The sequence below is a fragment of the Lepus europaeus genome, chromosome 2 (assembly GCF_033115175.1).
Source record: "Lepus europaeus isolate LE1 chromosome 2, mLepTim1.pri, whole genome shotgun sequence".
NCBI classification, from domain to species: domain Eukaryota; kingdom Metazoa; phylum Chordata; class Mammalia; order Lagomorpha; family Leporidae; genus Lepus; species Lepus europaeus.
Genome location: NC_084828.1, coordinates 46,001,727 through 46,145,905, shown reverse-complemented (window position 1 = coordinate 46,145,905; position 144,179 = coordinate 46,001,727). Strand labels below are relative to the sequence as shown.

General features: G+C 38.6%; 3 protein-coding genes and 1 non-coding gene across 4 annotated transcripts; 2 read left to right on the top strand and 2 right to left on the bottom strand.

Moving 5' to 3' along the window:
- Nucleotides 1-6,671: 6,671 nt before the first annotated feature.
- C2H3orf38 (chromosome 2 C3orf38 homolog) lies at nt 6,672-20,309 on the bottom strand. The gene is made up of 4 exons (XM_062206693.1): nt 20,069-20,309; nt 17,112-17,353; nt 13,160-13,905; nt 6,672-10,391 (listed from the first exon to the last, which is right to left on the bottom strand). The coding sequence occupies exons 1-3, from the start codon at nt 20,193-20,195 to the stop codon at nt 13,225-13,227; spliced, it is 1,050 nt and encodes a 349-aa protein (XP_062062677.1). The 5' UTR covers nt 20,196-20,309; the 3' UTR covers nt 6,672-10,391; nt 13,160-13,224.
- An 8,085-nt stretch (nt 20,310-28,394) lies between these two features.
- On the bottom strand, nt 28,395-135,345 carry ZNF654 (zinc finger protein 654). Its single transcript, XM_062206692.1, has 9 exons — nt 135,070-135,345; nt 106,024-106,169; nt 67,368-67,449; nt 47,347-47,482; nt 44,344-44,546; nt 43,642-43,781; nt 39,157-39,298; nt 31,963-34,309; nt 28,395-31,396 (listed from the first exon to the last, which is right to left on the bottom strand). Exons 1-9 carry the CDS (start codon nt 135,259-135,261, stop codon nt 31,389-31,391), a joined length of 3,396 nt encoding a protein of 1,131 aa, XP_062062676.1. The 5' UTR covers nt 135,262-135,345; the 3' UTR covers nt 28,395-31,388.
- On the top strand, nt 70,294-70,397 carry LOC133752753 (U6 spliceosomal RNA). Its single transcript, XR_009864974.1, has one exon. It is a non-coding gene; the product is annotated as a U6 spliceosomal RNA (small nuclear RNA).
- A 305-nt stretch (nt 135,346-135,650) lies between the features above and the next one.
- CGGBP1 (CGG triplet repeat binding protein 1) lies at nt 135,651-143,020 on the top strand. The gene is made up of 3 exons (XM_062206694.1): nt 135,651-135,784; nt 136,370-136,576; nt 139,098-143,020. The coding sequence occupies exon 3, from the start codon at nt 139,117-139,119 to the stop codon at nt 139,618-139,620; it is 504 nt and encodes a 167-aa protein (XP_062062678.1). The 5' UTR covers nt 135,651-135,784; nt 136,370-136,576; nt 139,098-139,116; the 3' UTR covers nt 139,621-143,020.
- Nucleotides 143,021-144,179: the final 1,159 nt, after the last annotated feature.

The following is a 144,179-nucleotide window of genomic DNA, read 5'->3' as shown; positions in this document are numbered from 1 at the left end:
AATTTAAGAGATCAATGTACCCATCTTTATCAGGATTTTCCCACCCTTCCCCCATTCACTTTACAGAATCCCAATCTTTGCCAACCAATGCCTTCATGTTAATAGTGACAGGCAATCTGCAAGGATAGGAGTTCAATTGTCCCGTAATGAAGCCAATCACATGATGAGGACTTGTGTTTGATTTTCAGCAATTTCAGCACTGTGGCACAGGTCATAAGATTCTCACTCATTGTAAATTTAGAAACTCTTAGGTCACGTCCATTTCTTGAGCAGGGAGTTTGAACTGAGCTCAGCCTTTCATCCCTGAACTCAAATTTTCTCTCTTCATTTTGTCCAATGACATTAAAAACAACCATCCAAGGTCATTATATTTCTTAATTTTTCAAAAATATTTTGAAGTATCATTGAGTTCTTTGTCACTTATAAATGGTTGATTGGAAGTAAATTATGCATATTTTTTCAAACATTTTATGCCATGGACTATCTTACCCCCAGGAAATATAATGCTTGACACTTTTAAATTTAATGAGGTTAAAGAGCCAATTTCAGAAACCCCAAAACCAACTTAGGAAACTCATCCTTTTGAAAATGACAGACAGACAGACTGAAATGTGATTCACTGATTCACTGGCCAAATGGTTGTAAAGGCCAGTGCTATCCCAGGCTGAAGCCAGGAGCCTGGAACTCCGTCCAGTTCTCCTACATGAATGGCAGGAGCCCAGTTTGGCCATCTTCTGCTGCTTTCCCAATCATATTAGCAGGGAACTGAATCAGAAATGGAACAACTGGAACTTAAACCAACACTCCAGTATGGGATGCTGGCATGGCAGGTGGTGGCTTAACCCATTATGCCACAACATCAGCACAAGGAAACTTGTCCTTAGAATTCTGTTCTTCTAGAACTATTTCAGGTACCAAAATCTGTATTAATCAGGGTTTATCATAAAAGCAGAGCCAATAGAATGGATAGATAGATAGATAGATTGGGAAATTTATTGTGAATGTCTTGCATTATTATAGAGGCTGAGAAGTCCCACATGATGCTGTCTGTAAGGTGAACAAGGGATTTCTGTACAGTGTTTGAGTTCAAGTCCAAGTCCAAAGACCTGAGATGCAAAGGGAGCCAAAGGTATAACTCTCATTCTGAGGCTAAAGGCCTAAGAACATGGGGGTCATGGTACAGATCCCATAATTCAGAAGCAAGAGAAGCTGGAGTTTTACTGTCCAAGTCCAAGAGATAATGAATGTCCCAACTTGAGGAGAGGGAGCAAGTGAATTTTTGTTTTATCTAGGGTCTCAGCCAATTAAATGGTGCCCACCCACACTGGGTAACGGTAGATCTTCCTGTCTTCCTTAGTCCACTGATTCAAATGCCAGCCTCTTCTGGAAACACCCTCACAGACATGCCCAGAAATAATGCTTCACCAGCTATCTGTGTACCCACTCTCTACCCTTGCCAGTAGTGAGTCCGTCTCAGGTTTGTCTAAATAAACTTGTTCTGGCTGTTGAGTTTGTGATCTGCTTCCTCTTTTTCTTGCTCCTATACTCTAACATAGAGTAAGCAGTTAAGGATTTCTCATTCATATATTTAACACAAAAATGACAATTAATAATTCCTGCAATAAGTATCAGTGATTTTGTCTGAAGAGTAAAACATCATTTAGAATACTTGATAGAAATTGTTACTCCACATTATCACCAAATTATGCTATTTTTCATGAAGCTTAACCATAGCTTGTTTTCTTCATCTGACTACAGTTATTATTATTAAGATAATTTCTTACAACTTCCTGGTAAAATGTCTTATTTTTTTTAAAGATTGATTTTTTATTTGAAAGGCAGAGTTACATAGAGGCAGAGAGAGATCTTCGATCCACTGGTTCACTCCCCAAATGGCCACAACTGCTGAGCTGAGATGAGCTGAGCTGAAGCCAGGAGCCAAGAGCTCCTTTTGGACCTCCCATGCAGGTGCAGGGGCCCAAGGACTTGGGCCATCTTCTACTGTCCTCCCAGGCAGAGAGCTGGATCATATGAGATGCCAGAACTGCAAGTAGTGGCTTTACCCGCTATGCCATAGCATCAGCCCCTTACATTTGGTTTTATTGTAATGAGTACAATACTAGATAATTGTAAGGAGTACAACACTAGATAATGTTTCTATAACTTTGTATTCAACTATCTTGCAAGACAAATTTTACACTTGTTCAGATAAATGTAATTACCAAATTAAATTCATTTACAGAGAAATCAGGGTGTTTCTTAAAAACGTGAACATTTTGATGGTGTCATGTAAATATTGGATAGGCAATGTGCTACTGACCAAATGGAATTCAAATAGAATATGAGGCAAAAATGTTCAGAAAATCATTACTGTCTTTCCTTATTTGTTTCAGCTGATGTTTGAGACCACAACTTTCACAGGTGGTCTTGCATATGACATGTGAGGGAACTCCAAAAGGTTCATGAAAAAAATGGACTCAAAAGATCAAAGTGGGACTAGTGTTGTGGTGCAGTGGCTAGCATCACTGTTCATGACCCTAGCATCCTAATTAGAGTACCAGCTTGAAACCTGTCTACTACACTTCTGATCCAACTTCCTATAAATATACAACTTCCTATAAATATAAAAATGGCAGCAGAAGATGGCCCAAGTACCTGGGCCCTTGCCACTCCAAGAGACCACAATGGAGTTCCTAGCCATTACAGCCAGCCATTTAATCCATCCCTAAAGAAATGAGGGTCCTGGGAATTTAATCATGCCAATGCAGTCTGTATTCTGTTATTAACTGAAGACAAATGTGTGCCCTTTAAAGCTTTTGTAGGATTAGAAAACAATGGGAGGTCAGAAATCAAATAAGGACTATAAAGTGGATGCCTAATGATTTCCAAGCAAAACATTTGCAGGCTATACTCCTGTCTGCAGCAGATCTAGGTTACAATAGTTTTGGCATCCATTTAGCAGAATTTGCTTCTACTTAATTTTTCAGTCAGAATTGTATAAACTAAATTGATTGTCCATGGCATTGAGTTTTTTCCTTGCAAATTGATGTAGATAGTCTATCACTGTAGGCTTGTCAACATTGTCTCATTCTTTCTTAAAATGAATGATCTACATGTAAAATGATGATTTCTTTGAGGCATCTTCTCCATAAACCATCAACAATTTCACCATTCTTCCACCGACGCCTCCCCATAAATCTAATGTTTTTCTTAACTCTAGAATTCACATTACTCTGAAAAGGGCCCTGTTCAAACCCATGTCTTATCCATCTTATTGCCTAAAACTAGATCCTCAGCTGGCACCACAGCTCACTAGGCTAATCCTCTGCCTACGGTGCCGGCACACCGGGTTCTAGTCCCGGTTGCTCCTCTTCCATTCCAGCTCTCTGCTGTGGCCTGGGAGTACATTGGAGGATGGCCCAAGTGCTTGGGCCCTGTACCCACATGGGAGATCAGGAGGAAGTGCCTGGCTCCTGGCACAGCAAGCCGGCCATAGTGGCCATTTGGGGGGTGAACCAACGGAAGGAAGACCTTTCTCTCTCTCTCTTTCACTAACTCTGCCTGTCCAAAAAAAAAAAAAAAAAAAAAACAACTAGATCCTGTTCATATTATATTGTTTGTATATTTTTGATGCAAGATTTTTGAAATTCATGGTTTTTTTCATACAAAACAAGATCCCTAACATGTATTCTAATTCTATATTCACACTGAAGTTGTTTACACTATTTAAATTATGATTTTTTTATGAATGGTAATGTATTTATTATTTTTATTTTTTAGAGATTTATTCATTTGAAAGAGTTACAGAGGGAAAGAGAGCCAGAAAGAGAGATCTTCCATCCACTGGCCCACTCGCCAGTTAGCCATAATGGCTGGAGCTTCGCAGATCCAAAGCCAGGAGCCAGGAGCTTCCTCTGGGTCTCCCACGTGGGTGCAGGGGCCCACGGACTTGGGCCATCTTTTACTGCTTTCCCAGGTCACAGCAGAGAGCTGGACTGGAAGAGGAGCAGCTGGGACTTGAACTGGTGCCCATATGGGATGCCGGCACTGCAGGTGGTGGTTTAACCTGCCGGCCCCTTTATTTATTATTTTTAAAAAAGATTTATTTATTTTCAAAGAGTTACAGAGAAAGTGAGAGTCAGGAAGTGAAATAGAGGCTCTCCCATCTGCTGGTTCACTCCCCAGATGGCCATAATGTCCAGAGCAGGGCCAGGTCAAAGACAGGAGCCAGGAGCTTTATCCAGATCTCCCATGTGGGAGGCAGTGGTCCAAACACTCCAGTTACCTTCCACTGCTTTTCCCAGGCCATTAACAGAGAGCTGGATCAGACGCAGAGCTGTTGGGATTTGGCTTACTCACTCTACCACAATGCCTGCCCCTTTATCAAGCAGTTTTTTTTCTCTGAAACTGCCAAACTATTTAACAGACTACCAAGGATTGCCAGTCTTTTAGCAGAGGTTAGGATCTTACCTATGATTCAGGTAAATGTCAAAAGGCTACAGTGGTTAAAGAAGAAACAAGGATATCAATGAAAGATCACATAAAACAGTTTCTATTAAAATTAATTTTATTATAATAAACAGTAAAACCTAACTTATAAACAATAAGAATTGTATAAGAAGAAACCAGCCACTTTATGTACAAGTGTTTTGTTAAAATATCTAGCATGCACTAAGCACTCAACAAGTATTTACTAAATTGAAAGACCATTTAAAACACTGATGTACTCTATAAATCTTTTTTTCCTCAATCCTAAACTCTTGCTCTAGCATAGTACTGCTACTTAAATTCAAACTATGGCTTATTCTGGAACGTCTCTTAATTCCTAGAAGTCTAATGATACCCAGTGATTTTGATGAGTGTTCTACTGACAATTCCAGCATCAAAGTCCTTGACACACTTACATCTTCCTATTGCTATCTTGTTTCTGTACAACATGGCCTTTCCATCGCAAATCTGAACTGGGTCCATCAATGCTCTAAGTACTACAACCGCTAATTCTTTGCTAAATAAACACTTCCATTAAACTCCCTGGATAAATTTCAATTTTATGAGAAGCACCCATCCAGGGTCATGCTTCCTACAGAAAAAGCCAATCCAAAAGCTCGTTTGTCTCCAAATTCACTCAAAATATTTGCAAATGCAAACTTATGTCAACGTATTTAACTTAAATGGGGGTACATCCTAAGAAACCCATCAGAAGTTGAAAATATTAAGAATGTATTTAGTAATTCTAAACTACTGAACATCACAGCCTAGCTTAGTTTACATGTGCTCGGGACACTTATATTAGCCTACAATTGGGCAAAATCATCTAACAAAAACTCTATTTTATAATATAGTGTTGGATATCTTATTGAATACTGCACTGCAAATGAAAACCAGATGGTTTTCTGTATCATTCGCCTAGGAAAAGATCAAAATTCAAATTCAAAGTAGTTTCCAGTGAATGTGTTTTGCTTTCATATCACCATAATCAAACAATTCCAAGTTAAACCATCGTAAGCCATTTTGCATTGCCTATCTTTAATTCTGCTTTCTGTCACATCAATTTGTACTTTTCCTGATGAAAATATAGAAATATATTTTTGAACATTTGCAAAAAAGTGAAAATGTTTTACAGAACAATAGTTTCAAACAACTTCAGAATCTGTAGCAACTTGAAAGTAGGAAAAGATTTTAAAGACTTTATACACTTTTCCCCTTATATTCTAGAGATATGGAATATTTTCACATCATTTTGATTTTTCCCCTGTGTGGAAATAGATAATGCTCATATATTCGTAAAAATGTACACAGATATATTTGGTACAGAATTAATTTCCCGACAAAAAACTCCAAATTTCTTTAAAAGCAATATTAAAGAACTGCTGTGAAGGTACAATCACATCATGTAACTTTAAAAACCAGCAGAGTGTATAAGTGAAAAGGTAGCAGCAGTTGTCCAATTGGAAAGACTGTCAGTGAAGAAAAGTGAAGACTTTACATTTTAGAAAGAAAATAAAAAGTGAGGCCAGAGGTAAGATCTTCACAACAAAACTACGTGGACTTCAGCATGTTAATTCTTCTGGAGCCTCAGTTTCTTCATGTTTTACAAAAGCATAAGATTTTGATGATTATATTAGAGTTCTTACATCATCATCCATTAGGAAGATAACTTTGGCTTTATTCAGTAAAGAAGTATTTATTATTGAGCATCTAATACACACAGTAGGCACTAAGAATATAAATGGTTCTGAATAAAAAGTAGCATTTATTTCCTTACTTTAATAAGTAAATCTCTACTGAATAACTTGTATTTGTGCAGGCAATGAAAGTACAATATAAGTGAAACAGTTATAGCAGTTATAGTGATCTTTTTTTTCTCAGCTTAAAATCTAATGGAGAAATAATAAATTATTAAATTAAAAAATAGTATCTAAGGTGCTAAAACAGAAACAAAGTGCTCTGATAAGTATTAACAAGTTTCATTTACTTAGAGAAGATATTTAAGCTAAGTCCTCGAAGATGAAAATGAAGCAGCCATCCAAAAGATTGCAGAAAGATTATTCTAGGGAGACAACGCACACAAAACACCTACGAAGAAAAATAGTTGACTTATTGAAGAAATTTAATCAGTGATTTGTTGCAATCATCATCCTTTTCTTTCTATATTATCAAACTGCCTGTAACAAAATACAAAAATTAAATTTTACTATTTTGGATACTTTGGAACAAAAGCAGTTGGCTAAGTAACACAGTCAGCAGTATAGATTGGCTTTTGTAAGCAATGTTTGGGGTCAAACCTAGATGGTGATGAAAAGCAGATTGTGATATGTAGACTTTATTTTGAAGTAATCCAAGACCAGTGAAAAGTTGTTAGCACAGAAGTTATGAAGAATGTTGTACTTCAAAGTAATTTTAGTGTCACAAATGTTCAAGAAATATTCAAGTAGAGAAATACGAACTTAATTAGTTCAAATTTAGGTTAAAAGGGCCTAATTACAACAGCAGCTAAAATAGAATACAAATATGCTACATCTGGATGTGGCAAAAAAAAAAAAATGTGAAGTACTATCTCTTGACACTGAACGCACAACGGTGTCACAAACTAACTAGAGAATGTGGTGAGATGGTAAGTTAATTTGATATCAATTATATTACTCAATTACCTTTATTCTTTTTTTCACAGTATTGCTTGAGTATTCTGCATCTTTTCTCCAAGAAGTTTTATCACTGAATGAATGATAATTACAGGTGGAATATAGCATGAAGTAATACTGCTACTCTGTATTTAGAGAAATAAAAACCTACTACTTGCGACAACATAGCTCTCAAGTTTGAATGCCTGGGTTTAAAATCCAGGCTCTAGCATTAGCCGTGACAGCTAAGTCACTCTGTATCTAACTTTCTGGTGAAAGAGATAATAATCACTGTACTTCACTTAGCTGTCCCCAGGAATGAATGAGTTAATACAATCATTGCACATAGAAAAGAAACTGGCATACAATACACACTCCAAATTTAGTTGTTACTTATTCTGTGCAAGGCCCTCAGATAAAGACTACAAAAAAAGAGAGTAACTAGTTTTAGGAATTTACAACTTAGGGAGGAAAAAGTAACTTACACATAACAATCTGAAATAACTGCATGTAATACTAATCATTAGTACAGTAAAATATGAGTAGGAAAAAAATTAATGCAAACAGACTAAATGCTTCAGAAAAAATTTTCCTAAGTTAACTAGTTACTTTCTGTTCAGAAAATATCAAATAAGTAATGTAATTGGCAGCAGGTGGTTCTTCCTTTGATATTAATGAAAATGTAACCAATTTCAAACTTCAGATTTAGAGTGTCTACAAACTGAAGATGAAAACTACTAACCTCATTAAATGATTCCCTTAAGAACAGCAACAAGATTTAGCAGTACTGGGGATAGAATGTAGCAGGTACCAAATTGCAGGTTTATGATTTCATGATATACAAATAGTTGTTTTTTAAAAGAAACATTTATTTTATTTATTTGAAAGAGTTAGAGAGGTAGAGACAAAGAGAGAGGTCTTCCACCTGCTGGTTCACTACCTAGGTGGCCGCAACGGCCAGAGATGCGCTGATCTGAAGCCAGGAGCTTCTTCTGGGTCTCCTACACAGTTGCAGGGGTCCAAGCACTTGGGCCATCTTCTACTGATTTCCCAGGCCATAGTGGAGAGTTGGATTGGAAGAGGAGCAGCCAGGACTAGAAATGGTGCCCATCCGGGATGCCGGCGCCTCAGCTGCACCACAGCACTGGCCCGTTTCTGGTGTTATATATATATACTATGTGAATATTGCATTCAATTTTAACATTAACACTTTCATCAAAGACTGTAGGGAGCTTATTAGAAAAATAAAGCTAAATGCATATAGCCCATTCTCTTGCAAAATTTGGATACTTTATTCCAATTCTAGATTAAGTTTTCCTTTTTCTGATCCTATAAAAGGATCTGAATCCTTCTACAAAAGGCCTACAGAAATTGTTACCTTATGACAGCCTAAACCCAAAAATTGAAATTTAAATACATTTGTCTAAGTAAATAGCCTACTGATGTATTTTGTCTTTCACTTGACTCAGTGATTTGCAAATAGTAACACTCAATAATTAAACATCAAATAAACTTGAAGAGAACCCAGATCCAGAAGGTCATTTCCTTGCACTGCAACTGGGTGGACACAAAGTTTATAAATGGGGGAGGGTTAGGAATGTGTGTTTGGTACAATGTTTACAACACCCCCTGAGATGTCTGTACGTCATATCAAAGTACCTGGGTTCAAGTCTTGGCTCCTCTCCCAATTTCAGATTCTTGCCAGTGTGTACCCTGGGAGGCAGCAGATGATGGCTCAAGTAGTTGCCCACATGAAAAACAAGACTGAGTTAATTGGCTCCTGGCTTTGGCTGAGCCAGTTCCTAGTGTTGCAGACATCTATGAAGTAAACCAGTAGACGAGAGATTTCCTTCTTTCCCTCCCCATGTTCCCCTTTACCTGTCCCTCCACTTTTCAAATGTGTAAAATTTAAAAATTAAACAGGGCTATGGAAAATGAAGAAGTGGGAAGAAGGGATAAAAGGTGAGCTCACATACATAGCCTTCATCAGAATTAGTAATATCCAATCATTAGCAAACATCTTAAGATGAAGCTTTAATAAAGTTCTTGAGATTATCTTACTATTTTTCATATTACCGCTTTCTCCTGTCCCTCCACTTTTCAAATGTGTAAAATTTAAAAATTAAACAGGGCTATGGAAAATGAAGAAGTGGGAGGAAGGGATGAAAGTTGAGATCACATACATAGCCTCTGCAGAAGAAACATATTTTTAAAATCCTTCATCAGAATTAGTAATATCCAATCATTACCAAACATCTTAAGATGAAGCTTTAATAAAGAACTTTAATAAAGTTCTTGAGAATATTATCTTACTATTTTTCATATTACCACTTTCTCCACATTATGTTCAATATTTATAATAATTCTTGCCAAAATGAAATGAATTCTGAATTAATATTTTTTTACGTTGCACTAACAGTGGCTTGTGTCCATTTCTAATATACTGCAAAGCCTGAGTTTGATCCCTGCTTTAAGCTCCCAACTCCAGCTTCCTGCTCTTGCAGATCCAGGGAGACAACAGTGATTGATGGCTTAAGTAATTGGGTCCCTGTCGCTTACGTGGACAGATTGAGTTCCTGGCTCCCAGCTTTGGCCTGGCTCAGTCACGGCTGTTGAGGGCATTTATGGAATGAACACTAAGTAGAAGTTCTCTCACTCAAATAAATTAGAAAAATTCTTAAAAATAATTCACAAATAATAATTATTGTAAAGTGATATTTCCTAGAAATTATACTTTCATTCACAAGATTTAGTTCCCTTAGAGATTTAGGCAATGTTGTTAAATTTTATAAAAACATTTTAATATACTAGAGGAGTAGCCTGGGGTTAAATCTAACATCATGGCAGAATATTTAAAAACAGAGCATAAAGATACCTATAGGACACAAAGATGTGCTTTGGGAAGACCCATCAACTCTGAAATATGAACAATTTTTAATACCATATGCACAAATTACTTTTTTTTTCTTGGAAGAAAGACTATAGTTCAAAAGGTTGATGACCATATCCCACAACCCAAAGAACCAGTGAAGAAAAGAGTATATGGGAACTAAGAAAAACACTACAGTATTGTTTTCCTTAATTTTTATGACCGATTTAACCATCAAAGCCATTTTGTTAAACCACAATGTTTACGATTAGCTTTAAAAAACAATATTCCTGAAATCCTTTTCTTTGGGCCAGTGTTGTGGCACAGTGGGTCAGACTACCAGCCGCAAAGATGGCAATCCCAATTGCTCCAACTTCCAATCCAGTTCCCTGCTGGTGCACCTGGGAAAGCAGAAGAGACCAAACCCTTGAGACTCTGTACTCATGTGAGACTTGGATAAAGCTCCTGGTTCCCAGCTACAGCATGGCCTAGCCCTGGCCGTCGTGGCCATTTGGGGAGTAGATCCTTGTCTGTCTGTCTCTCGTCTCTCCCTCCCTCTCTGTTAACTCTGCCTTTCAAAAAAAAAAAAAATCATTTTCTAGTACTATTACGAATTCTTACTTGTACTAAGTATTAACTTTCCTTTAGAATAAAAATGTTACCTTTCTGAAAACTCAGGAATATTTTCCTGACTAGCTTTCATAATCTGGCTTAAATAAATTAGAGATGGCTTTTTCCCATAGTTTGGCACTTTAGCTAATAAGACACATGAAATATGTTATCTGGTATTTTTGATATTAATAAAATATCCTAACACCAACAATTCAGACCCATTATTAGGTTACAGTAAACTGGTCCAGAGCAAATAAAAGTCCACATGATTCCCTAGCTTGAACACTCAACTGTTATAAATTATGTATAAAACACTGTAGTCTTATCACCTGACCCCACTTTCTAAATATTAGTTGGGTATAACAAAGTAACAGACCCACATCTAGGGTCTCTGCCTTTCCCTCACATAAACAAATTAATAGGGTAGCAAAGGACAGTTTAATCCTTCTATCGTGCTTCAAGTTTCATGAACAAATTTCAATTCCTCTAGGTCATCTTCCTTTGAATACTATTTCTTCACATACTTTCCTATGTCTTCTAGCTAGCCTTAGATATCTTACATACATTCCATTAATTCTGGAGTTTCAGTATCAATACACTTTGCTTCCCACACCGGAGTTATTTTGGGGCCTAAAAATGTGTGTCCATTTATAAAATTCAAACAAATTAAGTGGCCAAAAAGTCACCACAGATGAATCAAAAAACATTTAGACGTGGAAAATTCTTATGGGATGTAAGCTTAGCTTCTTTTTGCTTACTCAATTATCCATTCACTTCAATACTGGGTTCTACTGTGTGCCCGGATTAATGTGAAATAAAACAAAGTCTAATCTTCAAACTTAATATACCAAGATTTCAAATGTTTAAGGTTGACTAAAACTTATGTGCAGATTGCAGCCTTACTTGGACTTTACACAAATTAAAAAATGTAAAACTGAAGATAAGTAGAGGCAATCTCCCTTGCTCATTCTGAGCATCCATAGTAATAGTTCTACAGTACTTGACATCAATGGCACAAAAACAAGACAGGAATGTTTTCTTTTTATCCTTTACTTACGGTATTTATCTATTATAATTCAAGCTTAAGAAACAAAAAGATAACTTGGCTTTCAAAAACCAGGCAGACACATAGGATGAGTAAAGATGGACTTGTTACCTACATACCTTATAAAATATGTATGAAATAATTATTTTGCAAAATACTTTAATACCTATGTATTACATAATATGTAATACCTATTATGTTATACTAATAGTGTAACTAGCAGTAGTAAAATATTCTTTATTTTGGTTGAATGCCTAAAGCTTTATCTATGAACAAGACAAGTATAAATTAAATCTAAATAATACACTATTCTTATAGCAGACAAAAGGGAATTCCCTTCTTTATTAAGTTCTTATTTTAGGACATATCAATTTGTATTCCTCTTAAGAAGCATGGCATTAAAAAAACAAAAAAGATGAGTTTTTAATCCTCCTGCTTCCAAAATTCTTATCAGCCTCCCTAGATCACGAGCAGTTAAATGTAGTAACACGTACAATATATCATCTCGACATTTTCCAGCTGAGTTTTTTTCCAAATGTTACTTGTAGAAATTTAAATCACTAACTCTATCCAGGATCAGCACATAGCTGCTGGATAATGAACTTTAAAGCAACTGTGAAATTAATCTGGCAAATGAATGTTATTAACTCAAACCTAACAACTCAAATTAGAGGTAAAAAACTCGCAATTCTGCTATGGTGTAGAGTACATGTGTGTGTGTGTATGTATATATACATACATACACATACATACACACACACATATATATATACTCACATTATAAATTTGTGAGGGTTTGTTTTAAGTCACCCTACCAGATCAATCACGAGGAAAAAGGTAATTCATTTATGTTAGGCAATAGGTACACTTAAAATTTCAACAGTGTATTTCCTTTATATGATGCTACCATAAATGCACTATAAAACTGTTAGCTGAAGTGTAGGTAAAATAAATACTGTTTTGAGAACAGCATTTATCATTGCCCAAATTTTAAGATATTTAGCTTGGACTACAGCAGATAACTTTGAAAAAGTTTTCTCTAATATATAAAGAAAAAGTTTTTCTCTACCACCTAAATTACTGGACTGTTTGTATAAGAATGTCCTCTGATTTTTCTAAAGTGAGAACTTTGAGTTTACAATAAACATCTCTAAAATATTAAACTTTTTAAAAACAATACTTAACTGAGATGCATTTATCCAATTATCAACATGTAAAGTAAATGAAAAACATTTTGAAGGGAAGCCTTGAATGCTATGAATCCTTTCCCACATGGAAAGTAGTTATTAGCAAAATATTCACTAAGTAAAATGAAAATATTACCTGGTTTCTAAGGCACACAGTTAGCTACAACATCTAAAGTGGGATTTATTTGATGAAGTATATTAAGCTCTCAGAACATTTGCTGTAACTCAGTTAGAAATAGGCAAGGATTCACATAATATGCCAGTCTGTAGTCCAGAAAGGTATGTCAACTAAAATATGTCAATCTCCACATCTGAAAACACTTACACATGACTGATGTAGTATTTGGAAGAGTTTCTGTATAGAAGTTTTTTTAGGCTGACACACAGTGATCAGTGCTTTAGAGGGTCAGGTAAACTCAGTTCTCTTTTGTTCAACAATTCCTCATTTCCACTACATAAAGCTTGGTCTCCAGTTCCACTATCCAATGCCTGTTTTACATTAAGTCGTACTTCATTAGTACCACATAAAGTGATTACATTGTAAAAGGCCTCTAGATCACTCTGTTCAAATGTAATAGCTGGTTTTAGTAATGATCCAGGAGCAAGAGAACCCTCTCCAACAATTCTCAGGTTGATAAATTTGATTTTCCAAGTATTTTCCACAAAAGGACAACGGATGAGTCCAAATATCTGTTCAAAAATACCCAAACAAGTGTTCCCTCGGTGGACAGTTCCAGCAACTCCAACCATAACTAACCCATGTGGAGAAGAAGCACACTTCAGTCCACGGGAATCCAGGTTGGGGCTGAGAAAAAGATATTCTTCTTTCACTAGTGACAGCAAACGAAGGCTCACAATTTCTGCTCCTTGGTAGTCTATCACATTTTGTTCAGATGTGTTGTAATAAAACCTAAGTTTCACATCATGCCAGAAGTGCTGTGGCCCCCATTCATCTTGAGGTGGTCCCAGAAAAGGATTCTGAGAATTAAGAAGTTCAAAGAACCAGTGACAGAATTCTTCTCCTAGGCGACGGAAATCAACTTTGTCAGCTTTTTTATCTTCTTTTGCCTGCTGAAATAAGAAATAAAATGAAAGCTTAATTCTTATATCTATTTTTCTAGCTAGACTATTTCAGAGCTAATTTTTAAGATTTAAAAGTATTTATTAGAAGGCCGGCGCCGTGGCTTAACAGGCTAATCCTCTGCCTTGCGGCGCCAGCACACCGGGTTCTAGTCCCGGTCGGGTTCTAGTCCCGGTCAGGGCGCAGGATTCTATCCTGGTTGCCCCTCTTCCAGGCCAGCTCTCTGCTGTGGCCCAGGAGGGCAGAAGAGGATGGCCCAAGTCCTTGGGCCCTGCACCCGCATGGGAGACCAGGAGAAGCACCTGGCTCCTGGCTTCGGATCAGCGAGATGCGCCGGCTGCAGCGGCCATTGGAGGGTGAACCAATGGCAAAAAGGAAGACCTTTCTCTCTGTCTCTCTCTCTCACTATCCACTCTGCCTGTCAAAAAAAAAAAAAAAAAGTATTTATTAGAGTCAAACGCCTCCAACCAGAGCAGCGTGGAGGGAGGCTTCTAAAAGAGGAATAAACCCAAAAGTACTGGTGGCAGTGGGCTTTTTAAATATGATTTTGAAGAGAAAAAAAAAAAAACAAACTTGACAATCAGATTGGCATTCAGTTACCAGGAGGGGACAAAAACCACTCAAAGACCTCATTTACAATTCTCCATCCAGCCTGGCCTGCTAAGGATGGGATAGGTAACTTGTCTTCACAATAAGCTGAGAGCTCAGGAAGAGCTCCCTTGGTATTCTCATGGTAAATTTGGGGGTCTGAAGGAGGGACTGAGGGTGGTCTGTTTGTTTTTACTAAAGGAGGAAGCAAATATTTTACATCGCAAATTCCATTGGGAGTCTGACTATCTATTAACCCATTTGACTCCTCACATTCCCATCTCCTGAAGATGGCAACCCTAACATCTGTTAGGGGGAACTGGGAGATGATTGCTCTGGCTGCTTCATGCTGAAAAGGGGAGTCTTTGGGAAAGGGGATCAAGACAGGGTTCCAGCAGGAGGTGGCTTCTCCAGGGGGATGCAGTGCCAGCTTGCAGAAACTGCTCCCATAGGAGGTTTCATGTGCATGGGCACCTAGAATTTTACTTTAAGTCCGGAGAAAACAAATCTAACAAGCAGTTTAAACTCACAGGATCTAAAATCACAGGATCTAAAACCCAGGACAGAGTATTAAAGGCCCTAAGAAAAGTGTCTAAACCATGAGCAAGTTTTTTTTATTGAGAGGCAAATACAAGACAGAAAGGGTTTGAAAATAATCAGGTGGGCTTTAAGGTCTTGTCAGTTATGAGGCTCAGACCTATTGATCTCTTTACATGTGGTACATCATAAGGGAGGTACCCTGTTGACTTCCATTACCTAGCTAGACAGACTGGGAGGAGAGCTGGGTTGAAGAGAAGGTAGGTGACATTTCTGAAAGGAAAACATTTTTAGTTAGCATACAGTTCTGCTTGCAATGTTGCTGACCCTACTTGGCCATCCCCTCAACAGCAGTAGTTACTTTGGAAGCTGGGCTGAGTGAAGGGCTTTTCAGCTTAGAGCTAAGTTTTAATACACCAATCACAGCAGAGGAAACTTAACTATATGTGATCTCACTGAAACCATTATGCATACAGAATTTTTTTTCAAAAAGGAGAAAAATAATTTTAGAACTTTCCACCATAAACAGTTAAAAATTCAGCTAACAAGCTGTAGTTTAACTAGGCCTCTTAAGATATCAACATGAGGGCCAAACAATAGCGATTTATAAAAGCATTCTCTTATGGTAGTGTTTTCACAGGCGCCTGTCAAAATCTTCAAAATGCCTTAAATAGATGTATTTTATTGTATATAAATTATGTGCCAATAAAGTTCATAATAAAACATTTTCAGTCTTTGAATAGAACTTCTAAGGTGATTGAAAAGGTCACTTTTTATGATTGAGGCTTGTTTTTATACCATTCTCTTTTTTCAAAGGAAACATTACTGCAAAACTACGTCGGACAGGCGACATCTCCTTTATGTATTTCAAAGCACAGTACCTTATTGAGACAGTAAGAGCTCTTATGCTTCCTGAGCATCTGCTATTGAATATTTGGGCACAGTGTATGCTACTTAAGTGATCATTTTATAGATGAAGAAAGCGACTCAAAAAGGTCAAGCACTTGTCTAAGTTCACAGCTATTATACAGCACACTTAGTTTGAAATCATACCTATAGGATTTAAAAGTCAATATTCCTTTCATTCCATTAAATAAAAAACTCTGTAGCGGATCCCTTTCAAATTTGAAGGCATAGCCCTCTCACTGTAAAATCTCATTAATTCAAAGTATGAGGCATTTATTTAAAAATGTGCAAATTATCTAGAGGTTCATTCAGTCAACATTTAAATACTCATACTCAACATCCAAAATGTACAGTAGAGAGACAAAGACACAGAACAGCCAAAATGAGTCAAAGCAAAACAAGTACAAAATTTTTTGTAGTTAAAAAAATAAAGTATCACATTTAATAAATATTTCTTAGAATTTTTTGCAAATCAATATCAAAGAAAGTCTTTAAAATGATAAAGGATTTACAATAACATTCTTTTTAAGTAAAAAAAAAAATTACACAGAACTAGGGTCCAATTTAAAAAGCAATTTCAGATTCCTGTGAACTGAAGTGTGCACCATCTTAGCAACTGCTAAGCCTCCATCTGCAATGCCAGCATCCCTTGTGTTCCAGTTGCTCCACTTCTGATCCAGCTCCCTGATAATGCTCCTGGCAAAGCAGCAGAGGATGGCCCAAGTGCTTGGGAACTTGCACCCATGAGTAAGACCAGGAAGAAGTTCCTGGCTCCTGACTTCAAATCAGCCCAGCCCCAGCCACTGTGGCATTTGGGGAGTGAACCAGTGGATGGAAGCTCTCTCTCTCTCTTCTCTCTCTCTGTATTTTTACCTTTCAAATATAAGTAAATAAATCTTTAAAAAAATTTGCAATTACTGTGTAAATATTTGCTGATTGTCCTATTTGCTGATGGATAGCATCTTTTTTTGGCCTTCATTAAATATCAGAAATATTTGTATTTTAATTGTGTAAAGTTTTTCTTCCTTTAGAATGCAAATGATATAGAGTAAATTTAAAATTACAAAATTACAAAATTATTTACTATCTTCCCATAGACCTTGGATTATTTACAGAATTTCAGACAGAACAAAGGTTCAGAATATAACTATAAGATCTACGTTACCTGTTCAAAGAGTTGGATGTTTTCTGTCTTTGTAACTGGTTCTGGCATTTCCTTCAATTTCAGCTGTGATTGTCTCTTCCAGTAATCTTTTGCATGCTGAATAAGATTGTGTTTTTCAGTAGTAGGAGGTATAATAACCCCTTGTGTTGCCAAGTATTTAAATATGACTTCTCGGTGGACTTTTTTACGCTTCAGAAGTTCTTCTACACTTTGACTGTACACTAATATTGCACGAATGGCATCTAGAAGAAAATTGTAAAGATTAAGAAAAAAAATGAGACACTTGTAAATGTTGCCTATTGTCAGCAGAAATCATCAGATCATATTTATAAACTCTTGTCATGGCACTTGTTTTGCATGAAATAGTTTTCTTTAAAAAAAAAAAAAAACAGGAAGTAGGTTGTCTGGGTTTTCTTTTAAATTCTTACATGCTTCAGACTTCCCTAAAACCATGCCCTCTCCTTTCACTTCCTGTAAGTAAAACTTGCTTTGTTTTAAAGGATTGAGTTTTAAGAAAAAATTTGGGCCAGAAAAATAATTTTTTTTTTAAAGATGTATTTCTTTACTTGAAAGTCAGACTTAAAGAGAGAGAGAAGGAGAGGCAGAGAGAAAGGTCTTCCATTGCTGGTTCTCTCCCCAGTTGGCCACAATGGCTAGAGCTGTACTGATCTGGAGCCAGGAGCTTCCTCCGGGTCTCCTATGCGAGTGCAGGAGCCCAAGGACTTAAGCCATCCTCTACTGCTTTCCCAGACCATAGCAGAGAGCTGTATCGGAAGTGGAGCAGCTGGGACCCAAAGGGGCACCCATATAGGATGTCGGCACTGCAAGTGGCTTTACCCGCTACTCCACAGCGCTGGCTCCAGAAAAATTCTTTTTTTAAGGCCAACGACCTACATTCATAACCAATCTCTAAAAACAGGCAAAAACCACTAGTACGGCAAGAAATTTTAGTCCAATTTCCTTATAGTACAGATAATCAAAGTTGAAGACACATGACACATCAATAATCCCACTTCTGGAAGCAACAGAACCAGTACATTTTTTTAATTTAAAAATTATACATTAAACACAGATTGAAGAATATTTTTGAGATACCTGGTGTACACAGAATGGCAACAAAATGAACTCCTACAAATACACCTCCTAGCTTAAAATCTTAAAACAAAGGAATTATCTTGGAGGGCCAAGGTTCCCCCTCTCTTTAATAGTATTCACCTTTCTTCTCAGCTACCTCACAAGGAAGCTGTTTATCATTCCCTTGCTTCTCTTTCAAGCTGTGCAGCATAAGTATGTACTCTCTGGTAATACATTAAGCCTAGATTTCTAAATGTTCTAAGACTTCAATCCATCAATACATAGTCCTCTACAATTATTTCACTGAATGTTTTGAGATTGATTTGTAATACATAGCTCTCCTTTTTCACCATTATACTAAATTATATGAATATACAAGACTTCTATTTTTCTGTTTATAGACTTTAAAACATGCTTCCTTTTACAAACACTGATACTTTTTAACATCCTCATGCCCATCTCCCAGTTAAAGAAAGGCAAACAAGAGAGCTTGCTAGAAATGCAGAATTTCTGGGCCTCCCCCAAAACAACTGAGTCAGAATCTGCTGTTTACCAAAATTTCTGAGGTACTCAAAGGGACATTGAAGTTTGAGAAGCACAGGCATAAAGTACTTAATTAACCTTTTTTGGAAAACAATGTCAAATTTGTTTTCCACAGCCCTAGATCTCATTTCACTCCTCCATTAGTTCACCAACACTTCGTATATATACAAATTTTTTAAAAAATCAATCTGATACATATAAAAGACTTTGTGTTGCTGGCTTTCATGTCACTCTAAAGAAGTTAGGTATCTATTCACACATTTACTGTTTATATTTTTTACCCAGAGAAATGTTTCTCCAAATCATTTAAACATCATTGTACCAGGGAGAATTTTTCCCTTTATTTGTTTTTAGATTCACTATTAATTAAATCCAGCATGTGATCTACTACAATTTTAAATTCACAGTAATTATGACTGCAAGATTCTCACCATGTTAAACATGTAAACGTTTAAGAACTGTAAACCTAAAACTATTTTCAGTTTAAATTCTTAAATTTCTTCCCATTTTTCAATGGTCATTATCCAAAGTTACAAGTGACTGACTTTCTTAAATGGCAAAAATGTAAATCCGATCTAAAAGCAGAGAAATACAGTTAGAGAAGGCAGACTTTTTTCGTAACCCATATCCTACCGGAAATTTCACTTTTTCAAGTAAAACTCAGCAAATCAAAGCAAAACGAGCTCTGATATACAAAACGAAGCAGTTTTCCTTTTTATATGAACTAGTTACAATTGGGCTCAATATTACGCCTTTGAACTCTCCCGAGACATACATTTGGTTCTGAAAATGTGCTCCTGGAATACAAAATCATCTCGGAAAAATTCTGGCTTCAAAAGGAGACATGGACTGAAACCATCTGCCTCTTCCTAACAGTAGTCGTTCCACCTGGGAGACTGACAGAAACGCGTACATTCTACCTTCCTCCCCACAGTTGGAGGGAAAAAGCCCGAGCAGCAGCTGACAGGATTAACCCAGCTGACCGAAACTGAAAACGAACACTACACCCTGGCTTCTCAGGAATTCAGAAAAATGACTTCGGAGGTGCTCTGACTCCTCCAACCAATAAGCGCTTGCCCGTAACATCTGGGGGACCAAACCTGGAAACTGTGCCACTTCAGCTCCACCACCTCCCTCTGGGGAGCCGGGCGCGTCCCTAACGCCCGAGTGGGATTCGTGCAGACGCGGCGGCCAGGACCTTCGAGGATTTTGCCCACGCTCGGTGTGGGACTTACAGGCTGGTGGGCCGCGAACTTCTCACGCCCCCGCTCCACCCCCCTGGGGTGCGGGTTTAGCGTCGGGAGTGGCGGGGCCCTCAGGGGAGAAGGTTCTTCCCTTACCTTGGCGGTCTTCAGGGTGCACCAGGCGGTTGGTGACGGTGTCGCATAGGGCCATGATCTCGTCGTTGTCCAGTAGGCCGAGCAAGTTACGACAGCCCTCCATTTCTCGGCCGCTGAGCCCCGACATCTCGACCCCCGGAGAGGGGGGGGAGAGGACGACGCCAATAACGTCGCCCCTCCGGCCCCACCAGGCCCGTGCCTTGGCAACAGACACCGGAAGTGCCTTTCCTGTGGTTCGCCACTGAAGGGCCTCGGGTATTCTAAGCCCCTGCGTGCGGAAGTAGATCTAGGAGATCCGGCGGGAAACGCGGTGCTCTGGTTTTGTGGTTCCGGGCAGGCTCCGACAGTGAGGTCCCATGGTTCCTACTTAGGGGAATCGCCGCGTTTCCACGGAAAGCATCGACCTTTCCCAAGTGAGCTGGGGACAGGATAGCTAACCCCTGAATTCCTCGAGAGCCCTTCACCTAAAAGAGGGCCTTGGAAAGCTGTACGGGCGAAGGTGCGTGGAGGGCGGGCGGAGGTGCCCAGCGCACCGCGAGTTCCCGTGATGCCGCGGGGCCAGCCAATGGAGGCGGCTCCTCCCCGGCCGCGCTCCCGGCCCCCGGCCGCGCTTGAAAGTCCTGAGCGGCCACTGCTGAGTTGGGTGAGCCGGTAGTTTGATAGTCTTGAATTACGTAAATCAAAGGACTTTGATTTTGTTTCACATTATGTTATGAGAGTTTTTTTTTAAGAGGTAATCACGCTTCCCATCCCGCGCCCTCCCGCCTCCCGGCTTTTTCCTCTCAAACGTGCTGGGACCGGCTCCCTCCATCCCCTGGTAGCCGGTTCGGCCTTAATCTGAGACGGAGGTTGGGGTTCTGGAAACCCGACTGCCGAAGTTTTACTCCGCCCTACTGAGAACAAGCTGCTCAGCATTTTTTTGTCCCTCTGTTTGTTATCTCGAAATGGATTTAATAGAGGACCCTCACTGGGTCGTGGGCGCGGGGAACGGCTGTGCTCCGTATGTGTGTTAGCTGTCGTTATGACTGTTAGTGTGACAGTAACCCTCATTTGAAACAACCATACGCTCTTGGGCCGGGGAGTCGGACTTAAACACACTATCTCTTGCTTCTGTATTCCATATTTTAGCCATAATTTAGATAACGTTTAATTTTAGGGTATTGCCATTTAGTAGGTGAAACGTACCTACCCTAAAATCCAAGTGAACAAACTTAACATTTTAAAAATATTATAGTTTGGCCGGCGCCTTGGCTCAACAGGCTAATCCTCCGCCTTGCGGCGCCGGCACACCGGGTTCTAGTCCTGGTTGGGGCGTCGGATTCTATCCCGGTTGCCCCTCTTCCAGGCCAGCTCTCTGCTGTGGCCCTGGAAGGCAGTGGAGGATGGCCCAGGTGCTTGGGCCCTGCGCCCGCATTGGAGACCAGGAGAAGCACCTGGCTCCAAGCTTCGGATCAGCGAGATGCGCCGGCTGCAGCGACCATTGGAGGATGAACCAACGGCAAAAAGGAAGACCTTTCTCTCTGTCTCTCTCTCTCACTATCCACTCTGTCAAAATATATATATATATATATATATATATATATTATAGTTTATAGTTAAGTATCAGTTGTAAAATATACTGTTAATATATCCTTTAAAACAAGGCCTTCAAAACATGGATAAGTTCATTGCCAGTGGATATTATTTGGGGTGCTAGTTACTCAGTAGGTAGCAATTTTTTTTCATTTAGCACTGATTGCCTACGATGCTAGTTACTGAAGATTCAGAGGAATGACAGGAGTGAACTTCAAGGACCTTTTGAGACTGTTGCAAGTAAAGCAGTAATACAAATCTGGTGTGGGACCACATGGAAGGCAAGCACAACCTTGTCTTTCACTCATTCTATTACTTCATCTGTTTTGTGCTTATCTGAGTAGCTTGAGGCTTATATTCTAGAGAGAGAACAGAGACAATAAACACAAGAAACTCTCAGGAGATGCTGTGGAGGAAAAGAAGTCAAGAAGAGGGGCATGGAGAGAATGTTACTACTTTATATAAATTGTAAGGAAAGTGAGCTTGAAGAAATGACCATACAAAAGGGAGAAAGTGACCTGCAGAAGAGTGTTTGAGGAAGAAGCAACCACAGAGGTTTGAAGATGGAGGCATGTACCTGGCAGGTGGGAAGGAGGCCAGAGCAGCTTGAGCAAAGAGGAAGCAATGAGCAGTGTGGCTAGGTTTGCTGTCAGTACTGGTCTACAACAGAATTTCTCAACGGTAGCACTAGTGACATTTTTGGCTAGCTAATTCTGTGTTATGGGAATTGTCCTGTGTAGTATAGGATGCTTCACAGCATCCCTGGCCTCTGCCTACCAGGTGCCAGTAGCACCGCCACCCCTCAGTTATGGCAGTCCAAAATACCTCCAGATTTTGCCAAATGTCCCACATTCTCCATTGAGAATCACTGATACTGAAAAGCCTGTCAAAGTGCTTTCTGAGATGAAGAAGATCTTTATTTGGGTGGTGCAATGCCGTTGAGATGTGGCTAGTACAACTGAGGAACTGAATTTCAGATTTTGTTTGAATTTCAATAAAATTTTAATAGCAACATGTGGCTAGTTGCTACTATATTGGATAGTGCAGATCTGGAGCCTTATAGGTCATTGTAGAGACTTCAACTTTTATCTTTTACCTCTGACTTCATTTCCTATTACTCTTTTTTTTTTTTTTAATTTTAAGATTCATTTATTTGAAAGACTGACACAGAAAGAGGGAAAGAGATTTCATTGGCTGGTTCAGTTCCTGAATTATTGCAAAGATCCGAGCTGGGCCAGGCTGAAGCTAGGAACCAGGAACCAGGAGCATATTCTGGGTCTCCCACATGGGTGCAGAGGCACAAATACTTGGGCCAACTTGTGCTGCTTTCCCAAGTGCATTAGCAGGGAGCTGGATTGAAGCAAAGCAGCTTTGACTTGAACCAGCACTCATATGGAATGCTGGTATTATAGGCAGCTGTTTAGACTACTGTAGCACAACGCCAGCCCCTAGTTTCTTTTTTTTTTTTTTTTCCACTTTATTTATTTGAAAGACAGAGTTACAGAGAGTGGGAGAGGTCTTACATCTGCTGCCCCCCCCTCCTCACCCCCGCGATGGTCGCAACAGCCCGGAGCTGAGCCAATCTGATCTGAAGCCAGAAGCCTCCCCCGGGTCTCCCACGTGGGTGCAATGGCCCAAGGACTTGGGAGATCTTCTGCTTTCCCAGGTACATTAGCAGGGAGCTGGATCAGAAGTGGAGCAGCCAAGACAAACCAGTGCTCATATGGGGTGCTGGCGTTGGAGGCTGGGGCTTTAACCCACTGCACCACAGTGCCAGCCCCAGCCCCTAGTTTCTTATTCCATACTGTTGCCTGTTCCTTTAACTTGCCATGTAGGTTCCTGCCTCAAAGTCTTTACTCTCACTATTTTGTCTGACATATTCTCTTTTTGGGAAGGCTGCCTTTCCTCTACTTTATTCAGGTCCCTGCTTAAAAGTCAACTTATCAGAGAGGCCTTTCCTCATCATCCTCTTTGAAGTCACTGCCAACACCACTATACATATTTACACATTTCCTCTTCCAGTGGTTGGGACACTGGTTTGAGTAAACTCAAAGGTCCGTGATTAAAGGCTATCCCAGGGTGCTGCTGTTGGGGGGTGGCAAAACCTTTAGGGGTAATGGTCTGGTGAGAGGTCCTTAGGTAACTAGGGGCATGCAATATTTCTCATGCAGCCACTTGGGAATTCTTATAGAACTTGCTAAGTTCTTTTCTTTTCTTTCTTTTTTTTTTTTTTTGACAGGCAGAGTGGATAGTGAGAGAGGGAGACAGAGAGAAAGGTCTTCCTTTTTGCCACTGGTTCACCCTCCAATGGCCACTGTGGCCGGTGCATCGCGCTGATCCGAAGCCAGGATCAGCGTGCTTCTCCTGGTCTCCCATGCGGGTGCAGGGCCCAAGTACCTGGGCCATCCTCCACTGCCTTCCCAGGCCACAGCAGAGAGCTGGCCTGGAAGAGGGGCAACCGGGATAGAATCTGGCACCCCTACTGGGACTAGAACCCAGTGTGCCGGCACCGCACGGTGGAGGATTAGCCTGTTAAGCCACGGCGCCGGCCTAGAACCTGCTAAGTTCTTGAGAGATTGTTCATCTAAAGCCTGGTTTTGGGCTGTCCACTCTGTGCTCCTGGTTGGAGACGTAATCACTCACTTGTCTTAGACATGTTGCTGCCATGATAGGCCATCCTCTGCTCTCACCAGAGGCCAAACCAATGTCCTCCCACTGTAGTAACAATGGCCATGCTTATCCTAGACTTTGAACTTCCAAAACTGTAAACTAAGTTTTGTAAATAGCCTGTCAGATATTTCATTGTAATGATGGAAAGCTAATACATCTACTTAATTTTCTCTATAGTATTTATACACCTTTGTTGCCCTCCAGTAGAATGTGAGCTCTGTGAGGCTTATATTGTTTTTTCTTTTCATTACCTGTTACATAGGCTGGCACAGAGTAGGTATGCAATGAATATTTGTTGAATAAATCAGTTGTGAAGTCATTAAAGAATGACATAACCTGACTTGCTTCAAACAGGACCTTTGGCTACTATTATGAAGAACATATTGAAGGAGGGCCAGAGTGAAGGCAGGGAGCCCAACTATTACAGTAGTCCTAGTGAGAGAACATGGTGGCTTGAATTAGAGCAGAGGACACAATACTGTCAGGGTTACTGCAAGGTTTTGGTTTGGGTAACTAGAGTTGCAGTTTACTGAGTAACAATATTGGGAGAACTAGGTTTCAATAGGAAAAGAAGGATAATCCAAAAATGGGAATTCTGGAGCATGCAGTGATTGCTAAGGAGAATTAAATCAAAGAGTGAGGGGTAGGGTGGGAAGGTGGAGCCTTACCAGTAAAGAAAGCTATAGTGAAAAAATGAGTGGCATGGGTGTAGGTATTGTGGCACAGAAGTTAAGCTGCCTCTTAGTACCCACAGTCCCTATCTGAGTGCTGGGGTTTGAGTCCTGGGTCTGCTTCCCATCCAGCTTCCTGCTAATGTGCACTCTGGGAAGCAGCAGGCAATGGTTCAAGTACTTGGGTCTCTGCCACACTTGTTGGAAACCAAGATGGAGTTCCAGACTCCTAAGCTTAGGCCTGACCCAGTCTAGGCTGTTGCAGGCATTTGGGAAGTGAACCTGTGGATGGAAGATCTCTCTCTGGGAAGTGAATCAGTCGATGGAAGATACCTGTCTGTCTCTGTTTCTCCCCTCTCCCCCATCCCCGCATAGCTTTTAAAATGAAAACGAGTTAACTAAAATAGCGAAAACAACATGGGATGAGAGCAGGTAGGATTTTTAAATATGGATGAAGCCAAAGACAGGACAGTAGCCATAATACAGAGAAATGTAGCAAAATCTTAACAGGAAGGGGTCAGCGCCAGAATTTAAAAAAAAAAAAAATTGAGGCCCATAGCTGGTTAAAGCCCTGGCCTGCAGGTTAAAGCCCTGGCCTGCAGCATCCCATATGGGTGCCAGTTAAGTCCCTGCTGCTCCACTGCTGACCCACCTTCCTGCTGATGTGCCTGGGAAAGCAACAGAGGATGGCCCAAGTGCTTGGGCGCCTGCACCCAAGTTGGAAAACCAGAAGAAGCTCCTGGTTTCAGGCCGGTCCAGCTCTGGCCATTGCAGCCATCTGGGGAGTGAACCAGTGGATGGACAATCTCTCTCTCTCTCTCTCTCTCTCCCCAACTCTTTCAAATAAATTAAAAAAGAAAAGATAAAAGAAAAATTTTTAAGGATTTTATTTAGAAGCCAGGAGCATCATCCGGGTCTCCCACATGGGTGGCAGGGCCCCAAACATGTGAGCCATCATCCCCTGCTTTTTCCCAGGCCATTAGCAGAGCACTGGATCAGAAGTGGAGTGGGTGGGACATGAACTGGCACCCATAGAAAATGCTGGCATGAAGGCTATAAACTTGTGAGAGCAGGTGTTCAATTTTAACAGATGAAGAAATCTCAGCTCAGTGGGACTACTCAATTGACTAGGTCTCTCTCTCTCTCTCTCTCTCTTTTTTTTTTTTTTTTTGACAGGCAGAGTGGACAGTGGGAGAGAGACAGAGAGAAAGGTCTTCCTTTTTTCCGTTGGTTCACCCCCCAATGGCTGCTGCAGCCGGCAGGCTGCGGCCGGCGCACCGCGCTGATCCGAAGCCAGGAGCCAGGTGCTTCCCCCGGTCTCCCATGCGGGTGCAGGGCCCAAGCACTTGGGCCATCCTCCACTGCCTTCCCGGGCCACAGCAGAGAGCTGGACAGGAAGAGGAGCAACCAGGACAGAATCCGGCGCTCTGACCGGGACTAGAACCCGGTGTGCCAGTGATGCAGGTGGAAGATTAGCCTATTGAGCCACGGTACCGGCCTTGATTAGGTGTTCATAACTAAAACCACTATGCTGGAATTTTAGTACAATACAACCAATCCCACTGCTTTGACTATTTCCATTAAATCAAGTTCTGGTAGTTTCACTTACTGAATACTTTTTTTGGGGAAAAAATTTGTTTGGAATATTAGATCTTTACTACTAAAATATCTACTCACCCAATAGTGATTTAAGTACCTATTGGTAGGGGACTTTATCAAGGAAACAGTTTCTGAGAAGGCTGTAATGAATTGAATGAGAAATATAACCATCTAGGGAAACATGAAGCACTTTGTTGCTTGTTTTCAAACCTTAGCCTGTGTCCAAATCACCTGGAGGACTTGTTAAACAAGAAATTAGACCTATACCTAGCCAGCATTTATTATTTCAAACAAGTTCTCACATGATGCTTAATTCTGCTGCTCCATGTATGTCTGCACCAGGCATCATCCTGTCTCTGACATCACTGACCCTCAGGAGAGTGTGGCTGTATTTGGATATATTAGAGCCACTTAAGGGGAAAAAAAAAAAAAACTGCATGGTAATATTGAAAACATGGTTTTAGGACACTTTTGATTTTTCAGTGCCACCTCTCTATTAGCTGTGTGACTTGCTACCCTTCCAAAGCCTTGGTGTCTAAAAGGCGGTATTTATGTATTTACTCATTGTTTTCAGGAGGTATTTATTCGTTGTACCAGCTGTTGGTACACAGTTAGTAAAAGAGAAGCCACTTCCTCCCCAGTATGCTGTACCCATCAAAGCATGAACTTCCCATTTTTAATTTTTATTCAATATTGGATTGATTCCATCTTAAATCTTGACACATGGCAAAACTTGTGTCCTTGTTTGAGCAGTCAGTTGTTGAGCTCAATATAGATCTTATGTTATGCTATGGTTTTGGTGTGGATGTTTGTGCTGCTCAAAGGCTCAGTTGCCACAAGCGTGGTCCCCATGGTAACAGTATGACCTTTGAGAGCTGATTAGATCATGGGACACCACCACTGCGAGGGATTAATGTAGTTCCCTTCAAGAACCAAGCTGTTATAGAAAGTGAACCTGACCCTTCCAGGCTGTCTTCTTTGCTCCCACATGTGCCTGCTCTGCTTCTGCATTATGTTGTAACACAGGCACAGAGGCAGAGCCATGCTCTTTGGACCTTCCAGCCACCAGAACTGAGAGCCAAATGAATTGCAGTTATCTAAACCCCAGCAATTTTGTCCAAATATCAGCCATTGAGTTCTGTATCTCATTTCATCTCTAGAATGCTTCAGTAACTTTTAGTGTTTTAAAGCATAGTGCTTTTAACATGTGCAAATTCACTAAGTGTTCATTTGCAGTTCTATTTCACTGCATCAAAAAGTTTTTCTACTTCAAGCTTCATTTATGTTTTTTTCAGGTTCCAAGTTATGGCAAGTAGTATACGAGGTTTTCCTAAAGTGATTTGCTTCAGTCTTGTTTTGTTTTTATAGTTCTATCAGAAGCTCATCCTCTCTGAAGAATTACCAGGGTGGAAAATTCATCTGTGTTTTTTTGGAGGTTTCTGACATTTCTTTCTTTAACACCTACTAAGTTTACAGAGAGTACTATGTATATCACACTGAAACCACTTACCTAAAGTGACTTTATCATTCTACCAACTTTTATTGTAACATACGGACACTAATGTTCAAAAATGTCTATTTTGGTTTAACTTTTAGATTTTTCTGTTGTCAAAAAATAATCTGAATATGGCAATATTAACTGAAATACCCCATTCCTTTATCATGAGACATAATATAAATTTGTTATTACTATATAGTTTAAATAATCCTAACTCCTTTTGCAACCAACATACTATATAAAACTGAACACCTTCTTTACCAACAAGGACATTGTTTTATTGAACAAATCTATGTACAGTACAAAAAGTTTCTTGAAATGAGACACTATTGTTGATTTATTGCAGTTCAATGGCTCAGTTTTAATTTGTACTCTTATAAAATGCAAAGTAAAATAATTTAATGTTCAACAAGGAAGCACAAATTTCCTTTCTTGCTGAATCTGTAATATCTTTCACATATTAACAATTCCAGAATGCATATGCAGCATTTACTCATTCTGAAAAGGTGTTTTACAGTACCAAATAAATTAAAAAATAAACACTATCATCCCTTTTAGGTTCTTCATTCATACAACAATATTAAACCAAACATGAAAGGAGTATGGTTGAACCTTTAGTGTGATTTGAAAAGAATCACAGTTCAATGGCATAAATTATCAATGCACTATATAATTTGTGGTTTTTAAAAAAATGAATATGGCTAAAGCCCAAAGTACCAGTGTCCTTGTCCACAGAGATTCCCCTTTTCTATCTCCTCCATAATATCTGAGCAGCAAAAATTCAGATTTGCTCTTTTTCTGACCTCACTGACACACAGCAGAAAGTTAGTACTTAATGTTTTGAAGGAATTTTTATTTAAAAACAAAAATTTGGAAATTGGTCCATGTAAGATAAACAATCCTAAAAACAAGTAGAAAAGAACAGGAAAGGAACCTAAGGAATAAGAAAGCTTTTGTTTCTTCTGGATCCCAAATTAGAACTGTTGCAAGTTTATGTACCCCATAAAAGTAAAACGATGTGGGTTTATATTTTAGAAGGCAGACATAATAAAATATACACATTCTTTCAATAGCCATTATTTAAGAAGTACATAAATAAGGAGGTTAGAACAGTGTGGTCAAATAGAATTTTATAAAATATTACTTGATTTAGTTATATATATAAAACAATTTGAGCTCCATCTTTCAGAAACACTTTTAGCAACACAGAAATGGAAATGAAACCTCAAAGACAATATAACAGGTGAAATATGTTTAAAACATTTTAGCATGAACTTCAAAATTAATGAAAATTCATGCTTTTGTGGGCATGAATTTATGTCACAACTTATTACAAATGTGAGACATGTTATTTTAAACTTCTGAAAAATGTACAAAGCAAAAATTAAGTTTCAAAAAAAAAACTTCATTGTCCAAATGAACGAGTTTTCAAACAGGCTTTTTATTACAAGTTGTATTTTTAGAATGAACTGAAATTGAACTCAATTATTACATTTTTAGTATCAACAAATATGGAAAACATTTTTAGTTGATTTTAAAGGATTTAAAAACTTGATTATGTGTTTATCTGTTCTCTAAATGTAAATTCCACAGCCTAATGTAGGCTACATAACAAAATAAAAACAAACACATTTGATTGGAATGGACTTATGACCATCATTGCATAGTAGTGAATGCCCATGATAAGTAAAAATTGAGGATTTTTTTTTTAGATCATTTGATTTATCATGACCTGGAAATCATAATTTAATAAAGTCTGGATGTTACCCTGAAAGAAATGTCCCACTTCCCTACTAACTTCATTCAAGAAGCTCTAATACCCTAAAATTTAAAATAGCAGAGGCTGATGAGATTATCTGCCTTGATTAAAAATTTACCAGTTAAATTACTGGAATATTTGGTTGACAGTGGTGTATTAGTAAGTCCACTTTTGAAGAATTTGTCTTTGCATTTTCGTTCTTTCTTCCTTTGTATATTAACACATGAATAGGTAAAAGGATATCTTTAAGCATCCTCCTTTCAATAATGGACAAGTGGAAACTTCTGAGAGGGTATTTTATAAAACATTTGTAAAAGATTTGTTTAGCAGTTTATTGACTGTTAAATTAAAATTAGGAAAATTACTGGTCACCAAGGAAAATAATCTCATATTGTGTTCTTGCTGTGCAATACTTTTTGTAAATACTTCCTTTTATATATAAAATTATTATTTAGACCAATCCATCAACTAATGAATTAAAAAAATGAGTAGTATGGCTTATTTTGGAATTAATACTCCTAATTGAGTAAAATGAATTCTTGACCTGATTCTGAGACGATAGATTTGTAAGCCGTTTATCTTTATAGGACTATACTTAGATAACTCACATTAATGTCTAAAGGACATTACTATGAATTATCAAGCAATATCCTATACTATATACAAACAGAAATATCACAGTGTGCTTTTACCATTATTCACATTGAAGAATTTGCAAGTCAGTGTTTTGCTTTAACTATATAGCCTGCAATAGTCTTAGATTCCTCCCACCTCTTCCCAAAATTACTGATGGCACTTTTCTATGTAATGGATGCTGCTAGCTTTTAAATACAACTAATTTGTATTACCAAAATAGAAAGTGGAAGGTTCTATCAAGAGCTTATTAGTAAAGCATTTGTTTCTTGTTTTTTTAATTTTCAACACTGGCATGCTATTCATCAAACTTGGACTTGTCTAATCATCTGGAAACAAGTTACACTCTTACTTAATAAATATCATGATAATAAATCATTTTATATCCATGTATCAGTTTCTAAAGTATATCACAAATTAAACAGCAGTGGTTCCTCAAACCTTGTTTGACTAGGAGGCCATAATTAATTGTTCATGAAAAGAAAACAAATCCCAGTTTTAGACTGCTTTACACTGTTTATTATTGTAAACCAGCTCCCCCTCCCTCCTTTTTAATAATGGGTTTCTTTTCTCTTTCTGTAAGGCCATAGCTGGTTTTCCTTTCTGAGTAGTTGCGCGAACATGTTTTCACATAAGCAAAACTGAACATGCTGCCATTAATCATCATACACTTTTTAAAAATGTGGTTTTCTGGATAACTGGTACTTTGGGAGTTTTATAATAACCCTTTTGGAGTCTAAGCCAGCACATCTCCTTTGCAAGTTCATTCTAGAAAATGTGCTTTGTCTTTATTTTTAGTAATCTGAGACCGCTCTAAAATTAAGGCCATCAGGGAAATAGCAAACTGATGATACATTTTCTTGTAGTGCTTTTTTCACACTACTGCTTGATCGACAGATCTTCCTGAAACGTTTCTTATCAGGCACCTGTAAAACAGAACATGTCTTGTTAATTCAGATATTCAACTGGAATTCTGTCAGATTCTAATTTAATTTATACCCTGTCATTCAGAGGATATTGGTATTAGTAGAAAAGCAAACTCTCCTTTTGCTCTTTTTGTCTTTTTAATCATTTTCAGTTTTTTCTTAACTCACTTTTATAACAGAGACTCAGCTTCACTTGATTTATATTCTGGCATACAGATGAAAAAACATTCCCATCAAAACTTTGTTTCTAGAGCTTTTATTACATGAAACTTGAAGAAAATCCTCTGATATAATGGAAAGAATATCATCAGAGTGTGAAACACATGTGTTTAATTCTGGTTTCCACAAATTCTTAGACCTATCCCTGTGCAAGTGACTTAGCATGTGAATTTCAGTTGCTTTACCTATATAACAGGAAGTTTCAGAGTGGTTGTATGGATTAAGAGAAATGATGTATGGGTTGTGCTATAGCATCTGTACTGTAAATTTTATAGTTCCTAAATATCTACCATTTACGGTACTTTCTATTTCTACAGATATATCTATTGAGAAGACAGAAGACTTACTTTCATCATCTGAATCAAATCCAAAGAGTGTCTGACATTTCTTTTGTGCAAGGTGAGCCTCAAGTGCTTCTGCATTACAGTAGGTGGTCAGGCATTTGCCACATCTTAATCTTTTCACTGATTTTTTATAAACGTTATCTTGATCAGAACAGGCATCTACTTTATCAGTCAGAAATTTTCTACGTTTTGGCATACTGAGGTACCGTTCGTCAAGGTAACTGGGAGGCAATGGTCTGACATATGGCTTTGTTAACATTAAGCCATATGAAGTATGTTCACTTGTCAGATTTGGTTTGGATGGTGCCTGAGATACTGGCAGGTTGTTGTGTTCTTGTGGTGCAACACTGGGTAAAATGGAACCATTTTCTGTCCTGATTCTGTTTGTATCCATTTTCAAAGCAGGATCTGATGCTACTGCAGGCGTTTGCTCTCTTTCACTGTGTCCATTGACTAAATCACTAGTACTACAGTTATTTTCAGAATTTGGTTCTATGTCAGGCATCTTTTGGTCTGTTAAGCTTATATTTGAGACAGTGTTATCAGAATGTTCATTTCCATTCTGAACTAAACTGTCTGTTTTCTTTTCCATACTTTCTATACACATCTTTGGTTCTGTAGAATCTTTCCTTGATTTGTTAGTAGAAACTAGCAGACTACTAGTGTGTTTCTCATTACTAGATGAGTCTTTTTCCTGATGATTAGGATTTGAATCTGGTTGAACATCCAAAAGAACTGCTTCACTTGGCTGTGCAGATGATTCTGGTGTTTTACTTAAATAGTGCTGAGCTTCATGTTCATATAGCAGAGGAAGATCTTCAAAAAGCTCATGGCATTCTGGGAAACTACACTGAGCTTGAAATAGCCTGTGACTTTTTGTATGCTGGGCAAGCTGGAATGGCAGCTTAAATGACTCATTACAATTAAAATGCAAACAAAAGTACACATTTGGATAGCTGTGTCTATTAAGGTGATCTATAAAATGTTGAGAATCTTCAAATTGTCTTTGACAAAATTTGCATTTTCCTTTGCTCCACTTCATTACTGTTTGTCGCACATTTAAATCAGTTGGATGTACAGTTCTTGCATGTGTATTCAGAAATCCAATTCTTTTAAATATCCTGACACAGCCAAGAGCAGGGCACTTAAAGTTTCCTTCTTGATCTGTAGCATATATGTCTTTTGGATGGCACACAGTTCCATTGATTTTGTGAATTACTGAAGTTTCTTGATTCAGGTCATAGTCATCTTCTTCATAATCAGCTTCCTCATCTTCTTCTTCCTCAAAGTCATCTTCACATCGAGGTAAAGGCTCTGAGACGTTATTTAAAGAAGTATCAGGACTACCATTTTCAATAATGTTTTCAATAACATTTTCTGCTACACTTACAGGAATTTCAATCAATTCGGCCACATGCTCAGAGATGACCCCTTTGTTTCTATCACTGGAGGCAGTAAGAGTCTCCACTTCCAAATCCTTATTATCAGAATTCCCATTTTCAAATGAAACAGAAGAACTGGAACAATTTAGCTGTTGCAGAGTAGTGATTTCCTGGTCATCCTGCTGAGCTGCAGCAATTTGCTGTCTCTGTATCTTCTTCACATGATTCTTCAAATGCTTTTGCATAAGTCCTCTGTTCCTAAATTTCCTACCACATATTACACATGAAAAACTGCCTTTTTTTTGATGAGCCTGGGCATGCCTTACAATATGACCACCTAGAAATTCTTTGTTACACAACATACACCGATGCCTTGGGACGTTGTGATCGACTTTGGAAGTAGTAACAGCTGTAAGGTTTTTCTTTGTATTAATATGACCTTTAGGTTGCACTGCAGATACATCATCAGCATCAGTCTCTCCAGTGCTGTGATCTGTAAGAGAGTCAAGCCCTTCATCTAAACCTTGCTGTTTCGTTTTCTTTTTTAGATTGCCTGTAGAATTTTCCAGTGTATTTTCATTTAGGAATCTAACTGCTGACTTATCACTCAATAATGCCACACAGTTTTTCTTAATCATTACAAAATTCCAAAATTCAGGATCAAAAAATAATCCCTTTTTCAAAATTGGAAGCAATTCAAAACGAACACGATTCTGAACACTACTTGTGCCTTCATTATATTCTTCATCAGGACGTTTGTAAAGTTCTTCCACAGTACGATAAGCTTCTAAGGAGCGCTCAAGAAAAAATATTGAGAGTGCACAAATTCTGAGGATCTCCAAATCATTTGGCAAAAAATGTGCAATTGTTTTATAAATTAGACATTTGGTTTTGGGATCATCATGAAGGTCAAGTTGAAGGGCACAACCACATATTTCAACACAAATTTGCAAGCCTTCTTCTTCAACCTGTAAAAAGAAAAAAATTACTTCTAAACACATTTTTTAAAGAAAATGATTACACTACCTGGTTTAGCATTTTAAACTGAAACTGACAGGAAAGCTAAATAAGCACAGTATTTCTTTGTGCAGTTTTCCTCAATTGGTAGCTTTGTTCAAACCTTTTTATTAAATCTTTTTTTTTAAAATGAGAATAATCTGGAATAGATAAGTTTGGTGAATTCTACTAACCATAATTTAAAATGTTTCATAAACTAGATTAAGAAACAAGAGTGTCAAATTGTTAAATCAACAACAGGAGTCACTGTGTACTTACGTCTCATGTGGGATCTGTCCTTAATGTGTTGTCCAATGTGAAGTAATGCTATAGCTAGTACTGAAACAGTATTTTTACACTTTGTGTTTCTGTGTGGGTGCAAACTGATGGAAATCTTTACTTAGTATATACTGAAGTGATCTTCTGTATATAAAGATAATTGAAAATGAAAAAAAAAACTTGGTTTTAAATTGGAAATTGCATAGAAAATTAATCAATTTTTAAAAAATATCATGTAGGATCTCTGTCCTTAATGTGCTGTACATTGTGATTTAATGCTATAACTGGTACTCCAACAGTATTTTTCATTTTGTGTTGCTATGTGGGGGCAAACTGTTGAAATCTTTACTTAATATATACTAAACTGATCTTCTGTATATAAAGAGAATTGAAAATGAATCTTGATGTGAATGGAAAGGGAGAGGGAGCGGGAAAGGGGAGAGTTGCGGGTGGGAGGGAAGTTATGGGGGGCGGGGAAACCATTGTAATCTATAAGCTATACTTTGGAAATTTATATTCATTAAATAAAAGTTTAAAAAAAAAGATTTCTTACAAATCTAAACCCCCATTTATTATTTCAGGAACCAATATCATATTCTTTGGCAGAAAGGTTAAGATTATATATCTTTAAGCAGATTATTAGTTTTCTATGTTAAGGAAAAACTAGATTTGAAAAATAACTACTATGGAACTATTTTTATAATGTCATACTTATTATTACTTATTTTACTGATTAAGTAAAAATATTTATCCAAGTATGATATTATGTGGGCCCACATGAAAAGATCAATTATAATCTTTCTATATTGAATTCATCAGAAAATGAACCTACTGGAAGTTATCTGAAAATTCTCAAGCTTTGGAATTTTTACTAATGACTCAAAGATAACTATCAGGTTTCACTTGGGAACCTATTGTCAATCCATCTTAATTCAAGTTTTAAATAATGCCTCCAGTAGTTTGGAATGATATAAATACTTGTTTGAATAGAAGAAGATATCATAATAATACTTGAAAAATCTCTCTCAAGTTTGTGAAAGGCACCAACAATTGGTTAAAACACTAGTTAGATTGCACCTGCATCTCATATAGCAGTGTCATGGTTTGATATCTGCCACTGGTTCTTGATTCAGCTTCCTGATAATGTGTACCCTAGGAGGCAATAGGTGATGGCTCAAGTAACTGGGTTTCTCGTACCCACATGGGAATTCCTGGCTTTGCCCTCACCCAGTTGTGGTTGTTGTGGGCATTTGGAGAGTGAACAAGCAGATGGAAGCTGTCTCTTATCTATCTGTTTCTCTCTACCTCTCAAATAAATTTAAAAGTCCTTTAAAAAGTGAAAATGAAATTAAAAGGTTTTATTTTGTTGCAAATTAATTTTGAAAACCATGCATAGTTTATTTATAATATTCATTTTACCTTAACTCTTTGAAGACACATTGCATACCCGTATTTCAAAAATGTCTTGTATCAATATAAACTTATCTTTTAATATCATTTTCCATGACCTTTTTAAAGTACCTTCATGTGTGCGTGTGTACACTCGCATATTTATCATACCTCATGCATATGATATATTATAGATTAAAGCAATAAACACTACCTTGCTAGCTTCATGTCTTAGACTCTTATGTGCTATGTAGTTCTACTTACCAACAACTTACAGCTCCATAGACAGACCTTAACTTGGCACAATCTACTCCTACTTTATCCAGCTGGTAAATTCCCATTAATGTTCTATCTTTATTTGATCATCAGTTTTACTCTATGAATGTTTTTCTCCAAATTCATTATGGTTCCTGTCCTGAGGTACAGTTAAGCACTCCCTGTTTCTTGCATTAAGAATAATGTATACTTAGTTATATGTATTATTTTATAACTTATCTATGTTCCTACTCCTAAACTTTGAATTCCTAAGTCACTGGGGACAGTGTGTCATATTTTGGTATCTTACCTATAACCAGAGTAGAAATTGGTACATATTGACCCCTTGAACCAATGTTTGCAGAATAAATAGGAATCATTTATTCCACTGACTTTATCCCTATAAATACATCATGTTGGACTTGGAATCCTTTCTGAATTCAGATTTTTTTTATTTCTAAATGCTTATTAGAATAAATTTTCCCACCTAAATTTTAAATCCAGAATTTGCTGGATCCAAACATAAGTACTACTCTGTCTTCCTTCAAAGTTCTATCTACATTTTCTATCTTGATTCATAAATAATGTATTCAAATACTGAGTTTAAAAATGTTTAGATTGGGTATGTGTCTGTGGCATAGCAGGTTAATCTGCCACCTAGGATGCTTGCCAACTATATTTTAGTAACAGGAGGCAACAGATGATGGACCAAGTACATGGGTTCCTGCCACTCACAGGAGAGACCCCAGTGGAGTTGCTGGCTATTGACTCTGGCCTGCCCCGGCCCGGGCTATTAGAAGTATCTGAGTCATAAACAAGCGAGTAGAAGACCTCTATCTCCCTCTGTTACTCTGCTTTTCAAATAAGTAAATAAATCTTTAAAAATCTTAAGATCATAAAAAAAAAGAAACAGCTACTTCTTTACCTAAAAATCTTTGAAGGATATCTATAAACTAAAGTTCCAACTATAGGTATAATGTTCAGTTCCCTTTGGGATTTCCAACAACTACCTATCTCTTCCCCATACAGTCTTTCTGGTTAGTCTCATCTATCATCGATTTTCTGCTACCCCATTAACACTGCCAGAGTTGTGAAACACAGATAATGAAACAAGGAAAAAGTGCTCTGTAACTAAAAATCCTCTACAAATGTTACTACTATCCTCATCTATCATTCAATCCAGCTTTAAAGCATTTTCCTTTCTGAAGCCTGGCAGGTCATGTATTTGAATTTGACAGAATTGTTTAATTATGCCTATTCTAACATCACTGAGGCATGTGAATGATCTATTCTATTGGATAAAAGTTTTGAATAGAATGTAAACTATTATGCTTTATAGTTTATTTCATCTTTGAATTTTTCCTTATGGTTATATTCTTAGGTTGAGCAGATATGTGAAAATAAAAATGCTCTGTGATAACTGGCAGACTCTCACTTATACTGTAAACTTAATATTAACAATACCTCTCAATTTTAGTGCAAATAAGAATTGTGTTAATTGTGTTTTAAAAAAGGGATTTTTAAAAAATTTTTACAGATGATTCTGCTATACAATGATTTTTTTTTTTTTTTAATTTGACAGGCAGAGTTAGCGAGAGAGAGAGAGAGAGAGAGACAGAGACAAAGGTCTTCCTTGTGTTGGTTCACCCCCTAAATGGCCGCTATGGCTGGCGCGCCGGCCAATCCAAAGCCAGGAGCCAGGTGCAGGAACCTGGTTTCCCATGCAGGTGCAGACGCCCAAGCACTTGGACCATTCTCCACTGCCTTCCAAGCTGGACTAGAAGAGGAGCAACCAGGACTAGAACCCAGTGCCCATACGGGATGCCGGTACTGCAGGTGGAGGATTAACCAAGTGAGCCACAGTGCCGGCCCCTACAATAAATATTTTAAAATATTATGTAGCATAGTTTGCTTTCTCTCTTTTGGTGGAGGAATAGGTTAACTTTGACAATGTACGTGAATAACATTTCACTTTTAAGGTTGCATGAATGCAGTTAGCAAAATAAAAGGGAAATTAAAAAAAACAACCCTTTGATACAGTGCTGCCAACTTTATATCATGGGAATGTGATCACTACATGGTCATACATTTAATGAGTGGTGTGATAATGTGACAAATGCATAAATATTTAAGAAAAATTAAAATATATTATTTAATGGCTACCTCTTTATATAAGTAACCAACACAAAGATTCAATTAAATGGAGCTCCAAAATGTAGGGTAGCTTTATCTTTCCTGTGTTTGTATTCAAGATCCTATTAATATTTTAGGGAGAAAAGTTAAATGACTTGCAGGATCCACTTTCATGTCTATGCAGGATTCATATGTAGAACAGTACTCATTTACAAGTGGTCCAAGAAAAACTTGATTCAGGACTACTTTGAAAGACAAGTGATAGGTTTTTATAATTACTTCAAGTAAATATTTTATGTTCTTAAGTTTCAAAAACATCTCAGAATCCAATGTTCCTTTTCACATAAATACCACATTTAAAAATGATTAAGTTTCTCTGTAACAATGAACAGGTATTACTTCTAGATATACAAAATTAATTTGCAAAATAAAATTCTATAGTTGGGACAAGATAAAGTGAAAAGTGACAAACATATTTAATTATAAGTAAAAAGAGGATAGCTTCTTAAGGAAGCAATTGTTCTCATATTAAATTTGCAGTAGTGATAAGTCAGCATTTTTTCCCTTCTTTTTCAATTATTTTCCCTTTGTACTCTGTTAGGAGTTTGGAGTTGGGAGAGAGGAGGATGCAAAATGTGGGAAATGTGACCTTAAAATCCTCCTTCCCTTCAGTTAAATAATCAGATAAATTTTATAATAGATTCAAGCTTCAGTGAACTGTCATTTAAATTTTAAATGCAAGGGATAAATATATCCTATTTACCTCATCTTTAATGATTTTCATGAAAGGAAATATGACTCTCACATTAGTTGCTGTTCTTAAAAGCTGGTAGCATTGATCTACAAAAACTTGTTTTGAAGGATTAGATTTAAGCTGTAGTTTACTCCATATGAAAATCAACTCCCTGTAAATGAGAAAAAAAAAAAGAGAAATATCAAAAATACATTTTATTCAAATACAGACATTAGCTAGCTTTCCCTGATTCTATAGTAGTCTGCCTGGGTAGTATACATAGTAAGTAAAAATGTATCTTAGGTTAACCCCCAAGCTACTTCTGCTACTTATAGAAGGTGGGAGAAAAATATCAGAAATTAATGGTTTCATAGTGGTAGGAAATTAATTACCACAATTTGCTGGTTTGCCTCAGCTTCTGCATTACTGGATCCAAATAAATTCTAATTCCAATATACTTATGACATTACTTTAAAAAATATAAACTTTTGACCTATAATTAATATACTACCTGGAAATTTAGAAACCAACATTATAGCTTACTCTTTTAAAAAATCATATAGACTAAAAGTCTTATTTTATAGTACTGACTTTAAAATTGTATGTTTTAGATCACCTGCTCTTCTATTAAAGTGTAGTGTAGTACTTTTAGACAGATAAGCATGGACCATTTAAAGTGTTTCATAGGTAGATTGTTTTCTAAAATACGGTCAAAGTTATTAGATGAGCAAGCATAGGAACCGTGGGCTTTAAGGCAAAGTCAATTTATAAGATATAACTAGGATATCACATTTTAACAAATTAGAATTCAAAATGTCATAAAACTTATGTAAAATATCATAGTCTAAAAGTATTGAAATCTTGACAAAAATGTTAAAAAAAATTGCAGTTTACTGAGTAGGTGTTCTGGGTCCAGAACATCCAGGTGTTAAACCTAAACACAGCTTTTTACCATCATGAAGGTAGACATTAACTACTTATATAATACATAAAATATAAAAACAAAAATGATAGCAAGCAACATGTAAGAAGTAAAACCAAAATTCAAATTCCATTTCATACTTGCTAAGTGAGTATTCCTTAAGTTTTAGTGCACCATCTACTTTTTTGGACCTATATACTCTTTTACCATGTTCACAAGGTCTCACACTTTCCTGCAATCTCTAGTTCCAAATTTTTATGCCTGGTGATTTCAATTTAAACTAATCATGTTCCTGTAAAATTCCCATCATTTCTTCCTAGATAAGTCAGTAACACTAAACATTCCTCTATCCTGTTTAGTTCTAACCTGTTTATTTTCCAGTGGCAGATCAGTAAAAATGCTTCACTTATTCTCGCTTTTAATCAACATATTCTTTTCTAAGATAAGCTTATCCTTCAAAGGGCATATCGAATGTCTCTTCTTCATGAAAGTTTTCATGAATACTCCAAACTAAATTGAAACCTACTTCAGAATAGATCTTGTCACTCTTACTTACCTTTCATATGCTTATTTATATTTTATAGGCCCTATTTCTCCAACTATTAATACATTGTAAATCTCCTCAGTGTCATTGTATAGTAGAGACAGTAGCAAGAACATGATATTAGAAGTAGGGGAGGGGCCTGCGCTGTGGCACAGCAGGTTGAGGCCCTGGCCTGGGGTGCCAGCATCCCATATGGGCACCAGTTCTAGTCCCAGCTGCTCCTCTTCTGATCCAGCTCTCTGCTGTGGCCTGAGATAGCAGTAGAAGATGGCCCAAGTCCTTGGGCCCCTGCACCCACATGGGAGACCCAGAGGAAGCTCCTGGCTCCTGGCTTTGGATGGGTGCAGCTCTGGCCATTGCAGCCATCTGGGGAGTGAGCCACCGGATGGAAGACCTCTCTCTCTGTCTCTACATATCTTTATAATTCCTTCAAATAAATAAAATAAATCTTTAAAAAAAAAAAAAAAAAGGACTAGGGGAGACCTAAATCTCAAGCATATGCTAATTCATAGCCATCTTTTTCTGAAAACAAGAGTGGAATTCCAGTGGCCATGTCTCCTATCTGACTTTCCCTGCCCCTTGGAGATAGTAATTCAGTAATGAGAAATTGACCCAGTCCCTGGGGTGTCCTCAGTGCTAAGCTATGAAGCTTGGAGAGACTGCAGTAGGAGCGACTGAATCCAGCTAACATAAAAGAAAAACAGATTTTTGAAAAACATTAACCATCTCAGTGTCTCCAGTAGTAGTTACCTTTTAGTTACCTTTGTGGACCATCTATATCCCTGCTCCTCTTGTGGCCCAGAATACTTTCCTTTTTTTTTTTTTTTTTGACAGGCAGAGTGGATAGAGAGAGAGAGAGAGACAGAGACAAAGAGAAAGGTCTTCCTTTTGCCGTTGGTTCACCCTCCAATGGCCGCCGCGGCCGGCGCATCGTGCTGATCCGAAGCTTGGAGCCAGGTGCTTCTCCTGGTCTCCCATGCGGGTGCAGGGCCCAAGGACTTGGGCCATCCTCCACTGCCTTCCCGGGCCATAGCAGAGAGCTGGCCTGGAAGAGGGGCAACTGGGATAGAATCCAGCGCCCCAACCGGGACTAGAACCCGGTGTGCCGGCGCCATAAGGCGGAGGATTAGCCTGTTAAGCCATGGCGCCGGCCGGCCCAGAATACTTTCAATAAGTACTGTCTTTTCCCTATACTAGTTAGACACACATGCTGTCACTTGCATACTAAGTAACATAAATTCCAACTCCATTTTTCTACTAGCTGTTTGATTTTTATCTCTTTTATCTACAGTTTTATACATAAAAATTGAGATTATTATTCAACATCTTTATTAAAAAGAATTGGGAGATAAGTGACATACTTGGAAGTGTATGGCATACACTGATATTTAATAAATTAGTATGTCCCTGTATCCATTCCTTGTCTTTGGAATCTTCATAGTACCAAGCAGAGAGGTTTCAGTAGATTGATATTTGTTATGAAAATCTGCTAAATATTATGTTCTTAAATGTTAAAAACTTAGAGGAAGTTGCTTTAGGGGACATATTAAAAGAAATTATACACATAAAATGAGATAAAGAATTAGATAAAGGAATGAGATAAATAAGGGATATTTTAAAAGGGTATGAATGAAGACTAGTGTCTGCTAATACTAACTGATAGAATCAAAAAGGGAGAGAACGATCCAATATGGGAAGCGGGATACAAAGCAGACTCATAGAATGGCAGATGTCCTAAACAGCACTCTGGCCTCAGAATCAGCCATTAAGGCATTTGGATCTGGCTCAAGAGCCCATGAGAGTATTTGAGGCATGGAAAGCCAAGACACTCTGGCAAAAAAAAAAAAAAAAAAAAAAAAAAAAAAGACCTAATTGAAAGATCTCTGTGAGTGAGATCCCAGTAAAAGGACAGCCCATCAAAGAAGGAGGTACCTTTCTCTGAAGGGAGGAGAGAACTTCCACTTTGACTATGACCTTGTCTGAATAAGATCGAAGTTGGCAAACTCAAAAGGCTTTCATAGCCTTGGCAACTCATGACTAGAGCCTAGGGAGATTACTGACGCCATAAACAAGAGTGTCAAATTGTTAAGTCAACAACAGGAGTCACTGTGTACTTACTCCTCATGTAGGATCTCTGTCCTTAATATGTTGTTCAATGTGAATTAATGCTATAGTTAGTACTGAAACAGTACTTTACACTTTATGTTCTGTGTGGGTGCAAACTGATGAAATCTTTACTTAGTATATACTGAATCGATCTTCTGTATATAAAGATAGTTGAAAATGAATGTTGATGTGAATGGGAGGGGAGAGGGAGCGGGAGATGGGAGTGGTATGGGTGGCAGGGAAGTTATGGGGGGGAAAAGCCATTGTAATCCATAAACTGTACTTTGGAAATTTATATTTACTAAATAAAAATTTTTTAAAAAGTAAAAAAAAAATAAATAAAAGTGTATTTAATTCTCAAAAAAAGGGGGGGGGGCATGAATGAAAGAAGGCAAAAGACAAAGATCTTATTTCCCTTTTGTCTCTGTTAAGTCAGGGGGAAACTTGATAAACTCTACCCCAAGAGACTAATATGTTTGCCAGGAGAGGCTACCAGTAGGGATTTTAGCTTTCTAGCAGGCAAAGCAGGCTATGGTTATAAAACTCCATTTTGATTGAATTTATAATATGGGATCTCTAGTTTTACTTGTATATTGGATTCTAAAGGAAAAGCAGAAACAAACAAAAAAACCACCCTGAATACTGAAAGGGCAGATTTAATGAAGCTTATATTTCTTGTAGTCAGAAGGCCCCTTAGCAAACAGCATCCATTCAGTATAACTAACACATACCTTAAACACTTAAACTATCAGTCAGTGGTACATGATTATTTTCTTTGTAAAATCTCTAGTTCTTAAAATCTGCTGTTCGTTATACAACCAATTTTTTTTTGAAAAATTACTTTACATTTTCACACAACTTAAAAAATATGTTAAGTCCAAGTTCTGCTAACCAGTTCTTGTGTTTCCCAGCTTACCATTTCAATTCCTATATTAACACTTACCAGATACAGTACATATCTCCATTCTGAAGCTGTGGGATAAGAAAAGATTCACAGAGTTGCAAGGCTAACACAGTCTTGCCTTCTTTTTCAGTGTTACAAATGATATCAATTCCACTCTTACAATCAGTTTTCAATAAATGCTGTAAAAGGAAAAGAAAGTCAGTTCACATCATTAAAAGTATCTAAAAAGCCAGTTGCAGTGTTTAATTAAATTCAGAAGAGATTACTTCTAGTTTTCTTTTACAAAGATAATGATGAATTAATTATATAAAATATTTTAATGATTTTATAATTTCATTGGGCAGCACCTACAATTTAAAGTGACTACTTTTAATTGCATTAAGGTCCATAACCTATGTATAAATAGGGTCCATAGTAGGAAAATATTTTTCTCTTTCATCTTAGGAAAAAAAAATCAGTAAATACTTTATTTAGAAGGAAAAATCATAATGCTTTTGTCATGCCAAAATTGCAACATAAATAATGCTTACATAAATATTATTAATTTCATTATTTGCCAACATCAGAGTCTATATGACCTTAATTCTACATGACCTTAAAGAACAGTGCCAAAAGAAAACACAGCTAGGTATTATAAACGTCAAATATTTAATATTACTGCAAAAATAATTTAAGAAGTTACTTGTCTTTTTTTTTTTTTTTTTTCCTTGAATGGATTAAAATGGTAGTAGGCAAAAGTACCTCCCGGAATAGCTGATCTTCTACAGGTGACATAAACAGACATGTGAAGAGTGCTTGATGGAAGTATAAGTCTTTACTGATTTCTGGGTGATTTATACAAGACTTAATAAGAGCCATTGCTTCAGGTATGCGTTCACAGGCAATTAGATATCTGGCACGCAGCTCAAAAAACAGTGGATTTTCAGAACTTAAATACCTGTTCACTATATTAAAAAGAAAACAAACTCCATTACTTGCAAGAAAAGATTCTCTTAAACTTTGTTGTTTGAAATCTTCCGACAAAATATGGTATTAGATTATTTAATTAAGTAACATTTTCCATAGTTTATTTGTGAAAAGAATATTCAAGTATATGGTTTAAAAAATAAAAGAGGACCAAAATAATGCTTAAGAAATATTTTGATTTCTTTTCAGTATAAAAGTAAACAACAAAAATAAAAACAATTTTAAAAAGAGGAAAACTAAATTTTGTACTTTCAGTTAATAAATGTTAAAATAGACTTCAAGTAATGTGATCTTTCATGTCTTTATAATAAGATTATAGTTTATCTTATAGCCCAATATCTTCATTACTATAAGATTAAAAGGCTGAATCTAATTCGTTATATTAAAACCACACTAATTCAGATTAACCAAAATCTGTATTAGTGAAAAAGTTGAATCATAAACATATTTTATGACTTTTCAAAATAAAATCACAAGTAGTATCAAATAGAACTGCTTATGAATATACACTCAGGTATCACAAAGGGTAATTACTAATACTTTCATGCAATTTTAAAATATAAATACTGTACTACATAAGTTTATTTAGACCTAACAACAACCTTATGACAGGTATTTTGATGCTTGTTTACAGATCACAAAACTGAGACTCAGAGAGGTCAAATTACTTGCCCAAGAACAAAGAATTTGTAAGTGGCAGAGTACACCCACATTTTATGATGTTTGAGTCCAAAAGTGTTTTAATTACTTACATATCTTTAATCAGTAGCTTCTAAAGTGCTTACGCATAATGTTTTATTTTGACTTAAATATTTGCCTTCCAATTGTGTATATAATATGTTAAGTCAACACTGATTTGTACAGTTAATACAAAAATGAATTTTACTTGGGCCTTTACCTTAATGATCACCAAGTAGAGAAGAGTCATCTATTCTAATGAGGCTCGAGAGCAGCTTTTTCTACAGTGAGGTATACTAGTGTAGGGGTATTATTTTAACGTGATTCCTCAGACCAACCAACAACAGATTTGTTCTAGCTCCTACACAGGGAAACCTAAAAGCTCCAATGAAAGCTCAAACTCTCTTTTACCTTGTCTTCACTCCCTTTGAAGTTTTCTGTTAGCTTCTGACCCTTTGGCCCGCGTTTCTGTCTCCTAATAATTTCTTCCAGCCTGTCACCTCAGCCTTATATTTAACTTTTCATATCCTCCTCCTCAATAATGTAGCTCTTTCTCCTCAGCTCCAACTGTGTGCCTCTTATTTTTTAAATCCCTTTCCAAGATATACACATCAAGCATCAGTCTCTTTTGTATCTCTTGGGTACTCCATGCCATTGTCATATATACCTTAGTCCTTTCCTCCTAGTCTTATACCATCTCCTATCCCATCTCTCCAGTTTACACTACTTTTCCTACTCTTGCCTTTTTCTTCACCTTCCCCTACATTTCAATCATAGCTCCACATTTGTATCTACAGATGGTTGCTTGTAAGCCTGAATGAGAATCATAACTCCTTCTCCTTTCAGCTTCACCCACAACCTACTTCCATCTCCATTCCTTACCCTGGGACAAATACAAATATCCTGGTCCATTCAGCAAAAGAGGTGTCCTTCTAACCAGACAAAATTTGGTCCCAGGGTTGGGAAGTCATGTCGTTTCTTTGGCTGTCTTGTAACGGCACTCCATAAGTTATCTCCACACTTTTGTATGGTTTCATATTTTTGTGCTTTTTCACTACTGCTGAGGTTACATTCTAAGTGTTAGTGATCCAAAATGGTTTGGCTCTCAGAACATTCAAATAATATGGGAAACATTTTTGAAGAATTAACTAGAAAGACCGACAGGACTCTTCAGAAGGAAATCTTGAGACAAAACTCCCATGAATGGATGAAGTTTTGGAAATATTGTTCTGGAGTATTTGGAGTTGAAACTTACTCAATTAGTCATTTATTTGCTCAGTGTGGTCTTGGGGACTGGCTCTGTGGCGCAGCGGGTTAAAGCCATGGCCTGTAGTGCTGGCATCCCATGTAGGGGCCAGTATGAGTCCTGGCTGCTTCACTTCCAATCCAGCTCCCTTCTAGTGTGCCTGGGAAGGCAGCAGAGGGTGGCTCAAATCCTTGGGCCCCTGTACCCATGGGGGAGGCCTGGAGGAGGCTCCTGGCTCTTGGCTTCAGATTGGCTCAGCTCCAGGCATTGCGGCCATTTAGGGAGTAAACCAGCGAATGGAAGACATCCCTCTCTGTAACTCTCAAATAAATAAAAAATAAAAATATTTTTAAAAAATGTGGTCTTTCTTTCAATCAGTCAATACTTATATTAAGCGCTCACTCTGTACCAGGTACTAGGCTAGTAGTGTCAATAGTGGTGACAAAAAATTCAGAGTTCTAGGCCTCATGGAGTTTCCTCTGTAAAGAAGATTCCATGTAATTTCATGAAATGCAGAGTTTCCGTTTTTTAATTATTAAAAAAAGTTCCTACTTAAACATATTTTAAAAATACAAGTGAAATGGTATCAGCAAACTCCCTGTAAATAAGCAACATTTACTAAATACGTTAACATTCTAAATTCCCACTACTAGAAATAAATATACCTAGGCTTGTGTCAGAAATCACTTTGGGCCATATTAGAATAACAATTTAACATTCTTCATTTGAAAATACATTATTCCATTTTCAGTTTTATAAAATAAAGAAAATTCACTGTCACTGCTCTAGTTAGAAAACAAAGTTGTGTTTTCGTCTCACAAATGTTAATTCTGATTTTCAATCTACTGAAGTACCTATCTCCTGAGATGCTGGCTGGGCTTTTAGAACAGCTTGCAACACTGGATCTTCCCATGGGCCACCATCTCTAATGATTCGAGTCACCAGTTCCAGATTCACATTTCCATATCTGCGGAGGTGATTCTGGCATTCCTAGGAGAGAAAAATCATTTTGGCTTTGTGAATTTAAAGGGGTTAAAAACTAAGCTTGATCATCATTTTCAATAAAATGATTGATGGCCAATGAGACAGTTATTATAAAAGAGAAAGGGTTACTACTATAATCTAAGTAGGATGTCAAAACCAAGTAAGCTTTATTGCCAAAGGTTACACATTATTTAAATAAATGGACCTAAAGATCCCATTAAGCCAGGGATGAAGTGTAACCTAAGGGAAAATGTATGAGATGCATTATTTCTAGGAAAAGAACCAGGTTGCAAAAAACTGACACTTAGTTCAGTTAAATTTACATGAGGGCTCATAATGTTCCTGTTAATAATGACAGGCCAAGAGCCTGTTCACTATGTAGACTCTGATTTAGGTAGGTAGATACAAGTCCCCTGCCCTGATCCCAAATATATAACCTAAGTTGTGATGAAAGCCTGGGGGATAGGAATTCAGTTCTGCTTTGTTTTGAGTAATTAGATTTCAATTTAAGGACAAAGAAATGACATGTTGAAGAAATAAATCCACCCTATAATGAACAGTTTACATGAGGTTTACGATAAGGATTTATTGATAAAATGAGTAACAACTGGTAATTTGTCTATGCATTTTCTGGGTCTTAAAAAAAAGGTATTTGAGGGGTTGGTACTGTGAAGTAGTGGCTTAATGCCCTGGCCTGCAGCGCCAGCATCCATATGAGCACCAGTTTGAGTCCTGGCTGCTCTACTTCCCATCCAGCTCCTTGCTAATGCTCCTGGGAAAGCAGCAAAGGATGGCCCAAGTCTTTGGATCCCTGCACCCATGTGGGAGACCCAGAAGAAGCTCCTGGCTTTGGATCGGCTCAGCTCTGGCTGTTGTGGCCATTTGTGGAGTGAACCAGCAGGTGGAAGACCTTTCTTTCTGCCTCTCCCTCTGTCTGTAAATATACCTCTCAAATAAAGAAATAAAATCTTTTTAAAAAAGATATTTGAAATATTTCTAAAAAATCTGTTGTCCTAAACATCATAACAGGAAATTTTTAACAAATTTATAAACAATATTTTAAGTTAGCAGAATGTTTACTGAATTTATAAATTTGATTTATTACTTGTAAAGTTACAAGACTTGCTTAGCTGTGTATGCTTTTCAATTCATTATATACTTTGTTATGTGTGTTATAGAAAATCCAGTTTTGAAATTTCAAATGATTGATTATGAAGGTATTTTAAAAGTGATAAATTGAGTATGATTAGTTAGCCTAGATACCTGGGTTCCACACTGGAGCAGCTTTTGATACCTAGCTCCAGCTTCTGGCCCCAGTGGCTGCGTTCCTGCCACCCACATGGGAAACCTAGATTGAGTTCTTAGCTCCTAGCTTCAGGTTTAGCCCCAGCTCTAGCCATTGCATGGAAGCTCACTGTATGTTTTTGTGTCTTGTTTCTCAAATTTAAATGCAAAAGCAAGCTTAAAGCCTCAAGAAAAAATTAGATATTGAACTTGGAAATATTAAAAATCTGAATATTAACTGCACATCAGTTAAAATACATTAATTGTCTATTTATTTCTGTAGTAAGAGCAAAGCTTTAGGATTAAAAAAAGTATTTTCAAAATTTTTACTTAACAGGTGAATCATCAGGCTGTATATTCAAAGTGGCTACATGCTTCCATCCCTTGAACATTGCATCTTAGACTAAAAAGTGATTTCTGTATGCCACTGAATTCTTGGTTAACACACGAAAAAGAGGAAGTTTTGTTTGTTTCATAAGAGAACAAATTAGGAGAAAAAATTAAGTTTCAAATAAGAATCATTCAATCAAATAAGTTAGGTTCATTAAGTCCAAAAACAACCCAAGTAAGTATCTTCTGAAAATTATTTAAGAGTGTTCCCAAATTAAAGCAAGTAAGGAAATGAACAAACATCCAGTTAACAATGGGCAAGTTACTTAACCTCTCTGTGCTCCATCAGTTAATTCCTCAGCAAAATGGTTAATAAGAATGCCTACTTCATAGGATTGTTGTGAGGATAAAACAACACACAATATATGAAAAAGTTTGGGACATTGTTTGGCATAAGCAAGCACTCAATGTTAGCTTTTATTTTTTAACATGTTGAATGCATTTTTTATTTTCGGACATCTAGTGGGCTTCACATTAAAAAACAATTCTGCATTTCCACATGTCATTGTGTTAGTGCATTCATAAGAAACAAAGCAAGTAGAAAAGGGGTACCAAAATACAGTTGGATAGAATTAATAGGTTCTAGTGTTCCACAGCACAGTGTAGTGACAATAGTGAATTACAGCCTGTATAAAGAACTGGAGGAGAAGAGTTGGTGGGCTCCAAACATAAAGGAATCGAATACCAATTGCCTTACTTGATCGGTTTGTACAGTATAGAACTACTAAATGTTAACCAAAAAAAAAAAAAAAAAAAAGAGGAATGGGCAGTGCTGTGGTGTAGTAGGCTAGGCCTCTGCCTGTGGTGCCAGCATCCCATATCCCTATCTGTGTCCCAGCTGTTCCTCTTCCGATTCAGTCCTCTGCTTATGGCCTAGGAAAACAGTAGAAGATGGCCCAAGTGTTTGGGGCCCTGCACCTGCGTGGCAGACCTGGAAGAAGCTCCTGGCTCCAGATTGGCCCAGTTCCAGCCATTGTGGCCATTTGGGAAGTGAATCAGCAGATGAAGACATTTCTCTCTGTCTCTCCCTCTCTGTGTCTGTAACTCTACCTCTCAAATAAATAAATAAAATCTCTAAAAAATAAAACGAACTATATTGATTGGCCATGTTTTGGTTTTTTTTTAGCATACATGGAACATAGTAATGATGTTTGGCAACAGGTTGATTGGCAACATCACTGAAATTACTTTAGATATACATACTCTGACCCCCACCCCCAATTCAACTATTATAAGCTCACTTTTGGTCCAAGGCAAAAGAAATAAGGCAAGCAGGATAGTAGCCTGAGTCACTCATACACCTATTAATTAAGCTGCTGAGCCAATGGACACTCCATTTTTCCATCTGTCTTAAGAGGCATCAATCATAAGCCATTAGTGTTTGGTGGACTTAAAATGAATTAAACCTAAATCAAGGTATATTGAGAGTTTAATTAACTTGAGCAGAGTTCTTGTTAAAAAAATGGAATGCAGGGGCCAGCGCTGTGGTGCTGGCAACCCATATGGGCACTGACTGGTTCTAGTCCCAGCTGCTCTTCTGATCCAGCTCTCTGCTATGGCCTGGAAAAGCAGTAGAAGATGGCCCAAGTGCTTGGGCCCCTGCACCTGTCTGGGGGACCTGGAGGAAGATACTGGCTCCTGGCTACGGATCAGGTCAGCTCAAGCCCTTGTGGCCATTTGGGGAGTGAGCCAGTGGATGGAAGACCTTTCTGTCTGTCTCTCCCTCTCACTGTCTATAACTCTCTCTCTCAAATAAATACCTACTGAGTAAGAAGTTTTAGGAGAGGGGCCAGCGCTGTGGTGTAGCAGGTTAAGTTGCAGTCTGCAGTGCTGGCATCCCATATGGCCGAGGGTTCAGGACCCCACTGCTTCATTTCCGATCCAGCTCTCTGCTATCGCCTGGGAAAACAGTAGAAGACGGCCAGAGTCCTTGGGCCCTTGCACCTGTGTGGGAGACCTGGAAAAAGCACGAGGCTCCTGGCTTCAGATCGGCCCAGCTGCAGCCACTGCAGCCATTTGGGGAGTGAACCAGCAGATGGAAGTCTCTTTCTCTCTCTGCCTCTCTGTAATTCTCCTTTTCAACTAAATAAATAAATCTTAAAAAAAAATCAACAACAGATGCTGGCGAGGATGTAGGGAAAAAGGGACACTAATCCACTGTTGGTGGGAATGCAAACTGGTATAGTCACTATGGAAGTCAGTTGGCGATTGCTCAGAAACCTGAATATAGCCCTACCATATAACCCAGCCATCCCACTCCTTGGAATTTACCCAGAGGAAATTAAATTGGCAAATAAAAGAGCTGTCTGTACCTCAATGTTTATTGCGGCTCAATTCACAATAGCTAAGACCTGGAATCAACCTAAATGCCCATCAACAGTAGACTGGATAAAGAAATTATGAGATGTGTACTTTATAGAATACTATACAGCAGTAAAAAAAAAAATGAAATCTGGTCATTTGCAACAAAATGGAGGAATCTGGAAAACATCATGCTGAGTGAATTAAGCCAGTCCCAAAGGGACAAATATCATATGTTCTCCATGATCGGTGACACTAACTGAGCACCAAAAAGGAAACCTGTTGAAGTGAAATGGACACTATGAAAAACAGTGATTTGATTAGCCCTTGTCCTGACTGTCGAGGAACAACTTAATACTTTATCCCTTTTAGTATTTTTTTTGTTCTATTTAATACCATTGGTTGAACTCTTTAATTAACACACAATTATTCTTAGTCATTTAAATTTAACTGAAGAGTGGAAATAAGAGAGGGAAGAGATGTACAGTTTGGCACATGCTCACTCAGACTTACCCCTAATGGTAGAGCTAGAAATGTGCCAAGGGATTCCAATTCAGTCCCATCAAGGTGGCCTGTACCAATGCCATCTTACTTGTTAAAGTGATCAGTTTAAGTTCATAATTGATCAAAAAGATAGGATTAAGTGTCAAAGGGATTACATAAGTAAGACCAGTGTCTGCAAATAATAATTGATAGAATTAAAAAGGAGAGGAGCCAGCACCGCGGCTCAATAGGCTAATCCTCCACCTGCGGCACCGGCACACCAGGTTCTAGTCCCGGTCAGGGTGCCGGATTCTGTCCCGGTTGCCCCTCTTCCAGGCCAGCTCTCTGCTATGGCCTGGGAGTGCAGTGGAGGATGGCCCAAGTGCTTGGGCCCTGCACCCCATGGGAGACCAGGAGAAGCACCTGGCTCCTGCCTTCGGATCAGCATGGTGCGCAAGCCACAGTGCGCCGGCCGCGGCGGCCATTGGGGGGTGAACCAACGGCAAAGGAAGACCTTTGTCTCTGTCTCTCTCACTGTCCACTCTGCCTGTCAAAAAAAAAAAAAAAAAGAATTAAAAAGGAGTGAATGATCCTACATGGGAAGCAGGATACACAGCAGACTCAGAGAATAGAAAATGCCCTAAACAGCACTCCGGCCTCAGAATCAGCCCTTAAGGCATTCGGATCTGGCTAAAAAGCCCATGAGAGTTTTGCAAGCAAGGAAAGCCCAAGACACTGTGGAAAAAAAAAAAAAAATGTCCTAAATGAAAGATCTCTGTGAGATCCCAGCGGAAAGAACGGGCCATCCAAGAAGGCAGTAGAGAGAACTTCCACTTTGAATATGGCCTTGTCTAAATAAGATCGGAGTTGGTGAACTCAAGAGGCCTCCATTGTCTTGGCAGCTCATGACAAGAGCCTCAGGTGATTACTGACATCATAAATAAGAGTGTCAATTGTTAAATCAACAACGGGAGTCACTGTGCACCTGCTCCCATGTAGGACTTCTGTCCTTAATGTGTTGTACTATGAGAATTAATGGTAAAACTACTACTCAAACAGTACTCTATACTTTGTCTTTGTGGGTGCAGTCTGTTGAAATCATTACTTAATATATACTAAATTGATCTTCTGTATATAAAGATAATTGAGCCGGCGCCGCAGCTCAATAGGCTAATCCTCCGCCTTGCGGCGCCGGCACACAGGGTTCTAGTCCTGGTCGGGGCACCGATCCTGTCCCGGTTGCCCCTCTTCCAGGCCAGCTCTCTGCTGTGGCCAGGGAGTGCAGTGGAGGATGGCCCAAGTGCTTGGGCCCTGCACCCCATGGGAGACCAGGAGAAGCACCTGGCTCCTGCCATTGGATCAGCGCGGTGCGCCGGCAGCAGCGCGCCTACCGCGGCGGCCATTGGAGGGTGAACCAACGGCAAAAAGGAAGACCTTTGTCTCTGTCTCTCTCACTGTCCACTCTGCCTGTCAAAAAAAAAAAGATAATTGAAAATGAATCATGATGAAGAATGGGATGGGAGAGTGGGAGATGGGATGGTTGTGGGTGGGAGGGAGGTTATAGGAGGAAAAGCCGCTATAATTCAAAAGTTGTACTTTGGAAATTTATATTTATTAAATAAAAGTTGAAAAAAATAGAATTTTTAGGGGAAAGTTTTGCTTATCTGTTTTACAATTCTCACCCTCAAGCAACTCTGGAAGACATTTTTATGACATTTAATATGTACTATCATATATATTTATATTATCAAGTATATAGTTATTCATGTTGATCCTTTCATTGAAATCAGAAAGTTAGTTTATATTCATTTTTCTAAGACAGTAATTAATTCTAAATGGGAATTTTGTTTTTGTGTGTTTATGTACTACTTGGGTTAGGTAAACTATATTTTGGGAAATGCATCCATGGTAAATAGCTCTGGATAGGAAATAGAAATGAATACGATTTCATCTTGGCCCATTTAAGAAGACACAGGATGAAAAAAGAACAAGTAAGTTCTCCCTTCCTTAAATAGTATTGATGAGTTTACCAAAAACAGTAAGAAAGCACTCAAACCACTGTAAAATTCACAGCTTACTCTCTCTTAGGCTATGTATATACGTTTTATTTCTTCAGAATGTTTCCTTAAATAATAAATTGGCCTGTATATTAATTTAATCCTTATTCTCATCTGTCCATTATGATTGATAGTGTCCTAAATACAATCCCCTCAGATACTTTCATTCAACCTGTATCTTTGCCAAAGGTAGGAGAGAAAATATGACCCTTTCCTCCATTATTTTTTAGACACGATTGTAGAATAGGCTTAATATTTTGCTTCAGAAAGATTTTTCTTCCCTGAACTGGTTGCCATTTTAGAGAAGGCAGCATGTGTTAACAACATGTGCCTGTGAAGATCAGCATCCTTGGACATTCTACCTAGTTCAGAACTCTTCAACAGCTTATAATAGGATTAAAGTCTAAATGCCTTAACTTTCTATTTAAAGACCTCTGGATTTACTTATGTACTCATTCACCTATTGCACATCACAAACCCTTTTCTCCAGCCTGGTCTCCTCTACATCTTCCAAATTCATCTTGTATTTTCTTGCTTATGTCTCTTCTCATGTGACTTTCTCTCACAACTTCCATAAGCCTATCTAAATCCTGTCTTTCCACAGTCCCATTTTTCCCTTAGAAGCCTCTACTAGCTACCTCAGCCCATAATATAATGATCGATTCCTTCTGCAGTAATGAAAATCCAAACCAGTACACTCTTCCGATACTCCTAGAAGAGGAGGGTCCTCATTGTCTTACATGTTGATATTTTTATTTCTGAAATAGGTAAATCTTTAAAGTAAGGAAAGGAAAAGTGTGCCAAAAATACATTCTTTCTCAGTTAACAGGCATCTTTTTTTTTTTTTAAATATTTATTTTATTTATTTGAAAGAGTTACAGAAAGAGGTAGAGATAGAGAGGTCTTCCATCCACTGTTGCACTTCCCAGGTGGCTGTAATGGCTGGAGCTGCGCTCCAATCAGAAGCCAGGAGCCAGGAGCTTCTTCCAGGTCTCCCACATGGGTGCAGGGGCCCAAGGATTTGGGCCATCTTCTACTGTTTTCCCAGGCCATAGCAGAGAGCTGGATTGGAAGAGGAGCAGCCAAGACTAGAAGTGGCGCCCATATGGGATGCCTGTGCTTCAGGCCAGGGCATTCACCTGCTACGCCACAGCACCAGCCCAACAGGCATCTTTTAATCAAAGTGGGTTTTATGGAAATCTGTTTAGGTGGAAGCATTATTTTTGAATGAATAGCAGATTACAGAGTAAAAGTTATAGAATACCTAAGCAAATTCATAAACTAATGTGGTAAATTCAAGCAAAAATGTAAAAGATCTTGAATATGACTTTATAAAAACATAGCCTTCAAAATACAGTAAAATCTTTATTGTACTTGGAAATGAAACTAGAATGCTCATATTTCATTATTATACCTTTGTTATCTTACAGTAAAGCACTTTAAAAGTTGTATAATTTAAGGATGCTATATACTTTTTTTTTTTTCTACAAAAACAGTTAATCCCAAATTTTCTGTGAAGAATCTCTAAGGGATATTTAACTGTTTTTGAAAAAATAAACATTCTGAGATTGCTCATATAAAATAAAAGAAACAGTATAACAATACTTTTCAAAGGAAACTTTTTAGGGAGAAAATAATCTTAAATTAATATTTGGAAGTGTCTGCAACATTACATGATTACTGTTGCCAAAAATCAGTTTGTCACCTTGAATGTTTGTATGTATTATATAATTAAATTTTAAACTAGGATTTTGTGTTGCAAAAATTTTTTTTCATCCAGGGCATTTTAATGAGTTTCTAATTCATGTTAAAAAGTATTTCAGGGGTGGGTATTGTGGCACATGAGTTAAGCTGCTGCCTGCATCTCTGGCATAACAAATGAGTACTAGTTCTAGTCCCAGTTGCTCCACCTCCAATCTAGCTCCCTGCTAATATACCTGGAAAAGCAGTAGAACATGTCCCAAGAGCTTGGCCCCTGCCATCCACATGGGAGAACTGGATGGAATACTTGGTACTGGTTTTAGCCTGGCCAACCCTGGCCACTGTGGCCATCTGGGGAGTGAAGCAGTGGATAGAAGATTAATCACTCTCTTTTTCAAATAAATAAATAAATAAGGCTTTACAAATTTTTTATGAAAACACTGATTGACTTGAGTAATAAAATTTAGTAGACAGATTTCAACAAAACTCTTTGCATAATGAGTAAAAGGCACTTCAACCTGAGTATCATGATTTAGAGAATCTCTCCATTTGGATCTACCAAAGGTACTCTTTTCAGCTATGAAGGCAGTAAAAATCAAGCCTCAGAGTAAACCAAACCTAAAATTGTACTGTGAATCATTATATGACAAATGTTTTAATTGTTTCAAGCACAGAGCATATTTAATTACACTGTTTTAAGTAAAACATTTTTATACTTTTATCCCTTTAAAATGTATTTTTAAAAGAGATCTTACTTATTTGAAAGGCAGAGTGCAGAGACAGAGAGATCTTCCATTTGTTGATTCACTCACCCAAAGCCCACAACAGCTGGGATTGGGCTGGGGGAAAGCCAAGAGACTAAAACTCAATCAAGGTATCCCACACGGGCAATTGGAGCCTAAGCACTTAGGCCATCTTCTGCTGCTTTCCCAGGTGCATTAGCAGGGAGCTGGATTGGAAGTGGTGCTAGAACCAGTGCTCTGATATGGGTTGTCAGTATCACAGGCTGAGGCTTAATCTGCTGCACCATCTCCTAAAATGTATTATGTTTCAGAGTTACGCAGAATCAGTACCTGTATATAAATTATAAATATACACGCAGTGGGTATATGTGCTCAAACTTTTAAAAATAAAACTATGTATTAAGATAACAGAACTCTCAAGACTTCTGGTCTTAGTATTATTTGTGTTGATATTTGTGTCTGAAACCAAATTAAAAACTCAGCTTCATCTTTTACTGATCCCAACATCAAGTCAATTTTCTTTTTTTTCCCCTTCTCTTTTCAAGATTTATTTATTAATTTGAAAGACAGGGATACAAAGAAGAGAGAGAGAGAGAGATATCTTTCATCTACTGGTTCATTCCCCAAATGGCCACAACAGCAGGGGCTGAGCCAGGCTGAAGCCAGGAGCCAGATTCTTCCAGGTCTCCCACATGGCACATGGATGCAAGGGCCCACAGACTTAAGCCATCCTCCACTGCTTTAGCATGGAGCTGGATTTCAAGTGGAGCAATCACTACTTGAACTGGTGTACATATGGGATACCAACACTGCAGGCAGAGGCTTAACCTTCTATGCCACAGTGCTGGATCCCATCAAGTCAGTTTTCTTACCATGTCCTAACCTGCTGCTGCTTTGCTATTTCTATAGCTACCACTCTAATTTAAGCCTTTATTATGGTTCAGATCACTCACATAGTTTCTTCATTGGCATTTTGTGGCACAGTGGTCTAAGCTGCCACCTGCTACACCAGCATCCTGTATGAGTACCGGGTTAGGTTTTGGGTGCTTTGCTCTGGTCCAGCTTGCTGCTAATGCACCAGAGAATGCATAGAAAGATGGCCCAAGTACTTGAGACCCTGCCACCCATGTAGGAGGCATGGATAGAGTTCCAGGCTCCTGGCTTTTGCCTGGCCTTTTGGGGAGTGAAACAGTGGATAAAAGATATCTCTCTCCTTCTCTGTGTCACTCTGCCCATGAATCTCTTTAGGAGAGCAGTATAAATAAAACATTCCTTGGGGCCAGTGATTTGGTGCAGTGGGTTAACGCTCTGGCCTGAAGCACTGGCATCCCATATGAGCACCGGTTCTAGTCCCGGCTGCTCCTCTTCCAATCCAGCTCTCTGCTATGGCCTGGGAAAGCAGTGGAAGATGGCCCAAGTCCTTGGGCCCCTCACCCATGTGGGAGACCTGGAGGAAGCTCCTGGCTCCTGGCTTCGGATCAGCGCAGCTCCGCCCATTGTGAACAATTGAGGAGTGAACCATTGGGTGGAAGACCTCTCTCTGCCTCTCCTCTCTCTGTGTAACTCTTTCAAATAAATAAATAAATCTTTAAAAAAAAATGGAAAAAAAATCCTTTAAACCTCTTATTTTGCTACAGACATTACCAACACTTGGTTACATTGTTAGATATATAATAGATTAGGGAACATGGCATACAGGAAAGAATGCTGGTTCCCAGGACACAATGGCATGCAGGCCTGCCGTTGCAGCATGACTGGTGGCTGGATGGTACTTGAAAATGGCATTATGATGTGCAGGACTCAATAAGCTGGGAACAATGAAAGATAATGCAATACACGAGAATGGAAATACGAAAGAAGCCAGAAGATAGCTTCCTGGTAGCTTTTCTGATGGAGAGGATGCTTTGCATTAAGAGAGCAGTAGACCTGACCATAAGGCATCAGATCTTACCTAACAATCATTGGAGGGCCGGTGCTCTGGCTTAGTGGGTAAGGCTACGGCCCACAGTGCCGGCATCCCATATGGGCACTGGTTCAAGTCCTGGCTGCTCCACTTCTGGTCTGGCTCTCTGATATGGCCCAAGTCCTTGGGCCCCTCCACCCAATGGGAGACCCTGAAGAAACTTCTTGCTCTTGGCTTTGGATCAGCACAGCTCCGGCCACTGCAGCCAATTAAAGAGTGAACCACGGATGGAAGACCTCTCTCTCTCTCTCTGCCTCTCCTCTCTCTGTGTAACTCTGACTTTCAAATAAATAAATAAATAAATCTTTAAAAAGAAATCATTGGACCAAACAATGAGAATAAATTCTACCATGAACTGTATCTAAAAGAAGTTACTTGAGAAAGAAAAGACAGAAGACTGACAAAGAATCATGTTGTTGAAATCTGTCGGTGTAGCTGTCCTCAAACTATTTTTATTAAGTTGGTTAAACCTGAAAAATACAATTTAAGAATTATTTGGTTTGTTGTAAGCCAAAAAAAAAAAAAAAAATGAAGGAAAAAAAAATTTCTGAGGGTAATTTGAGGGTAAGACTTAGACCATCATTCTGCTTCTGTGAACCTCAACTCCTTTGGAGTTTAATGTTCAAATCCATAAAATAAGGGAACTGGATTAAATAGTTCTAAAGTGATTCTCACTCTCAAAATATCAAAATAGGTTTTACCCGTGCTGCAGCAGATAGAGCTGCTGCCTACAATGCTGACATCCCATGTAGGTGCTAGTTCTAGTTCTAGCTGCTCCACTTCTGATCCAGCTACCTGCTAATGGCTTGGGGAAAGCAGAGATGTCCCAAGTGCTTGGGCTCCCGCCACCCACGTGGGAGACTTGGAAGAAGCTCCTGGCTCCTGACATTGGCCTAACTCCACACTAGCCATTGTAGCCACTTGGGGAATAAACTAGTGGATGGACGGTCTCTCTCAAGCTCTCTCTGTCTCCCCCTCTCTTTGTAACTCTTTCAAATAAATAAGTCTTTAAAAAAAATCAATGGGGCCAGCATTGTGTCATAACAGATAAAGCCACTGCTGAGATGCCAGCATCCTATATGGTTGCCAGTTTGAGACCAGGGCTGCTCCATTTCTGATCAGCTCCCTGCAGATGCGCCTGGGAAGGCAGTGGAAAATGACCCAAGTCTTGGGCCCCTACACCCATCTGGGAGATCCAGAGGAAGTTCCTGACTTCTGGCTTTGCGGCCATCTGGGGAGTAAACAAATGGATGGAAGATCTCTCTCTCTCTTTCTCTCTCTGCTTCTTCCTTTCTCTTTAACTGTTTCAAATAAATAAATAGATAACATCATCAAAATATATGGATGCCCAAAAGTTACATTGTTTGATTTTTACAAATAATTAGAATCAAATACTTGTGAACTATTTAAGACACTCCTTTTGGGAACAAATGAATGAATATAAATAATTATCTCTTGTTTAACAGATTTATATTTTATGTTTTTTTAAAATGTTAGGTAACAAATGTAACTTTCTTAAATTAGTAGAGTTATATCTGAGAACTACAATCATAAGCACAGTAAAACCACGGACTGAAGAACATAATCAAATTTCAAAATTATTTGGTGGTTGCCATGCTAATTCAAGTACAATCCTACCATGAATATTTAAAATAAATAAATAATGAATAAATTTGACTACCAGGAAAGTGCTATTGTCACAGTCCTAATTTGTAATAATAAAAGCAGAATTAAGGTATATACAAGATTTATTTGCAGACACAGATGTAAATATAAAATCTGATTCAGCCAAAAAAGCATCAGTCACAAAAACAGGTGACAGTGTACTATACAAATTGTGCAAATTAATCTCCAATAAATGTTATTTGAGTGAATGAATGAATCTTCTGCCTCCTTAGTTTCATACTTTTTTGAGACTGGATGTACTCTGTATATTTCCTTACAACTTAGCATTTCTGTATTTTATCTAGAAAAATATTGTTTCAAGCACTAATGAGCTGAGAATTCTAGTTATTGTATATTAGAACATCACACAATCTACTTTCAGTGAACAAAATACCTCATTAACTAGTTCTCAAAACTGGTTTCAAAATGTTGACCTTATTGATTTTTTGAAGACATTTACATGCTTCCTCCTGACTACACTGGACTGCAGGTTTTAATACGGCAAATCTTTGTCTATGGTTGAATGTTGTGTGATTTAACAGTCAAAGTTCAATGCTTAGTACCCTCTCTTGTGATGACTGCTGTCCTGGTGTCAGGGTATACTGGTTTTTCCTGAGATACATACAATTTATTGATGCTGACAGTTTTATCTTTTGGAGACTTGTACTTTTTCCCTTGAGCTTAACTGTTTCAAGTTTATTTATTGTAAATTTTATACTTGAAAAACTCTTGCTCCTGTATCTCTTCAAATTACACAAGTTTAACAATGGAATCTCACTAAGATGTTTCTCAGATTACTTTTTTTTTTTTACTTTTTTTTTTCTCTTTATTAGCTGTATGGTTTTGTGGAAGTCAATAAGACAACTTTGAATTCATCAACTCTAAAATGAAAATAGTAATAATTAATAAGTGCTGAAGTTAAGACAGGATACCATTTCTTTTTTCTCAGATTACTTTTAAAAAACACGGGAAGTGAAAATATTTCTGATATAGTGAAATACTCATGTAAAAATTATTAAATCTATCACTCTTTATGTAACTCTGCCTTTCAAATAAATAAATCTTAAAAAAATTACAGTCATCCCAAGATTATAGATAAGAATTTGTAACTTTAATTCTTTAATTTTTTTTACTATTTTTTTATTTAGTAAATATAAATTTCCAATTCTTTAATTTTTTAATGTTTTTTTAATTTATTTGACAGGTAGAGATAGGCTAGTGAGAGAGACAGAGAGAAAGGTCTTCCTTCCTTTGGTTCACCCCCCAAATGGCCACTACGGCTGGCGCTGTGCCAATCCGAAGCCAGAAGCCAGGTGCTTCTTCCTGGTCTCCCATGCGGGTGCAGGAGCCCAAGCACTTGGGCCATCCTCCATTGCCCTCCCGGGCCACAGCAGAGAGCTGGACTGGAAGAGAAGCAACCGGGACTAGAACCCGGCGCCCATATGGGATGCTGGCACCGCAGGCAGAGGATTAGCCAAGTGAGCCACGACACCAGCCCCTAATTCTTTAATTTTAACATCCTTTTCATTCCCAGTGCTAAATGCATGGTATAGTTATCTCAGATTTCTTGCACAGATAGTTAAGTCTTTTCCCTTACACTTTTCTCACAATTAAACATATTTTGATTTCCTTTCTCTACACAATGTCAAAGTCAAATCCACAGATAAATATTTGATGTTTTCATTCCATAAGTACCTTTATTGACCTTTCCCTTTCCCCTTTTTCACTGTACATGGTGGTTACCAATGGACTATAATGTAGACAGTTTCAGATAATAAACCTGTTTTTCATTGTTTAAAGTTCAACAAGATAATACTTCTCTAAAACGGTTGTTTGTTTGCTTGCTTTGTCTTTAAAGAAAGGCCAGATATCAGATAGACTGTGGACTCATTTATCCTTCATTTGTTTTGGCAAGCATTTCTGTCAATACTAAGGGATTAAGACTCCCACCTGCTAGACAGACAGGGATTAAAATCAGCCTCTGTTCACTCTAATAGCATAGTGAGATGTACAACCTGACAGAGTATAGAGGGATAAGAGATTTGTAATGGTAGAAATATTTAGAGGTTGGGAGTAGGCTCAGATGTAGTCAAAGAAGTTTAGCAGAGACAAAAAAAAAACAAAAAACTTATATGTGAAAGAATTACTCCTCATAAAATGCCTTGCTAGTAAATTGATACAGTAGTATTCATTTCACAAGAACTACAAAGACTGCCTTGAATACCAAGATTAGGATTTTTCCAAATTAAATCTTTGAGAAATTTATTACAAATAGGGAGGAACTGTATTCCAGTTTTCAGAAGGTTTCAGTGGGACACTAATGGTTCTAAACTTCTCCACATTAATTAAAAGTAATAAAATTTGCTAAGTTTGTTAGTTTATAACTGTACACTTTGAATTCTTAGGAAAGATCAACAGTTGGCCCTAGTAAAGCAGAGTGAGCTTTAACCCTTTCTTTCCAATTCCTCTGTTATTGCTGGCTTTACCTTTGATCAATGTTTCAGTGACATTTAAATCAGCATATCAAGAAAGGAACTCATCTTTGAATATCCCGCTCCTCCCCCTGTAATCACTGCCCACTTGGCAAATGACACAATTTTATGTAGATACGCAGTTTACAGGCCCAAAAATATATTTGATTTTTCCCTATCTACCTTACTCTGTATCCAGTGACACCATTTTATGTAGATACTCAGTTTACAGGCCCAAAAATATATTTGATCTTTCCCTATCTACCTTACTCTGTATCCAATCAATATCATAATTTGAGGTTTTAGTTACAGATTATTACATGTGCTCTTTGTTTTTTTTACAAACGTGTATTTTCTTTTTCTGGAACAACGTGACCTTAATAGAGTCTTCATAATAGCCGTAAAACAATAACTTAATAATTTCTACTTCTTTACTTAGATCAATCCTATTTCTTTTATTCTAGAAGAACTCTAATGCATTCTTTCTTTTTTGACCAACTGGAATACTTTGTTTTCCTGAGAAAAGACATGGAGTCAGTTTGTTTAGATTATTCCTTTTTTTTTTTTTTTTTTGCCCTCTCTCATAAACTATTGGATGTAGCAGCTGCATTATTCAATCTATTTTTTTCTTCTTGAAAAACCCCACAATCATTATTAACTTATTCTGGCATTTATTTTTGTTTTGTTTTGTTTTTAAAGATTCAGCAGAGTACAGAGAGGCAGAGACAGAGAGAGAGAGAGATAGAGAGAGGTCTTCTATCTGCTGGTTCACTCCCCAGATGGCCGCAACAGCTGGAGCTGAGCCAATCTGAAGCCAGGAGCCAGGAGCTTCTTCCAGGTCTCCCAAGTGGGTGCAGAGTCCCAAGGACTTAGACCAGGCTCTAGCAGAGCTGGATCAGAAGTGGAGCAGCCAGGACTTGAACCCGTGCCCGTATGAGATGCCAGCACTGAAGGTGGTGGCTTTACCACAGCGCCAGCCTGGCATTTTTTATTACAGAGGAATTCCATGCCAGCCTGATTTTGTTTCCTTTGTGGGAATCCCATTTGTTTTACATGTGTCTTCCATTTGTAGGAACTTTCCTTTATTCCCAAAACTGATGGCTCTAACAAGATAGGACATGCCCACATGTAACTTTGAGAAGTAAGTTTTAGAGATTGCTTCCTTCACTGATTTAGGGTTTGTTAGAGTTTTAAAATCTGCTGTCAATCATTTCATTATACTTTTTTTTTTTCTTTTAAAGAGACAAATAATAAGACAGAGCTCCCATGTGCTGGTATACTTTCTACAGTTCAGCAAAAGCTCAGACTGAGCTAGATCTACATCTCCCACTTGAGTGGCATGGACATGGTTATTTGAACCATACCTGCTACTTCCCTGTAGCACTGGAAGAAAGCTGGAATTAGGAATCCTGCCTCGACACTTGGATGTGAGACATGGCAGGCATCTTAATCACTGTGCCAAGGTCCTCCCTTTCACTGTATTTTTTTTATTTTATTTTGAGTTATTTTATTTTATTTGAGAGTTAGAGTTACAGACAGTGAGAGGGAGAGACAGAGAGAAAGCTCCTCCCCCCATTGGTTCACTCTTCAAATGGCCACAAGGGCCAGAGCTGCGCTGATCCAAAGCCAGGAGCTAGGAGGTTCCTCCTGGTCTCCCATGTGAGTGCAGGGGCCCAAGGACCTGGGCCATCTTCTAGTGCTTTCCCAGGCCACAGCAGAGAGCTGGACTGAAAGAGGGGCAGCCGGGACTAGAACCGGCGCCCATATGGGATGCCGGAGCTTCAGGCAGAGGATTAATTTACTGCGCCACGGTGCCGACCCCTCACTGTATTTTTAATTTTGTGGTATCATCTCCATACAATATTTAACCTCAGTATGTTCCTTGGCATTGTCCCTTCTTTATAATTTCAAGAAAGATACCTATAACTCAACTTCAGTCAAGAACATAACATATCCTTTTTAAAATTATAACTGACTTATCTTTCCACGTAACAGATAATAATTGGTATTTATCTTTGGTCATTTTTACCTAGAATACCTGGAACAGAGATCTGTTTAACACTTGGGTGAATAGGGCCTTATGAAATCCTTCAAGTCCAAAAAAAGAAGGAGAAAGTTTATATGTACTATAGTTTAATTTGTTAGGTCAACGGGATATGAGGGAGTAAAGAGAAAGCTGCAGTGGGAGACAATTATCCCTCTCTACAGGACTTTCTTACCTCTGGGTATTGGGGCAGGCTGCCTTTAGTTTGGGCCATACTCCCATTCTTTCAGTGGAAGGAATGCTCTCACAAAGAGCCATTCATTTCATTTTTAATGTGTGTATAACAGTAACATTGGGATTCTTGTGGGGTTTTGTTTTGTTTGTTTTTTGGCTCTGCTGCAAGCTTCTGATATACTTTTGAAAAGCACCAATAAGAATGAGACCAGCCACATACATTTTCCCATCATCTGCTATTTCCTTTAGCACTAGTTACAAGTTGGTAGCAGTGGAGGTACTACTGGATACCACTGGAAAATCTATCTCTGTTGTTCTTTCTCTCATGTAGTTCCCTATTTTGTCACTTTCAGTCAATCAAATATTGTTTGGCCCATCATTCAATCTTTCTTCATCCTGACTTCCAGGAAGTTTTCTCCACATTTAAAATTGTTTTTGTCATTTCAGTAGGAATCTAGATGGCTTCTTGATTAATGAGGAAGAGATGATGGGTGCACAATATGAGAAGTGTATCATCTTATGTTGAGATAAAGAAAAATTTCTGACAGTCAAAGACTAAGAAAGAACATTTTTAGAAGCTAGTAAATGGAATATCTGGCTCTAAGAATGAAGGTTCCTTTTGGAATAATGCAGAAGAAAAATAGTAGATACGAAGACTTGAAAGATTCTACTTCAACAACTCAGATTTTGTTTTTCTTTCTTTTTTTCCCCCATTTTATTTGAAAGGCAGCCAGAGACAGATCCGCCATCCACTGGTTCACTACCCAAATACCCACCACGTAGTCAGGGCTGGACCAGGCCAAAGACAGAAGCCCAGAACTCCATCTGTGACTCCCATATGCATGGGAGAGACCCAAGTACTTGAGCAATCATCTGCTGTCTTCTAGGATGAGTATCAGCAGGAAGTTGAATCAGAAGCAGAGGAGTTCAGACCTGAACCAGGCACTCTGAATTATCAAAGGTCAGTCAAAAGTTTCGCAAATGCATAAACTTAGCAAATTCATGATTTTAGGGACATATATTCATCGCACATTTCATGTAGTCCTTTGCTGGATCCCTAAGGGCATGGGCCTAGTAAGCATTAAATGCAGTAACTCAGTTCAGGAAATGAAGGATGATTCTCCAGGTAAAGTGAAAATGGGAGCAAACAAAGAAGCCTCACCTAAGTAGGAGTTAAAGATTCAAGGAAATTCCAAGTAGGAAGAAATCAGAGCAACCAGTGAGGCAGAAATGGCAAACAGAATTTAAAGATGAGGGTTACAGGATGCGCTTCAAAAAGATTAGGGTAGGAGATAGGAAAGGAGGCAAAACTATGACTTCTCCCTTGAGAAATTATTTTAATAAATGAGTAGATATATTGGTTGAAAGAGAAAAATGTAAAGGGCATATCCCTTCAGAAATGTTATGGTTTCATAAATTTAAAGTAGAAGGTAACCATGTCTCATCTACTGCAAACACTTTAGTGGTTCCTATTACCAGTGCTTAGCTGATATCTCCAAGAAGTACTTCTTGACCACCTCATTTAAAAGTGAAATATCTTTTCTCAATATCACCATTCCAACATTCTATATCACTGTCTTACTTTATTTTTCTCTAGGGCATTTGTCACTTTCTAAAATACTCATTTAAAAAGGTTTGATTTATTGTTTTTATGTCCCTACACTAGAATTAAACTCTACAAGAGCAGAATTTTTTTTTTTTTTACTTTTAAACAGTTTCCTCCCAGACTTTAATACTTATTACATTGAAGGGATGCAATAAATATTTACTGAGCAAAAGCTCAAGAATGGATTGCCAAGTATACAGTTGTGTCAAAGGAAAATTGGAATGGCAAATTAAGAAATCATAAACACTTGAATATATCTCTAATTAGCATGTAAGTTCCATGAAAACTGGTATTTTTACCTCTTTTGCTGAAATAAGAATGGATAGAATGTTCAACAGACCTAATATAGCAGTTTTCTTGGTAGAACATAAATAAAGTCTTTCATTTAAAACCATAAAATAAATACAAGATAAACTGGACACCTTACCCCTAGGGGGAGCTCAAAACACATCTACCCCTCATTCCACCCAATAGAAGTGCTGATGGGAACGCTGGAGTGAACCAGAGTACTAAGAGTTGGTTCCCAAGTAAATGACACAAGGAATCTTGTCTTTTCCAGATGTGTTTATTCTCTCCTCTCCTATACCAGATACAAACAAGCAAAAAACTTTTGCTTCCTAACTTGGGAAGCCTACAGTGAGATGAAGAAAATGAAAGTTACACGAAGGGAAAAAGTGGTACAGGACAAGACAGATTTCTTCTGGTCTAGGCACAAGGAAACCTTTTTCACCAGGTCTAAGTTCTATATAATAGCAATAAAAAGTAAGTTTATACAAGCTCTCTTCCAACAAATGTAGAATTGGAATCCTGGCTACAAAATGCTTGGGAGCATAGCAGAAAATTAATTTTAAGATCTCTCTTTATCTGCCAGCATCACAGACTCTAAAACATGGTCACCTTAGCAACCATAATAACTTAAAAGCAATAAATAAACAATAAACTATTTGTAGGGAGAGAAGAAAGTCCTATTATAATGCAGACAAGAATCTAAAGTAGGGAATTCTTTTACCTGGAATGATCCAAGAATATCCTTTAAGGGCTCTTCATAAAACTCATCTCTTCCAAAGAACAGCAGCAATTCAAAGAAACTCCTAGAAGGAATAAGTGAATGATAACTTTCATTTATAAGAATAACTGATTTTTTCCAGTTTATTACATTATCAAAAGCCATAATAACTATCAAATGTCAGATATTTGTTTTAAAAATATTTGCTGCAAAAAAATTCTCATTATTTTCATATTATGCTTTTACTAAAATCTTAAAAGTATCTTTAAGAAAAATGCAAATAATATACATAAAGTTATTACAGAATGAAACCTTTAAAACAGTACTCATGCCTACCAATATTCACAATTCAATAAATATTCCATGGTATACAAAATGGCAGAAACAGTGGTTATAATAGGTAGAATTAAAAAGGAGAGAATGATCCAACATGGGAAGCAGGCCACACAGCAGACTCATTGAACAACAAACACCCTAAACAGCACTCTGACATCAGAATCAGCCCTTAAGGCATTCAGAGCTGGCTAAAAAGCCCATGACAGCATTTCAGGCATGGGAAGCCAAGACACTTTGGCTAAATATGACCTGCATGAAGGATCTCTGTGAGATCCCAGTGGAAAGAAGGGGCCATCAAAGAAGGATGTACTTTTCTCTGAAGAAAGGAGAGAACTTCTACTTTGCTTATGGCCCTACCTAAGTACGGACAGAGTTTGTGGACTCAAAAGGCTTCCATAGCCTTGACAGCTCATGACAAGTGCATCAGGTGATCAATGACATCATAAATGAGCGTGTCAATTGTTAAATCAACAACAGGAGTTACTGTGCACTTACTCCCCAATGTAGGACCTCTGTCCTTAATGAGTTGTACTATGAGAATTAAATGTAAAACTTGTTTTGAAACAGTACTTTATATTTTCTGTGTGTGTGGGGGGGGCAAATTGTAGAAATATTTACTTAGTATAGAGTTGGTCTTCTGTATAAAGATAATTAAAAATGAATCTTAATGAAGAATGGGATGGGAGCAGGATTAGGAGGTGGGACGGGAGTGTATTTATTAAATAAAAGCTTTCTAAAAAAAAAAAAAAAAAACAGTGGTTACACATAGAAGAATGGGCACAGAGGCTGACTCTGTGGCATAGTGGGCTAGGCTGCCACCTGTCATGCTAGCATCCTATATACAGCTGCTCCAGTTCCAATCCAGCTCCCTGCTAATGCACCTGGGAAAGCAACAATAGATGGCCTGAGTGCTTGGGCTCCTGCTAACCACATGGTAGACCTGGATGGAGTTACAAGATACTGGCTTAAGTCTGTTCTAGCCCCGGCCTTTGTGGACATCTGAAGAGTGAACTAGCAGAGGGAAGGTCTCCCCTTCTCTCTGTCTTTCCTCCCTCTCTGTAACTGTGTCTTTCAAATAAATAAATAAAATCTTTTTTTTAAAATTTATTTGACAGGTAGAATTATAGAGAGACAGAGACAAAGAGAAAGGTCTTCCTTCCGTTGGTTCACCTCCCAAATGGCCACTACAGCCGGTGCTGCACCAATCCGAAGCCAGGAGCCAGGTGCTTCTTCCTGGTCTCCCATGCAGGTGTAGGGGCCCAAGCACTTGGGCCATCCTCCACTGCCCTTCCGGGCCACAGCAGAGAGCTGGACTGGAAGAGGAACAACCTGGACTAGAATTGGAGCCCATATGGGATGCCAGCACCACAGGCAGAGGATTAACCAAGTGAGCCATGGCACCAGCCCTAAATAAAATCTTAAAAAATAAAATGGGGATAAACTCCAGCTTCATTCTAGTATAATTAGACTGCAAAGAAAACCCCTAATTTTATATTTTTTCCAGAGGGATATATGGACAGATCAAGTTCATACAAAAACAAAGAGTAATCACCATGAAACACTGAGCCAACATTTAGATTACAATGTATTCTATCAACTATATCTAATAAATGATACATGGTTCCTCAAACTCTAGGTTCACATTGATTATTCTACTCCCAACAGAACTGATCAGTTTCAGTATATTTTCTTTAAACAAATTATTTAGAAAATAAGTTATTTTGTGTTTAGTATTAAAAATTATAAAGTTATTTAATATCACTTAGCATCCCTAAAGAAGTACAATGACAAATATTACAAAATTTTAACATTTTAATTCATCCAGCATGAACGAAGTTAGGAATACCTAAAGTTGTATTTTTATGAACATTTTGCCTTTAATCAAAGTAAGTCACCACTGTCTATTTGCATCTCAAATAAAACTTTTTTTTTTTTTTAAATGGGGCAAGTATTTGGCTTAATGACTAAGACACCTGTGTCCCATAAGAGTGCCTGGGTTTCATTCCTGGCTCTCTCTCTCAGTTCCAACTTCCTACTGAAGCAGACCTGAAGCATCAGATGATGAGTCAAGTGACTGAGTTCCTGCTACCTTCATGGGAAACCTGGATAGAGTTTCCAATCCAGTTCTGATTCTTGCAGGCATTTGGAAAATGAACCCACTTAGGGATACTGTGTGTATGTGTGTGTGTGCGAGTATGCCCCAAGTTAAAAAGAAAAAAATGAATGAATGAATAAATCACTAACAAAGACTGAAATTTTCCAATGCAGGTATGAGAAAAATAGTTTAGCAAATTATATATAAGACAAATATTACACAAACACTTTCTAAATGTAACAAAATTGCTATACTCTAAAAACTGGTATTCTATCAATTTGGTGATTTTTAAATTGAAAATACTGACAAACCAAAAAGCTTAAAACCAGTTAAAAGCAAAATGATAAACTGTTAAAAAATTTGCTGGATTCCTTAGTTAAAATATTTTTATAATTTTTTTAATTATATTATAATTATAATTATATTATAATTATAATTTTTAAAAAGGTCAACAACTCAGCAGAAATCTAGGATAGATTTTCACAAAAAGAAATGCAAGTGCTTGCTTTAGCAGCCCATATAATAAAATTGGAACAATATAAAGATTAGCATGGCCTCTGCACAAGGATGACATGCTAATCCATGTAGTATTCTATATTTAAAAAATGCAAATACATTTTTTCAAGTATGAAAAGATGCTCTACTTAATTCATATAAGCAAAAGATATAAAGATGAAATACCATTTCTCCTACAAATTTATAAAAATGAAAGTTATACCATAATGACTCGAGAACAGAAACAGGCTATGATATCTTATTGGAGGGACTGTAACTTAAACTAACTATTCTAGGGCAACACAGTGACAATCATCAAAATTTAAAATGTGGATTCCAAGATGGCAGATTATGGAGTGACATGCTGCACTAGGCTAGGGATAAATAGTAAGGGAAGTGCACTTCCAGGGGAGAACTGGAGAGAAAGCAGCACTGGAGGTCCTACAAGAAGAGGAATGTGGTGGACTTGTGCAGAGGGTGTGGACGCATGGCACAACACGAACACAGCTGCAGCAGAGCCAGAGTTGGGGGCAGTTTGGAGACAGAGGTGAGGCTGGACTGCAGCCACCTGTGGTGATACAGCTGGAAGGAGAGCGTTGCTTCAGTTCACACTGGAGCCCTGAGGGCCCGCGGTTGTTAGCGGTTGCCCATGGACCCAGTGGAAGTAGAGAGGGTATGTTTATTTCATCCTAACTTCCCCACAAAAGTGCCTCCTACCTGGCTGAGAAAGGGTGGGTGCCATTTTGGGTTTGGGCGGCAACTGTGGAAGCCTTTGTGCACACACACTGAGACAGGACGCCTTTTCCACAGTACCAGTAGCAGAGGTGGTCAGGGAGTAGCTTTGGGCCAGTGGCTCTATTGTACACATGTGATCCGGTCATTCCAGTGGAGGGAACGATCCACAGTCCCCACTAACTTTCAGCCTGGTTGGGAAGTAGCTAGGAAACCACGTGGAATGATGAGGACCCGCAGCCTCCCAGGATCAAAACACATAGGTGGAGCTGTCTCAGGGAACATCTCCCTCTGTTAACTGCACAGGCTGGCAGGGCAGAGAAGCCTCTGGACACAATGACTGTGGGAGCTCGTGTGCTGAGACCATGGGGAATTTGTGGATACATAAGAAGGTGCAGGGTGTAGCTGGGTATTGAGACACACCATGCCCAACCTGGACGTTACCCTGGATACTCGCCATACCCTGAAGTACTGACCAGAGCTGCCTGGCCACAGCCACCACACCCTTCTGGGCAAAGACATTCCATTAAGCCACAGAGGTATAGCTCAAAGATAAAAGCCATCAGAAGAAAAAACTAAAAATCAACTCCACAAATGCAGAAAAACAAATGCAGAAATTCAAGAAACAATAAGGAAGACACCATGACCCAAAGGAACACAACATTTCAATATTACAGTGTGAAGATGAAGAGATGGGTGGCCAACGCCGTGGCTCACTTGATTAATCCTCCGTCTGTGGCACCAGCATCCCATATGGGCGCCGGGTTCTAGTCCCAGCTGCCCCTCTTCTAGTCCAGCTCTCTGCTGTGGACTGGGAGGGCAGTGGAGGATGGCCCAAGTGCTTGGACCCCTGCACCCGCATGGGAGACCAGGAAGAAGCACCTGGCTTTGGATTGGCGCAGTGCTGGCTGTAGCAGCCATTTGGGGAGTGAACCAACAGAAGGAAGACCTTTCTCTCTGTCTCTCTCTCTGTCTATAACTCTACCTGTCAAATTAAAAAAAAAAAAAAAGATGAAGAGATTAAGGAAATGCCAGAAATGGAATTCAAAATAATAATCCTAAGATTACTCAAAAGCAAAACAAAGCAAAAATTATGAACTAAAGAAAAATATACATGACATGAATGAAAATTTTTCCCACAAAATTGAGACTTTAAAGAAAAATCAAAATGAAATATTCGAAATGAAGATTCAATAGGCCAAATAAAAAATGTGGTGAAAACACTTAAGCAGATTTGGTGAGGCAGAAGAAAGAATATATGAACTACAATACAACTCTTTGGAAATCTTACATCTGACAACCAAAAAAAAAAAAAGAGAGAGAGAGAGAGATATGGAAAAAACAGTGTGGAGATTTAAGGAATATTTTCAAATGACCCAAGAAACAGGTCTTAGGAGTTCCTGAAGTTGTGGATACAGAAAATGGACTAGAAGGCCCATTTAGTGAAATAATGACAGACAACTTCCCAAATCTGGAGAAAGAAAGGGAAATCCAAGTATAGGAAGCACGTAGAACTTCCAATAGACATGACCAAAAAAGATCCTCACCATAACACATTGTAGTCAAACTTTCCAGTAAAACAAAAAAATTCTAAAATATGCATGAGAGAAACAAAAAATTCCAGAGGCTCTCCAATTAGATTAGCAGCAGACTTCTCATAAGACACCCTAGATACCCAAGATATAGTCCAAACCTTAAAAAAAAAAAAAAAAAAAAAAAAAAAAAAAAAAAACCTGTCAACCCAGGATACTGTACCCTGCAAAGCCCTCATTTATGAATGAAGATGACATAAAGACCTTCCATAACAAACAGAAATTGAAAGAATTTCTTACCATTTACCAAGTCTTACAAAATATGCTTAATGATGGACTACACACAGAAACACAGAAAGATAGCCATCATTAGGAAAGAATGTGAAGGCAGTAAAAGTACAAAAGAAATCCATAGTAATCAATAAGAGTATTTGTGGGAAAATGACAGGGCCAAGTCTTTATCAATAATCACCTTGGATGTAAATGGTATCAACTCTCCAGTTAAAAGATACAGACTGGCTGAATGGATGGAAAAGCAAGATCCATTTATTTCCTGCTTAAAAGAAACACATCTCACAAAGATACATGCAGGCTGAAAGTGAAAGGATGGAAAAAGTTATTCCATGCTGACAGAAACCAAAAAAGATCTGCTGTTGTCATCCTAATAGCACATAAAAGACTTTAACACAAAAACTGTTAAAAAGAGACAAAGAAGGGCATTGTGTAATGAATAAGAGATCAATTTCGGGCCGGCGCCATGGCTCACTAGTTAATTCTCTGCCTGTGGCACCAGCACCACCAGCACCCTGGGTTCTAGTCCCGGTCGCTCCTTTTCCAGTCCAGCTCTCTGCTGTGGCCCAGGAAGGCAGTGGAGGATGGCCCAGGTCCTTGGACCCTGCACCCACATGGGAGACCAGGAGGAAGCACCTGGCTCCTGGCTTCAGATCAGTGCAGCGTGCCGGCCGCAGCGGCCACTTGGGGAGTGAACCAACAGAAAAAGGAAGACCTTTCTCTCTCTCTCTCTCTCTCTCTCTCACTGTCTTAACTGCCTGTCCAAAAAAAAAAAAAAAAAAAAAAAAAAATCAATTTAACAGGAAGATGTAACTATAACAAACATGTATGCACCTAATTACAGGGAACCTGGCTATTTGGAAGAAATCTTAATAAATCTAAAGGGAGACATAGATTCCAATACAACAGTAATGTGAGACTTCAAAACTGCACTTTCAGCAATGGACAGATCAACCAGACAGAAAAGAGTTAATCGACACTATAAACCAAATGGACTTAACAGATATCTACAGAACATTTCATCTGACAGCTGCAGAATATACATTCTTCTCATCAGTGTATGGAACTTTCTCTAGGACTGACCACATGTTAGGCCATAAAGTAAGTCTTAGCAAATAAAAAAAAAATGTAATCATAACATGCATCTTCTCTGACCACAATGGAATAAAGCTGGAAATCAACAATCCAAGAATCTCTATGCAAACACTAAACAACATGTTCCTGAAGGAACAGTGGATCACTGAAGAAATCAAGAGAGAAATCAAAAAGCTTCTGGAAACAAATGAAGCTGACACTACATTTTATCAAAATTTATGTGATACAGCAAAAGCAGTGTTAAGAGGGAAGTTTATAGGAATTAGCGCCTACATGAAGAAATTGGAAAAGTACCAAATAAATGAGCTATGGGCGCATCTCATGAACCAAGAAAAAGAACAAACCAAACACCAAATTAGTAGGAGGAAGGAAATAATTGAAATTAGAGAAGAAATAAACAAAATGGAAATGAAAAAATATCAATGAAATGAAGAACTGGTTTTTCAAAACAATAAACAAAATTGATACACCATTGCAACTAATCAAAAAAAAAAAAATAGGGAGAAGACTCAAATAAATAAAATCAGAGATGAAAAAGAAATGTAACAACAGATACCACAGAAGTAAAAAGAATCATCAGGAATTACTACAAAGAGGTGTCGATCAATAAATTGGGAAACGTAGAAGAAATGGATAGATTCCTAGATATATACAATTACCAAAACTGAGTCGTGAATATATAGAAAACCTAAACAGAACACTAACCAAGACCAAGATTGATTCAGTAATAAAGACCCTCCAAACAAAGAGAAGCCCAGGACCAGACAGCTTCACTGCTGACTTCTCCCAGACATTTAAAAATGAATTAATTCCAATTCTCAAGCAATTCAAAACAATGAAAGGGAGGGAATCCACCCAAACTCTTTCTATGAAGCCTACATCCCTTTAATTCCTAACACAGAAAAAGATGCAACAGAGAAAGAGAATTATAGACCAATATCCCTGATGAACATAGATGCAAAAATGCTCAACAAAATATTAGCTAATTGAATCCAACAACATATCAGAAAGATCATTCAACCTAACCAAGTGGGATTTATCCCTGGTATGCAAGGATGGTTCAGCATTCCCAGATCAGTCAATGTGATATATCACATCAATAAACTGAAGAACAAAAACCATATTGTTATATCAATAAATGCAGAGAAAGCATTTGATAAAATACAACATCCTTTCATGATGAAAACCTTAAGTAAATTGGGTATAGGAGGAACATTCCTCAACACAATCAAGGCAATTTATCTATTGAATAGGGAAAAGCTGGAAGTAGTCCCCTAAGATCTGGAACCAGACAAGGATTCCCACTCTCACCACTGCTATTTAATATAGTCCTGGAAGTTTTAGCCTGAGCCATTAGATAAGAAAAATAAATCAAAGAGATACAAATTAGAAAGTAGGAAATCAAACTATTCCTAATTGCAGATGACATAATTCTATATATAGGGGATCCAAAAGACTCTACTAAGAGACTTTTAGAATTCATAAAAAAGAGTTTTGTAAAGTGGCAGGATATAAAGTCAACATGGAAAAATCAATAGCCTTTGTATACAGAGACAATGTCATGGCTGAGATAGCACTTTTAAGATCAGTCACATTCATAGTATCTCCAAAAATAATTTAATACCCTGGAATAAAGTTAACCATGTCAAAGATCTCTACAATGAAAATTACAGAACATTAAAGAAAGAATTAGAAGACATAAAAAATGAAAAATCTTCCATGTTCATGGATTGGAAGAAAAAAAATACCATTAAAATACCCATTCAATGCAATCCCAATTAAAATACCAAGGACATGAGAAAACTGTTACATTGATATGAACACATCAGAAAAAATTCCTTGATATACTGTTAAGCAATGCAGAGCTATATTCATTATACTAGTCTCCTTTTATCTGTAGTTTTACTTTCTGTCAATCATAGACTAAAAATATTAAGTGAGAAAACTCAGAAATAAACAGTTAAGACGTTTTAAATTTCATGCCATTTTGAGTAAAATGATGAAATCTCATGTCATTTGGCTCCATCCCAACCAGGACATGAACTATCTCTTTATCCAATATACCTATGCAATATATGTTACTTGCCAGTTAGTCACTTAGTTGCTGTCTCAGTTACCAGATCACTATCACACAATATTGCAGTGCTAGTGTCCAAATAACACCTACTTTACTGTATTAGTCCCAAAGCACAAAGGTATGATGCAAAGGAAGGGATGAAACATGGGAGTGACAGAATAACTGGTTCTTTATGACAATGTCACAAAGCATACAGAAAATTACAATATTAGAGAGTTCTGAACTATCTGCAATTTCAGGTATTGACGAGACTTTAAGACATATGCCTCACAAATCATGGAGGACTGCTGGAGATTGTCTTTGTATAGAGACAGACAGGATAGAGGGGATGAAGTCACATGCACACCAATACATAAAGTTAATATATGTAAGACTACCTAGAGGGATGAGAGAAAAAAGGAGAATTAATTTTCATTATTAACTATTTTTAGATTTATTTTTCTGCCCATCAGTATGTGTAAAAAGTGTCCAAATACACATCTGGAAGCATTTCTATCCCTATAATCAAAGTACTATTTCACAGTTGTCTCACATTTATTTTTTTGTTGCAAGCTACAAAAATCAATTGTATTTCTTTACATTCTCAAAGAATATTACAAAAATTAAAAACAACTTACAGTAACCCCAGAAATAAGAAAGAGTTATGTGTAAATTTAACAAAAAAGTACAATGCTATTACACTGAAAGCTATGAAATATTGTTGAGGAAAATTAAGTTTCTAAATAGAATGATATCCTATGTTCATGGGTGAATATATAATATTATTATGATGTTAATACTCTGAAAATTGGTGAACAGATTCAATGAGATATCTAGCAGAATCTCAGCTTCCTTTTTAAAAAAACCTTTCTGAAGCTTAATTAATTTTATTTTTTAATTTTTATGCATTTTTTGAGAAACTTAACTAACTGAAGAAGAATGCAAGAATGATACAACTTTTGCAAACACATAGACATACTATAGCCTATGAGACATAAGAATATCCTGCATTTAATAGACTAAAATGAAGTAAATCTTTGAGAACAGGTTTTACTATTAACTCTCATAATCCAGTTCTTTGAGGACAGAGGTCCTGCATAGGAACTTAGTGCACAGCAACTCCTGTTTATAATTTAACAATTAAATCTCTTAAGTATGACATCAGTGATCACCTGAGGCTCTTTTTTTTTTTTTAAAGACTTATTTATTTGAAAGAGTTACACAGAGAGAGGAGAGGCAGAGAGGCAGAGAGAGAGAGAGAGAGAGAGAGAGAGAGAGAGAGAAGTCTTCCATCTGCTGGTTCACTCCCCAGATGGCCGCAACAGCCAGAACTGTGCCTATCCGAAGCCAGGAGCCAGAAGCTTCTTCCTGGTCTCCCACGTGGGTGCAGGGGCCCAAGGATTTGGGCCATCTTCCACTGCTTTCCCAGGCCATAGCAGAGAGCTGGATTGGAAGTGGAGCAGCCAGGACTCGAACCAGCGCCCATATAGGATGCCAGCACTTCAGGCCAGGGCGTTAACCCACTGTGCCACAGCGCCCACCCCCACCTGAGGCTCTTGACATGAGCTGCCTATGTTATAGAATTCTACTGAATCCACAAACTCCTTCAGTTTCTGGGGTCAGAGTGCTACTTAAAGCAATTGTCATTCCATGAGTCTGCTATATGGACTGCTTTCCATGATGGAGCATTCACTCCTTTTTAATTCTATTATTATTACCAAACACTTAATCCTATCCATATGCTGACTTTAACATTTAAACTAGTATTTTTACCACCTGGCTTAAGGGGATTTGGGTTCTCATGGCAAGTTTTTAAACTGTATCCCCTTTTTTTTAATTTGAAAGTCAGAGTTACACAAGAGAGAGAGGTCTTCCATCTGCTGGTTCACTCCCCAGATGGCCACAACAGCCAGAGCTGCACAGATCCGAAGTCAGGAGCCAGGTGCTTCTTCCTGGTCTCCCATGCAGGTGCTCTCAAGTACTTGGGCCATCCTCCACTGCCCTCCAAGGCCACAGCAGAAAGCTGAACTGGACTAGAACCTGGCACCCATATAGGATGCCAGCGTCACAGGTGGAGGATTAACCAAGTGAGCCATGGGGCTGGCTCCTAAACTGTACCCTTAGAAGTAAGTCTATAGCAATGTATGTAGAACTATGCAGCATTACAGTTACAAACTTCATACACTTTATAATAACAACTTTAGGAACATGGTGATTCTTCTGACCATGGTGCCTTCCCACCCACTTTCCCACACCCCTTATTCCTCCCTCTCTTATTCCCATTCTTTTTTTTTTTTTTTACTAAGACCTATTTTGAATAACTTTATACACATGTGATTAACTCTATGTTAAGTAAAGAGTTCAACAAATAGCACGATAAAAAAAAAAATACAACTGTTCCTCAACAGTCAAGACAATTGCTGTTCAAAAAGTCATTGCTTCTAAAAGTGTCAGTTTCACTTCTACAGATTACCTTTTGGGTGCTCTATTAGTTATCACAGGTCAGGTAGAACATATGCTATTTGTCCCTTATTTCACTAAGAATGATCTTTTCCAGTTTCATCCATTTTGTTGCAAATGAAATTATATCATTTTATTTATTTTTTATAATGCTATGTAGTATTCCATAGCGTACATATCCCATAAATCTCTTTATCCATATCCAGTCTTCAGTTCACAGACATTTGGGTTGATTCCATATCCTATCTATTATGAATTGACCTGCAATAAACATGGGGCTACAGATAACACTTTCATATGCTGATTTCATTTCCCTTGGGTAAATTCCAAGGAGTGGGATGGTTGGGTCATATGGTAGGTCTAGATTCAGATTTCTGAGGTATCTCCATACTGTCTTCCATAGTGGTTTTACCAGTTTACATTCCCACCAACAGTGGATTAGGGTATCTTTTCCCCCATGTCCTTGCCAGCATTTGTTGTTTGTTCATTTGTGTATGACAGCCATTCTAACTGAAGCCGCATTGTGGCTTTGATTTGCATTTCTCTGACAGCTAGTGATCCTGAGCATTTTTTCAGGTATTTGCTGGCCATTTGGATTTCCTCTTTTGAAAAATGTCTGTTTAACTTCTTTGCCCATTAAATAACTGGGTAGTTTGGTTTGTTGTTCTTGAGATTCTTGATCTCTCTATATTCTGGTTATTAATGCTTTATCAGTTGCATAGTTTGCAATAATTTTCCCATTCTGCTGGTGGCCTATTCACTTTGCTGATTGTTCTTTTGCAGTACAGAAGCTTCTCAATTTGATGTAACCCCATTTTTCAACTTTGGCTTTGACTGCTTGCGCCTCTGGGGTCTTTTCCAGTAACTGTTTGTCTATGGTAATGTATTGCAGGAATTCTCTAATGTTCTCTAATAATAATTTGATGGTATTTGGTCATAGGTTTACGTCTTTAATCCATTTTGAGTGGATTTTTGTGTAAAGTGTAAGGTAGGGGTTGTGTTTCATACTTGTGCATGTGGACATCCAGTTTTCCCAGTACCATTTGTTGAAGAGACTGTCCTTGCTCCAGGGATGAATTTTTAGCTCCTTTGTCAAAGATACATTGTTTGTCGAAGCTTGTGTTGATTTCTGGCGAATCTATTCTGTTCCATTGGTCTATCTTTTTTGTACCAGTACCAGGCTCTTTGGTTATAACTATCCTGTAATATATTTTGAAATATGGTATTATGATGCTCCTGGCTGTTTTTGTTGTATAAGATTGCTTTCACTATTCGGGGTCTCCTGTGTTTCCAAATGAATTTCAGCATAATTTTTTTCTATATCTGAGAAGAATGTTACTGGTCTTTTGATTGGTATAGTACTGAATCCATAAATTGCTTTTGCTAGTATGGACATTTTGATTATATTGATTCTTCCAATTCATGAACATGGAAGATTTCTCCATTTTTGGGGGTGTATTTTTCTATTTCTTTCTTTAATGTTTTGTAATTCTCATCATAGAGATATCTGACACCCCGTCTCCCAAAGTATTTCATTTTTTTTTGGTAGCTATTGTGAATGGAATTGATCTTAGAATTTCTTTCTCAGCCATGGCATTGTCTGTGTATACAAAGGCTATTGAGTTTTGTGTGTTGATTTTATATACTACTACTTTACCAAACTCTTTTATGAGTTACAATAGCCTCTTGGTAAAGTTTTTTGGATCCCCTATATATAGAATCTTGTCATCTGCAAATAGGAATAGTTTGACTTCCTCTTTTACAATTTGTAGCCCTTTGATTTCTTTTTCTTGCCTAGTGGCTCTAGCTAAAACTTCCAGGATTATACTAAATAGCAGTGGTGAGAGTGGGCATCCTTGTCTGGTTCCAGATCTCAGTGGAAATGCTTCCAGCTTTTCGCCATTCAACAGGACACTGGCTGTGGGTTTGTCATAAATTGCCTTGATTGTATTGAGGAATATTCCTTCTATACCCAATTTTCTTAGAGTTTTCATCATAAAAGGATGTTGTACTTTTATCAAATGCTTTTTCTGCATCTATTGAGATAATCATATGGTTTTGTTCTTCAATATGTTAATGTGATATATCACATTGATTGAATTACAAATGTTGAACCATCTCTGCATATCAGGGATAAATCCAGTTTCCCATAAGTATTCTATTTTTCACTTTGGATTTCTTTTATACTTTTACTAGGAGATTTTCTGTCTTCACATTCTATCATAGTGATGACCAAATTTCTGTGTTTCTGCCTTCACATTCTATCATAGTGATGACCATGTCTCTGTGTGTAGCACATCCTTAAGCATCTTTTGTAAGGCTGGACAGGTGGTGACAAATTCTTTTAATTTCTCTTCATTATATAAGGTCTTTATTTCACTTTCATTCATAAATTAGAGCTTTACAGGGTACAGCTTTTTTCTCTTAAGACTTGGAATATATCTCTACATTCTCTCATAGCCTGGAGGGTTTCTGATAAGAAGTCCACTGTGAGTCTAATTGGAGATCCTTTGAAAGTAGTCTGGTGTTTCTCTCATGCATATTTTGGAATCTTTTCTTTATGTTTTACTCTGGAGAGTTTGATTACAATGTGTCAATGATGTTTTTTGGTCATGTTTATTGGGAGTTCTATGTGCTTCTTGTGCTTGGATATCGGTTTCTCCAAATTAGGGACTTTTTTTTTTTTTTATTGTTTCACTGAAAAAGCCTTCTAATCCTTTCTCTCTTTCCATGCCTTCAGGACTCCTTAGACCTATATGTTGGGATGTATAATGGTATCCTGTAGATCTACAACAGTGTTCTTTAGTTTTCTAGTTTCTTCTTGTTTTGGGTCTGACTGTAAAATTTCCAGAGCTTTGTCTTTTAGCTTGGATGTTCTTTCTGTCTAACTCTGTCGTTAAGACTTTCCACTGCATTTTTATTTGATCTGTTAAATCTTTCATTTCTAGCATTTCATTTTGATTTCTCTTCAAGATCTCAATTTCATGTGAAATATTTTCATTCATATTATATATACTTTTCTTTAGTTTGTGAATCTGCTTCTGAGTAATCCAATGATTAGTTTTTGAACTCCATTTCTGGTATTTCCTCAATCTCTTCATCTTCACATTCTAATATAAATATGTTGTAGTCTTCCTTTGGTGGGCTCATAGTGTCTTCCTTATTTTTGTGTTTTGAACTTTTGCCTTCCTTTTTCTCATTTGTCAAATATTTTTTTTTTGGCCTGATGGCTTTTATCTTTGATCTGTGTCTCTGTGGCTTAGTGGGACGCTAACAGTTTCTTTTTTTTTTTTTTTTTTTTTTTTTTTTGACAGGCAGAGTGGACAGTGAGAGAGAGACAGAGAGAAAGGTCTTCCTTTTGCTGTTGGTTCACCCTCCAATGGCCGCCGCGGTAGCGCGCTGCGGCCGGCGCACCACGCTGATCCGATGGCAGGAGCCAGGTGCTTCTCCTGGTCTCCCATGGGGTGCAGGGCCCAAGGACTTGGGCCATCCTCCACTGCACTCCCTGGCCACAGCAGAGAGCTGGCCTGGAAGAGGGGCAACCGGGACAGGATCGGTGCCCCGACTGGGACTAGAACCCGGTGTGCCGGCACCGCAAGGCGGAGGATTAGCCTAGTGAGCCGCGGCGCCGGCAACAGTTTCATTGAATACCAAGAGGCGTGTGCTGAGTGTGGCCAGGGTGCTGTTTAGTATTCCAGGGTGGCATGAGTATCTGGCGTGAGTATCCAAGGTATGACCCCAGTTGGGTGTTGCAGGTCTCCTCTGGTTGACTGGCTAGAGAAGAATAGTCACCTCAGTTGGTGAACCAGCCCTTCCCCTCCCAGCTAAAGGATGCCCAGGTGTTCGCTCCCAGTGTGCTCAGTACTCATCCACACTGTTTTGTGAACTGCACATTATGCATATTTTATCTGTGGAGTCTTTCCTATGAGCATGGTTCCCTCTCCTATGAGCTGCTATAGGCAACCAAGGAACTCAGAGAGTGCAGAGAAGTGCTCTGTGGTTGCCCAGGACCTAGCCATGCTCTGCCTCCTTTTGTGCAGTTACTGTTTTCTCAGATTCAGCTCACAGGGTTTTCCAGGTTGTGGGTTGCCAGTGGAGCTTCTCTGCCCTACTAGCCAGTCCAGTCTATAAGCAAATTAAATTGTTCCCAGAGCCACTGTCTGTATGTGTTCCTTCCAACCAGATTTGGTGCCAGTGGGGAAGGCAGGTTTTTCTCTCTGCTCAGATTTATGGTTCACAGGTGAACACAGCACCCACCCACTGAAGCCCTACTCGCTTCTCAGTTGTGCTGAGTGGATAGGAGAGTCCCACAGGCAGCACTTCCCCTCCTTAGGTGGGGCACCCCCTCCCCTCCCATTGCAGGGTAACCAGTGCAGTGCAACTGGCAGGTGGAGGCCTTCCTCCTCAGCTTCCTCTGAATTGCTGTGACCCTCGCCGACTCATTGACCCCAGCTATTACCAAGTGCGCGCACAGGAGCTGGGGTGGCTGCCACCTGCCTGTGTCCAAAAAGAACGTCCTCATTCTTCCCGCTGGCCGCAGGTTTCTGCTGTAACAGGCAATGGAGAAGGGAGAGAGAAGCACCACCTTTTTTCTTTTTCCTGCCTCTGGGTGATCAGTTGCCTGCTGTTTGTGGCAGATCTGTGTGAAACTCCAAAAGCAGTTCGCCGAGCTCTCCCTCCTGTTTTATCAACGAGCACCATGGGCCCGTGGAGTTCCCTCACCTGGCTTGCCTGGACAGGCATCCTCCTTCCTGGATCCAAGTTGGCAGGTCTTCCATTGTGTATTTTCTCTCTCAGCATATGTCAGGAGCACCTCCAATGCTCCCGGAGGGTCCACCACCACAGATTCCCCACAACTTTATTCTGAGATTGTACTTTCTCTCCTTTTTAAAATATTAATTTATCCCTGCATAAATCAGACCATCCTGTCACTATTCCACCATCTTGCAACCCCCATCTCACCTTTAAGCACAGAGCTTCAGCTGATATAGTTATTTCATATGGCTGTCAATATTTTTTAAATTATTATAATAGATTGTCAGCATTTTAAAATTGAATCTAGATTTCACTTGCTCTTATAAAACAGAAAAACCTGTAACAAAAGACTTGTATCTCCCTCTGGCAGAATAAGTTGAGCATCTTCAGACCTTACATACAGTATGAATGCTGTCTTCCAATTTCCCAGTCTCCATTTACCTTTCTAATTTCTCCAACATACTGCCTAGTTTATTACTTGCCATTCCCTTCCTGTTCTACTGACTGAGATTAATGATCTATAGCAGAAAATCCCAAACTTCTTATCATGACAAAAAATCTTTATGTAGAATTCTAACCTGCCCTTATACATTACAAATTATTTTACCATAATTTCCATGCCCCCTAGTCATACAAACTTCTCCCTAGTCCATAAAATACCTATGGTCTTTCAGGTCTGTTTCTTCCTCAAGACCTACTTACATGATTTCACTAGAAACTGGCCTAAAAAACATCCTTCTTATAAGATAAATGATTCTTTTTTTACTATTATATTACTGTACTTTACATATCTATCATACTATTTCAAAACATGTGGGAGTTAAAATTGTAGAAGGGAGTGGAGTTGCATCATAATGCTGTGTAGGTAGTATTTACTGATCGAGCAATTAATTGCATTGAAGCAGATAGAAATATATAGTAGTAGAGATAAAATGTGCTATAGCAATGAATTTAGAAATTAGTAAGTAAATCAATGTGACCTTGTAGAGAATCAAATATGCAATGTGAACATGAAAAAGGTGAACCAACATATGGAAGCCTATATTTTCCAAGCTACTACTAACTCAATAACAAGACACAACCCCATGATAATGATACTAAATTAAAAAAAAAAAAGAAAACTACATGCAAAATAACAGTAAGAAAAAGCAAAACAACATTCTCAAGCTACTTTTGCCTTAGAGAAAGATTCAGGTAGCTAGTGTTTATACAATAATGATGAAATCACTAAAGACAAATTCTAAACTACTATAGATGTAGAAGAAACTTCATGTTTCAAACTTGTTATATGAAGGTACTTAAGAAAGTACATGGGGCCGGCGCCGCAGCTCACTAGGCTAATCCTCCGCCTTGCGGCGCCGGCACACCGGGTTCTAGTCCCAGTCGGGGCACCGATCCTGTCCCGGTTGCCCCTCTTCCAGGCCAGCTCTCTGCTGTGGCCAGGGAGTGCAATGGAGGATGGCCCAAGTGCTTGGGCCCTGCACCCCATGGGAGACCAGGAGAAGCACCTGGCTCCTGCCATCGGATCAGCGCGGTGCGCCGGCCGCAGCGCGCCAGCTGCGGCGGCCATTGGAGGGTGAACCAACGGAAAAAAGGAAGACCTTTCTCTCTGTCTCTCTCTCTCTCACTGTCCACTCTGCCTGTTAGAAATAAAAATAAAAATAAAAAAAAGAAAGTACATGGAGGGGCCGGCACTGTGGTGCAGCAGGTTAAAGCTCTGGCCTGAGTGCCAGCATCCCATATGGGCACCAGTTCAAGGCCTGGCTGTTTCACTTCCAATCCAGCTCTTTGCTATGGCCTGGGAAGGCAGTGGAAGATGCCCAAGTCTTTGGGCCCCTGCACCCATGTGGGAGACCCAGAAGAAGCTTCTGGCTCCTGGCTTTGGATGGCTCAGCTCCAGCTGTTGCAGCCATTTGGGCAGTGAACCAGCGGATGGAAGATTCTCTCTCTCTCTCTCTGCCTTTGCCTCTCTGTAGCTCTGCCTTTCAAATAAATAAATAAATACACCTTTAACAAAAAGAGACAAAATTTGTTGCAAAAATTTTGAAATCTGTGCATATAAAGGGTCTTCAAAAAGGTCATGAAAAACATGTATTATGGGTGTCAGCACTGTGATGTCATAGGCTAAAATAAACCTCTGCCTATGGTGGCGGCATCCCTTATGGACATCGGTTCATATGTTCCAGCTGCTCCTTTCCCGATCCATTTTTCTGCTAATGACCTGGGAATGCAGTGCAAGATGGCCCAAGTGCTGTGGTCCCTGTACCCACATGGGGGACCCAGAATAAGCTCCTGGCTTTGGATTGGCCCAGCTCCAGCCACTGGATGGCAGATCTCTGTCTCTTTCTCTGTCTATAACTGTGCCTCTCAAATAAATAAATCTTACCAAAAAAGTATTATGAAAAACCAATGCATAAATTTCCAAAAATTTTGGATTAAAATATCTTTTAATTCTATTTTTCACAGACCTTTTAAAAATGCCCTTTTATATTTCCTATTGACTGCTATAAATAATCAACTAGATGTTGAGAGATCAATGTTTAGCCCTCATGCATGCAAACTCTACATGGTGTGACATAATGAGTCCAAAATAGAACAAAGCATGGCCTCAACATGTAAGTAGCAGTCCAGACTAGGGCTAGCAAACTACCACCCATGGGTCAAATCTGGCCCAAGAAAGACAGTTTTAATATAGTGCATGAGATGCATAGTTAGTCATATTTTGTTTTAAAAAATCCAAATGAATAGTATCTCATAACAGGTGAAAATTACATGAAATTCAGCTATCATCCTTTTAAGAAATAAGGAATTAAAACACAGTCACACCCATTTATTTACACGTATGGCCTATGGATTTTTTTTAAGATTTTATTTATTTATTTGAGACATAGATTTACAGACAGTGACAGGGAAAGACAAAGAAAAAGATCTTCCATCGACAGGTTCACTTTCCAAAAGGCCGCAACGGTCAAAGCTGTGCTGATCTGAAGCTAGGAGCGAGGAACTTCTTCTGGGTCTCCCATGCAGGTGCAGGGGCCCAAGGAATTGGGCCATCTTCTGCTGCTTTCAAGCCATTGTAGAGAGCTGGATCAGAAGAGGAGCAGCCAGGACTAGCACTGGCGCCCACATGGGATGCTGGTACTGCAGGCAGATGATTAACCTGTTGTGCTACAGCGCCGGCCCCTATGGCTGTTTTCACATTGTCATGGCAGTAATGAATAGTAGCAATAGAGATTTAAGGGCTAAAAATCTAAAATATGTTCTATACATACTTTTATAAATCCATGGTGTAGAATCATATCATTTGGATTTGAATCTCATTCCACTTACTTGATCTGCAACCCTGGGCAAGTTATTGAAAATTCTAATGGCTTTACTTATTTATTTATAAAACAGAAATGGTATTCACAGCTACCTCCTAAAAAACACTCAGAACATTCTCTGGTATTTAGTGCTAAATGTGTTTCCTAATATATATAACTACTGTTATTTGTATTAAATTGTCATCCAAGTTTTCATCAACAATAAATTAACACAAGGTCTTCAGAAATTTGTTCTACTCAGCTATGTATATGTCAGTCTTGTTGAAATAAAACAAGTTATTGTAAATGATTGATTAATCAAAATGTTTATCCCAATTTTATATTTATACTATTTTAATGTGTAATATATTTAGTATGTGTTACTGAATGTTTAATATACAATTACCTATATAAATCAATATCTCTTTTTTTAAAAAGATTTATTTGAAATACAGAATGACAGAGAGAGAGGGAGACCAAGAGATCTTCCATCTGCCGGTTTGCTCCCCAAATGGCCATAACTGCCAGGGCTGGGCCAGACTAAAGCCAGGAACCTAGAACTCCAACTGGGTCTTCCACGTGGGTGGCAAAGACCCAAGTATTTGGGCCATCTTCCACTGCTTTCCCAGGCACCATTAACAGGGAAATAGATTGGAAGCAGAGCAGCCAGGATTTGAACCAGCACTTAACCCACTGCACCATAGCATACGCCCCTCCATATATAATCTTAGTCCTAATTTTGGGTTACCTATAGTTTGTTTACCTAAATTGAAATAATTATCTGACACAGAGTTTCCTATAAAAAGGTTAATATGAAAACAAAAATAATTTGTAGTGCAGCAAATGCACTAACAAATTGTATTGCTTTGGAATTTAAAAAAATACACCTTATATAACAATTTATTTATTTGTCTTTCATAAGTCAATATACTCCTACTGGCTATGCAAACTTAAGACTATTAGTGGAGTTCCTATATAAGAAATAAACTAAGCCGGCGCCTTGGCTCAACAGGCTAATCCTCCGCCTTGCGGCGCCGGCACACCAGGTTCTAGTCCCGGTTGGGGCGCCGGATTCTATCCTGGTTGCCCCTCTTCCAGGCCAGCTCTCTGCTATGGCACGGGAAGGCAGTGGAGGATGGCCCAAGTGCTTGGGCCCTGCACCCGCATGGGAGACCAGGAGAAGCACCTGGCTCCTGGCTTCAGGTCAGCATGATGCGTTGGCCGCAGCGGCCATTGGAGGGTGAACCAATGGCAAAAAGGAAGACCTTTCTGTCTCTCTCACTATCCACTCTGCCTGTCAAAAAAAAAAAAAAAAAAGAAATAAACTAGTCTATCATTTCAATGCTTGGAATTCAGATCACATTTTTCCTTGTATTACATGGTAATAAGGTATCAGATTTCCTTAAAATACAGAGATATGACAAGTGGTAGCTATAACCAGAATTACTACTCTCTGTAGCGTATCAGTAAGTATCATGCTGAAAAATCAAGAATGTGGATTTGTACATTTATCTACTTATAAGAAATTCCACTGAATTATGATACTTAACTATCAAAATAAATCCACTTACCAGTCTAAGACAAAGAAAACCAAGTGAATTCTACATGAATCAAATAGTAACAAATAAAATTTTATTATCCATATTTTATTTAAAACTCTAGATTCCTAGGAATTTTTTCCATACAAATTAAATTTTTGATATCATAGAAATTTATACTTAGTGCTACTTAATATTCACAAAGAGCATTTACTTTGACATACTCAACTATTCCAATGCACTTATCTTCAAAATACCTTCTCCAGTAGCATGCCTTTACTGAGGAAGATTCAGTTTGTTTTTCTCAGTGTATACTAGCAAAGAAAAAGAACTGTGTGTTGTATTTTCCATAGTTACCAGATTAGGTTACCTTTAGTGACTGTCCCTCTGGAAACAAAAGTGGCTTTGCCCTTGACTAAAAATTGAGAGAGCTATATACCAAATCCTTTTTAAAGAACCCATCTTTTTTTTTTTTTTTTTTTTTGAGGGGGTTGAAGGCACAATGGGTTAAGTCCACTTCTTGGGATGTCTGCATCCCATGTTAGAAGGCTGGGATTGAGTCCTGCCTCAACTTCCAATCCAGCTTCCTGCTAAATGTGCAGCCTGGGAGGCAACAGATGATGGCTCATGTACTTGAATCCCTGCCACCCATGTGGGAGATACAGATAGAGTTCCTGGATTTTAGCCTGGGTGTTGTGGCATTTGGAGACTGAACCAGCAAATGGAATATCAATCAATTTCTCCCCCCACCAACCTTGCTCTGCTTGTCAAATAAAAATATTTTTTAAAGAACCCATCTCCTATCCAAACTTAATTATATTAAATTTATTCTAAAATACAAACTGACAGTTTCAATAAAAATAATGATAATAACAATAAGACACAACATACAAGGAAACTGTACCATGAGCAAGCGCCAACAGAATGTTAGTCCACAAAGACTTTAACACATTAAAATTAGACATAGAATATAAAATGTGAGTATAAATAGCTTAAGAAATGAATTATTGAAAAATAAAAATATAAATTAACATTAGCAGTCAAAAAACTACAAATAAAATCACTGAAATTATTATGTAGACTTAATGGCTGATTAAAGGTAGCTTAATAAAAATACTATTATACTGAAAGATCTGAAAAAAAATTATAGCATGCAGTATAGAAAACAAAGTAAAAGAAAACACAACCAAGTGTTAGAGACATCGGGGTGGAGTATATAAGTTTAATCATAGTTCCAAAAGGAAAACAAAAACAATAACTGGGCAGCAAGTTTCACAACTTATGAAAAATAAGAATTCACAGATTGAGGAAGCCCAGAAAATCCCAATAAAGATACATAAAAAGAAATCTACACCTAGCTAATCATAGTAAGTTATAAAATCTAAATACAAACAACAATACATAAATAATAAGAAAAAAATAGGTGTTTATAGAGATGGGAAGTAACATTGGCAAAAAAGGTCTAAGATGCAAATATGTTAGTACACAGGTGGTCTAGAAAATTGGACTGCTGGAAAGAACATTAATGATCTCAGCTGGGCTTTAAGAAATAGAGCAGAAGCCAACACTGTGGCATATGGACTGAGCCTCCGCATGCAGTGCTGGAACACCATATGGGTGCTAGTTCTAGTCCTGGCTGCTCCTCTTCTGATCCAGTTCTCTGCTATGGCCTGGGAAAGCAGTGGAAGATGGCTTAAGTGCTTGGGCTCCTGCACCTGTGTGGAAGACCTGGAGGAAGATACTTGCTCCTGACTTTGATCAGGTCAGCTCTGGCTGTTTTGGCCATTTGGGGAGTGAATAATAGATGGAAGACCTTTCTCTCTGTCTCTCCCTCGCTCTGTCTGTAACTCTACATCTCAAAAAATAAATAAATAAAATCTTAAAAAAAAAAAACGAACAAAAGGTACATGACATCAATAGCATATCAGTTAGAAGGGAAGGTTTAAACAAGATTGTTTCACTGTCCTTAGACTGAAAGAAGGTAAACAACATATAAAGTATACACATCAGTAAGAGCTATATTCCCTTTAACTGATTTACAAATTTTCATACAGTAAATGTATGTAAGTTTTCTGGAAGTAGCTAACTTGATTACAAAGTTGAATATCTAGAAAATAATGAAACAAGAAGATCGGTGGAAAGGAACTAGATAATTGTTTTCATACATAAACAGACTAGTGAAACTGAATGGAAAAATTGGAAAATAGATCCTCTGCATATGAAACATGTTACAACAAAAGCATTTTCAAAAGCATTTTGTTGCAACAAAAGCAGTATCTCCAATCAGTTGGGAAAAAAAATTGATTTCTTCATACTCAATAGCCAAATGTTTCAAAAAATTCACTCTAATTTCCAAGCATGGGAAAAAAATAAAAATGGATGAAAATTTAAATGTAAAAATGAAATACAATTATTAGAAAAAAATTCCAATATAACCTAAAAATAGAAAAGGTTTTCTTAATTATGATTAAACATTCAGAAACAACAGAGGAACACTGATGAAAAATTATGATGCAACTTTTAAAAATCTATGATTTTTCAAAAATATTAACTAAAATAATCACCATAAGATAACCAAGTGTAAAAATTTACATTTGCACAGATAGAGAGGCAGGTGTGTGGACTGGTAGTTAAAATGCTGCTTGGGACACCCATATCCTATACTGAAGTGCCAGAGTTAAGATTCCCAGCTCAGCTAGATTCCCAATTCAGCTTCCTGTTAATGTGCAGTGGGTGTTAATGGTTAAGTGGTTGGGTCCCTGCCATTCATATGGGAAACCAGACTAAATTCTTGATTGCTGGTTTTGGCCTGACCCAGCCCAACTAGCTGCTGTAGGTCTTTGGGAAGCGATCCAGTGAATGGGGGATTTTCTTTCTCTCTCTGCCTCTCAAATAAAGTAATAATAATAATTAAAAAAAAAAACAGGGTTTTATATCCTTAATATATAAGGATCTTATGAAAATTGGAAGGAAAAACGTCCAACTAACTTAAAGAAAATGGGGTTGAGATATACTGTCTATGGCTGTTTTCATCTTCAATAGCAGAGTTCAGTAGTTACACCAGACACACTAGGGTCCATGAATCTAAGATATCTGGCCCTTTAGAAAGTGCTCTGTCAGGGCTGACACTGTGAACTAGTGGGCTAAGCCACTGCCTGCATTGCTAGCATCCTATATGGGTGCCAATTAAAGTCCCGGTTGCTCCTCTTCCAATCCAGCTCTCTGCTATGGCCAGGGAAAGCAGCGGAACATGGCCCAAGTGCTTTTAAATAAAATAAAATAAAATAAATAAAAGATGTTCTATCAACTCCTGCTTTAGACTATCAGCTTTGCTTTCCAAACGTAAAAATAAGGAAAACTGAAATTGACATTTATCTGCTGTTTTTACCATTTTTAGCTCTCTTAATTTTTTTAATAACTAGTGTACATTATGTGTTCATTTATTCACGGGTCGCCACATAGTGAATGAACAACACCTGTAGCCAGAAGTACAATAAAATTCACACATCATTCCAAACCTCAAAGCCTAGAATTATGCTATACAATAAGGTTTCTTTTTTATTTTTTAAGATTTATTTATTTATTTGAAAGGCAGAGTTATAGAGAGGCAGAGGCAGAGAGAGAGTAAGAGGTCTATCATCTGCTGGTTTACTCCCCAAATGGCTGCAATGGCTGGAGCTACACCAATCTGAAGCCAGGAGCCAGGAGCTTCTTAGGGCTCTCCCACATAGGTACAGGGGCCCAAAGGCTTGAACCATCTTCCACTGCTTTCCCAGGCCTTAGCAGAAAGCTGGATTGGAAGGGGAGCAGCCAGGAACTGAACCAGAGTCCATATGAGATGCCAGCACTGCAGGTGGTGGCTTTACCTGCTACGCCACAGTGCCAGCCCCACAATAGGGTTTCCACTGGCTATGGTGGTATCCAGAACCTGAAACATAGTTCTTTGTATCTGAGATGTGCTCAAAGTGTAAAATATACACTAGATTTTGGAGACTTAGTACAAAAATAATATAAAATATATCATTTAATAAGCTTCGTATTGGTTATATGTTGAAATGATATTCTTAATATGTTGGGTTAAATAAGAACACATTAAAATTAATTTCTCCTGCTTCTTTTCATTTTGAAATGTTCTAAACAAGATTCAAATTTATATATAAGAGGGTTCCAAAATGTTCATGTAAAATCCACATATCTTTTAATCCCTTTTTTCTATGAATGCTTTAAAGACTCTTCATATGTGGCTTACCTTATACTTATATTAACCAGTTTTCTTCAAGGTGATATGAGAGACAAGTATAACAAAACAGCAAGATAATGCCTAAGGTGAGGTAGGTGCAAAGCTCTAGGAGAATAAATCTAGAGATCTAATGTACAACAATGTGGACTCTAGATAACAAAATTGTACTGCATTTGGGATTCATGCTAAAACAGTAGATCTTGGCTGCTCTTGCCACAAACAAAGGGGTGGGGGGACAGTAACTAGATGAGACAATGCACATATTAATTTTTAACTATCTAAATGTATCTAATAACACTATGGACTATGATAAATACACACAATAGAATTTCTTTTTAAAAGAAAGCTCCAGGGCCGGCGCCGCAGCTCACTAGGCTAATCATCCGCCTTGCAGCGCCAGAACACAGGGTTCTAGTCCCAGTCGGGGCACCAATCCTGTCCCGGTTGCCCCTCTTCCAGGCCAGCTCTCTGCTGTGGCCAGGGAGTGCAGTGGAGGATGGCCCAAGTGCTTGGGCCCTGCACCCCATGGGAGACCAGGAGAAGCACCTGGCTCCTGCCATCAGATCAGCGCAGTGCGCCGGCTGCAGCGCGCCTACCGCGGCGGCCATTGGAGGGTGAACCAACGGCAAAAGGAAGACCTTCCTCTCTGTCTCTCTCTCACTGTCCACTCTGCCTGTCAAAAATTAAAAAAAAAAAAAAGAAAGAAAGCTCCAGAAGGGCTTGGAGAAAGAACAAAGTTAATTCACCCTGTAGCACAAAGGATGTCATGCCACAGAAACTGGGACCACAAAGAATTAAAATTACAACTTTGATAAATTATAAAGGTATGAGTTAGCTGGTACAGCACTGTGGAAGACAGTATGGAGATACCTCAGAATCCTGAATCTAGACCTAGCATATGACCCAACCATACCCAAGGAAATAAAATCAGCACATGAAAGAGTTATCTGTCCTCGCATGTTTATTGTAGCTCAATTTACAATAGCTAAGATATGGAATCAACCCAAATGCCCATCAACTGAAGACTGGATGAAGAAGTTATGGGACATGCACACCATGGAATACTACACAGCAGGTAGAAAGAAAAAAAGAAGAAAGAAAAAAAGGAAGGAAGGAAGGAAGGAAGGAAGCAAGGAGGGAGGGAAGAAAGGGAGGGAGAGAGGGAGGGAGGGGGAGGTATGTTTCTCTATCCACAATCACCCTGCAACAGCGTCCTGTAACAAACTGACAGAGAGCAGGCACCATTTTAGAAATGCGTAACAGTTGGGCCAGCTTGTGTCTCTGCCCAGCAACCAGCCAAGCAGAGACTCCTACATCTGGTGGGAAAAACAGATAGGGGGCTAGATGCTTGTGACTGTGGGAGGTTTGTGTGCCAGGACTGTGAAAACACTGAGGCTGCATGGGAGAACTCAGGGTATAGCTTGGACTTTGGCAGTCACTATGGGAGGCTCCACATGCTTAGTGCTCCCTGTTACCTGGTGAGGGACATTGCTGGGGAATCTGAGCTTACACTGAGGACTACAGAGATCCTTTGTGTGGTCCTTGTGGCAGAGCAGATGAATAATATACCCACTGGGGCAAGTGCCCAGGCATTAGTCTCCTTTTAGGAGAGGAGCTCAGCTGAGTCTATACCAACAGACAAGAACAAACCTCCCCTCTGATAAAAAAACAAAAAGAGAAAGATTTACCAAGCCAAACCTTGGTGTGTCACCTCAGACACACCCTTCACCCTGCAGAACTAAACAGAGCTCCTTGGCCACACCTAACACATGCCTCTAGGTATTCACTGAAAGCAAACACTCCACTAACCTACAGAGGAATAGTACAAAGATAAAAGATAAAAGCCACCACAGGGGGAAAAAAAAAAAAAAAAAAAAAAAACGAACCAACAAGTATCTCTACAAATACCAAACAATAAATGCACCAATTCAAGAAACAAGAAAAAGGAAGACAACATGATGCCCCCAAGGAACACAGCACTTCAATACTAGATTGTGAAGATCATGAAATTGAAGAAATGCCAGAAATGCAATTCAAAATATTGATCATAGGATTACTTAGAAGTAATCAGAAGCAAATGCATGAACTAATGAAATCATACATGACATGAAAGAAAAGTTCTCCCATGAAACTGAGATCTTAAAGAGAAATCAAAATGAAATCTTTGAAATGAAGAATTCAACAGAACAAATAAAAAATGCAGTGGAAAGCCTTAACAGAATTGATGAAGCAGAAGAATATCCAACTTAGAAGACAAAGCACAAGAAATTATACACTCAGACCAAACAAGAAATTAGAAATTTGCTTATGGCCTTGACTAAATAGTAACAGAAATTGTGGATTCAAAAGGCTTCCATAGCCTTGGCAGCTCATGTCAACAGCCTTGGGTGATCATTGATGTCATACATAAGAGTGTTAATTGTTAAATTAACAACAGGAGTCACTCTCCACTTACTTTCCATGTAGGACCTCTGTCCTAAATGAGTCATATTATGAAAATTAACTGTAAAACTTGTTCTCAAACAGTTTTATGTGTGTGTGTATGCAAATTGTTGAAATATTTATTTAGAATAGTTTGTCTTCTGTGTATAAAGTTCACTGAAAATCAATCTTAATGGAGAATGGGATGGGGATGGGAAAGGCAAGAGGAGGTAGGGTGTGAGTGGGGGTGGTAGGTGGTTATGGGGGGAAGAATCACTATATTCCTAAAATTGTACTTATGAAATTTGTACTCCTTAATAAAAGGTTTCTTTGGAAAAAAAAAAAAAAAAGCAGATTCTAATAAGTTATTCAGCCCCTGCACCCATCCACCTCTGCTTTCCAGGTCATTAACAGGGAGCTGGATCTGAAGTGGAGTTTTTTCATTGTGCACATTTTTCATGAACTTTTTGAAGACCCCTGTATGACTGGATTTCAAAAAATCTTTTGCATCAAAATATTTACCTTTTAATTCCATTTTCCACAAACTTTGCAAAATACCTCTGTATTTTATGTGTTTTCATGTTTATATTTACATCAAACAGAATCTTAGAAATACTTAATGAGTCTAAATATTTAGTATGACCATATACTTTTAGTGTGTCAAGTAAATATTTAAAATGCATATGATAAATCATTTAAAAAAAAAACTCAACAGATACTAAATACAATGAAATCTGTTAATATTCTGACTTTGTGTCTAGGTGCCTATAATGTTATTTGTAATCCCTAGGAGGTTCTTCTACCCATTCATCTAAATTTTTCCTGTCATTCTTTTAGAGCTCAACAAGTATTAGCTCAGCCAGAAAATTTTCCCTGACCTTCTAGACCAGGCCAAGTCCTCTGTTATACTCTCTCATAGCATACTGTAATTCTCTCATAATTGCAGTTACATAATAGTGTAACTGTTTGCTTAATATCTCTTAGCACTGTAAGGTCTTTAAGAATAACAGTTTATCCATGTTATTTTCTATTTTATCCCTACAGACAAGGATGATGTTTTACAAAATATAAACAAACAAATAATTATAGAATATTTGTTAGAAGAATTTTCTGACTAAATAATTTTGTTCTGGCTAAATGTTTACTTAAGAGGCATGTAAACCTCCTAGCAGTTAAGATACCTGCTTCCCACATCAGAGTACCTGGGTTCATTTCCTGGTTTTATCTCCTGATTACAGCTTTATGCTAATGCAGAATCTGAGAGTTGGTCAGTGATGACACAAGTAATTGGGTTCCTACTACCCACCTGGGAGATCTGGATCAAGTTCCTGGCTCCTGGCTCTGGCCAGCTCAGCCTCAGCTTTGTCTGGCATTTGGAGAGTGAAACAGCAGATAGAAGCACTTTAGCACACACACTCTCTCCCTCTTTCTCCCTCTCTGTGTATGTGTGTGTGTCTGCCTTTCAAATATAATAAACAATTTTTAAAATATATTTACTTAAAATATTATTGTTAGAAACTAACTACTATGTTAACAGAACAGCTGTGTTGCTGTTTCCCCATTTTTCTTCTGATAAGGAATTACAATTCTGTTAAAATGATTCAAACAGTGTGGAAAATTTTCCTTTTAAGAATCATTACTAGGGTGCCAGTGCTTTGGTATAGCAGGTAAAACTACTGCCTGCAACACTGGCATCCCATATGGGTACCGGTTCAAGATGTGGCTGTTCCACTTTCTGATCCAGTTCCCTGCTAAAGTGCCTGGGAAAGCAGTGGAAGATGACCCAACTGCTTGGGCCCCTGCACCCACATGGGAGACCTAGAATATATTTCTGACTCCTGGCTTTGGCCTGGCTCAGCCCTGGCCATTGTGGCCATTTTGGGGAATAAACCAGCAGGTGGGAAATCTGTCTCTCTCTCTCTCTTTCTCTATAACTTTTGACTTTGAAATAAATAAATAAATCTTACTAAATAAGTTACCAAGACAACTAATTTGTTTCACCTAGCATTATACGTCTTAGAAAATATTGATACTGTTTAAACACGTTATTTTTTAAATGACAGCAAGCAGTGAAATAGAGATCAACAAATAACATTTAAAATGAAAGTACTGAAGGGGTTAAAATGCCACTTGGGATGCCCACATCTTCTATCAGAGCTTCAGTCCCAGTTCTATTTCTGGTCTAGCTTCTGGCTAATGTGCATCCTGGGAGGCAGAAGGTGATGGTTCAAGTATTTGGTTTCCTGCCATCCAAGTATGAGACCTGGATAGAGACTGAGCTCCTGCTTCAGCCTGGCCCAACCCTGGCTGTTACAGGCATTTGAGGAGTGAAAACAGTAGATGAAAGGTCTTTTTGTCTCTGTCTCTCTGCCTTCAAATAAAAATAAATAAATAAAATTTTTAAAGTACCTCTGAAAGCTTTAGAAGTATTTTCAGGGGCAAGCATTTGGTCTAATGGTTTTAGATGCACACATCTCATATCGGAATGCCCAGATTTGCTCCTGATCCCAGCTACCTGCTAATGCTGACCCAGAGAGGCAACAGTGATGGTCCAAGTAATTGGGTTCCTGCCAATTATAGGAGACCTGGATTAAGTTTCCAGCTCCCAGCCTCAGGTTGGCCCAGCCCCAGCTCTTGTGGGCCATTTGGGGAACGAACCAGAAGATGGGAACTCTGTTTGTGCCCAGCTCTCATGCTCTCTCTCTCCCTGCCTCTCAAATAAATAACTAGTTAAATTTTAAGTCTTAACCTCTTTAAAAAAAATACACAGAGCAATTTCACATTACAGCACCAAAGTTACCAAAGACAATGAAAGGGTAAATAATCACAGTAGGCATTGAAATAAGAATAACAGCTACTGCTTACAAGCTTACAAGTATTTTATTTAATTCTCATTTTATTTTTCTGAAAAACGAGTAGAGAATAACTGAAACTGCTTTGGTACTCAGCAAAATAATATATAAAAATATTATTTGTAGCAGACATTTATTATTTTTCCAACTAGCCAGCTCTCTTTCACACCACCTTACTTCTTGATGGAACTACTTATCTCTGCAACAATTTCTATGGTCCTGCAAGGATTGCCAATGTAGTATCCTTTTTTTCCCCCCTAGCCATGGAGTGGTGCTTGTGATCAGGCTGAGCCAAAAATCTTACCACATTTTCCTCAACACAATGATTAACACAAGGAGTGGGCACACAATCCAGTCTGGGCCAGAGATCTTTCTAAAATATTTTTGATATCAGAAGTGGGAGAAGGGGGTTTCTTCCACATGGTTAATAAAGTAAGCTTAATCTTAGAACTGTGAGCCTCCTGGACAGAACTGAGCCAAAAGAGGATAGACAGAAAGGGAAAAAGCATTTTAGTGATCTGTTATTCGCTGGATTCAGAAAATCCTAGCAGTAGTTTCAGTGCTTGCTTTGCCTTGGCTTAGGTATATCATAAATCACTCCTTGCCCTTCTTTTTGCTTACCCAGATTGAGAAAAGTCATTTATAATTAAGAAGTCCTAACACCAACCCATATCCTTTAGGCATCACAAAATAAATACAAAAATAATTTATTTTTAAGAAATAATGTAACTTCTTTTTAAAAGTCTCACTCATAAGTCTAAGTAATATTATATATTCTCAACTCTCCCTTTCGCCTACAATTTTAAATATATATAAATCACTTTTTAAAGGAATACAGTGTACATGCACTCTTAAATTTCGTTTTGGTTTCGTTTTTATACTATGGATTATTTCTTCAACTTTATACCTTCCAACCTTCCTACATTACTTTAAATTTTAACCACATTTTCTTTATTTCAAATTCAATTTTTGTATCTTATTATTCTTTTCATAACAGTAATGATACTGATGTTTCATATTCCATTTAAAATTTATTGGTCTTCAGCATTAACAATATTTCTTACAGAATTTTTTTGTTTGCTTTCACTGTATGTTTTTCATATGGAAGGCATTCTTCAAATGTTTGATGATTCTTGGCTATCCATTAATATTTAAAAATAAAACCATAATCAGATAACTGGGATCTCAATAAGCATGTCTGGAGTTTCTTGACTTAAGAGAGTTTTTCTTTGGGGTAATTAAGTGATTAGCTAGCTTTCTCAACAAGGAACCCTTAAATGCCAGAATGCAAAGGTCATTGCTTCAGCATCATTTAATTTCTTTGGAAGAAAAAAAAGTAGGGGCCAGCACTGTGGCACAGAGGTTTAAAGCCCCAGTGCCAACATCCCATATGGGTGCCTATTGAAGTCCCAGCTGCTCCACTTCCAATCCAGCTCTCTGCTATGGCCTGGGAAAGCAAAGAAGATGGCCCAAGTCCTTGGGTCCCCGTGCCCATGTGGGAGACCCAGAGGAAACTCCTGGCTCCTGGCTTAGGATCAGCTCATTTCTGGCCGTTGCTGTCATTTGGGGAGTGAAACAGCGGATGCAAGACCTCTCTCTTTCTTAGGCTCTCCTCTCTCTGTAACTATGTCTTTCAAATAAATAAAATAAATCATTTAAAAAAAAGTAGTTTAACTGTTCCCACATGCAACTATGGTCCTAAAGCCTGGTGACTGTCCTGAATGGAAAAATTACAATTAATTCCTTTATCTGCACTCTCCTTAGTTATTTCATTCTTTATTCTCAAGTTTGTACTTTGCATGTTCAAAGTCTATACCTCTCTTTCTCTGTCTTTATAACACTGCCTTTCAAATAAATAAATCCTAATAAGGGCGGCAGGATGGGGGTGGGGGGTGTTGCAGCACAGCATGTTAAGTGGCCACCTGAGATGCCAGCATCCTATATGAATGCTGGTTCAAGTCCCAGCTGCTCCACTTACAATCCAGCTCCCTGCTAATACACACCAGAAAGTAGCAGAAGGTGGCCCAAGTACTTGGGCCCCTGCCACCCCAGTGGGAGACTGGGAAGAAGTTCCAGGCTCCTGGCTTCAGCCTGGCCCAGCCCTGGCACCCCCAGTTGTCTGGGGAGTGAACCAGTGGATGGATCTCTCTCTCTCTCTCTCTAATAACTATAACTCTGCCTTTCAAATGAGTAATGGGGCCGGCACTGTGATGTAGCCACCACCTGCAATGCCGGCATCCCATATGGGTGCTGGTTCAAGTCCCAGCTACTCCTCTTCCTATCCAGCTCTCTGCTTAAGCCTGGGAAAACAGTAGAAGATGGCCCTTGGGTCCCTCCACTAGTGTGGGAGGCCCAGAAGAAGTTCCCGATTTCTGGCTTCAGATTGGCCCAGCTCTAGCCACTGCAGCCATTTGGGGAGTAAACCAGGGGATGGAAGACCTCTTTCTCTGTCTCTCTCTCTGCCTCTGCCTCTCTGTAACTCTGCCTTTCAAATAAATAAATAAATCTTTTTTTTTTTTTAAATGCGTAAGTAAATCTTAAAGTCTGCACCTCCTAGGGTGGGGGAAACCACGGTAGACAGGCTCCTTCCTATCTTACAAGACAGAAAATAACTTTGTTTTTCCTATTAGTCTGTTTTAAAAGCTGTTTTACAAAAAAGTGTGTATATACATACAAATAAATAAAACAAGAGTTTCACAAATAATAGTTTAAAAATATGAGATGTCGAGAGCGGCAAGATGGCGGAATAGGAAGGGCGCACATTGATAGTTCGTCAAGACACACGTTAATAAAAGTGGAGATACTGCAGGGTCAAGGAAGAGTAGGGGATGAAACAGCAGAGGAAACTCTTCCGGAACTAGTGACTCACAGTGGACCTGCGTGGAGAGTGTGGGAGCCCAAGTTCGGGACACCAGCGGCAGACTAAACGCACCAGTGCTGGAACGCGAGCTGTGTGGAATTACTTCCCTTTTGAATCAGAAAAAAAAAAAAAGAAAGAAAAAGAAAGAAAGAAAGAAAGAGAGATTTCCCACACCTAACCTGGGAGTGTCATCTTTGACACACCCTCAACCCTGAGGAACCAAACACAGCTCTCAGGCCACACTCATCTCAAGCCTCTAAGGCTCCACTGAAAGCAGACAGTCCACTTAATATAGAGCCATAGTGTAACAAGAAAAAACACCACAGTGAAGAAACCAAATATCTCCAACATGCCAAACAACAAACGCAAAAACCGAGGTAACAAGAACAAGGAAGAAACTATGACGCCCCCAAATGAAAAAGACACCCCAATTCAAGATTATGAAGATGATGAAATAGAAGAAACGCAAGAAGCGGATCTCAAAAAATTGATAAGAACATTAAGAAGTTCTCAGAAACAAATTCTTGAACTACAGAAATCCTTAATGGACAAGATAGAAAATCTCTCGCACGAAAATGAAATATTAAGGAGGAATCAAAATGAAATGAAACAACTAGTAGAACAAGAAACTGTGATAGTGACGAGAAATCATAATGAAATGAAGAATTCAATAGATCAAATGACAAACACATTAGAGAGCCTTAAAAACAGAATGGGCGAAGCAGAAGAGAGAATATCAGACTTAGAAGACAGAGAACAAGAAAGGAAACAGGCAAACCAAAGAAAAGAAGAAGAAATTAGAAATCTAAAAAATATTGTCGGGAATCTACAGGATACTATTAAAAAACCTAACATTCGGGTTCTAGGAGTTCCTGAAAGCATGGAGAGGGAGAATGGATTAGAAGGCATTTTCAGTGAGATACTAGCAGAAAATTTCCCAGGTTTGGAGAAGGACAGAGGCATCTTAGTACAGGAAGCTTATAGAACCCCTAATAAACATGACCAAAAGAGATCCTCACCACGACATGTTGTAATCAAACTTACCACAGTGAAACATAAAGAAAAGATTCTAAAAGGTGCAAGAGAGAAACGTCAGATTACTCTTAGAGGATCTCCAATTAGACTCACAGCAGACTTCTCATCAGAAACCCTACAAGCTAGAAGGGAATGGCGAGACATAGCCCAGGTACTAAGAGAGAAAAACTGCCAGCCCAGAATATTATATCCTGCAAAGCTCTCATTTGTGAATGAAGGTGAAATTAAGACTTTTCATAGCAAACAGAAACTGAAAGAATTTGTTGCCACTCATCCTGCCCTGCAAAAGATGCTTAAAGATGTGTTACACACAGAAACACAGAAACATGGTCACCAACATGAAAGAAGGTAAAGGAAGGTAACCTCACAGCAAAAGATCACAGGAAGCTCAATTTCTCTTTGACATAGAATTAAACTCTGATGCTCTGTTAAAGCAATGTGTTAAAGTAATCTCTTATGTTCTCTCGATGTCGTTAAATTCTAATTGTTCAAAAACAGCTGAATTTTTATTAAGAGCTATGGGTTATTTAAATATGTGCTTATTTTCAAAGATTTGAATAATCACCTTGTAACAATGATCAAATTTGGTCTATGTTATGTCATGATTTTAAGGAATCTTATTTCAACCAGATATTTTGGATTTTGAGCCTTCTTGTATTCTTGACAGGCATTCAAAAAATCAAAGTTTCAAACAATCTGGACTCTAAAATTTCCAGTAAATCCTGGACTTTGGTTTTTCCAGTTTGGGCCCAACTAAAAAAATCGAAAGACCTATGTCTCTCATCTTATAGAGACACCAACTAATCAGGCTATTTGGATTATATTAGAAGGACTGTCAAGATGTGATGTGGTACCAAACTTTAAGTTTCTATAATGGAAAATGCTATTAATACAAATGTTTGAGAATTAAAAAGTCTAATGATTTTGTGTTACTAGACATGATAGTTATCTTAATGAGAAAGCCCAGAGGCCTAAAGGGTTAAATACTTGTAAAATCCTACAGGTGCTTTCAAAAATACTGTGAAGTAAGCAAGTGCCTCTTGTTGGTTGATGAGTTTATAATTTTAAACATGGCGACTTAAAGTCTTTTGTCATCGACAGTTATATATGATTCGCTGCTCATAAAACTAAAGTGTTGTTGGTTCTGTGTTTAGCTGTCCTCCTATAGGTTCCTATGGACGTTTTCCAGCCACTTCTATTGTATTCAGTACTTTGGGATGGCTCTGTAAACAGATGAAGCCAATAATGTATTAACAGTACCAACTGAGAGAAAGTATGGTTAATTGAGGTTACTAAAAACAAAAAGCAATTCAAATCAATTGGCAATCTACAAAAAGAGTTAAAGATTTTAAAAGCTATTATTAAAATTGCTATATTGGTCTACTATGCTATGTTATATGTGTGTACATATTGTATGTCCACATGGGGAAATTTTATTAAGAGTTTTATTTTAAATGGCTTATAGATAAGATTGTCCATAAATTTAAGCTGCTAAAATCAAAGATACATTTCAATTTGTGTGACCTGAATCTGTGTATCATATGTTTTAAACTTGTTGGTAGAAAGAAACTAAAAACATTTTATATGGTTGTGCTTAAGTTTACTGGTTAAACAAACTACACCATGTTAAATATTTAAGAGGTGTTTTCAAATACATGATTCTTAAAATTTATAGAAGGCATTGGACCTTCTGGTAAATGTTTTCTTAAGTTGTTATCTAATGGTTGAAATGGTTTGCTAAGTATTCATGTGATATTGCTATTGTCAGCAAGCGATCTAGGACTTGTTCCCTCATTTCTCTATCCTAAGCCCAACTTGTTCTTTCATTTCTCTATTCTCTTCAAGGTAGGAAACTAATTCTATTATGAAGGAATCTGTAGGATGCACAATTTAATCTTTAGACCTTATAAAAGAGATGGCTAACATTTTTCTGTAATAGCATAGCCAAAATAAGAACTTAAATAATAATCTCATAGCTAGATTCACTTCGCCATCAGCGAAGTAAACAGTAAGTAGAAAAAACCTCCCTTTCAGACCAAAGGGAAACAAAGTTTTAAAGTGAGAATATAATTTTCCTCATGGGCATTGTCTACCTTAGAAAAACTACTACAGAACATGCCTGTGACTATAGACTTGTAGTTCAGGCCACTGAAGATTAGAGATGGGACTTGGCCACTCCCTTGACTTGCATCCTCTGGTCTGCTTTAACACAAACCAGGAGGAAAAGAAAGCTAGGCATCAGAAGCAATGGGTGGCAGGCCTATTAATGGCTGATCTGTACAGTGATCTGCCCTCAAGGAGACCCAACAGGCCAGTCCACTGCAGTGGCTTTCAATGTGGTAAGCTTGGGCTTCAGCAGAAGTCAGCTTGTGAAGAGCCCTGGCAGCTCTGCCAAGAGTTGGATCACTGGAAATGGACCTGCCCTGGAGTCGAAGGATGCCCAGGTCAGAGCCACAGATCTTATTGGCCCTAAGCTGAAAAGCCCTTCACTCAGCCCAACTTCCAAAGTGACCACTGCAGCTGAGGGGATGGTCAAGTAGGGTCAGCAACATTCCAGGCAGAACGGTAAATTTCTTGTTAGAGATGCCACCTGCCTTCACCTGGCCAGCTCTCCTCCCAGGCCAGCCAAGTAATGAAAGTCAACAGAGTGCCTTCCCCTAGGAGGTTCACACCTCCCTTAGGATATACCCCATGTGAAGAGATAGATAGTTCTGGGCCTCTTAACTTACAAGGCCTAAAGCCCACCAGATTATTATCAAACCCCTTCTATCAGGTTCTATTTGCCTCTCAATCAGAAAACTTAATTGTAGCTTAGACAGCACCTTTCTTAGCTCCTCTAATAATGACTCTGTCCTTTGTTGTAGACCCTGTCTAGCACACTTGGGCCTCATTCCTTTGTAATCATAACCTCTACCACCAATGGCTCTACTCCAAAACTGTGTGTACTGATGGTCCTCTTCCCCACTTAATGCTGTATAATTGTTCAGACCTGGTTAATGCCACTCTTAGGATCATTGGTTACTATCCTCACTCTGTCTTTTATGACCTCGTCTAAATATGATCAGAGTCAGCGAACTTGGAAGGCTTCCATAGCCTTGGCAACTCATGACGAGAGCCTAGGGTGGTTACTGGCGCCATAAACTAGAGTGTCAATTTGTTGGGTCAACAACAGGAGTCACTGTGCACTTGCTCCTCATGTGGGATCTCTGTCCTTAATGTGCTGTACATTTTGATTTAATGCTATAACTAGTACTCAAACAGTATGTTTCACTTTGTGTTTCTATGTGGGTGCAAACTGTTGAAATCTTTATACTAAATTGATCTTCTGTATATAAAGAGAATTGAAAATGAATCTTGATGTGAATGGAAGGGGAGAAGGAGCAGGAGAGGGGAGGGTTGCGGGTGGGAGGGAAGTTAAGGGAGGGGGAAGCCATTGTAATCCATAAGCTGTACACTGGAAATTTATATTCATTAAATAAAAGTTAAAAAAAAAAAACAATTAAAAAAAATATGAGATGTACTCTGATATTTTCTATTGCAATTTGTAAGGGTGATAAATTATTTTATAACCCACTGTTGTGGAATGAGTACAATCTGACGCCAAAACAAACAAACAACAGATGAAACTGCGACTTGACTTGTTCTGCTATGTTTAAATTACCACTCTTCTATCTGCCTTTTGTCCCTCATAAAATTCTGGAAATCTTTGATTCTCTGATGACCCTTCTCTTTTTTCTTTTCAGTGTATTTCTTTCCATTACTTAACTGTAATTTTAGTGAGTTCATTGGACAACAAAATGGATAAGCACAAGTGCCCAGTTTGTAATATTTAATTTGAAGTCTTCTACAAGCATTTCTAAAAACCAGGAATTTCCTAACCTATTTCTGGACAGCCTTAAGGTCCCTGTAGCCTCAACTGCTGTGCTCTGAGGCTTACCATTAGAGCTCGCCCAGGCAATTTGGAGAATGAGAAAGGAAAGAAAGGTACTTGTAGTGACCAGAAGAATCTGTATCACAATTCCATTTAACTCTAAAACTAAAAATATAGGGGAGTGTTTGGCATAGTGGTTAACACATGGTTTGGTTCACCCACGTCCTACATCAGAGTCCTGAGTTTGAGAGTTGGCTTCGCTTCAGATTCCACTTTCCTGCTAATCTGTACTCTGGGAGGCAGCAGGTAACAGCTTGAGTACTTGGTTCCCTAACATCCATGTGGAAAACCCACACTGAATTCCTAGCTCCTAGCTCTGGCCTGTCCAAGCTCCACCTATTTATGGGCATTTGGGGAATTAACTACGAGATGGAAAACCTGTCTGTCTCTGCTTTCTTTGTCTCTCTGCCTTTCAAATAAATAAAAATAAGCTAAAATAAAAAGATTCTTATGAAAGTAAAATAAAATCATGGTTAAATGTTCAAAATTAAATCTAAATAAGTATGTGAGAAAATAAAAATTCCTTAAAGGGAAGACTTTAAGAAAGTTTCTTCCTCAGAAAAAATGATCTCAACTGGATTCTTAAATACATTAAGAAAAAGAATATGTTTATAAAAAGTAAAGAGTACTTACACAGCAAGACTACTCAAAACATATTGTACGTGCTCACATTCATCTGGGAATGATGCACTGGCTGATGTAAAACAACAAAGTGCAGTCTGGAGAACTTGAAGCTGTGGCAAAGGGACCTGCCATCTTCCAGCATAATCTTCTACTACCTGAAAGAGAAGCAATCCAAAAAGAACATTACATAAAGAAATAGGGATAATTCATCAGAAACATAATTCATCAGAAAACATTTTAGAACCATCAACTTTTATAAAAATGTTAATTATGATCTCTTATATGCAACACTGCCATATTAAAGCAATTAACTTTACTAACAAAATCTACCATATAAAACTGGCCTACAGGCAAAATAATTTGGCCTGCCACCTGTTTTTGCACAATTATGAGCTAAGAATGGGTTCTGTATTTTTAAAATGTTGAAAAAATGTCATTTTATGATTGTGAATATTTGAAATTCAAATTTTTATGTCTATAAATAAAGTTTTATTGGAACATTGGTACATTCAGTTATATATCATCTATGGTTGCTCTCCTGCTACAACAAGCCAAGTTCAGTTGTGACAGAAACCATATGGTTACCAGACCTATAATATTTAACATTTGTTCCTTTACAGAAATTTATTGACTACTAATATAAAAATTGAGAAAACTAGGGAGGAATGCAAAAGCCAAGGACACTCAGAGTACAAAGGACTTTACACACTCATCACTTCTTTTTGGAGACAATTTCTCAATGATCACTCATATTTCTACAATTATTCAAGAAGCTCTGATTACCTTCATCCAAAGATATTTACAATAAACACCTTGAGAAATACAGATGATGTCTCCCTCCACAGCAGTAAGCCTGTTTACTATCTAGTATAAAAAAAACAGTGTCTTCCTCTGTGGCAGTCAAGTACACATACCTGTAGATCAACATAAAAAATGAGGACTACTTAGGCTTGGGGTTCCTCTGGTGTGACAAAAACCTACAGTATAACATCCACTTGGGGGCCAGCACTGTGGTGTAGTGAGCTAAGTATCCAATACAGGCACTGGTTTGTGTCCCAGCTACTTCTCTTCTGATCCAGCTCTCTACTATGGCCTGAGAAAGCAGTGGAAGATGGCCCAAGTACCTGGACCCCTGCACCTACATGGGAGACATGGAGGAGGTTCCTGCCTCCTGGCTTCAGATCGGCCCAGTTCCAGCAGTTGTGACCATTTGAGGAGTGAACCAGCAGATGGAAGACATCTCTCTCTCTCTCATTTTTTCTCTCTCTCTCTCTCTGCCTCTGCCTCTCTGTAACTCTGCCTTTTGAATAAATAAATCAATATTTAAAAAAAAAAAAAAAGAGAGGAAAAAAAACCCACTTGGGCCATTCGCATAAACTAAGACCCATGGGACAAGAACCACTGTGAACATGAAAGCTCATGCTCTTGCTGTGCAATGATTAAGAAGCAAAAGAGTTTAAGTATGTCAGTAATAATAAAAGAAAGACTACCAGAAGCCAGCCTAAAAAAGTACATGGTGAATAAAGTTGGAACAGTCTGAGTAACAAAATAATGTTAGTATTGGACTTCAATCTATAGAGTCAATTAAATATATGTAAGTCCATACTGATACAAATAAATAAATAAATGTTAAAGTGAGACAGCTCTTCATTACACTGGATCCCAATTAGTAAAAATAAAAAGAAAGAGAAAAAGAGAAGGCCGGCACCGCGGCTCACTTGGCTAATCCTCCCCTGTAGCGCTGGCACTCCGGGTTCTAGTCCCAGTTGGGGCACCGCATTCTGTTCCAGTTGTTCCTCTTCCAGTCTAGCTCTCTGCTGTGGCCTGGGAGTGCAGTGGAGGATGGCCCAAGTGCTTGGGCCCTGCACCCGCATGGCAGACCAGGAGGAAGCACCTGGCTCTTGGCTTCAACTCGGCGCAGCACGCCAGCCGTGGCAGCCATTTGGGGAGTGAACCAATGGAAAAAAGAAGAACTTTCTCTCTCTCTCTCTCACTGTCTAACTCTGGCTGTCCAAAAAAAAAAAAAAAAAAAAAAAACTGCTGAGTTTCAGCTATTTAGTTCAGTACTCATATGACAACTGAAACATCCTTGGATATAGCAATACAAATAAAATGTTACATATGTGGGAGCCAGCACTGTGGCACAGCAGGTTAAATAAAGCCTTGGCCTGAAGCACCGGCATCCCACATGTGAGCCGGTTCTAGTCCATGCTGTTCCTCTTCAGATCCAGCTCTCTGCTATGGCCTGGGAAAGCAGTGGAAGATGGCCCAAGGTCTGCACCCACGTGGGAGACCCAGAAGAAGCTCCTGGCTCCTAGCTTTGGATTGGCACAGCTCTAGCCATTGTGGCCATCTGAGGAGTGAACCAGCGGATAGAAGACCTCTCTCTGTGTCTCTACCTCTCTCTGTAACTCTGTCTTTCAAATAAATAAAATAAATCTTTTAAAAAAAGTTACATATGTGAAGACATACTTGAGGATTCATTATTTTTGCAATTTTCCATGAAGAAAGAAGATAAAACGTGAATCAAAAAAGAGAAGATTACCTGTCATTTTGACCTTTTCTAACTAGACAATCATATAAAGAAAATCTAAAATTAAAGTAATATTTAAAAAAAAACAATAAAATGATTTAAAATCAGATTCTTTTTTTTTTCTTTAAAGATTTTCTTTATTTATTTAAGGGGTTGAGTTAGAGACAGAGTGAGTTAGAGACAGAGACAGAGAGAGAGAAAGGTCTTCCATTCAAGTGGCAGCAATGGCCAGAGCTTAGCTGATCCAAAGTCAGAAGCAAGGAGCTTCTTCCCAGTGTCCCATGTGGGTGCAGGGACCCTGTCATTTGGGCCATCTTCCACTGCTTTCCCAGGCCATTTGCAGGGAACTGGATTGGAAGTAGAGCAGCTGGGACTCAAACGGATGCCCGTATGGGATGTTGGCACAGCAGGCAGAGGCTTAGCCTAATATGCCACAGCATAGGCCCCTGAAAGCAGATTCTAATAAGTTAGAAGTTGTTCGGAATATGCAAAGAACATAATCTATAGTAGCAAGAAACTCACTATTTAAGTTGATATTTCTACAACAGTAAGGTCTTTAATAGGGTCTATGAAAAAATAATAAGACTAACCCTTTACAAACTGGGAAATAGAGTAAATATACCTAAATCTTAGTATCCCATATATCCATCAGTTCAAATTTGAAGTTATCAAATTATGTAAACAAAACATGTAACAGATCAATTATAAGGCAGCTATCACATATATTATAGTCTCTTCCCTAGATTAAATATGTTATCCTTCCAGCCATCTAAACTGTTTCCCGAGTCTCTAAAATTTTAAGTTCTTATCAGCATATCCTGTCCATGCTCCAAATTGTTCATGTTCCTGTTAGATACAGTTCCCAAAATAAAACATAGGATCCAGCCAACTCCACCCAAACTATGGCTTCCATTTTATGAGCATATGATTATATTAATGCAGCTTTAGGTTACTGTAGCTTTTATTGATTTTGAGTCAGCAAAATTTCAAACAAATTTCCACTAAATCACTGATCTTACATCCCAATAAGTTTTTGTTTATTTTTTTAAAAAATGCACGTTAATCCTCACTACTCTTCCCATTCTTAGTGTGAGCCCAAACCTCCAGTCCTGCATCTCTAGCCAATAACTTAGTTTTTCCTCAAAGTTTGTATTATCTATAAATCTGAAAAGGAGGTTTTTCATGTTACCACCAAAGTTATACACAGCAGAATTCACTTACAGATATATAATAGAGCCAAGTTCAGAACCTTCAGATATACATTAAGAACCATTAAGCATTATCCTTTCGGCAGGAGTATTCAATTACTAAAACTAATCCATCCCCCTATTTCTCAATCTGAGAATACCATGAGAAATTTTGTAGGAAAAAAAAAAAAAAAACTATGGTGAACTCCATAGATGTTCCAAGATGGCAGATAGGGAAGGAGCTTACTGCTCTAGCCCAGGAGATGACAGTTTATAAAAAGTGGAGAGAGTGTAGTCTCAGGGAAGAAGAGTTAGGTAAAAAATGGCAGAGGAAACTCTACCAAAATTAGAGGGACATGATGGACCTACATGGAGGATATGGGCGCCCACGGCTCAGTACTCTAGCAGCTGAGAGCCTATAAACCAGTGTTGGAGAGTGAGGTGAGACCAGATCACAGCAGCCCAAGCCACTAGCAAAAAAGCTGCAGGAAAAGCCTAGAGGGAACCCGGCTTGGAGTCCTGTGGCGGATAGTGTACCAGCCATACTACAGGAGAAAAAAAAAAAAAAAAGGGAGAAGATGGACACATTTCTCTCTCCTTGATCACTTTACAATAGCATCCAGTAACAGATAGAGTGGGTACCATTTGGGACATATGTAACATCTGTGCCAACTTGTGTCTGTGCCCAGCAATCAGGAGACTCCTGACTCTGGTGGAGAGAACTAACAGGGGGCTAGGAGCTTGTGACAGTGTGAGACTTCTATACCAGGACTGTGAAAAAAACAGTGTGTGGGAGGACTCACGGTGTGGCTGTGACCTTGGGCAGTCACAATGAGAGACTCCAGATGCTCAGGATTTCCTGGTTACCTGGAGAGACATTGCTGGAGAAAATGAATTTACACTGAGGACTGCACAGATCCTTATGTGGTCCTTGGGAACAGATTTCTGGCCATACCAACTACAAGCCTCTAGATATTCACTGAAAGCAGGCATTCCACTTATCTACAGAGTCACAGAAAAAAGCAGCAAAAAAGATAAAAGCTGCCACAGCAAAAAAAAAAAAAAAAAAAAAAAAAAAAAAAAAAAAAAAAAAAAAAAACAAGCATCTTCACAAATGCTGTACAGCAAATGTATCAATTCAAGAAACAGGAATAAGGAAGACAACATATGGCCACCAAAAGAACACCACACTTCAATACTAGATTGTAAAGATGAGGAGATGGAAGAAATGCAAGAAATAGAATTCAAAAAAGCAATCATAAGATTACATAGAAGTAATCAAAAGCAAATGCATGAACTACTGAATTCAGTACAAGACATGAAAGAAAATTTCTCCCATGAAATTGAGGTCTTAGAGAAATCAAACTGAAATGAAGAATTCAAGAGAACAAATAAAAAATGCAGAGTCTTAACAACAGAATCAGTGAAGCAGAAGAAAGAATATCAGACTTAGAAGACAAAGCACACGAAGTTATACAGTCAAGCCAAAGACAAGAGGAAATTAGAAAATTAAAAAACACTGTTGAGAATTTACAGGATACTATAAAAAAGACCCAATATATGGGTTCTAGGAGTTCCTGAAGGCATGGAAAGAGAGAAAGGATTAGAAGGCCTTTTTAGTGAAATAATAACCTGAAACTTCCCTAATTTGGAGAAAGAAAGGGACATCCAAGTACAGGAAGCACACAGAAATAATAGACATGACCAGAAAAGATACTTGCCATAACCATTGTAATCAAACTCACCACAGTAACACACAAAGAGAAGTATGTAAAATGTGCACAAAGAAACACCAGATTACTTTCAGAGGATGTCCAATTAGACTCACAACAGACTTCTCATCAGAAACCCTACAGGTTAGGAGAGAATGGCAAGACATACTCCGAGTCTTAAGAGAAAAAAAATGTCATCCCAGAAGATTATACCCTGCAAAGCTCTCATTTATGAAAGAAGCTGAAATAAAGACCTACCATAACAAACAGAAGGATGTGTTATACACAGAAACACAGAAATATGGTCATCACTACGAAAGAAGGTAAAGGAAGAAAATCTCTCAGTAAAAGATCAAAGGAAGTTCAAATATAAATTAGGAATATCTTTGGAAAAATGGCAGGGCAAAGTCATTACTTATCAGTAGTCACCTTTAATGTAAATGACCTCAACTCTCCAGTTAAAAGACACCGATTGGCTGAATGGATTAAAAAACAAAACCACCTATTTTTTTCTTTTTTTTTTTGAAGATCCATTTATTTATTTCAAAGTCACAGTTACCCAGAGAGAGAAGGAGAGGCAGAGAGAGAGAGAGAGAGAGAGAGAGAGGTCTTCCATCCAATGGTTCACTCCCCAGTTGGCCACAACAGCCGGAGCTGTGCTGATCCAAACCCAGGAGCCAGGAGCTTCTGGGTCTCCCATGTGAGTGCAGGGGCCCAAGCACTTGGGCCATCTTCTGCTTTCTCAGGCAATAGCAGAGAGCTGGATTGGAAGTGGAGCAGCTGAGACTCAAACCGGCGCCCATAGGGATGCTGACACTGCAAGTAGCGGCTTTTCCGGCTACAGCACAGCACCGGTCCCTCTATTTGCTGCTTACAAGAAACATATTTTTCCAACAAAGGTGCTCTAATCCCTGGAGCAAAGACAGTCTCTTCAACAAATGGTGCTGGGAAAACTGGATTTCCACATGCAGAAGTATGAAGAAAGACCCCTACCTTACACCTTATACAAAAATCCAATGAACATGGATTAAAGACCTAAATCTATGACCTAACACCATCAATTTATTAGAGAACATTAGGGAAACCCTGCAGGACACTGGCACAGGCAAAGAGTTCTTGGAAAAGACCCCAGAGGCGCAGGCAGTCAAAGCTAAAATTAATAAATGTGATTACTTCAAATTGAGAAGTTCCTGTGAAGCAAAAAAAGCACAGTCAGTAAAGTGAAGAGGTATCCTACAGAATGGGAGAAATTATTTGCAACTACACAACTGATAAAGGGTTAATAACCAGAATCTACAAAGAGATCAAGAACTCCACAACAAAACAAAAACCACGTTAAGAGATGGGCCATGGAGTAAAAGACATTTTTCAAAAGAGGAAATCCAAGTGGCCAACAGACACATGAAAAAATGCTCAGGATCACTAGTTGTCAGGGAAATGCAAATCAAAACCACAATGAGGTTTCACTTCACCCTAGGTAGAATGGCTTTCATACAGAAATAGACAAACAAGAAACGCTGGAGAGGATGTGGGGAAAAGGTACCCTAATCTACCGTTGGTGGGAATGCAAACTGGTAAATCCATTATGGAAGACAGTTTGGAGAAACCTCAGAAATCTGAATATAGTCCACCATATAACCCAACCATCCCACTCCTGGGAATTTACCCAAGAGAAATGAAATCAGCAAATAAGAGTTATCTACACCATCATGTTTATTGCAGCTCAATTCAAAATAGCTAAGACATGGAATCAACCTAAATACCCATCAGTTGAAGACAAGATAAAGAAATTATGGGATATGTACTCAATGGAATACTAAACAGCAGTTAAAAAAAAAAAGATATCTGGTTCTTTGCAACAAATGGATGAATCTGGAAAACATCATGCTGAGTGAAATAAGCCAGTCCCAAAGGGACAATATGTTCTCCCTGATCTATAACAACAGAGGACCCAAAAGGAAACCTGTAGAAGTAAAATTGAAACTATGAGAAGCAATGACTTGAAAAGCCCTTGTCTTGACTGTCGAAGAACAGTTTATTATCTTATTTTTTAATATTTTCTTTTTCTACTTAATACCACTGGTCAAACTCTTAACAGAATTATTCATAGGTGTATAAATCCAATTAAAATATATCCTAGTAAAAAATAAAAATGGGAATATGAGAGGGAGGAGCTGTACAGTTCAGCACACATTCCCACAGAATTGCCCCAAGAGTAAAGCTGAAACTCGCCATGGGAATCCAAACCCCATTGAACTGGGGGGGTTCTAATGCCATCTTATGTGTTAAAGTGATCATATAAAGTGTTTAATTGATCATATAGATAGGATTAAGTGTCAAAGGAATCACATAAATAAGACCAAGTGTCTGGTAATAACAGTAGGTAGAATTAAAAAGGAGAGAATGATCCAACATGGGAAGCAGGCCACACAGCAGACTCATTGAACAACAAACACCCTAAACAGCACTCTGACATCAGAATCAGCCCTTAAGGCATTCAGAGCTGGCTAAAAAGCCCATGACAGCATTTCAGGCATGGAAAGCCAAGACACTTTGGCTAAATATGACCTGCATGAAGGATCTCTGTGAGATCCCAGTGGAAAGAAGGGGCCATCAAAGAAGGATGTACTTTTCTCTGAAGAGAGGAGAGAACTTCTACTTTGCTTATGGCCCTACCTAAGTATGGACAGAGTTTGTGGACTCAAAAGGCTTCCATAGCCTTGGCAGCTCATGACAAGTGCATCAGGTGATCACTGACATCATAAATGAGCATGTCAACTGTTAAATCAACAACAGGAGTTACTGTGCACTTACTCCCCATGTAGGACCTCTGTCCTTAATGAGTTGTACTATGAGAATTAAATGTAAAACTAATATTTTTTTGGGGGGGGGGTGCTAATTGTGGAAATCCTTACTTATTATAGAGTTGGTCTTCTGTATATAATTAAAAATGAATCTTAAGAATGAGATGGGAGCGGGATTAGGAGGTGGGACAGGAGTGGGGGTGGGAGGGCACGTATGGGGGGAAGAACCGCTATATACCTAAAACTGTACCTATGAAATTTCTATTCATTAAATAAAAGCTTTTGGGGCGGGCGCTGTGTCGTAACTGGTAAAGCCACCGCCTGCAGTGCTGGCATCCATTATGGGCGCCGGTTCAAGTCCTGGCTGCTCCACTTCTCATCAAGCTCTCTGCTATGGCCTAGGAAAGCAGTAGAAGATGGCCTAAGTCCGTGGGCCCCTGAAACCACATGGGAATACCCGGAGCAAGCTCCTGGCTCCTGGCTTCAAAACAGCGCAGCTCTGTCCTTTGCAGCCAATTGGGAGTGAACTGGGAGTTCACCGGGAATGAACCAGTGGATGGAAGACCTCTTTCTCTTTCTCTCTGCCACTCTTTCACTCTCCGTGTAAATCTGAATTTCAAATAAATCTTTTTAAAGAATTAAAAATAAAATTTTCATAAAAAAAATGAGAAGAGATATCTATATATGTCGAATCTACCAGATCTCTCATATCTATATCCAGTAATACCATTTTCAAGCAGAAAAATCTGGAATGATTTCATGAACCTGTAATGATGATTAGAGATAAAAATCCCTTTTCCAGCTATTAACAGCCTTGTTTAGTAGGCTATTTGTTAATATTACTCAACATTATAATATGTTAGTGGTTTCCTCTTCCCATAGCCTATTTCTTTTTGAAAAAAACAATATTTGTCTGTATCTAGACTGACAGCACCTCTTAAATTCTCTTTTTCTTAAAACATTACTGTGGGGACTGGTACTGTGGAGTAGTAGGCTAAGCCTCTTCAAATAGGCACAGGTTTGTGTCCCAGCAGCTCCTCTTCTGATCCAGCTCTCTGTTATGGCCTGGGAAAGCAGTAGAAGATGGCCCAAGTGCTTGGGCCCCTGCACCCATGTGGGAGACCTAGAAGAAGCTCCAGGCTCCTGGCTACGGATTGGCCCAGCTCCAGCCACTGCAGCCATTTGGGGAATGAACCAGTGGATGGAAGACCTTTCTCTCTGTTTCTAACTCTGCCCCTCAAACACAATCTTTAAAAAAAAAAAAAAAAAAAAAAAAAAAATTAACATGGTTATATGCCATTTGTTCCCTGCTTCTGACAGTATACTGCGATGTCATTTACTTCAGAGATTTAAATTTTTCCTAGCTATACAGAGCTTTAATTAGTTTAACCACATTTAGTTCCTATCTTGAAAATCATTCTCCTTATTTAAAAAGGGCATTTTAAAAATGAAATAAAGTAGTTGCTTTTCTGTCCAAAAAAGATGGTCTACCTTCTTCATGCATATTTGCTGATGTATAGAAAATAATGAACCTGCACAAGAAGGGATGAAATTATATTAGAAGAATTCATTCCATTCATGAGGAAAGAATATATGCCAAAACCCTACTAATTCCATAAAGAAATCAATGATTTTCCCATACAACACTAAGGGTTAACTTTTATTTTCTTCATTTTTGGAGCTGCCAATATTTTCTGGAAAATAGGGCAAAAAATTAGAAAGGATGCTGGGGCAGGCATTTAGCCTGGCAGTTTAAAACATGACTTGGGGCACCAGTATCCAATATTGTAGTGCTTGGATTTGAAAGAGACAGAGAAAGAGGTCTTCTACCCACTGGTTCACTCCCCAGATGGCTGCAATGTCAGAGCTGGACAAGACCAAAGCCCCAGGAGCTTCTTCTGGGTCTCCCATGTGTTTGCAAGAGCCCAAACACTTGAGCCATCTTTCACTGCTTTCCCAGATGCATTAACTGGAAGTGGAGCAGCTGGGACTTGAACTGGTGCCTATATGGGATGCTGGTGTTGCAGATGGCAACTTTACCAGCTACACCACAACACTGGCCCCCAAGATTAACTTTAATTCCCTGTTTTTTGATGCATCCATTGTCCCTCTGATAACACTAAATCCTACTAGAAAAAGCAGTAAAAGTTCAAGGAAACACTAGTGTTTCTAAATTTAACAGGCATTGGACTGGATGCAGAAATAATTATTTGGCCAACTGACCTTCTGGGATCCTTTAAGACACAGAAGAGACTGGTGGTTAAATAATTATTCTGAGGCCGGCGCCGCGGCTCACTAGGCTAATCCTCCGCCTTGTGGCGCCGGCACACCGGGTTCTAGTCCCGGTCGGGGCACCGATCCTGTCCCGGTTGCCCCTCTTCCAGGCCAGCTCTCTGCTGTGGCCAGGGAGTGCAGTGGAGGATGGCCCAAGTTCTTGGGCCCTGCACCCCATGGGAGACCAGGAGAAGCACCTGGCTCCTGCCATCGGATCAGTGCGATGCGCAGGTCACAGCGCCAGCCGCGGCGGCCATTGGAGGGTGAACCAACGGTAAAAGGAAGACCTTTCTCTCTGTCTCTCTCTCTCTCACTATCCACTCTGCCTGTCAAAATAAATAAATAAATAAATAATTATTCTGTAGTAGAGCAAAAGAAGCCAGTCACAATTAACAGGAAAACAACTCTAGCTGCAGCTCATAACTCCCCAGCTGTAAACCATATAGGCACAAGAAAAACCCACTGGCTTTGATTAAGCAGTATATTAGGAAAAAAGAATTTGGGATCTTTAACCTCTTTCAAAGTCTAGACTTTAGTTTCAATTTGTGAACATGATATGGGACCCAGTTCAATTGATCAAATATGATATATTACTATTTTCAAAAGCTATTTAAGTCCCTGTACCAAAGCTACTTAAGCCCCAAAATTAAACCCTGAAAGGAAATTTTAAACTTAACAACCATCATAGTTAAATTAACTCTCAAACACAAATACCAAAGCAACCTTTATTTAAAGGCCTCTATCAGATGGGAGATTTCTATCTCTGTAAATAAAATAGAAGTTAAAAGCCTTACTAAAAGGAGGAAAGAAATGATTTCTGTATTTCCATAAACCCTATCTTCAGCATTTCAGATTCTGGGAGTCTGAAGTAAAATTGATAATTTGCAGAGCCAGCACTGTCTGTGGCATGGTGGGTAAAGCTGCCACCTGCAGTGCTGGCATTCCATATGAGCCCCAGTTGAGTCCCGGCAGCTCCACTTCCAACCCAGCTCTCGGCTATGGCCTGGGAAAGCAGTAGAAGATGGCCCAAGTGCTTGGGCCCCTGTACCCATGTGGGAGACCCAGAAGTTCCTGGCTCCTGGCTCCTGGCTTTGGATCAGCACAGCTCCAGCCATCGAGGTCATCTGGGGAGTGAACCAGCAGATGGAAAACTTCTCTCTCCCTCTCTGTGTCTCTGCTTTTGCCTCTCTATAACTCTGCCTTTCAAAAAAAAATAAATAAATCTTTTAAAAATAAAATAAAATAAAGAAATTGATAATTTGCATTGCTAATAGTTTGCTAGTGAAGCTCATTTGGCAGATCTGTGAACTGGGACTGCTGCTGTGGTTCAGCAGGTTAAAGCCCTGGTCTGCAGAGCCAGCATCCCATATGGGCGTCAGTTTGAGTCCAGGTTGCTCCCCTTCCATTCCAGCTCCCTGCTAATGCGCCTGGGAAGGCAGCAGATGTCCCAAGTGCTTGGGCACCTGTACCCACATGGGAGGAGACCCAGAAGAAATTCTTGACTCTGGCTTAATTCTGATGGTTGCAGCCATTTGGGGAGAAAACCAGCAGATGGAAGATCTATCTATCTCTGTGTCTCTCCTCTCTGCCTTTCAAATAAATAAATCTTTACAAAAAAAAAAAAAAAAAAAAAAAAACCAGAACCACAGCTTTAGTCAATCAACTACCCCTGTTCATAAATATACCATGCTATTCACCTTTTCACACATTACTTGCTTTACTTGGACTGTTCTCTTACCATAACCTTTTTCATGCTTACATTTTAATACTAACAATTCTTTAAGAATCAAGTCAAATGATATCTCACCCACTAAAATTTTCCTAATTCTTTCTATTAGAGGCAGTATCTCTATGTGAACTTGTACAGGAATGAATACATTTATCTTGTTAGTTGTATTAATCCATTTCCCTGTTTTAGGGTGTATTTCTATTTATTCATTAATTTATTCAAGCTTTAAGAGTACCTACTATGTACAAACTAACCTGATGCTTTCAATTTAATGGAATGAAAATACGTAAATGAATATATGGTGTTAAGTACTTTGGGAAGGCTAAAACACAAAGTAAGGGGGAAAAGGAAAGGGGTGTAACTTTATATGGGGTGTTCAGAGAAGGCTGCCATCTCTCTGATAAGAGGATATTTGAGCAGGGATTCAAGGGCAAACTACAGAGACATTCAAATGAAAAGTGAATCTGGCAGACAGAAAAAAAGGCCAAGCACAAGGGTCAAGAAGCAGAAGCATAACCCACTAAAGTCCAAGGAGGAGCAAAAATGCTAGGGTAGCTGAAGGTAAGTAGTGGAGAGAAAGAGTATAGGAAACAAAGTCAGAGCTAGACAGGTAAGGGCAGAATCATGGAGCCCTGCAGTCCATTTCAATAGTTTTGACTTTGACTCCAATATAGAAAAGTATGGAAGGTTTCCAAGTGATCTCACCCATCTTTAAAAGGATCACTTTTGGAGCCAGTATTTTATGGCATATATGGGGTAATGCTGCAGCCTATATCACTGGCATCCCATATGGGTGCCAGTTCGAGTCCTGGCTGCTCCATTTTCAATCCAGCTCCCTGCTAATGGCCTGGGAAAAGCAGCAGAAGATGGCTCAAGTACTTGGTCTCCTGCAACCCACATAAGAGACCTGGATGAAACTCCTGGCTCCTGGCTTCAGCCTTGCCCAGCCCTGGCTGCTGTGGCCATGAGGGGAGTAAACTTGGGGATGGAAGCTTCTCTCTCTCTCTCTGTCTACTCCCCCTCTCTGTCTCTCTGTAACTCTGACTTTCAAATAAATAGACAGATCTTTAAAAAATAAATAAATAAAAGGACCACTTTAGCTACTATGTAGAGAATAAGCTGTGAGAAAAGTTGGAAGCAGGAAAATAAAATAATTCAGAGGAAATAAGACTACAGTTTGGATAAGGATCATAACAATGAAAACAGCAGTCAGCCATAACTTCTCTCCCCTACTTGATTCAGTTCCTTGAGAGCAAGGATAGTGTCTCTTTCCTCTTTATATCTCCTAAAATCACTGATAAGTCTTTTCACATAGTACAGTCAATTTCTCCTTGAAGGAAAACCTTCTACCACACTCTTAATATATTTTGGAAATCTACAACCCTGACTAAAATAATTAAGTATAATCCAGTTGACTGATACTTAAAAAAAAAAAAAAAATTCATATACTAACCATCAGACACATTTATAGCATTTTATGAGCACTTAAATTATGAGCATTTAACTCAAAGTTAACTTCAAAATATCAAAGAAAGGACAAAGAATTTCAAAAGTTAAACTTCTATGGACTGGCATTTGTGGTACAGCAAGTTAAGCTACTCTTTGTGATACTGGTATCCCATATCAGAGTACTGGTTTGAGTTCTAGGTACTTTGCTTCTGATCCAGCTTCTTGCTAATGCACCTGAGAAGGTAGCACAAGATGGCCCAAGTACTTGGACCCCTACCACCCACATAGGAGACCAGGATGGAGATCCTGGCTCCTGGCTTTAGCCTGGTCCATACCTCACTGTTGGCAGCTATTCGGGGAGTAAACCAGCGGATAGAAGATCTCTCTCTCTCAATCCCTTTGAAACAAATAAAGCTTTAAAAAAAGAAACTTCTATAAAAAACATAAAAAACAGAATTTATTTTTTCATTAAATCAAGAGTTAAGGAGGTACATAATAGAATTGGGTGCAAAAATGGCATATCCACTCTCAAGTTGTTAAATGTAAGATGCCATATAGAAAACAGAAGTAATAAATTAAGGATGAGCTTTAATATTCTCACAATTCTGTTCCACCTAATTTTTTCAAGATTCTTCCCCTTTTATGTATACTTACTATAGCAAGTTTGCATAATGTCTGAAGGGAAAAAAAAAATCCACCATTGTACTGACCACATATAACTACTATTAATATCTTGATATAATTCCCTTTTCTAGCTTTGTGTCTTGAGAATGGTTGCTAACCTCTACGAATATCAGCTGCATCATTCATAAAATGAGGATAGAAACAGTACTTTCATAAGGTTGTTGCAAAAAACAAATGAGAATGTAGGACAAGAACTGACATACTTTGTCTTAAAGGACCAGAAAGTCGCTTAAGAACAATTTATCTTCCATCCCAACAACTTCCATCAACTCTGCTGTTAGATCAAGAAAGCAGTCACAGAAAGTATAAAAATGAATAGGCAAAAACTAATAAACTTTATTTGCAAAAACAAGCAGTGTTGTGTGTGCCATAATGACTCACAACAAAGGCTGATAGTTTTCTGGTGCATTTAGAGTATAATTAGTTTCTGTTTTGTTTGGCAAGTTTTGAAATTCTTAAGAGAATCTTATAAATTACCTGGACCTGCTTACAAAGAAAATGCAAATATAACTTTTTGTAAATAATTTCTGAGAGTTTGCATAGTACCTGATTATCCAAATGTCTCCTATGGATTCAAATCAAGAAATAATGTTTCTGGTGAAAAAAGCTGATTTGACATTTCCTTAAAGCAATCACCCCTTTAAAATTCACATGTGAATACAGTTAGAATGGGAGAGCCTATCACACATTGTATTAATCCCTGCTACAAGTTTTCATAATTTTTTGAGTTATTACCATATTATATTTTTCTAGGTCATTACATGTCACTGGAAACATCATTTTTATGGTTAAATAATAAGTTTATGAGTTAAAAATATGTTTAATTATCTTCAATGTTCTGGTTGCCTTCTCGTTTTTAATTCATTCATTTCACTGATTACAATTATGCTGAGGGGCCTGCACTGTGGCGTTGTGGGTAAAGCTGCTGCAGGCATACCATATGGATGCTGGTTTGCATCCCAGATGCTCTGCTTCCAATCCAGCTCCCTGCCAATGGCCTGGGAAAAGCAGCACAAGATAGCCCAAGTACTTGTTACCTGTTGGAGACCTGGATGAAACTCATGGCTCCTGACTTCAGCCTTGCTCAGCCTGGACGTTGCAGCCATCTGGGAAGTTAACCAGCAGGTGGCCGGCGCCGCGGCTCAATAGGCTAATCCTCCGCCTTGCGGCACCAGCACACCGGATTCTGTCCTGGTTGTCCCTCTTCCAGGCCAGCTCTCTGCTGTGGCCCGGGAGTGCAGTGGAGGATGGCCCAAGTGCTTGGGCCCTACACCCCATGGGAGACCAGGAGAAGCACCTGGCTCCTGCCTTCGGATCAGAGCGGTGCAGAAGATCTCTCTCTCTCTGTAACTCTGATTTTAAAATAAATGAGCAAATCTTTTTTAAAAATGCTAAGCCAAATAATTTTATATCTAAATTTATATTTACTAAGAAATGAATGCTAAAAGGAAGATGACAAAGAAAAAAGGTACATACTATTATTATTATTTAGATGTATTTATTTATTGGAAAGGCAGAGTTACAGAGAGGCAGAGGCAGAGAGAGATCTTCCATTCACTGGTTCACTCCTCACATGGCCACAGTGGACGGAGTTGGGCTCATCTGAAGCCAGGAGCCTGAAGTTTCTTCTAGGTCTCCCAAGTGGGTGCAGGAGCCCAAGGATTAGGCCATCTTTTTACTGCTTTCCCAGGTACATTAGCAGGGAGCTAGATCAAAAGTAGAGCAACCAGGACTTGAAGTGGTGCCCATAGGGGATGCCAGCACTGCAGGTAATGACTTTACCTGCTATGCCACAGCGTCAGCCCCAGTACAATTTGTTTTTAGGAGTTCTAATATATAGTGATAAACTGTGTCCAGAAAGATGGTGGTGATTTTTACTTTCTGTAACTGAAAATGAGGTATCTATTGCACTTATACCCTCACAAGCATGAAATATTCATGCATAGTTTTCTTACAATACACATTTTAAAACACTTTTTATGAATTTTCTGAAAACACCACATGCACGGATTTCCAAGATTTTTTGCACAAAAAAGAACTAAATTTTAAAATTCCATTTTCCACAAATTTTTAAAGTATCCTCATATATAAATTTTAGACTTTCCTATCTTTATAATTTGGGAGCTCTCTGACAAAAAAGATGGTAAAGGACAAATAGATGCAAAAATGCAAAATGTATTTTGAATGGTAGAATTTTCACATATTCAAGGTTAAATCTGCACATGGAAAAGGCAAACTTAAATGTTTAAAAAAATATAGAACATATCTCATACCTTCCTGCCTTTAAAACACATGGTAATAAAAACATAAAAAAAGTTCTATTGGTTTGTTACCATAACTTTTATATTTTAAAATTTCTATTTATTTATTTGAGAGGGGGAGAAAGGGAGAAACAAAAAGACACAGAGCAAGCTCCCGTTCACTGATTCACTCCCTAGAAGTCAGCATTGGCTTGGAACCAGGAGCCAAGAATTCAATACAAGTCTCCTAGCTGGGTGGCAAGGACTCAACCACTTGAGCCTTAACCTGCTGCTTTCCAGGGTGCTCATTAGCAGGAAGCTGGAATTGGAAGAGGAGATGAGAATCAAACCCAAGCATTCTGGTAAAGGATACAAGTGTCCCAAGAAGCACCTACAGGCAAATCACCTACCCCTGTATTTTTTTTATTAGATTTTATTTATTTGAGAGATATAAGAGACAGAACTCCTACCTGTTGGCTCCCTCCCCCAAATTTACAAAAGGGCAAGAGCCTGAAATGTGAATCAGGATCTCCCAAAAGGTTGTCATGAACCCAATTACATGAGCTCCTGCCTCCCAGGGTGTGTATTAAGCTCTAGATAGGAGCCAGAACTAGGAATCAAACCCAGGTACTCCAATGTGGGGAATGGGCATCTTAACTGCTAGATAGAACACCTGTACCCTACTTTTGTATTTTGAGGGTAATTACTGTAGTGATCTGCTGTTACTAAGTATATTCCATTCAGATGGACTAGGGACAAAAAAGAGAAGAAACACTTCTTATGAGGCACTTCTAACATTTTAAATTTGTTCTCTCATTCTCTCTCTCTCTCTCTCTCTTTTTTTTTTTTTTGGACAGGCAGAGTGGACAGTGAGAGAGAGAGACAGAGACAAAGGTCTTCCTTTGCCGTTGGTTCACCCTCCAATGGCCGCTGCGGCTGGCGTGCTGCGGCCAACGCACTGCGCTGATTCAAAGGCAGGAGCCAGGTGCTTCTCCTGGTCTCCCATGCAGGTGCAGGACCCAAGGACTTGGGCCATCCTCCACTGCACTCCTGGGCCATAGTAGAGAGCTGGCCTGGAAGAGGGGCAACTGGGACAGAATCTGGCGCCCCAACCGGGACTAGAACCCGATGTGCCGGTGCTGCAGGCGGAGGATTAGCCTATTGAGCCACGGCGCCGGCCTCTCTCTCTGTCTTTCAAATTCATGAACATCTTTAGTTTTTGCTGCCTGGGGTCTCATTTATCAGTGTTCACACCATTGCTTCCACCCAATCAATACAGCTTTAGTATGCTATAGCATATATCAAATATGTAAGCACAGATTCTGTAATAGGAATTGCATATAGTAAATTCTATATATAAGCACAATATATTTGTATACTGTAGAAGCTAAATACACAGCCTCACCCTTGACAGACTGGCCAGGTTCCAGTGTGATTATCACATACTAGCAACATAACTTAGTCAAGCCATTTAATCTCATTCTTAGTTTTCTAATCTGTAAAATGAGAATAAGGGTGCATATTCTGAAGGGTAGTAGAAATAATGAGATATAATAGGTAAAGGACGTAGGTCCCTGATACATGAAAAAATAGGAAATAGTCAAAATATGAGTTATAAGTATATATACACATACAGAACACTCCAATAAAATCTTTCAAGTATTAAAATCATAATACAGGGCCAGCGCTGTGGCGTAGAGGGTTAAGCCGCCGACTGCAGTGCTGGCATCCCATATGGGCACTGGTTCAAGACACTGCTGCTCCACTTCTGATCCAGCTCTCTGCTATGCCCTGGGAAAGCAGTGGAAGATGGCCCAAGTCCCTGGCCCCCTGCACCTACGTGGGAGACCCGGAAGAAGTTCCTGGCTCCTGACTTTGGATCTGCGCGGCTCCAGCCATTGCAGCCAATTGGGGAGTGAACCAGCGGATGGAAGATCTCTCTCTCTCCCTCTCTGCCTCTTCTTCTCTCTCTGTGTTACTCTGCTTTCAAATAAATAAATAAAAATCTTTTTAAAAAAACATAACAAATACTAAATCATTGCTGCTATGCTTTAAATGTGTTCCCCAAGTTTATGTGTTGAAAATCTAATCCCCAGGGGCCAGCGCCGCGGCTCACTTGGCTAATCCTCTGCCTGCGGCGCCGGCATCCCATATGGGCACAGGGTTCTAGTCAAGGTTGCTCCTCTTCCAGTCCAGCTCTCTGCTGTGGCCAGGAAAGGCCGTGGAGGATGGCCTAAGTCCTTGGGCCCCTGCACCCGCATGGGAGACCAGGAGGAAGCACATGGCTCCTGGCTTCAGATCGGCATAGCTCCGGCCATAGCGGCCATTTGGGGGATGAACCAACAGAAGGAAGACCTTTCTCTCTGTCTCTCTCTCTCACTGTCTAACTCTATCTGTCAAATAAATAAATAAATAAATAAATCTAACCCCCAAACTCATATGCTGATGGTATCTAAGGTTGGAGCCTTTGAGAAGTAATTAGGGTTAGAGGAAATCATAAGGGTGGGTCACCCATGATGGAATTAGTGGTTTTATGCAGGGGTAAAGACCAATCTGAGCACACATGCTGTCTTGCTCTTGCCAATACTATCCACCATGTTGTAACTCAGCAAGAAGGCCCTCACCAAATGTGTCCCCTTGACTTGACTTTGCAGCCTCCAATATCATAAGAAATAATCATTTTTTAATTAATTACCCAATCTGTTGCATTGTTTGAGCAATAGAAAATGGACATGGCCGGCACTGTGGTTCACACAGCTAAACCTCCGCCTGCAGTGTCGGCATCCCATATGGGCACCAGGTTCTAGTCCTGGTTGCTCCTCTTCCAGTCCAGCTCTCTGCTGTGGCCCTGGAGGACAGTGGAGGATGGCCCAAGCATGTGGGCCCTGCACCCGCATGGGAGACTAGGAAGAAGCACCTGGCTCCTGGCTTCAGATCAGTGCAGCGCTGGCCATAGCAGGCATTTGGGGGGTGAACCATCGGAAGGAAGACCTCTCTCTCTCTCTCTCTCTCTCTCTCTCTCATTGTCTGTAACTCTACCTGTCTAATAAATAAATAAAGAAAATGGACAAAATGTATAGTAATAATAAATAGTAAGAATTTAGAACATTTAAAAAACTTCAGCGTAACCAAAACATTTGTTAAACATCAGTAAACTCTAGCTGCAAAAGTATATATATCAAAAAGGCTGAGTACATATTTTATTGAGATATTAAATATACAAATACATATAAACACACTTATGAGCAGGTAATTCAAAAAGTTCATGGAAAATTAATGTAAAAAATTTATGCATGGACTTCAAAAATTTTATGCACCAAAATCATCTTATCTTTAGCTCTTTTTTTTTCCGCTTTATTTGAAAGGCAGAGAGACAGAAAGACAAAGTGAGAAGTGTTCCATCAGCTGGTACAGTCCTCGGACATCCAGAATGGCCTGGGTCAGGCCAGGCCAAAGGCAGGAGCCTGGCACTGAAAGTGGGTCTCCCATGTGAGTGGCAAGGAAACACATACGTAAGCTATCATGTGCATCAGCAGGAAGCGAGAATCAGATGCAGAGCTGGGACTCAAACCAGGCACTCTGATATAGGATGCAGGCAATCCCAAGCAGTGTCCCAACCACTGTGTCAAATGCCCATCCAAAACTTGTCTTTTAGGTCCACCTTCCCACAGACTTTTTGAAGTACCATGGATACATACATATTTTCACACTACACTGAGCCATGTTGTGCTGTTGTGTATTAATATAGACTGATATAACCACTTCTCTTCCTTCTGTCTGTCCTCCTTTCACTTCTCTATGCTATATTTTGCCACAAATAGAGCCAGAAAATGAGCCTGTCCCCTTCTCTCTCAAAAATCAACTAACTGGTCAATAACAGCACATCATCCAATCCTGAATGAACATAACTATTCACATTATCCATGCTTTCACCTAGGTAAATCAACACTGGTAAAATCAAAGGACACACTAGTGGTCACTTTACATTCAGAATCCGCAAACTCAAATGGTTCTGCAGGTCAATTCAAACTATCTCTCTAAGAAGCTACTGTCTTACACCTACATTTTCCTTAAACTTCTGGTCACCGCTGCACACTCTTAGTAGTTGAACCTTCCTCCTACCAAAAAGCAATCCCTCCACTCATGCTTTGAATCTTCCTTCCTTCCTTCCTTCAGGAATTTTATACTATAGATTATCCTTTCTTTCTTTCGTAGATGCAGCTCTCCCGTTCAAATGAATCATATTCAACAGATTTAAATATACACAATTGCCCCTAGTTTATTTATTTATTACCCTTACCTTCAATCCACAAGCCCTCTGGTTATTAAAACCCCTTTACTCTTCCTTCACCTTCTTGGTGTATCTATACTTAGCCTCCCACTCCTCAAACTACTCCCATCTGATTCCTAATCCTGGAACTACTTCAAAGATGGCTCTGCCTGGAGTCCCCAAAGACTCCAAGTCAATTCAATAACTGGATCTCAACAGCTTTCAATGCTGGTTAACCATTCACAGCATCACAAAACCTTCTCTTAACTTGCCTTTTGTGACACCGGTTACCTGTCTTTACCTTTTTAACTAATTCTTCTCAGACTTCTTTTTAAGACTTTTCCCACTGGGCTACTTAATGTTGGAGTTACTCAAGGTCCAGTTAGTGCTCTTCTTTTCCAACTCTATATTCTCTCCCAATGTGAACTTATTCACACATATTGCTTCAAACAGCATACACACAGCTGTAATAGCTAGACCTCCCCTTTCAGCTCTGCCATCTGTAAATCCGGCTATCTTTAAGATCTCTCTTGAGATAAGGCAAAAGCATCTTAAATTCTTCATGTTCAAACTGAAGACTTCCAGCAGAGCTCAACTTTCCAAAACCAGAAAACCAGTCAAGGCTCCTATTAGCCCCATTTATAGTATTGTATAAGTTGTCTTCATAACATTTACCAAAGTTGTAACTGTACACAAAACAAATGCTTATTTGCTTTCCACTATATCCAAAGTACTTTACATAACTAGCAAACAACATTCACATCAATGACTTTTCAACCATTTAGATGAAGTTTTTCAGTTATTTTCACATTCACGGCAGCCTTGGAGCATTGAGGGGACACAGTTTTAACACACTGAACTTTTAGGATCTTATATAACACATTGTATAAATCAACCTCCTCTCATATTTAGTTTGCCACTCATGCCTCAATATCCCCTAAAATCCTTAACACAATGAATGAATATACTCATACATTTAAAATGGTTTAATTCACCAGATTTTATTGATCAATTTTATTTTTTCAAATATTCACCAGATGCATTTTTTACCAAATTTCCTAAATTTAATTCAAAGTTTTCTTTTTGGTTTATAGTTGTTAATGTATAGTTTAGCACATTTTGGCAGGAAAATCAAAAAACTTCAGTGCCAACAATACACTACAACTGGTGCCTTACTTCTGTCTGGCAGAACTGCAAAATGATGGTATCATTAAAAAACTCAAAAGAAATGAACTCTATTTAAAAATATTTTTCCTACCATTTTAACTATAAAAGTAAAACAGAGATAGTATTTTTAAGATAGTATTTACAAAACAATAATAGGCATATATCTAATGAAAAGTGGCACGTAAAGAAGTTACTGAAATTTAGGATCTCATTAGTCAATCTAAAATGATCTTCTAAGTTCACATAATCAAATCAGTTTTTTAAAAAATCTGTGAAGCATAGAAGAAAAAGAAAAATAATTTTTGGGGTCTAGTGCTGTGAGATAGCAGGTAAAGCCACCACCTGCAGTGCAGGCATCCTATATTGCTGCTGGTTAGAATGCTGGTTGCTCCACTTGTGATCTAACTCCCTACTAATGCACCTGGGAAAGCAGTGCAAGATGGCCCAACTACTTGGGTCCCTGCACCCACCACATGGGAGATTCAGAAGCTTCTGGCTCCTGGCTTCAGATTGGCTCAGCTCCAGCCATTACAGCCATTTGGGAAGTGAATCAGCAGAAGGAAGATCTTGATTTTTCTCTTTCTCTCTCTAACTCTGTCTTTCAAATAAATAAATCTTTAAAAGAAAAAAAAATGAAAATTTATTTTTATACTTTTTCTTTGAATTATACATATAGAAACCTTAATCAAGAAAATAGGTATAAAGAAAAATAATGAAATTCAGCCATAAACACACCAAAAAGTCACCAATTGCAAACAACTTGGTATAGTTCTTTTCAGTCTATTTTATTTACAAAAGTGAAATCACTTGTCTCCTATGTCTTTTCAGTAGTTAGTATAATACAGGTGGAGCATCCCTAATTGGAAAACTCAAAATCTGGAATGCCCCCAAATCCAAAACTTTCTGAGCACACATCTGACACCACAAGTGGAAAATTCCACACCTGACCGCATCACGGGTCACAGTCACAACATAGGTACATTAAAACTAATCTATAAAATTACTTCAGGCTATGTGTCTGAGGTGTATGTGAAACACATGAATTTCAGGTTTAGATTTTTGTACAAACTCCAAGGTATCTCATTATGTAAATGGCAATATTCCAAAATTCAAAAAACACCTCAAATTCCAAATACTGCCAATCTCAAGCAATTCAGAAACTCAGTCAGGATAAACAGTTTCCAATACAAATACATTTTTTAAAGAATAATGACCATCAGGGATGGTGTTGTGGCACAGCAAGTAAAGCCACCACTATCTGCGCCTTCCATATGGGCACCACCAGTTCATGTCCCGCTGTTCCACTTCTGATCCAGCTCCCTGCTAATGGCCTCAGAAAAAGCAGTGTTTGGCCCCTGCCATTCATGTGGGAGACCCAGATGAAGCTCTTGGTTTTGACCTGGCCCAGTGCTGGTCACTGGAGCCATCTGGGGAGTGAACCAGCGGATAAAAGCACGGGTTCTGTGTGTGTGTGTTTCTCTGTCTCTCCCTCTCTCTCTCTGCAATTCTTTCAAAATAAATAAATAAATCCTGATAAGAGTATATAATAAATAAATAATATAATATATTTATATTTATATATTTATATACAATAATATAATAAATAAATAAAATATTGTAACCTTTTGTGGGGAGGCGACAAAGGATTACATTATATGTAACATCTCCCCAAAGATTTGTCTTCAAGGTTGTTCAATGATTTGTTATTACAAATAAAGTCTTATTAGCAATTAGTGCTATTCGAAATGCAACCTAAAAAAAAGAGCATTAAATTACAATAAAAAGCATTTATTAAACTCCCCAAATATAACCAACAATATCGAAGGTTCACAGTGTTTTGTTTTTCTTAGTCATAATAAGTTAATTTCTTTCTATGGAACTCACCTTTCATATATATCTGGAAATGTCCTAAATGTGTCAAACTTTGAAAGCCATTTTTTAAAAAGCTAAAATTTTTTATTTGTAATTCAGAATTAAAAATTTCACTAAAAAGAACATGGAAGTGCATCAGTGCAACAAAATTACTTCTATCTCTAAATACTCACTACAGAATGGATCAGAAAGTAGAATATTCTTTTCAAAAGTAAATAAATCAATGCAGATTATTTTCAACATTTTTCATGCCCATATCTATTATTCTTTACAGAGCTAGAAAACTAATTTGAGATTTGTAGTTAAAAATGTGGTAGATTGATCACATATTTACCTCTGCTCACACATGATAAATAACACTAAAATAAAAGTATTTTTGTTATAAAAGACCTGACTCTACAAGGACAAAAGGAAAGAGGGCTACACATGGGTAGCTGGAAATCAGATGAACGACCTAACAAACCAGAGAAGCTAAAACCAAAGCCATCAGTGGAAGGAGTTCAGCAACAGACTCATTTGTGCTTGAAGGACCCCAGAACCCCAGAAAATCTCAGGAATTTGATGCACTGAATACTTCTAAAAATGGAAGTGAAAGCAAGAGTCAAAAATAGAAAGATCAGTTGCAAATCTCCTTGAGATTGCCTCCCTAACAAAACAATGGACTCCTTCCTCAACCAAGCCAACTGATGCCTACAACGAGGGAAAAAATTAATAAACATGAAAGTAAATATCAAAAGAGCTAACCATTTCAAGTAATTGCCTCTGGAGAAGAGAAGGAAAGGAATAGAGTGTAACTGCTATTTTTATTACAAACTGTGGCCAAAAAAATAAAATAAAAAAGATGGTTGTCATATGCTGCCATAACATCCACTCTTGTTTTCCTTCTCCCCAACAGAATCAGGCATGTGATAACCTGGAAAAAACTAAAATTTGAAAATAAAAATTGTAACATTTTATTCAGATGTAGATAGCTAACAAGAGTTAAGTGAAACTCACTGAGTATAATTCAGGGCAAACTTTTTGGCTTACCCCACAGAGACACCCTGTTCCTGCCACCTGGAAGTCAGATGTGATGGTTGGAACTTAGGAAGATAAGGGTGACTTTTAAGAAAGAAGGAGTAAATGATTGTACAATGATGATAAGGCTATATACCATCCTTGCACTATCCAAGATTTTTTTAACATCAGAATTCCAAATAATAGCAAGAATTTATAAAAATGTATTAAACTCTTAAAAAAAAAAAACTTGGGATTTTTAAGAAAATTTGGCAAATTTTATACTAACACCAAGAGAATAAGGAATGTTTTTCTAGAGCAATTAAACATGAATTATTCTAAATTAAGGGATATTAGCATGTACTTTATGTAAAAAAAAAAAAAGAAGAAAAATCTTTTTTTGGCTGTCAAGATTGTCATTTAGGCATGTATTTCACTGGGCCACAGTAATTACTTGCATTACACATATATAATATAAAGTACCCACTAAGAGTCCCAAAGTAAGAGTACAGCAGGGTTTTTCAACCTTGGCACTACTGATATTTTGAATCAGATAATTCTTTGTTGTTAATGATATCCTGTGCATTATAGGATGTTCAGCAGCATCTTTGGTCTCTACTCATTAGATGCCAGCAAACTGCCCCCCCCCCATTATAACAATAAAAAACATCTCAAGATTGTCAGATATCCCTGCTAGAAACAAAAATCTGAGAGCCCCTGCACAAATAAAATGTAATTGTTTTGCAAGTCATTGTGCTTCTTCAATCAGGAGCATTTGGCTTTTCTTTGTAAGTGATAAAATTTAGAACCATAGTGATTGTAAATTTTTTCCAAAGTTTACCATGGAATACAACCTATAAACTACTTACAGATTATCTCTAATGTCCTACTTAAACCCTCAGAGGATTTCACATGAGAAATATTAATAGCTTGTGTCTATTTAAGCCTATCTATGTGCTAGGTACAGTACTAAGAACTTTATGTTCATCCTCTCATTTTACACTCATGACATCCTCATGGGATGGCAATTAAGCGCACTGTAGTAAGAAATCATTTTAAAGTCTACTTTAATGAACATATCAAAGTGTTTCCCTATTCACTATCATCTCTCTGGCACTTAAAGAACAAGAAAGTACCATGGCTTGCTTAGTTTATAACCCATGACAAAAAAAAATTCAATATATATGGTGACACAGTAAGGTGTATTACAACCTTCTTACAACTTCAAGAGCTGGGGAAATGTTTCCAGCACCTAACAAATCAGAGAGGTAACAATGATATGATTTTCTTGAAACATTTTTTACTACTATATCATAATGAAAGAGTAGCACTTTTTAAATTTTTCATCCATGATTCCTTGAGTACTTCCAGGAACATTTCTCCCCTTTGTACCACTTGCCAAAAAAATCACTTTATAATTATTTGAGGGTTTTTTTTTTTGAGTTTTTATTTTTAATTTCAACCTGTCTTACAGTAAAAACTGAAGGCGAGGTGCAAATCCCAGCTTGTCCAAACCACAACCTATCTCTGTAAGCATTTGTTTAGAGTCTACTAACAAGAGCCAAGGAAAGACGTGATAGGGACAGTCAGCCCAACATTACACCATGTCTTCTGTTTTACTTTTCCTTGTGGTAAAAGACACACAAACACCTTTCCCATAAAGAAGTGTCTCTTCCTCTCTCTTTTCACCCACACAAGTAACTGCCAAGAAATTTTAATTCATATTTCCTTCTAAAAGGGGGAAAATAAATTGGAGTCTTTATTCTCAACATCACTAGGCCATGTATATAATTCATGTGTTTAAGTTAACTGTCACCCACCCAAGTTCATATTATACATTTTATGGATTACTCACAATTATGTCATTTACTAATAAATACAAGTTCATTAACATTAACCTCAGTATCTGTTTGGGAACCAAATCTCTAAAAAGAAACAATCTTTGAGAATTAGACTAATTCACTGCTTCCCTTCCTGGCAAACAGACTTACTACAGCAGAATCTTATAAATCAGTAGATAAAATTCAAGGTAACACAGAAAATTCTTTTATTTCACCTAAAAGTTTAAATATAAAAAGATCTTCAAAAAGCTCACCTGCAAGGCAGAACCAGGAACCCTCAGATTAGATCTATTGATCATCTACAGTACTATAAAATAGCTACTGAAGTTGTAAGTAAAGGTTAGTGACATGAAAGTATGTCAGTATAACACTCGTGCTTTAGCAATATGAACGACAAACTATTTGGGTTCTTCCTCTTTAGCTTTATATCCTGCATATTCAGGAGGTAGTGGAATTTTATAAAATAATCAACTTCATGTGTTCTAAAAGTATTTTACTGTCACTGTTCAGACACTATTTTTCACAAGCTAAATTTGTTTATATATTCTTAAAATTAATTTCAAGCCAAAACAGAATAAGGGTAGTTAAAAGTTCTCTAAAAATATTCTGAAGCATATTTTAAATAAATTTCAAATTCTTCAGCAATAAAAGGATATTTTGATCAGGTAAATTAACAAAAATGTAACCAAGTTACTTGTTAATGTTATAAAAAGAAAAAAATAATTTTTCTGCCCCTTGACTATATTAAAAACATCACTGTATCCTAATTTTCTGAAGCTTAAAATTCCTGTAGATACAAAATCTACCAATAGTATTGTTTCAAGATGTAAAAAGCAGTTAGAAAACAAGCACTCTGAAAACAAGACATGGAATCTTTACTCCAGTGAATGATAATTATGAAAATAAAAATACATTTTGAAAAAAGTCCCTAAATAGAGAGCCAGGCCAAAGAATAAACACACACTTTATAACTTGACAAGTTCAACCTCCAAACCTTCTTATCTCACAGTAGGGAAATCAAAAGACAAACTGGAGCATTAGAAATTTACATGAAAATGTCAACTCCATCCTTTTTTGTTTCAGTGCTTGGAGAAGCATAAAGTCAACTGTCAGCAAATGTGACGCCCATTTTTTAAAATTTTACTGCATCCTTGCTACCAGAATGAAATTAACACCTAACTGATCCAAGCCCTTCGCATAGTTACTCATTTAACAACTGGGACGATTTGCCAGAAGAGGGAACCGAGGCACGGAGAGGTTAAATACTTTGTCCAAAATAACACAGCTAAACAGTGCTGGTGCCAGGGTCTGTACCCCACCACATCCAAGCTAACAAATCTTCAAAGTGGTAGGAGGGGGAAGTAAATTTTTTTTTCCAAGAAAGAGTGTGGCGAATGAGAACAAAACGTTTAGATGATAAATGCAGACTACAATAACTTTACCCCGAAACAAGTACTTGGGTGCTATAATATTTGATTACAAACACAACTACATCAAATCCTAGTGGCGGTCAACTGAGTAAAGGCAACAATTTACTGTCAGTGTCCCATACTGAATTTTCTAGGTTAAATAAAATACATTGTAATTTAAAGACGGGGGGGGGGGTGTAACCAGAGCAATAGTTCAAGAAAAGAGTGTGCGTGTTTAGGGACGGGGGTAAGAAACTGAAAAATGACAATCACGCTGCCTTAAGGCCGCCCCTGCCACTCCCCCCTCCCGAAAAAAAAAGTAAATTATGGAGGGTCAGTGCCTAAGCCAACTGGAGAAATGGCATGACAGGAGACCCTCGCAGAGGGGGAGGGGTGGCGATGACAGAGAGGCAGCGGAGGGGACGGCGTGCCTCCGGTCCCCGGAAAAAGGGGAGAACGCGGGCGACAAGGGTGGAGAGCCAAGGCAGAAAACGTTAGCCCAGGCTCCCAGTGAAGCGAGCGGGCGAAGAGTAGGAGGGACCCTCCGGCAGGAAGGGGTCTGTCTGGGGCAGGGGAGGCATGTCAGCGCAGAGCTTTCCGGCCAGCTGACCCTCCTGCTCTGCTGCCCCCCACCCCCACCCCCCGACCAACTCTCACTTTCTTAGCAACCCTCAGCCCGCGGGTCTCCCTCGTCCTGCTCCCGGTCCCCTCACCCCCTCCGCCCCCAACCGAGCCCGATAGGTAGATGGGAGGGCATTACCCTCACCCTCCTTGTTGGGCCAGAGAAGCAAGCCCGGGCACTGCTCAAATCGGTGGACGAGAAGGCCAGGAGACGCAAAGAGGCCTAGGACCCGGGTGACAAGTCGTGGCGGCCGACGGGCGCCTCACCTGACAGAAGCGTCGGCAGTAATCCCGACTGCTGATCCCGACACCGCCGCCACCGCCGCAGCTGCCGCCGCCACCGCCGCCTCTGCCATCGCCCGCAGATCTAAGCCCCACGGGGCCCGGCGGGGACTCCACAATGGCTACGAGCTCTTCTCCGAGGCGTTCGGCCTCTTGATCGCTCTCTTCCTCCGCCATGAGGCTCTCGCCGCCCAGCGCGTACCAGCCCCTGCGCCGCCGCCGCTGTAGCTGCCTCGGCTAACCTCCTCCTCCTCTAGTTCCCTCCCCCTTCCCTCCGCCCCAGCCGGACAGGGGCCACTCGGTTGGGCTCTACTTCCGGCTCCGCCCACCCACGCCCCCAGTCTTCATTGGAGAAATACAGTCGCCAATCATGCTCATACCCGCCTTTCCACCTCTATTGGTCAAGTAAACTGTCTGTTTGACAGACCCGCCGTCTGTTGGTCAATGTTGCTCGGCGGTTGTTGGGGACCGCCTACGGGCTCTGCCATAGGCGGTGCAGGACGACGGGGCGCGGCGGGGGACACGGCGGCCGCCGCGGGGCTCGATCGGGCAACGGCGGCGGCGGCGGCGGCGGCGGCGGCGGCGGCGGCGGCAGTAGCGACGACGGGTCTTCCTCCTCCTCCAGCCCCTTGCCCTCTTTCACTTTCTCCTTTCCGGCCGGATCTCGTCCACTTCCCCTAACAGCGGCCCCAATCCTACGGTACCGAGGAGCTGGGGAGGCCGAGGGTGGGCCCGGCCGTTGGTGCGGGCTGTGGGCCCGGGGCCTTCCGTCCCGAAGCGGGAGCCGGGGGCGGGGCCGGGGCGCCGTTGTCGGCGGGAGGAAGAGGGAGGAGACGGGAAGCCTGACAGCGGCCGCCTCCGTCAGGCGCCTGCCGCCTCCTCCCCTGAGAGCGCCGCCAACTCGCCGTCGAGTTCCCGGGCCCGCGGCTGGCAGCTGGGACTCGGCCCTGCCCTGCTGGCGGGGTCGGGGCGGTGGGGCGCCGGCGTGCGGCGCTCGGCGCGGGAGGAGGGCGTCTAGACGCCAGGAGCGTCCCGCGCCGGGCCTCGCCCTCATCCCTCGCGCCGAACCCCGGGGCCTGGGCAGAGCCGGGCTGAGGGTCGGGAAACAGGCGTGCGGCTGAACGTGGGGATCGGGTTTATGGTGCGGAGTTACCTGAAGAGAGCACTTTTTGGAGACACACCTGCGTGGTGACTGGTGTTGACGTACTTGTTGGTCTTTTCATCCACCCTTCTTGCCCTCCTCCTCCTCCATTTTTTCCTTCCATTTGCTTTTCCTGTTTTGCAGTAAAGGCATGACTTCCTGGCACCTCAGGGAAAACAGGGTACAAGCCCAGAAACTCTTTCCCCACCACCACTTGTTGAAAAACTGACCTGAAGGCGTCTCCGCGTTTGATCAAACGGGAAAAGTGCCAGGATTTGATGCGTCTCTGGCTTTGTGCTGGAGACCATTCCCTGCTGAGTATCAAGACGAAAAAAACTGGAAACTAATCTGGTAAACATTTTAACTTGAAAACTTTTGACGAGTTCTGTTTGGTCTGGTGAATTATTTGCTGCTTTTGTCGGCTAGCTACTTGTTAACTTCCTGGGTTGTTTATAAAATATTTTCTATAGAAAACGCGTCTCTTGTTCGGTTTCGTAAAGTCGAGCATCCTCTACTGGGTGGGTATTTGCCTCTGCAGTACCACAACTAGACTTTTTGAAAGTTACAAGACATTGGAGAGTCTGGACCTTTCACATTAGCACAAGTCACTGAGTGTTTTAAGCTGCAAAGAATTATGGGACTTGTTTATTGTGTTAAAATTTGAAATCCAAATATTTTAGGTAGAGTAAGGTTTAGGAACTATTGAGTGTGTGTGTTTAATGTTTTTAGTAATTACCTTAGAACTATTAATCATAATTGAGACTGATTTGCTGGAGTATGTAACACTTACCCATTAACTTAAAGTGCAAATGTGTAATAATTCCCTAAGTATTAGCAGGAATCACACTGCCATTGCAAACCCATTGCCTAACAATATTTAGCAAATGAAAGCCACAAAATTTAAAAAAAAATGTGATAGGAAAAAAATGGAACTAAAACTTCAGCTTTATCAAGTAGTTTCCAGAATATTTGTGAAATGTTAAGTATCTAAGAAAGGTCCGTGGGTGTTAACACATTGAAAATTTAAGGTTCTTTTGAGATAAATTTTATATTACCCAGCTATTCTCTACTGTGAATTAATGGAATACTCCATTGTTTCTGATACAAAACAGTTCTTCACAGCATACCTAGTAATGAGTTTTTTCTAACATTTACACAGAACGTAATTTCATCTTGAATTTTAACAAATACATTTTTAAAGATTTTTTTTTTTTTTTTTTTTTGAAACAGTACAGAGAGGGAGAGGCAGAGAAACACCAAGATCTTCATCTGCTGGTTCACTCCCCAGGTGGCCACAATGCTCAGGGCTGAACCAGGTCAAAGCCAGAAGCTCCTTCCAGGTCCCCTTTCCCTTAGGCCATCTTTCCTGCTTTTCCCAAGCCATTAGCAGATAGTTGGATGAGAAGTGGAGAAGAAGCCAGTACATGAACCAGAACCCACAGGGGTTACTGGCATTGCAGATGACCCCTAACAAATATGTTTTAATATCTTAAGTTGTAGGTACTTACAGAGTTTAGACCAAAGGCATGGCCCCAAGGAACAATTAAATACTTACTGGGGCTGGTACTGTGGTGCATCGGGTTAACGCCCTAGCCTGAAGCGCCCGCATCCCATATGGCACTGGTTGGAGACACTGCTGCTCCACTTCTGATCCAGCTCTCTGTATGGCCTGGGGAAATAGTGGAAGATGGCCCAAGTCCTTGGGCCCCTGCACTCCCATGGGAGACCTGGAAGAAGCTCCTGGCTTTGGATCAGCACAGCTCTGGCCATTTCGGCCAGTTGGAGAGTGAACCAGTGGATGGAAGACCTCTCTCTCTCTCTCTCTCTCTCTCTCTCTCTGCCTCTCCTCTCTCTGTGTAACTCTGACTTTCAAATAAACAAATACAAATCTTATTAAAAAAAAAAAAAAAGACTAATCATTTGTCACTGAACACAAGTATGGTAATTGTTTCAAGTTTCCAGTGTCTATAATGTTAAAATTTTGACAGAAAGTCCAGTGACCATAAAAGTTTACTATTAGGATATATTCATAAATTAAGGTGCTTCTAAGTAAATAAATATTTGTATAAAGAATGAAAATACTTACTTTTTCATTAACAAGTATTGATTGAAAGCTATCATATTACTAGTCACTATGTTGAGGTTTTGACTTGGTCTAATGTGCTAGTTAATAAGTGAAATAAATACAAGTATAAGTATTAGTTTTTAATGGAAAAGGAAAAATATTAAGTGCTTTCCTGTATTACTGCCTTTTAGAAAACTTAGGAGAGGTGTGCATGCATTAAAAAATAACATGGGCTCTGTATTTTGAATTTAATGTTAAATGCATTTGATCTATATTGTTTCTTAGTTTTTAGTTTTTTTCCTCCTCAGAACAATTTTGGAAATTATATTCATCTTAATATAGAATTATCCCAGTTTAATGACCTGCCTATTAGAAGTAACTTTGTTACCAATTGAGTCCTAAACTCAGTTGTCCCAGAATTGAAATTTTTTCAGTTGCCCCATAAAGAACCTCTCTTAAGCTGGAATACATTATCTACATTGTATGAGACTTAACATGATTGGTACTCTAAAATATGGGCCTGTGATTAGGTTTTTCTTAAAAGATGTGTGAGATAGTTGTAGGTCTTTTGTCATAGTCCAAATTCACTGAATTTCATCGAAGAGAAATCAAGGAATGGACCCATTGTTAATAGTAACTTGCTCTAGTTTTGCTTTCCTTCACATATTTTAGGTAAGTTGGGATTCATGGACACACAGTCTAAGTTGAATTAATCTTTAATCTTTGAGTGTTTATACTCTGCTTTTTATTTGTGTAATCATTTCTAGAATGAACTTGTCTTTCTTATCTTTGTTTCTCTTTTGAAAGAACTGAATTCAAAGTAAAAATGGAAAGATTTGTAGTAACAGCACCACCTGCTCGGAACCGTTCTAAGACTGCTTTGTATGTGACTCCCCTGGATCGAGTCACCGAGTTTGGAGGGGAGCTGCATGAAGATGGAGGAAAGCTCTTCTGCACTTCTTGCAATGTGGTTCTGAATCATGTTCGCAAGTCTGCCATTAGTGACCACCTCAAGTCAAAGACTCATACCAAGAGGAAGGCAGAATTTGAAGAGCAAAATGTGAGAAAGAAGCAGAGGCCCCTAACTGCATCTCTTCAGTGCAACAGTACTGCGCAAACAGAGAAAGTCAGTGTTATCCAGGACTTTGTGAAAATGTGCCTGGAAGCCAACATCCCACTTGAGAAGGCTGATCACCCAGCCGTCCGTGCTTTCCTGTCTCGCCATGTGAAGAATGGAGGCTCCATACCTAAGTCAGACCAACTGAGGAGAGCATATCTGCCTGATGGATATGAAAATGAAAATCAGCTCCTCAACTCACAAGATTGTTGACAAGGAGGTTCCACCATTGTGATCAAGATAAATAATGTGGAGTATTAAAGTTATGTGTTGATTGTGTGGTTCATTTTTATATTTATTTCATTTAAAATCATGTGATGCAGAATAGTTTTGCAATGTGTATATAGTTGCAGGCAAAAAAAAAAATCTCACTGCAAAACTTCTTAATTTTAGTCACCAATGGTATAAAGCAAAACTTAGGTTTAGAGTGTGCTAGGATTCCTGAAACCTGATGGTTATCTTTAAAATTGATGGTTTTTCTCCTGAAATGTTTGTGCATGGAAGAGCTGCCCTGCTTTTTTACCCTATTGCCATATATGATTATTCCTTGTGAGATTGCTTAATTACTTGGATTGAAGACTAGTGTAGGAAATTGAAGCTGCTGCCAGGCAACACCACACAGAGTAACGTAAAGAAATTATTTCTGATTAGCGGATCCTCTTCAAACAGGAAGGGGTGATGGGAAACTTCTTTATCTTCAGCTCCCTAGCAGAAATAATTTTATTTCAGCTATATTTTATTTGTACATGAAGTGGTTACCTTAAGTAGCCTTCAGTTCCCCACTGTCTTTTTACTCCTTTTTAAATGCTTAATGTATGTAGTAGCAGCTTCAAGTGACCAAAAGACTAAAATCTTTGTTTTAATGTCCGTGCCAAAAGCCATGGGGAATTTTGCAGTGACAAGATTTTAGTCTCACTATGAACACATTTTCAAACCATAGTTTTCATTTTGAGCATCATCTTGAATTTGCAGACTTTTCTTTATATGTTAGTGTTAAAAGACTTTGGCATTTTAATTTAATGAGGTAGATAATTTATGGTCAAGTTTCCTTTTTACAGAGAATTACTACTTTCTGGATGATCAATCAGATCATATGGAAATTACTTTCTAAACATTAAGTTTTCCATAAGATTTTCTAAGAGTTTATTTAGGTATGTAGATTAGAGAAGTTTACTTCTACTTTTATCTGTTTTGCCTCTGGTGGTGCAAGGTTTTTAAGCATGGCTGGTAAAGAATTACCTAGAAATTCTGGTAAGATTTTGTAGTGGCAATCTGGCAGTATCCTTGCATAGCTATTTGGGTAAGGACATAAGTCAGTTCTGTTAAAGGTCAACCATGTTCAGGAAATGATCTCTGTCTGAATCTCAAACTGTAAGATTATCAGAGTAGCTTAGCCCAGATAAATATTCATCAGAAACCTAAATTATATTTTTAAAAAATGTAACGGCTGAAAACTTGAACTAGAGCTTTAATTAAAAATCTTAAATTCTTTGAAAACACTCAAGTTCAAAATGTTTATAAAATATATTTCTATTACAGAGCACTGAGAAATGATGCCATATGTGACTTGGAGTTATCTGAGGTCACTTTACAACAAATCTTCATTAAAAAAAGCCAAAGTGAATAAGAAAAAGGTTAGATTTTGTATTTTTCAGAAACAACTTCTTAAGTTTCTTCTTACAGACTTAAGTTTCCAACTCAGGTTGTCAGAGTGACCATCTGATTTTAGATTTTGACTTATTTTCATTTAAAAAAGTAAGCCTGCCACAAAAAATCATTTGACAAAATTTAAACTATACCAATTTTTTTCAAGTTTGGTTATGTTAAAGTAGCACAGTAAATGCCTACAGTAGTGCTCTCATTAGTAAAGCACATGCATGGGGAGACCAGCAGCAAAGTATAATCAAATGTGATTCGCTTTTATTTCCTCCAGAAAGGAATTTGCAGGCAACCATGTTCAATTGAATTGTCTAAGGTGGTAGATGATCTAAGAAGCTAGGGAAATAATTGAATTTTATAGCATTTTCAGAATACAAAAATAAGGTTAGCTATACAATCATTCTATTTCTTTCAAATTTCAGGATTCATACTGCTCCCTATTTTGGTATATGCACTAACCACAAATGTGTAGTGGCAGAACAGCTTTTGGTAGTCCTGAACAGTAAACTGGATGATGGTACACTAGAGAAACATCCATAATTTACATTTGAGTTCTAATAGTTACTACAGATGTAATCATTTAGGTCTTGTATATCTTAATGTATTTTTCCAGGCTCCTAAATATCCCCACATTCACTATATCTAGGGGCATAGTCCATTTTACTCTTAGGATTATATCATGTCCTTAGAAGTGTTTAACATCTTGTGGGAGGTAATATTAATGTTTCTTTACTGATTATGAGACTTGTTCCCTAAAACTGGTTAGCATTGTCTCATCGTTAAATAAAGGCAGAATGATTGTTTTGGCCTGCTCAAACTGATACAAGTCCATGAAACTGATTGGCATATAATTAAATAATAAATGAGAATGTCTGAGGCATATGCTGCTTTGGAGGTATAGTGAACATGTGTACAGAAGCTTTCAGTCTTAACTATATAGTGTTAGTGTGATGCTATACTATTGGAAAAATAGCAACTTTTTTCTATTTTATAAGTTGTACGCATAAACATAAGCTTTGTAATGTTTGATTTATAAACTGCCTTCTTCAATACATGCTTACCTGTTAATAGTGTTTTCTCCAAGTTTGATAGTATGTCTTCCAGAAGTTCATATATGCTTACAGTAAATAGTTCCTAGCTTGTTGAAATGTTAAATTTCTTGTTGGTTTTTTTTTTTTTTTTTTTTTTTTTTGTTTTTTTTGGGCATATAGCAAGCTTGAAGGACATTGTAATCATTTTGTACAGGGTGAAAATTTAGAAAGATTGTGTATGAGCGCCTATATAGTTATTTTATCCATTATCATTTTTGATTAAGATTTCTTTCATGTTTTGTTTTTAATAAAACAAATGCTATTTCCAGTTAATGCATTTGGCCCTACTGAAATTTCTGGGACCAGAAAACTATAAAGAAACAGTTCTGCATATTACAATTGTAACTAATTAAGCATCAGCTTGGGATTATTGTGAAGTATTAACTGCTTAAAAACTATTGTATGTACAGTTGGCAAGGTCTCCAAGCTGAAAGTTTATTTTGCCTGAAAGAATTTGTATGTGAATGTTAATGAAAAACACATATAAGCAAAATAAAATTTAAGGTGGTCCAAAACAAAAGCCACAAACAATTCCTCATTTGGTGCTTAGTCTTTGTAAGGGCTCTCCGTGGTTTGACTTGGCCCAACTGCCTTTAAATGAGAACAGAATCACCTTAAAACATGTTAATTTGATTCATTTACAAGAGAGATTAGTTCAATAATTTCATTGCAAGTGTTAGTCTAAAGTAAATTTTTCAGCTTCTGATCAGCACTGAATAAATGTGAGTAGTGAAGTGGCTATCCTAAACCTTCGTTTATCTCAACCCATATCACCATAGATCTCAGAAGTAAATACAGTTCTTATCTAGTGGTATTCTACTTGTATCCAGAATACTGTATTAATTAAAAGTTTACTATGTTCACTTTTGTATTCCCGTGCTTCTTTTTTTGCTCATGCATGTATCCTTAGTATAAATGTGTTGCTTTTAAAGTTGTCTGTGACTTTTAGAAATAAATTTAAAAAAAAAAAAGTTTGAGAAGTGTTTGAAAGCACATTTTATTTTGTACATCAATGTCCAATACATTTTATAATTCCAAAAGAGCAACAGAATTTTACTGAGTTTTGTTTTCCTACTAGTTATGTCCCCCTTTTGTAGTTCAGTCCTTATGTGTACTATAAAAGCATTCTGTTAAGTCAGATTCACATCATAGCTACATGTGATCCTTCCTAAAAATTGTAGAGGAAATATTTATATTCCATCAGTGCTTTTTAATTGAGAACATTTTGTTTTCTACTAAGAAACATTTATGAAAGAAAAGGGTGTGATTTGCATCTGGTAGTATGCTATTGAAAGATCTATATTCTCATTTGTCACTTGAGACCAAAAAAAAATCCACGGGCAGAAATTAAACTTTAGATTTTTTTAAATTTACATACTTTTTAGGAAAAATATTTCTGTTATATTTGAGTGGGGACAGGAGGTTGTAAAGAAAATAGATTACTTTTAAGGCTGATTGATTTGAAGGCAGAGAGATCTTCCAATTGCTAGTTCACTCCTCATATGGTCCCAATAGCTGGGGAACTCCCTCTGGTCTCCCATGAGGGTAGCAGGAATTCAAGTACTGAAGCCATTACCCAGTGCTTCCCAGGCACATCAGCAGGGAGCTAGATCCAAAACTAAGTAGGACTCAAATCTAGCACGCTAATACAGTATGCAGGAAAGCAGGTCATGTAGCAAGCAGGGACTTACCTGCTACACCATAGCACCGGCCCATATTTTGTTTTTAAGGTTAGTTGGATGGCTTATTTATTTATTTACTTATTTTATTTAAAAGGCAGAGAAAAATCTTTTAATTGCTGGTCCACTCCTCCAGTACATGCAATAACCCGGACTGGGTCAGGCCAAAGCCAGGAGACAGGAACATGATCTGGGTCTCATGTGGGTAGGAGGAACCCAAGTACTTGGGCCATCATCTGCTATCTTTCAGGCAAGTTGGCAGGAAAGTGGATCAGAAATGCAGGTGGGACCTGATCTCATGCTGTCTGGAGTGGGATGGGGGTGTGCCAAGTGGCAAGTTAAA

Excerpts from the sequence above, each read along its gene's own strand:
- C2H3orf38 (XM_062206693.1), bottom strand. The coding sequence starts at position 20,195 with ATGTCGGGGCTCAGCGGCCGAGAAATGGAGGGCTGTCGTAACTTGCTC. Across the intron at positions 17,354-20,068 it reads GCACCCTGAAGACCGCCAAG|ATGCCATTCGTGCAATATTA; the intron begins GTAAGGGAAGAA and ends ATTTTCTTCTAG. Across the intron at positions 13,906-17,111 it reads ACATCCAACTCTTTGAACAG|CAGGCAAAAGAAGATAAAAA; the intron begins GTAACGTAGATC and ends TTCTTATTTCAG.
- ZNF654 (XM_062206692.1), bottom strand. The coding sequence starts at position 135,261 with ATGGCGGAGGAAGAGAGCGATCAAGAGGCCGAACGCCTCGGAGAAGAG. Across the intron at positions 106,170-135,069 it reads ACTGCCGACGCTTCTGTCAG|GTAGTAGAAGATTATGCTGG; the intron begins GTGAGGCGCCCG and ends CTTCTCTTTCAG. Across the intron at positions 67,450-106,023 it reads GTTTTGAGTAGTCTTGCTGT|GAGTTTCTTTGAATTGCTGC; the intron begins GTAAGTACTCTT and ends TATTCCTTCTAG.
- CGGBP1 (XM_062206694.1), top strand. The coding sequence starts at position 139,117 with ATGGAAAGATTTGTAGTAACAGCACCACCTGCTCGGAACCGTTCTAAG.